General features: G+C 49.4%; 3 protein-coding genes across 9 annotated transcripts; 2 read left to right on the top strand and 1 right to left on the bottom strand.

The window, feature by feature from the left end:
* Positions 1 to 35868: 35868 nt before the first annotated feature.
* Mmp9 (matrix metallopeptidase 9) lies at positions 35869 to 52672 on the top strand. 2 transcript variants are annotated; one of them, XM_015998947.3, is made up of 13 exons: positions 35869 to 36051; positions 45867 to 46099; positions 46297 to 46445; positions 46716 to 46844; positions 46936 to 47109; positions 47325 to 47498; positions 47846 to 48022; positions 48147 to 48302; positions 49592 to 49925; positions 50044 to 50183; positions 50397 to 50547; positions 50647 to 50750; positions 52369 to 52672. In XM_015998947.3, exons 2-13 carry the CDS (start codon positions 45906 to 45908, stop codon positions 52485 to 52487), a joined length of 2001 nt encoding a protein of 666 aa, XP_015854433.3. In that variant the 5' UTR covers positions 35869 to 36051; positions 45867 to 45905; the 3' UTR covers positions 52488 to 52672. The 2 variants fall into 2 exon arrangements, with proteins under 2 accessions (XP_015854433.3, XP_006971033.3); XM_006970971.4 differs by lacking the exon at positions 35869 to 36051 and adding an exon at positions 45213 to 45399.
* A 4501-nt stretch (positions 52673 to 57173) lies between these two features.
* Positions 57174 to 96397, top strand: Slc12a5 (solute carrier family 12 member 5). Of its 5 annotated transcripts, none has more exons than XM_006970969.4 (26): positions 57175 to 57329; positions 70128 to 70222; positions 70564 to 70695; positions 70933 to 71079; positions 71872 to 71926; positions 72400 to 72530; positions 75002 to 75243; positions 75949 to 76160; positions 78019 to 78189; positions 78452 to 78550; positions 78700 to 78757; positions 82654 to 82828; positions 83389 to 83507; positions 83803 to 83901; positions 84942 to 85061; positions 85369 to 85473; positions 86609 to 86777; positions 88842 to 89037; positions 90129 to 90298; positions 90659 to 90790; positions 91580 to 91687; positions 92764 to 92886; positions 92979 to 93178; positions 93517 to 93531; positions 93778 to 93911; positions 94066 to 96397. In XM_006970969.4, exons 1-26 carry the CDS (start codon positions 57209 to 57211, stop codon positions 94155 to 94157), a joined length of 3420 nt encoding a protein of 1139 aa, XP_006971031.1. In that variant the 5' UTR covers positions 57175 to 57208; the 3' UTR covers positions 94158 to 96397. The 5 variants fall into 5 exon arrangements, with proteins under 5 accessions (XP_042132726.1, XP_006971031.1, XP_042132727.1 ...); XM_042276793.2 differs by lacking the exon at positions 57175 to 57329 and adding an exon at positions 61437 to 61531; XM_006970970.4 differs by lacking the exon at positions 57175 to 57329 and adding an exon at positions 64499 to 64963.
* Positions 96398 to 97141: 744 nt separating this feature from the next.
* On the bottom strand, positions 97142 to 132633 carry Ncoa5 (nuclear receptor coactivator 5). Of its 2 annotated transcripts, none has more exons than XM_042276795.2 (8): positions 132496 to 132633; positions 119858 to 119924; positions 110580 to 110906; positions 107893 to 108008; positions 106532 to 106658; positions 100936 to 101135; positions 99424 to 99767; positions 97142 to 98966 (listed from the first exon to the last, which is right to left on the bottom strand). In XM_042276795.2, exons 2-8 carry the CDS (start codon positions 119893 to 119895, stop codon positions 98919 to 98921), a joined length of 1200 nt encoding a protein of 399 aa, XP_042132729.1. In that variant the 5' UTR covers positions 119896 to 119924; positions 132496 to 132633; the 3' UTR covers positions 97142 to 98918. The 2 variants fall into 2 exon arrangements, with proteins under 2 accessions (XP_042132729.1, XP_006971030.1); XM_006970968.4 differs by having other exon boundaries at positions 99447 to 99767.
* Positions 132634 to 141492: the final 8859 nt, after the last annotated feature.

Genomic DNA, 141492 nt, shown 5'->3' with positions numbered 1-141492 from the left:
GCAGGCTGCCTAGCCCGCGGGCGGCGAGGCCAGCCGGGGAGGGGGACTACTTCTCCTCGTGGCGGAGGGCTACATAGGAAGTGCAGTGACGTCACGCAGGTCCCTCCAAGCCTGGCAGGAGGAAGCGCGGCGGAGGCGCCTGGCGCTCGTGGGCGTGGCGCCTGGCGCTCGTGGGCGTGGCTCCCAGCGCCTGGCCACACCTCCTGGGGTCGCTTGGGGAAACGTCGCAGCCCAGGACGACTTAGCGGTGTCCGGAGGGGAGGAAACGTCTGCCATTTCCCTAGCTTTTCGCCCATGGCTTAAAGCTCCTGTGGAGCCCGATCGCGTCCTCCCGGGTTAGGATTGCTGTGCCGTGGGGATGGGAGCATACACAGACGGGGGAACCGAGGTTTGAGGACAGAAAAGGCTGGTCCGGAACCACTTAGGGGGCTTCGGGCTTCGGGATAGGGTGATGGCGGAGGTCAGGAATTTTAGAGAAGAGTTAATGTTTGGCCCATAGTGCGCTTCTCAACTGTATTTCCTCTCTCCCTCTCCTTTTTGCGGGTGTTCGAGACAGGGTTTCTCTGTGTAGCCCTGGCTGTCCTGGAACTCTCTCTGTAGACCAGACTGGCCTCGAACTCACAGAACATCGCCAGCCTCTCCCTCCTGAGTGCTAGGATTAAAGACCTGCGTCACCGCCGCCTGACTCTTTCCTCCTCCTCCTCCTCTTTTTTTTTTTTTCAGACAAGGTCCTAATATGTAGGCGAGGCAGGCCTAGAACTCACAGAGGTCCGCCTGCCTCTGCCTCCTGAGTGCTGAGATTTAAGGCAGGGTGTTGGGGTTAAAGGTCCGTGCACCCATGGCAGCTCTCAACTTTGTTCTTAATTATACGTGAGTGTGTATTTCTTAACATTAGGACTGGAGATCCAGACACCCCAGCTGCCCTTTGGTCGTTGTAAGTAGTGTAGGTGTGTTTAGAGGTTGGGGAATTAGCTCAGTGGCAAACACAAGGCCTCGGGTTCGATCCCCAGCACACAATCGCAAGCAGTGTTAGGTATTTTTAGAAATCTGCAGTCCTTTCGGCTCAGTGTGGTGGCCCAAGCTTTTAATCCAGCACTCAGTAGAGAGGCTGGTGAATCTGAGTTCACACAGACTAGCCAGGGTAAATAGTTATTTCCAGAATCCACACGGTGGAAGGAGAGAACCAACTCTCCTACGCTGTCCTCTGACCTCCACACGCTAGGTCTGGCATGTGTGCATGAACTCACAGACATGCACAAGTAAATGCTTAGAAGAAAGAAAATCTAGGAGCTGGAGAGATGCTTCAGCAGTTAAGAGCACTGACTGCTCTTCCAGAGGACCTGGGTTCAGTTCCCAGCACCCACATGGCAGCTCACAACTGTCTGTAACTCCAAGATCTGACACCCTCACACAGACATACATGCAGGCAAAACACCAATGCACATAAAAAAATAAAAAATGGAAGAAAATCTCAGTTGCAACTGGTGACACCTTCAATCCCAGCACTTGGAAGGCAGAGGACTCTTGAGTTTGAGGCCAGCCTGGTCTCCAGAGCTACTTCCAGGACAGCCAAGGTTACACAAAGAAACCCTGTCTCTAACCCCACCACCACCCAAGAACAAAAGACATGTAGTGAAAAGGACAAAGTTGCTTTGAGTTCATTCATTAGGGCTCTTAAATTCTTTCCATAGAAAGTCCCCCATTCCTAGTTTTCCCTCCTTGGTAGAGGAAATAGAGCAGGAGGTCTGTGGAGAGATTCCATCCTGCTCCCCCTCCTTCCCACCCAGCGTTACCAGGCCTCTAGAGCAATCCTTGAGACTGGCTTCGTGGCAGGTTGGTTTTAACACTTCCCTATACCCTTCCGTAGTCTGTTGGATGCCTTCTGCCTCTGACCACGTCACCCATGCCTAGGTCAGTGTACCCAGAGGTAGCCCCACAAAGCTCATAACCATTGCCAGCCCAGCTACACTCCAGCCCTAACCAGATGACAGAACTGCAGGAGGAGAAAAGAATAGGGCTCATGGCCAGTGTTTGTTTACCCAAGGAAGCAGACTTCTTTCCTCTGTTGTTTTGGGTTTCTGTGACTGGGGAGAGGTGGCTCAGCTATTAAGAATGCATACTGTTCTTGGAGAGGGAATGAGTTTAGTTTCCAGCAGCCACTTCTGGTGGCTCACAGCTGCTAATAACAACAGCTCCAGGGGCACCATCTTCTGGCCATCTTGGGCAATTGCACTCACTTGTACATACCTTCATACAGACATACATGCGTATACATAATTTAAAAATAAGCTTGGCATGGTGGCACTTGCCTTTAATTCAGCACTGAGGAGGCAGAGACAGGTGGGTCTCTGTGAGTTCAAGGCCAGCCTGGTCTACAAAGTGAGTTCCAGAACAGTCAAGGCTGTTACACAGAGAAATCCTGTCTTGAAAAAAAAAAAAACAAAACAAAAATTTAAAGAATGAAGATTAAAGGCACATGCCTTTAATCCCAGCACTTCCAAGGCAGAAGCAGGCGGGTCTCTATGAGTTCCAGGCCAGCCTGGGCTACAGAGTTCCAGGATTGCCAGGGGCTACACACAGAGAAACCCTTTCTCAAAAAAACAAAAACACAAAACAAAACAAAAAGGAATGAAGATTAAGTAAATTAAAACACACACACACACACACACACACACACACACACACACACACACACACACACACACACACTGGGTCTTATGAGACCTAGGTTTGCCTTGAACTTGCTGTGTGTGTAGCCAAGGCTGACTTTGAAGTCCTAATGCTCCTGCCCCTCCCTCCCAAGGGCCTGGAGCATAGGCATGAGCCACTAATCACAGTTCAAGTCCTGATTTCCTGACTACCAGTCCAGGGTTCTCCCACTAGAGCATGTTGTTGGAAAGAATGGAAGCAGTGAGGACAGGTGCTCTCATCTAAAGGCTGTTAAAGTGGACAGTTGAGAAAAAACAAGCCAAGAGGGAAGAAGAGGAACTTCACTAGGTACTGTATGGTGCTTTGATGCGTCATTTTAAAGAGTCTCACTATGTACCCCAATTTGGCCTGGAACTCCTGGGTTATCATCCTTGTTTCTGCCTTCTGAGCACTAGAATTACAGGTATATCTTACTGTGCCCAGCACATCATAGTATCTTAAAGAATGGGGGCGCTGTGACGGTTAAATGAGAATGGCCCCCATAGGCTCATGTATTTGAATGTTTGGTTCCCAGTTGGTAGAACTGTTTGGGAAGGATTAGGAGGTGTGGCCTTGTTGGAAGAGATGTGTCACTGGGGGTGGGCTCTGAAGTTTCAAAAGCCCACCCCATTTCCAGTTAGCTCTCTCTGCCTTCAACTTGTGGATCAAGATGTAAGGTCTTAACTGCTGCTCCAGCTGCTTAGCTGCTGCTCCAGCTTCATGCCTGCCCACCTGATGCCATGTGCCTCCCAGTCATGATGATCATGGGCTCTTAGCCCTCTGACACCATGAGCTGGAATAAATGTTTTCTTTTATAAGTTGCCTTGGTCAAGGCGTCTCTTCACAGCAATAGAAAAGTAACTAAGATAGTATGCCTTTTTTCTTTTTCTTTTTGTCACTGGCAAAATATCTGAAGTAACCAGAAAGTTTGGGATTGCCATTCCCCCAGTGCCCCTGCAATGTTGCTGTCTGTCTGTTCATTGATATCTCTTCTAATAAATTTCTTTACAAAGAATGATCAATCTTAGTATAGCCTTTGAACTCTATTTTAGGGTGTCTTTTTGCTGTGATAAAACATCATGAGGCAGCGTGGTGCACGCCTTTAATCCCAGCACTTGGGAGGCAGAGCCAGGTGGATCTCTGTGAGTTCGAGGCCAGCCTGGGCTACAGAGTGAGTTCCAGGACAGGCACCAAAGCTACACAGAGAAACCCTGTCTTGAAAAAACAAAAACCATCATGACCCAAAATGTGTTATTTTGAATGTAATTGGCCCCTCAGTGGCACTATTAGAAGATGTGGCCTTGTTGGAACAGGTATGGCCTTGTTGGAGAAAGTGTGTCACTGTGGGGGCAGACTTTTAAGGTTTTCTATGCTCAGGATACTGTCCAGTGTCTCAGTCGACTTCCTGTTGCTTACAAGATGTAGGACTCTCAGCTACTCCAGAACCATGTCTGCCTGCATGCTGCCATGTTCCCCATCATGATGATAATGGACTGAACCTCTGAACCTGTAAGCCAGCCACCCCAATTAAATGTTTTCTTTATAAGAATTGCCGTGTCATGGTGTCTCTTCACAGCAATAAAAACCCTAGCTAAGACAAAAGGCAACTCACGAAGGAGAGGGTTTATTTTGTTACACTTCCATATCATGTTTATCCTCAAAGGGATTCAGTATAGGAACTCAAACAGGGCAGGAACCTGGAGGCAGGAGCTGATGCTGAGACCATGGAGGAGTGCTGCTTACTGGCTTGCTCCTCATGGCTTGCTCACCCTGCTTTCCTATAGAACCCAGGACCACCAGCCCAGGGATGGCACCATCCACAATGGGCTTGGCCCTCCTCCATTAATCACTAAGAAATTGCTCTCCAGGCTACCTACTGCCCAATCATATGGAGGCATTTTCTCAATTGAGGGCTCCTCCTCTCTAATTATAGTTGTTATCAAGTAGACATTAAACTAGGCAGCACACACCCCAAATGTGAAACCTTTCAGTAACAGCTAAAGGGGAGGATGAGTGCCTTTGGATCATTGTGTCAGAGGCTTCAGTCCACAGGCTGCTGCCTCTGCTCTGGGGCCATAAATCCTAAACATAAAGGACCAATCACATCATGGTGGTCAGGGAGAAGACAGTACCTTCAAAGGCCTCTAGTGGCCTTTTAAGAAGGTACCATCTAGCCGGGCGGTGGTGGCGCACGCCTTTAATCCCAGCACTCGGGAGGCAGAGCCAGGCGGATCTCTGTGAGTTCGAGGCCAGCCTGGGCTACCAAGTGAGCTCCAGGAAAGGCGCAAAGCTACACAGAGAAACCCTGTCTCGAAAAACCAAAAAAAAAAAAAAAAAAAAAAAAAAAAAAAAAAAAAAAAAAAAAAAGAAGGTACCATCTAGTAGCCACTCAGCTATTATTCCATTGATGAATTTAGCACCTCATAATCCAATCACTTCTCAGTTGTACCACAAGCTGGGGACCAAGCCTTCAATACAAACCATTTGGGAAGACACTTCTCGCCCCCCCCCCCCTTTTTTTTTTTTTTTGGTTTTTCGAGACAGGGTTTCTCCCTGTAGTTTTGGTGCCTGTCCTGGATCTCGCTCTGTAGACCAGGCTGGTCTCGAACTCACAGGGACCCACTTGGCTCTGCCTCCCGTGTGCTGGGATTAAAGGCGTGTGCCACCACCGCCCCGGCCTTCTTGTCCATTTTATAGCAAAAGGTTATTATCTTCCATGTAGAGAGAAGAAACCTGAGGCTAAAAAGAGACTTCTTCAAGGTCACAGAATAGAGGTAGGATGGGGAGCTGTGGTGGGTGGAATGAAAATGGTTCCTATAACCTCGTATATTTGGTGCTTAGTTACCAGGGAGCAGAACTATTTGAGGATCAGAGGGATTAGGAGGTGTAGCCTTGTTAGAGGAAGTGTGTCAGTGGGGTGGGCTTTGAGTCTCCCTCTGCCTCTCTGTCTCACTGCTTGTGGATAAGGATGTAGCTCTCAGCTATTGTTCCAGGCCATGCTCTCCACCACATTGATAATAGACTAAATCTTTGAAGCTATAAGCAAGCCCCCAATGAAATGCTTTCTCTTACAATGATTACCTTGATCATGGTGTCTCTTCACAGCACGTGACTAAGACAGGAGCCAAGTAAATCTTGATTCCAGAGCCACGTGGAATTTAGCTGCCTTTAAAAGTGTTGTTAAATACACTGCCAATCTCTGAGTTCAAGGCCAGCCAGGGCTACATAGTAAGACAGTCCTTATTGAAAAAAATAAACCAGCAAGCCGGGTGGTGGTGTCACACACCTTTAATCCCAGCACTCAGGAGGCAGAGCCAGGCAGTTCTCAGTGTTCAAGGCCAGCCTTGTCTACAGAGTGAGATCCAGGACAGGCACCAAAACTACACAGAGAAACCCTGACTTGAAAAACCAAAAAGAAAAAAAAAAAAAAAAAAAGTTATCCAGCTCAGCCTGTCAATAGCCCGGCCAAGAGACCTGCCTCGGGAAAGCTGGCTTGCCTTAAGTCATGCTAAAGAGGTAGGAGGACTAATGACCCTTTTCAGGTACTTCCAGAAGCCCCACCCTCTGCTGCTCACTGCTCTAGGTGGGCTAAGCTTATTCACTTTTCCGAATCACTTGGGACTGTATGGCTTTTCTTTTTTTTTTCTTTTTCTTTTTTTTTTTTTTTTTTTTTTTTTTTTTTTTTTTTTTTTTTTGGTTTTTTTCGAGACAGGGTTTCTCTGTGTAGCTTTGCGCCTTTCCTGGAACTCACTTGGTAGCCCAGGCTGGCCTCGAACTCACAGAGATCTGCCTGGCTCTGCCTCCCGAGTGCTGGGATTAAAGGCACGCCACCACCGCCCGGCCTGCATGGCTTTTCATTTGACTTTTTCTTTTGGATATTGGCTAGCTTGGGTGTACTTTCCCAGACTTACTGGACTTTCTCCCTTTCTCTGATGCTATCCCCTCCCCTCTCCATGATGTGGCCCCTTATAGACAGGGCTTTCTCTCCCTCTTCTCCATCTTCATCCTCTGGAAGCTGCCAGTATTTATAACTTGCCTGCCCTGAGATTTTCCTTTTATTATTATTATTATTATTATTTATTTATTTTGATCTCTAAAAAAATTGTCTTTGAGCTTCCTTCTCCATGTATTCTTAAATTCTTTTATTTAGTTATTATTATTGTTGTTGTTTGAGACAGGGTTTCCTGTGTAGCTTTGGAGCCTATCCTAGAACTCACTCTGTAGACCAGGCTGGCCTCGAACTCACAGAGATCTGCCTGGCTCTGCCTCCTGAGTTAAAGGCATGCGACACCACCGCCTGGCTTAAATTCTTTTACTAATGAGACTAAGTACTCAAAGAGGTCCTAATTTACCCAGTAGCCTATGGTCCCACGTGGAGTGCTCCAGATTTACAAGAGAATCGATTGAAATAGTCCTTAACGAGGAAGGAGGGAGACTCACGGAGGAAGGAGGGAGACTCACGGCTGAGGAGAGGAAAGAAGGAGACTCACGGCTGAGGAGCTACTGATATTGACAAGGGTTAGCAGGAGCCTAAAAGATTACAAGGCTTGGTGGAGCTGCCAGCTGGTTAGGCAGGAAACTTGAGGGTGTGGCTTTCCTGAGTTGTCATCGGTGTTGGGGTGGGCTCTTTGGTGATGTGGCTGCCTTTGAGTCCCCATGGTTGCTGCTCCACCAAGCTAGGTGGGGTAGAATTGTCCCTTTGGCTTAATGTTGCTAACCCATCTGGGGTGAGTAGAGTTGGTTCATATTTTCCCGGAAAGTCACATAAGACCATTGGCACCTGAGCAGGGACTGAGTTGACGGACTCAGAGATGGGTCAGAGAGCCTCTGTGAAGGCAGGTTACACACAACCGAGGCTGACCCCTCTCTAACAGTGGACGTCTGTGGGAGCAATCCCTAAAGGCAACCTTTTCCCATTGGGTATGTCGTGTGTGTCTCCTGCTGTGAGAATAAGACATGCCACCAAGGCTGAGCCATCTGAGAGTAGAGTATCTTGGGGTGGGGGTGTCCACGGATGGTTATTTTCTTCCTGTGGTATGGGGTGGCATGTCTCCTTTCATGAATGGGTCTGTCATGTTAGTATAGGAAAGATCTCCAGACAGTTGATGGACCAGAGAACACATTGCAACCTGAAAGCACCTTGTATGGTTTGGGAATAATAAGCAGGCTATGGCAGTTCTATGTGGTGTGTCCTGTGGGTGACAAGACAGGGAGCTGAGGTTCAGCTAGCTGCCCAGAGAGAACCTGACTGCATAACAGAGGAATTCTAATGGGAAAAAGCCATGCAGGTGTGATGTGGGCATTTGAATAAGCATGGCCCCATAGTCTCATATATCTGAATTAGTCACCAGGGAGTAGAACCATTTGAAAGGATTATAGGTGGCTGGAGAGATGGCTCAGAGGTTAAGAGCACTGGCTGCTCTTCCAGAGGTCCTGAGTTCAATTCCCAGCAACCACATGGTGGCTCACAACCATCTGTAATGAGATCTGGTGCCCTCTTCTGGCCTGCAGGCATACATGCAGGCAGAACATTGTAAACATAATAAATAAATCTTAAAAAGAAAAGAAAGGATTATAAAGATTAAGAGGTGTGGCTTTGTGGGAGGAAGAGTGTCACTGAGGGTGGGCTTTGAGGTTTCATAGCCCACACCAGGCCCAGACTTTCTCGGTCTGCTCATGAATCAGGATGTAGCTCTCATCCACTGCTCTAGCACCTGTTCCCCACCATGCTAATAACGGACTAAACGTCTGACACTGGAAGCCAGCCCCCAGTGAAACACTTTCTCTTGTAAGAGTTGTCTTGGCCATGGTGTCTCTTCGCAGCAGTAGAACAGCACTGAGACATGTGATGAGCCTCTGGCTTGGCAGGAAAAGTGGTAAGAGATGAGGTGTTGGCCAGCCATTTCTTACTGTGGATGGGATTTAAGGGGAAGAGCACAAATTAGTCCTTCTTGGGATTCAAAACTTGTAAAAAGGGAAAACTCAGACAACGAAGAAGGAAAAAGCTAGGTAGGAATGATAGAAGGTACCCTCAGGGCCAACCATTGGTGCTGTGGAACCTATGATTCAGCATTTAAATGGCCCAGTGTAGAAAACTCAGAATCAGGCAGTCTTCTTAAAATGAAATGAAAGAGGGGCTGGAGAGATGGCTCAGAGGTTAAGAGCACTGGCTGTTCTTCCAGAGGTCCTGAGTTCAATTCCCAGCAACCACATGGTGGCTCACAACCATCTGTAATGAGATCTGGTGCCCTCCTCTGGCCTGCAGACAGAACACTCACTATATACATAATAAATAAATAAATCTTAAAAAAAGAAAGAAAAAAGAAAAGAAAGAAAGAGCCTCTCACAGCCTGGCTCAGAGGCTGTAGGACTTGGAGAAGATGGGATTAATGTGATTGCTGTGGAAGTGGAGAAGTAAATAAATAAATACCCACTCCTTCTTGAGACAGAGGCTGCAGAGCCTGAAGCAACTCAAGGAAGATGAGCCCCAGGTGGACTGGCCCCTGGGGAGCCTAGGACACTATGTCACCACCAGCTGAGGTCCCATGTATGTCATGGGTTGAAAGATCGCAGAGGAAGAACAGACGTTACTAAGACTATCAGACATGTAATGTCCCATTGGCTCAGCCTGGCAAGACTGTGTTCACAGGAGAGTTAAGTTCTTTCAGGGCCCTTATTTCCCTTAGGTATGCTGTATTCCTTTATACCATGAAAGAAAGTATACTGGGAGGAAAGATTGTCTGCCCAGTCAGGGGCTGATTTTTTTAAAGCTGTTTCACTTATTTATTTATTTATTTATTTATTTATTGTCTGTGTAACAAAAACAGTTTTGGGGAAGAGGGGGTATTTTAGTGCACAATTTCAGGTCTAGGAGAGCAGGGACGTCACAGTGGCCAGAGCTTCAAATGACTGTCATATCCATACCAAGAGCAAAGAGATATAAGCACGTGCAGGGTTTCTTGCTTGGGCTCATCTCTATTTCTCCACACTTCAGGACTCCTGCCTAGGGAATGGTGCTGACCACAGAGGAATCCATCTCTATCCCCTCTGTTCCAGAATTTATACAAATTGCACGTAGTTAAAAGGAAGATTTATTTAGTGGGTAACTTACAAATGAAGGGATAGGTAGGTCATGGGGCCTGGGGAAGGTGTATCACAGTCCAGCGGTGTTCTCTGGAGCTCAGTCAACCTCCACCGTCCAGGGTCCCAGAACAGAGAGAGCTGGCCCATCCAGATTTCGGGTCTCCAGGTGCCTCCCTTAGCCCTGCCTTGTAGGCGTGACAGTTGCTGAAGCCTCAATGGGCGTTGGAACTTCCAGATCAAAGCTGGAATGGCTACCCACTATAGATGCTGGCAATCCCAACTCGGATCCATACACTTGTCCACCAAGCACTTTATCACTGAGCCGTCTCCCTAGCCCCAACACACTACCATTTAAAATTCTTTCCCAGGCCAGTCATGGTAGCACATGCCTTTAATCCCAGTACGCCCAGAGACAGATCTCTGAGAGTCCAAGGTCAGCCTGGCCTACATAGTGACTTTGAGAACAATCAGGGTTATGTAGAGAGACCTTGCCTCAAAAATAAAATAAAACTCCTTCCTAACAACATTGTCCTTTCTGAATGAAATAAGAGGAGGAGGACACGGCCTCTCCTAAAGTGTGGCGAAGATTTTTATTATAGATATAAGAAAAGCAGGCAAAAAGTCATGGCCCTTTCTGTAAGCAGATGTGGCTGATTTTAAAGATGGGGTCTCTCTGTGTAGCCCTAGCTGGCCCAGAACTCTCCGAGACCTGCCTGCCTCCCTCCCCAGTGCTGGGATTAAAAGCACACACCACCAAGCCCAGTGTCCTGATCCCTCTTGCCCCTGAACTAGGCTGAGCAAGACAGCCCCCACCAAACCGAGTGGGGGTGGAGAGATGAGCCGTGGCCTCACGACAGCTCATCAGGATGAAAAGTGGGATAATTTGTGGAGAATGACATCAGATTACAGAGAGCTGAATACATAGTGATACCTATTCCTGCAACTACCCAACGCTGCTCTTTTGATGAAATAATTGACACACGGGCTGAAGGGATGGCTTAGCAGCAGAGGAGAGCACTGGCTGCTCTTGCAGAGGACCCAGGTCCAACCCCCAGCACCCTCACTGCAGCTACAAGCGTATGTAGTGCCAGGGGATCTTTTACCTTTTTTGGTCACAGACATAGTACAGAAACATACATGCCGGCAAAACACCTACGTACATAAAGATAAACAGACATTTTAAAAAAAGAAATAATTGATACAGATGATGGGTTTTTCTTGCTGCATTGGGCCTTGTTAGTGTTTCTTTTTTAGTATCTCATTTGCTGCCAAAGATGAATTATCATTTGCCTGGAACAGATGGTCGAGAGCTTTCAGAACCCCTGCTCACCCGCTGTAAAAAGAGTTCAGTACACAGTGCTAACCCTGAGTGTCTTACAGATCCGGGAGGGCGTCTGGAAGAACGGTGTCAACAGAAATGGAAGAATGTGGAGGCAGGCACCCTGTATGGTTTGGAAAAGACACTCCCAGAAGCCATAACATTATTGAGTGAAAATCCCTATAGGTTTCTGGATAGGGAGTCCTATGAGGCCCCCTAAATCATAAAACCTACTGTCATTTGTGCTGGGTAGGTTTTTTTTTGTTGTTGTTTGTTTTTTTTTTTGTTTGTTTGTTTGTTTGGTTGGTTTTTTTGTTTTTGTTTTTTTCGAGACAGGGTTTCTCTGTGTAGCCCTGACTGTCCTGGAACTCACTATGTAGCCCAGGCTGGCCTTGAACTCAGAGATCTGCCTGCCTCTGCCTCCTGAGTGCCGGGATTAAAGGCATGCACCACCACTGCCCATCTTATGCTGGGTAGTTTTATATCAACTTGACATAAGCTAAAGTCATCAGAGAGGAGGGAACCTCAACTAAGAAAATGCCTCCATAAGATTAGGCTGTAGGGCATTTTTTAAAAGTTTTTTTAAATAATTTTTATTTTTTTAATTTTTGTGTGTATGTGTACAGAGTGTATGCATATATGCATGAATGTGTCCATGCTTATGGAGGTTTGGGGTTGAGTTTAGTGTCTTCCTGGGTCATTCTTCACCATGTATCGAGGTATGATCTCTTGAACCCAGAACTCATTCATCTGGCTAGTCTAGATAGCCAGCCTGCCTCTGTGATCCCCAGTTTCTTCCTTCTGTGTGTACTGCATTGCAGGTGGGCCGTCATGCTCACCTGGCTTTTTTGGGGTGCTGGGTGTTTGAACTCTGGTTTTCTTTTTGTTTTTAAAGATTTATTTATTAATTATGTATACAGAAGAGGGTGCCAGATCTCATTACAGATGGTTGTGAGCCACCATGTGGGTGCTGGGAATTGAACTCAGAACCTCTGGAAGAGCAGCCAGTGCTCTTAACCTCTGAGCCATCTCTCCAGCCCAGGCATTTTCTTAATCAGTGATTGATGGGGGAGGGTTGTTATGGAATATTTGTTTACACTGTGTGAAGATGTGTCATGACTGGTTTAATGAAAAGCTCAATGGCCAATAGCTGGGTAAGAGAGGTTGGTTAGACAGGACGTCCAGGCAGAGAGGAACTCAGAGGGTTAGAATCTGGTGTGGCAGGAGATGCCAAGGAGACACTGAGGAAGTGGGACATATGGTACAGAGGAGAGGTAACCACGCACGTGGCAGAATGTAGATTAATAGAAACAGGTTAATTTAAGTTATAAGAGCTAGTTGGGAAAAAGCCTAAGCTAAAGCCAAGCTTTCATAATTAATAATAAATCTCTGTGTTGTTATTTGTGAGCTGGTGGCCCCAGAGAAAGTCCTGCAACAGAAGGTCCAGTCCCATTTGTGGACTGTGCCACCCTGCACTGGTAGCCTTGGGTTCTATAAGAAAGCAGACTGAGCAAGCTAGAGCAAGCCAGTAAGCAGCATTCCTCCATGGCCCTTGCATCAGCTCCTGCCTCTATGTTCCTTCTGTGCTTGAGTTCCTGTCCTGACTTTCTTCAGTAATGAACAGCAATGTGGAAGTGTAAGTCAAACAAACTCTTTCCTCCCCAACTTGCCTTTTGGTCATGATGTTTCATCACAGTGATAGAAATTCTAAGACACCACCACTACTGTTGGTGCATGCCAGAGTTAGAGGGTAAGACCCTATTGCTAAGCTGGACGGTGGTACACGCCTTTCATCCAAGCACTTGGCAGAGAGAGGCAGGCGGATCTCTGTGAGTTTGAGCCATTGAGAAATTAGCAAATGGAACTTACAAGGCTCAGGAAATAAAACCCACAAGATCCAGGAAGCTTAAGTCAAAAGACTCATGAAACCCCTACTAAGGTTATATAGTATGGGGACTGGGGGGGGTGGGTCCAGCCCCTCGATAGTCCCCTCCCAGAGTCCGGGAAGAATCTACAACCAGCTGATAATTTAATCTCTGATGAAAAGAAATGAATCTACATACACGAAACTCCTTAGTCCATTCATTTTATTATCTGAGTCAGTTCTCTCTCTACACAGCTTCTGTTCTGCTCCCATGCCCAGCTCCTTTCTTGCCTGATTTCTCTCTACATTTATCTGCTGTCCCCTCTCAGTTCTAACTTAATTCTCTCATCTCAGTTCTGCTCCATCTAGCTCCTTCTTTCTCATCTTGCTCTTTCTCACCTTGTTCTTCCCCATCTGGCTCTTCCTCATCTTCCATCTTGTTCCTCTAAGTATTCTCTTTTAGCCCTTCAATCCAGTTCTTCCCATCTAGTCCATTCCTCTCAATCTAGTTCTTCCCATCTCAGTACGTTCCTCTCCAGTTCTTACCCATCTTGTTCTTCCATTCTCTTTTTTCCTCTCTTTCTCCTCCTTATTCTCTCCATTCTCCCCAAGTCTCTCAGAAATCCAATATAAACTCAAGCAATAGCAATCCTTTCTCAGAGCAAAGCACCAGGCTTGAATTCTTACTGGCTCATAAAGGTAGGTAAGAATTTTGCTCAGGCAGTGACCACCAGGCTTTCTTTTACAACTCAAAATGGGAGTGGGAAAAGAGGAGATCAACTGAGTGCTAATGACTGGTTAGTTTATCAAAAGGGATCTGTGTGCTCAGTCTACATTCCTAGAAGTCAGGTAAGAAGTTAGAGGTCTATTAGTAAGGTTGTATAAGAAAGGAGGGTCTCACCCTAAATTGCCCAAGAAATAAAGCTATCGTCTGACTTAGGATAGGTGTGTCACCTGCCACCTTCAGGAATTGCCATCATACGCAAAAAACTCTTCAACTTTAGCCTATTTTCTCAATCCAAGTGTTGAGGTGTTGTTTTGTTTGACCTTGAATGCTTGATAGGCATTTTAGATAAATACACTGTTAGGAGTTCTTGGAAGCACACAAGAAAATCATTGTAGGAACCAGCTAATATATATGTGTGTGTGTGTGTGTGTGTGTGTGTGTGTGTGTGTGTGTGTGTGTGTGTAAGCTAAAATATAACCAAGACTTCTTAAGCCATGGCTTGACCTTTGGAGAAGTCCTTGACTTTTCCAAGTAGTAGCTTTTGTGATAGCAGCTGAGTTCCATTGTGTTTTCCTGCGGCTTGCAGCAATAGAAACTGAATAATTGCTGGGGAGAGGAGGCTGCTCAGTAGAACTGCCTGCAAGTTGGGCAGAAGCTCCTGGGACCAGCTTTTGTGAGTCACCATTCATACTGTGGTAGGGTGGGATACAACTGCCTTTGAGTTACCCATAGTAACCCCAACAAGCTCAGTCAATAAACTCGGGTCACCAAGATAGACTTGAGTGGAGCTGTTCCTTTGGTCTGCCCTCCATTCTATCTGGGGTGAACAGATGTTGGTTCATGTCTCCCAGGAAAAGGCACACAACATCTGGTGTAGTGGAAATGGCCAAGCGGCTCCAGGCCAGACCCGCAGGAGGCCCTTGCACTGTTCTTACAGGTGTTGACGGAGCACTCACCAGGTACCAGGTGCTGTGCCACGCAGTCTGAGCTGCAGTCACAGAGGGAAGTTGTAGATGCTCCTGACTGCCGTATCACCTAAGTGACCAGAGCCAGTGCAGCGGACTCACCCCCTGGAGTCCCGGTCATTTCCTCACTCCCACTCTGGAACCCCTTCCATGACGGTGATGCCAAAGAGCTGAAGCCAGGCAGGCAGCAGGTGGGTGCTCTGTAACTAGTCACTACCTTCTCTCCCCACCACTGACATCTCAGGGTTTAGTTAAACCTGTTGTTAAAGACCTATTCATAGCCCCAAACTATACTCCCACTTGGGATAATGAGCCCCTAAAGTTGGCTCCCCATGGTGTGAGATGAAGGCTTCCTTTTCTTTGCTCTGAATCTTTCAGCATTGTTGGCAGGTGGGGTTGTGGGGAAAAGGCCTTAGGATCAGAACACTTGGATTGAGAAAACAGGCTAAAGTGGAAGAGTTTTTGCATGTGATGGCAATTCCTGAAGGTGGCAGGTGACACACGCAAACATTTCACCTGATGGTAAGAAGATAGGCAAGAGGCAAGACCTGAATCCTTGTCTCTTTACTCTGTCTCCTCCTTATGTGTCCTCAACGTTTAGTGAAGTTTGTAGGCTCGGCAGACACTAGACTTCTGTTGACATGAATGAACAAATAATTACTACTAAGAATATGTGACACACACATATTTAAGACACGGTCTCACTCTGTAGCCCTGGCTTGCCTACAACTTTGTGTAGAACAGGCTAGCCTGGAATTGAGATCTTTCTTACTATGTATAAATAAGTGGTCTCTATAGGTTCCCTTGGTACCTTCTACATGCCTGTCTGTCACAGTTTGTGTCATACTGTGACATTGCCAGTGACCCCAGTGTCTCCAGCAGACTGAGCTATACCTGGGTCTGATTTGTTTCTCTGCTCCTCAGAAACTTTTCTTCCTTCTTTTCTTTTCTTTCTTTCTTTCTTTCTTTCTTTTTTTTTTTTTTTTTTGAGACAGGGTCCATTTAGCAAAGACTGGCCCTTCACTTCTTATATAACCAAGGATGGCCTGTGCCTCCTGAGTTCTGGGATTTCGAGCCTGTGCCTTAAGACCTGGCTTTATGAGCCAGAGATTGATTGGACCAGGGCTTCATGTGCCAGCACTCTGAGCGACATCCTCAACCCAGAAACTGATTGTTGTATGAATCAGCTCTCAGTAGGATGACTTGGCACAAAGAACTCCAATAAAGTCATACCAAACCAAGGGCTGAAATAGCCCAGCAACTACATTTACACACAGCCTGACCCGGGATAACCCTCACTCCGTGGGACCCTGTGTGTCCTCGACTCTGCCTGAGAACAGCACACAAAACCCTGTGGAGTGGAAGGCAGGATGGCAGCTAAGAGCTGGGCCACAGGATCTTGGTCAGAGCCAGGCTCCACATTGCAGGTGTGTGTGTGGGGTCTCTTGACTGTCTCCTCTGCCCCTCACCTCCAACCGTGGGATGACAATGCATCACATGGTATCTGTAAAGATTAAATAATGCAACATATGGGGACCAGCATTTACTCAGTGAATGCACTGAATGACACTCTATAGCTGAACGGGGAATGTCTTTGCAGTAGCTGTATTACAAAGCACAGACACTGGCATGATGTACCCAACCCATCTTCACTGAGTCACCAACAAAGACTAAGTTAGTGACATGATGGCACTATTGCCTAGATACCCAGGGCTTTGGGACCGGCCCCTCAGCCCCAGACTCCACAGAGGATAGGCTGTGTGTCCTACAACATCAGCCTAATCAGGCGGCGTGACACAGTTCAGGAGACCACCTCGGAAGTGAAGGTGGGGACGTCTAGACCTGTAGTGACGTGCACAGTGGGTTGGAGTGCACGCTGTTGTAGAATATTAACTATGCAAAGGTGTGTCACATTTTCTTCTGCTGACTTTCTTCACGATGTAAAGATGTGCTTCGCCTTGCCTGCCTAAGGCACCTGATTGGTCTAATAAAAAGCTGAATAGCCAATAGCTAGGCAGGAGAGGGATAGGCGGGGCTGGCGGGCAGAGAGAATAAGTAGGAGGAGGAATCTAGAGAAGGTTAAGAAGGGAAGGAGGGGGAAAGAGAGGGACATGCTTGGGGTCAGAAGGTACACAGCCACCAGGCAGATACTGGAGGAAGCAGGAAAGTAAGATATACAGAAAGGAAGGAAGGAAGGGAGACAGGGAAGGAGGGAGGGAGGGAGGGAGGGAGGGAGGGAGGGAGGGAGGGAGGGAGGGAGGGAGGGAGGGAAAGAAAGGTAAAAAACCCAGAGGCAAAATGTAAAGAGAAATAGATTAAAATAAGAGCTAAGATAAGGCCAAGCATTCATAACTAATAAGTCTCCATGTCATGATTTGGGAGCTGGTTGGTGGCCCAAAAGAAAAAGCCTGCTACAGACCGCTGTGTGCCAGATGCCGAACATGCCACACTGCTTTTCATCCTTGAAGGAGCCTCTAAGGTACAGAGCATTGCCTGTTTTAAAAATGATGAAGGAAGAGTTCTGGGAAGGGGTAAACCCACCCAAGGCTGTGCAGAAGTAAAGAGGCACATGTGGATTTGCACTCTGGACCCATACCTCCAATTCCTGGGTCCTCCTATACAAGCTACCTCCAGAGGTCAGCTATGATGTAATATCAACTTGTCACAATCTTGAATCACCCAGGAGACAAGCCACCTTGTGTGGTGGTATTATGTTCCCCCAAATATTGTGCACCCTAATAAACTTATCTGGGGTCAGAGACAGAGCAGCCACTAGATACAAAGGCTAGAAAATGGTGGCACTCACACCTTTAATCCTAGCACTCTAGAGGCAGAAATCCCTCTGGATCTCTGTGAGTTCAAGGCCACATTGGAAACGGCCAGGCATGGTGACACACGCCTTTAATCCCAAAAAGCAAACCTTTAATCCCAGGGAGTGATGGTAGAAAGCAGAAAGATATATAAGGCGTGAGGACCAGGAACTAGAAGCATTTGGCCTGGTTAAGCATTCAGGCTTTTGAGCAGCAGTTTAGATGAGATTCATTCTGGATGAGGACTCAGAGGTGTCCAGTCTGAGGAAACAGGATCAGCTGAGGATCTGGCGAGGTGAGGTAGCTGTGGCTTGTTCTGGTTCTCCCCAATACCTGGCTCAGGTTTGATTTAATTAATAAGACTTTTTAAGATTCCTGCTACAACCTTGTATGGAACTATCTGACCAGGTTAGCCTCTGGGCATGCCTGTGAGTGATTATCCTGGTTAGGTGGACCACACCATTCCCGGGGCAGCAGTCTTGAACTTGATACAAAGGAGGAAGCTGGCTGAACAAAAGCATCCATTGAGTTCTTCTGGACTGTGGATGCAACGTGACCAGTTGCTCCAAGCTTCTGCTGGCTTCCCCCCTCCCTCCCTCTCTCCTGCCATGATTGACTGTATCTCAAACTGTGAGCCATAATAAAACTCTTAAGTTGCTTTTCTTGGAGTATTTTATCACTGCAACAGAAAAGCTAGTATGCCGGGGGGTGGAAGATAAGGCCAAGCTTGGGCTGAGCGGCAGCTTGGCATGGGGCTTTTGACAGCTTTGCTAAGGCTGGCTTGGGAACAAGTGGCATTACCTTGGAGCCGAGGAAATGATCACAAAGACAAGATAGGGCCAGGAGCTGCAGCAAGGCATGCAGAAAGTGCTGAGCCCCAATTCCAACATCCTCGGGATCTGCCTCCAACAGAAAGCTCCCTCCTTGCTTGTTCTGTGACCTTGAGCGGGTGGGTCAACCGTCTCAGTTCCGTGTCCTCACTTGTCACACACAGGGTCATCACTCCTCCTGGGTTGTCATGGTGTCACAGGAGACAATGTGGGGAGACAGAAATGGATCAAGTCCAGGCCAGACTCCAGTGCTAATTAGTTCTATGACCTCAGACATGTCTCCTCTCCGAGCCTTTGTTTCTCCATTCAGATATTGGAGCCAGTGCCTGTCTCATGAGCACTCTGAGGACATAGTGTCAAGGTGTGGTTGACCCCGGTCAGGGCAGGTGCCTTGATTTGCCTAGTCTCCCTGTGCCCGTCTCCTGTAAAGTGGGAGTTAATATAAATCCATCTGCACGGAGCTGTGACATTAGATAATATAATCAAGAGAAAAAATGTTGATGAGGGGCCGGGGAGGTGGCTGCTCTTCCAAAGGATCTGGGTTTGATTTCTAGCACCTACCTGGCCACTTTATACCGACTCTAACTCCAGTTCCAGGGGATCTGATACCTTCTTCTGGCCTTAGTGGGCCCCAGGTGGACCCACATGGTGCACAGAACATACATACAGGCAAAAATATTCATACTCATAGGATTTCTTTAAGTTAAATACATAAAAAGAATGCAGCCTGTAACCCTCTTTGGCTGAGCACTTATTAGCTCCAGGCCTGGCATCTCACAGGAACTAATGCTGGCTGCACGCTGGGTACCACTTTCAACCGTTTACACTTTGGCCCTCATCCTCAAAGCAGACCTCTGAGCTGGGTGATAGACTGTCTTTATTTTGTTCTCAAAATTGAGTCACCCAGAGGTCCAGCGCTTTGCCAGAGGTCATAGAGTGATTAGTGGACAGTCTGAGTCGAGCAGACTCCCAGCCACCCTAATAAGGGATCCAGAAATGGGAACCATTAGAATATCTGTGTTACGTTTTTGGAACCAGGAGAGAAGGCAATTATTCATGTCTCAGCGGAGTAGGGCTTAAATGAGCCCCAGAGGCAGTTCTCAGGGAGGGATGCCAGGTCTCTCTGCTCACTTCCTGTGCCTTACAGCAGGGGGAGCCCGCTGACTCTGCCTGGGTCAGGTCTGCAGGGTGTAGGCTACCTCCAGCCTACAGTCATATGAGCCTGTGGGCGCACCAGCTGAAGAGTGGGCAGCCAGTGCAAAGCCCGGTGATACAGGCTTGGATCTGAGTCGCTAGGCACCTGCAAAAGTTTCTTGTGTCCCAGGGCAAAAGATTGGGCCAAGGATGCATGGTTAGAAATAGAAACAGAGACATTTATTAAGAAAGGGAAAACTAACCAGGAGGTGGTGGCAGACACTTTTGATCTTGGCACTTAGGAGGCAGAGGCTGGAGGATCTCTGTGAGTTCAAGGCCAGCCTGGTCTACAGAGTGAATTCCAGGACAGCCAGACCCTGTCTCAAACAGACAAACAAACAAAAAACCATTGGGGGATACATGTTCAAAGGCTCCCGGAGAATGGGAGCGGGCAAGCTAGTGAGCTGAAGCTGCGTGTGCTCAGACATGCTGGGCTGAGTCTGTTCCCGGTGTGACGCTCAGCCCGGGGAGGATTTCCACTCTTCCTCTGTCAAATGGCTTCTGCAATGGGTTAATTTTTTTAAAAAAATCATTACATTTTTTGCTGGGCATGGTAGCACATGCCTTTAATCTCAGCACTCAGGAAGCAGAGGCAGGCAGATCTGTGAGTTCCAGGACAGCCAGGGCTATACAGAAAAATTGTCTCAAAAAGCCAAAATCCATAAAAATGATTACATTTTAATTTATTGTGTGTGTGTGTGTGTGTGTGTGCGCGCGCTGTGGCAGTCACAGGGAAACTTCTGCTTCTCTCCTCCCACCAAGGATTAAACTCAGGTCACCATGCTTCCTGTCAAGGTCTCTATCAGTTGGGCCATCTCATTGGCCCTTCGTTAATCTTGATGTTTTTCTTCAGCCTCCCCACCACACAGGGAGGTACCCGTGTTCACCCTAGGACAGTGGCTCTCAACCTTCCTAATGCTGTGATCTTTTAATACAGTTAAAAGACCCCCCCAACCATAAAATTATTTTTGTTGCTACTGTTATGAATTGTAAATATCCGCGTTTTCTGATGGTCTTAGACGACCCCTGTGAAGGGGTCATATGATCCCCAAAGTGGTAGCAACCACAGGTTGAGAACAGCTATCCTGTCAGGTTGCCTGAGAACGACTTTCTAGGCCTTCCCTGTGGTCATCAGAATCTTTTGAGTATGGACCAGTGTTTTGCAAGAGTCTTTTTGTACTCTGTGAAGATGTGTTACTCTGATTGGTTTAATAAAAAGCTAAGTGGCCAATAGCTAGGCAGGATTTTGGGAGGCAGAGAGACCACTGGGAAAAAGGAGGTGGAGACACCAGAGACGCTGGGCAAACAATGGGCACTGCAGAGATGAGGTAATAAAGCCACAAGGCAGAAAGTAAACTAATAGAAAGGAGTCTTTTTTTTTTTTTTTTAAATTTTTCAAGACAGGGTTTCTCTGTGTAACAGTCTTAGCTGTTCTGGAACTCACTCTGTAGACCAGGCTGGTCTCTAACTCACAGAGATCCACCTGCCTCTGCCTCCCAAATGGTGGGATTAAACGTGTGCACCACCACCGCCAGGAGAAATGTGTTAATTTAAGTTATAAGAGCTAGTTAAAAACAATGGCTGAGATTTCATAATTAATAATAAGTCTCTGTGGCATTATTGGGGAGGCAGCCAACAGTCCTGACAGAAAATCCGCCTACAGACCAGGAATCTGAAACTTCAAAAATTTTAATGAAATACTGCAAGGGAATGAAAAAAGATATCAATACAGTGCTCAAAACAGCAATGTTAAAAATAATGCAATATTGAGCTTGGAACAGCAAGTTGCCAAATACACTGACTTAATGTTACTATTGCTGTGGAGGAAAGGGTTTATATCACTCACAGTTCCATGTAACAACAGTTCATCAAGCCGGGCGGTGGTAGTGCACGCCTTTAATCCCAGCACTTGGGAGGCAGAGGCAGATGGATCTCTGTGATTTTGAGGCCAGCCTGAGCTACAGAGGAAGTTCCAGGGTAGGCTCCAAAGCTACACAGAGAAACCCTGTCTCAAAACAAAACAAAAAACCAGTTCATCATCAGAAGCAGTGAGGACAGGAGCCTGGAGGCAGGAGCTGATGCAGAGGCCATAGAGGGTGTTGCTTACTGGCTTGCTCCCCATGGCTTGCTCAGCCTGCTTTCTTACAGAACCCAGGGCCACCAGCTCAGGGATGGCACCACCCACAATGGGCTGGACTCTCTCACTCCAATCACTAATTAAGAAAATGCTCTACAGGCTTGCCTACCGCCCAATCTTATAGAGGCATTTTCTTTTTAAGACTTTTTTAAAAAATTTATTTATTTATTATGCATGCAGTGTTCTGTCTGCATGTGTGCCTGCAGGCCAGAAGAGGGCGCCAGATCTCATTACAGATGGTCGTGAGCCACCATGTGGCTGCTGGGAATTGAACTCAGGACTTCTGGAAGAGCAGCCAGTGCTCTTAACCACTGAGCCAACTCTCCAGCCCTGGAGGCATTTTCTTAATTGAGGCTCCCTCCTCTCTGATGACTCTAGCTTGTGTCAAGTTGACGTAAAACTGAACAGCACGTGCACAGAATTTAAGAGAGGAAGGGGAGAAGAAAAAAACTGTAAATAGAACACCTGGCCTCTGAAGTGTATGAAGTGCAGGGTTTCAGCTCCAGGTCTGGAGTGACCTGTACTGGTCACTCCACCACACTCAAAGAGCATGGGCCCTGGAAAGTGTCCTCTATGATGCTAGAGGCCAACCTGAGCCTGTTAGGGCGGGGCCTTCTGCAGTTCCAAGTGCCCCGAGGGTGACATCCAGGAGTCTGAGACTCCAGCTGTGAACCCTTCTTAGCCACCTGGACTTCTTGGCCATGGAGAGGGCAGAGACACCAGAGAGCTGGGGGGAGATCCCATTAAAGGTTGAGGTCCGAGGTTAAACCCGACGGAATCTAAGCTCCACTGTTTACACATGGCTAACAGGTCCTGAACAGTGTGCCGTTTGCTGCTGCATAGAGAAGCGCGTCAGTTCAAACGTGCACACGGGAATGTTGGACGGGGTGGGGGGCAACAATCATCTTTCATTTGTGTCCTCCAGACACAGACGTGTTACGGGTCTTTCTTTGGACGGCCAGCTCCCAAATAATGACACTTCTTATTAAGTATGAAAGCTTGGCCTTAGCTTTGGTTTGTTCCCAACCGGCTCTTAAAACTTAAATTAACCCGATTATATTACTCTATGTTCTGCCACGTGGCTCGTTACCTCTCCTCCATACTGTAAGTCCGAGTTCGTTGAGTCTCACTGGTGAATCCCCACCTCTCAGATACTTCCCCCAAGTTCCCCTCTCTCTCCCCAGAAGTCCTGCCTATCCTCTCCTGCCTAGTTATTGGCCATTCAGCTCTTTATTAAACCGATCAGAAGGTCTCTTGGGCAGATGAGGAAGGACAGACATATCTTCAGAGTGTGATCAAATATCCTGAAACACTAAAAGATCTCTGGGGCTTCCTGGCTTCTAATCTAGAAAAGAAAACTCTAGATCCAGGTAAGTTTAGGGGAAACTGCCTCAAAGGAACAGACAGAGAGTACCGGAGGAGGGCGGGCACCCAGTTCCCTCTGCATAGGAGTACATACACAAATGAAGCACACCTAAAGCAAAACAAATACCATAAAAGAAAAGCTCGACCTGGGCGGTGGTGGCACATGCCTTTGATTCTGCCATTTGGGAGGCAGAGGCAGGTGGATCTCTGTGAGTTTGAGGCCAGCCTGGTCTACACAGTGAGTTCCAGGACAGCCAGGGCTACACAGAGAGACCCTGTCTGGAAACCACACTCCCTCCTGTTGGCCTTGTGTACATCCTACTTCACAAATGAGTCTGTTAGATATGCTAAGCCTATAGGCTGAAGATGATGCCCCAGCACTGTGGAGAAACCTCAGATGACTGTCCAAGCAGCTGGCTGTTTCTGTCAACTCACAATTTTTTGGAAGTTGCTTGCATGTACTTCCTGTTTTTATTTTTGTTAGCTAATATTATTTCCTTCTTGGGTCTCTGAGGGAGTTGAAGATTAGTTAGTTATAGTTCAAGATTAATTAGGATAGAAAGTGAATTAGATACAATAGGATAGATAATGGAATTATTTTCTTTGAATTTGTCAAATACAAATGAACTAGACATTGTTTAGGTATTTATTACTTGTATATATTGTATATAGTTATTGTACTTTTGTATATAGTTTTTCTTATGTTGGTTATAAGCTTTTTCCTTTTTTTTATTAAAATAGAAAAGGGGAAATATGGTGATATTTTATTTGTATTCAAATGTTATTTGTATGTTAATAAATAAAGTTGCCCAGGGGTCAGAGCTATTAGCAAGCCATAGGAAAGCAGGGCAGTGGTGGCGTATGTTTGTAATCCCAGCACTTGGTAGGCAGAGCTAGGTAGGTCTCTGTGTGTTCAGGGATACAGCCAGCATTGGATACACACGCCTTTAATCTCAATACCAATCATAGAAAACCTGGAGGTCTATACAGACAGGCCGTGACAAGGCAGTCATGTGGTTGGGTTTACAACCAATGAGAAAGCAGAACAGAAACACTATAAAAAGACAGACACACAGGAAGTAGCTCTGGTTCAGAGAGGTAGGACCACCGCAGGAGGAAGGGTAAGGTTTTAGCTCTTAGCTCTGACCTCTTGGCTTTCTTCTTTGCGTTGGTTCTGTGTTTCTTATTTAATAAGACAGTTGGTTACATCTACACCCTCCCACCACCACCACCCAAAAAAAAAAGAAGAAGAAAGAGAAAAGCTCATAGTCATCAAGCAGCAGCAGCCTCCTTCTTCCAGAACATTCTATTTTGGTAGGGATCAGACGCAGGCACTAGACACTTTATGACCAAGCTACACTCAGCTCTTGTTTCTGTTGGTTGTTGTTGTTTTGGTTGGGTTTTGGGTTTGAGTTTTTTTTGTTTGGTTGTTTGGTTGGTTTTTGAGACAGGGTTTTATATGTAGTCCAGGCTGGCCTCTAACTCTTGATCCCATCACCTCGACCTTCCAAGTGTAGGATTACAGGTGTGTAGCCCTAGACCACAGGCTACTGTGTTGTTTCGGGCTGTTTGTTGTTAGATAGTCGAATGTATTACTCTCTTTTAGTGGTTTTGAGGTTTTAGGTTGTATATTTGAGTGTTCTACCCATCCACAATGGTTAAAGAGCAAAGGATTTTAGAAAAAATTTTAATGGTGAAAGCATGGTTTTGAGACAGGGCCTTTTTCTGTAGCCCAGGCTCTTCCTGAAGTCCTAGCAATCCTCTTTGCTTACTCTCCTGAGGGCTGGGAATGCTGGGAAATGCTGACATGAGCCATCAAACCTGGTTAGTCAATGCAGTCTTAAAATGGAAAGCCAGTATTCTAGGTCAGTGCCTCTAGAACATGAGTGAGTCCCCAGGGGCCAGGGGCTGCCATTGGCTCCCACCCATAGCCCCAAGGGACAGGGCTGCCAGTGCCCCCCAACCCCCCCCAACAAAGCAGGGAGACCATGAGGATGCAGTAAGTGGGACTTAAGAGCAGTTCCTACCTCGAGATTAGAAAAGAAAAACAACTTATCCTTTTCTTTCTAGAGAGAATTTTGCCCCAAAATAATGCTTCTCATTGACGTAATTGGAACAAGGTAGATGTAGCTTCATTTCTTCCAAGTGGCTGACCAGTTGCTTTACCGCCATAATCTGTAGTGCCTTCCGCCTTCAGCTAATACCAAACTCCCAGGTGGAGTCAGCCCATTTCTAGACTTGCCATCCTGTCCTGGCGACTCTGCCTGGAAGGTTGTATCCTTCAGTGCCCCGCCTGGAGCTGCAGTCCCAAGATGGTGCCTCTCTGTGATGACATACTATTGTTGGCCCTTAGCAGTGAACAGGGAAAAGTAACAATGTGAAATTTCCTTTCCGAGACACACCTTCGTTCTGTGCTTAGGGAGTTATTACACACTCTCTGTGAAAACAATGTAAATGCATTCATGTTATGAGTGGTTTGAGTGAGACTGGCCCCCCGCAGACTCATGGATCTTCGTCACCAGGGAGTGGCACCATTTGAAAGGATTAGGAGGTGTGGCCTTGTTGGAGAGGTGTGATACTGGGTGTGGGCTTATGAGGTTTGAAAAGCCCATGCCAAGCCCAGAGTCTCTCTTCCCTCATTCCTTCTGCTGCCTGTGGGTCCGGATGTAAAACTCTCAGCCACTTCTCCAGCACCAGGGCCGCCTGCACGCCGCCATGCTCCCCACCATGATGACAATGGACCAGCTTCTGAAACTTAAGCAGGCCCAAGTGATGTTTTCTAAGAGCTGCCAGGGTTGTGGTGTCTCTTCACAGCACTAGAACACTGATGAAGACATGTTACTAGCAGATGGTCGTTCTGGTTACTTGTAGTGGTTTTTGTTTGTTTGTTTAAGGATCATATACAGAGAAATGTGCACAAACCCTCTCTCTGTTGGTCCTGTGGTCAGTGAGCACTCACGAATTGAACACGCCTGTGGTAACTTCCTGGCCCTGTCTTAGTGAAGCACCACAAACTCAGTGGCTTAAAGGGACAGACGCTGGGGTTGGCAAGATGGCTGCCGGTAAACGTAAACTCAGCCAGGCCTTGTTTGAAGGTTCAGCCTAACCCAGAATAATCTCATCTCGAAGGATCTCTTTTGCCAAATAAGGTCACAGTCACAAATCCTAGTGGGCATCCCCCTGAACACAGAGGTGGGAACTGGGCAGGATAGAAGGAGATCAGTGATCGTCTATCAGCCCACAACCTCCCTCAGATCACAAACATTCCCACAGCAAGAAACAGGACCTGCTGCTGGGGGTGGTAACTCAGTAGCAGGGCGCTTGATCAGCCATGCGTGAGGTTCTAGGTTCAGTCTCCAGTAGTGGCAAAATAACAACACCAACACCAACAGACATCATACAGTCTCAGAAGACTTCTTCATGTCCTGTTGGGCACACGGTGGAGTCACCATTTTCTTTTCTTTATTTTATTTTATTTTTTTAATTTCACCGGACTCACCATTTTCATGACTTGATTTCCTTCCAAGGTTTGGTCTTGAAAAAACCCAGCACTTCAGAGAAGAAGCAGAAACAGCCCAGTGGGCACTCACGGCCACACAGCTGTGAACACACAGCCCTCGTCCCCCCCCCCCCATTTGTATCTCTACACATCACACTTTTGTTGTTGTTATTCTTGATTTTGAGACAAGGCCTCACTATGGAGCCTTGGCTGTCCTGGAACTCACTCTGTATTCCAGGTTGGCCTTGAACTCACAGAGATCCGACTCCCTCTGCCTCCCTAGTGATGGGGTTAAAAGTGTGCACAAGCCAGGTAGTGGTGGTGGAGCAGGTCTTTAATTTCAGCACTGGGAGGCAGAGGCAGGAGGATCTCTGTGAGTTCGAGCCCAGCCTGGTCTACAGAGCGAGTTCCAGGGCAGCAAGGGCTACACAGAGAAACCCTGTCTCTAAAAAACAGAAACTAATAAAAGGTGTGTGTCTACACCCAGCTTATACCTTTTCTTTTTTCACACAGTTAGAGGCAGACATACCCACATTTTACTCGTAAATTCTCAACCCTAAGTTTCCAAAGAGCAAGGGCAGACCACCACAGACTCACTGGATGACACTAAGTCTGTACTGACGTCCCCCCAATGGTTCCTTCCCCTCATTTTCTTCAGTGGGAAGAACTTTTCTCACTCCCCACCCCTGGGGTTTGTTTTATTTTGTTCTTTCTTCGAGACAGGGTTTCTCTGTGTATCCTTGGCCGTTTCGGAACTTGTTCTGTAGACCAGGCTGGCCTTGAACTCAGAGTTCCACCTGCCTCTGCCTCCAGTGCTGGGATTGAAGGCGTGCGCTACAGCCTTCTGGCTTCACTCTCTTTTTCAGTCAGTTCAGGGCCCAACACCCCCCCTCCCCCCCAACGGTGCAGTAGACTAACCACTGTTAGGCTGAGTCTTTCCACATTGATGAATACAATCTGATACGCCCACAGGTCAACCTGATCTAGACCGTTTATTCTAGAGCGTGTCAAGCTGACAATGTCAAATAACCATCACCAAGAATATGCCGCCCACTGTCTGGCCGTTTCTCCCGGGCTTTTAGAAATACAGTATACTATTGATCCTGGATCCAACATCTGGGGGTTGCTGTGTGTACAGCTCAGCTGTACTGTCCAGATGCAAATACTCAGCCAGCTGTGATGTCTCTGGAGCATCACTAGCTGTGGGTGACTTCTGAACACTTGAAACGTGTCTGGTCACACTAAAGTGACTTCTAATTTTACTTCATTTGAATTTAAACTGAAATGACCCGTGGATCTCATGGTCTCTGAGTCAGCACCCGCCCCACCCTCTCATCTTGCTCATTCTGAATGCAGCTGGAAGTGCCGACAGGGACAGGAACTGTGTCCTGGTCCCCTGGGCTTCTTCCTAGAGGGGCGCTGCTTTACTGCTTTGTACCGGGAGAATGGGAGGGGAAGGGAGGGACCCACAGCACTGACTCCCCGACCTCTTCTGTATACCATCCCTCGTCACTCCTTCCTGGGTGCGGGCACGTTTACTGAGCACCTGGCTGTGGCAATACCATGATAAACAAAACGGATGTGGCCTCTGCCGTGGCTCTGACCGAGGGCCTTGTAAATCTCTGTGCCTGTGTGTGTGTCGGTTATCTGTTAATCATCCCCTGAGGTCAGGGCCTGGCTCTGTGCTGATAGTCAGAAAGAGCTTGGTAAAGGTATTCTGAGGCCTGGCCCGTGGCCTGTGGCTGTCATCCCAGCTACTCAGCAGAGTGAGGCAGGAAGATTGCAAGTTCAAGGCCCCTGTGTGTAACATAAGGAGTTCAAGGCCAAGCAGGTAACTCAGAGAGAGCCTATCTCAAAAATAAAATTTGAAAAAGGGATCTGAGAAAGCCTGGTGTATTGGCAAATACCTGGAATTCTAGGCCTTAGAAGATGGAGGTAGGAGGATCAGGAATCTGAGGTTATTCTCGCTGTATAGTGAGTTGGCCAGTCATAACACCCCTGCCTCAACACACACACACTAAAGGGATGTGTGTGGACCAGCCTGTGGTAAATGAGATGCACATACATAAAGGGTGTGTGGACCAGCCTGTGCTACATGAGACTCCCCCCCCACACACACACTAAAGAGGTGTGTGGAGGCCAGCCTGTGTTACATGAGACCCCAAATACACATTAGAGGGGTGTTTGTGGACCAGCCTGTGCTACATAAGACCCACACACACAAGGGGTGTGTGGGTCATTCTGTTCTACATGAGAGCCCCCCTACATACAAGGGGTGTGTGGGTCAGCCTGTGCTACATGAGATCCCACACACACACTAAAGAGTGTGTGTGTGTGTGTGTGTGTGTGTGTGTGTGTGTGTGAGAGAGAGAGAGAGAGAGAGAGAGAGAGAGAGAGAGAGAGAGAGAGAGGATACAGCTCATTGGCAGAAGCTTTGTCTAGTATGCCTGAGGCCCTGAGTTCAAACCTGACTAAGTATCATCAAACATCAGAAAGTTTCCAGAATGAAGAGTGGAGGGGAGTGTAGCGAGCCTTCTCAGACCACCAGCCCGCAATTCATGACATGTTATTGACTTATTATTAGTTATGAATGCTCGGCCTTAGCTTAGGCTTGTCCCACTAAAAGCTTTTTTTTTTTTAATAATTTATTTAAAGTGCATTGGTGTGAAGGTGTCAGATCCCCTGGAACTGAAGTTACAGACAGTTGTGAGCCGCCAGGTGGTTGCTGGGAATTGAACCTGGGTCCTCTGGAAGAGCAGCCAACACTCTTAACGGCTGAGCCATCTCTCCAGCCCCACTAAGTGCTTTTAACTTAAATTAACCTGTTTCTCCTCATCTACGTTTTGCCTTGGGGCCTTTTACCTCTCTTTCATTCTGTATGTCCTGCTCTGTGTCTGTCTGTCTGTCTGGTGGAGCCTGGCCCCAGGCATCTCCCTCTCTTTCTCCCCCTTTTCATTCTCTCCTCCTACTTATTCTCTCTGCCTGCCAGCCCCGCCTGTCCCTCCTCTGCCTAGCTATTGGCCATTCAGCTTTTTATTAGACCAATCAGGTGTCTTAGGCAGGCAAGGTGAAACAGCAACACATCTTTACATCGTTAAACAAATGCAGCACAAACACATGTACCTCACGTTTACATAGTTACTTTAACATATTCCACAACGGAGGAGGGAGAGTTTGGGATTGCCTTTCAAGACAGAGGAGACGGGGGTGGGGTGGGGGTAGCTGCCGGGGTCTCACTACGGGAGGACTGGGTCCACTTGAGACAGTCCAGCCCTAGGTGCTGCCCCGGTTTGCAGGTTCTTGGCCATGCTGTTCTTCCTCAGAGCCTCGTCTTTCCCAGTAATAAGCTAGGGAGGTTGAGCTCTATCCGAGTCAGGGCCCCGGGAAGGCCCAGGAGGTGGGTGGATGGCCCTCTTCCCCATCTGATTTATACACAGCACAGGGGCTCCTGCAGATCCAGCTTCATGGGGAAGGGGAGGCACTCCCTAAGTCCCAGGGACAAGCTGACAAGGACACCCTGATTGGGTTGTGACCACAGGACATCATTGGCGCTCCTCGAAGGCTCCAGGTCAGCTCTGGAGCCACACCTGCCTGATACCCTGGCAGAGGTATCAGTACCCTGGAGGAAAGAGGCTCACCTCTTAGAGAGCCTGACCCTGAGGACAAGATGAACGCCCACCCCTCACCCCAGGATGTGTACACTGCCCTACCCTGCCCTGCTCATGGGTGACTCAGGCTGAAACTGGACCAGGTATTCATTTTGCCCTGAGACACTTGCCCTGTCAGAGCCTGGGCTGCCAGTGTCTGGGGTGTGGCCAACTGCCTTACATTTGCCCTGCAGGGAAGGCTATGACAATGATATGTTGTATATCAGGTGTGGGTGTTCTCACAGGTCTGTGGAATGGAGACAGAGGCACTTCAAGGATGATTCTAGCCTTTCCCACTCGCAGGGCGGGGGATCCATCTCTAAGCTCCACTGAAGCTTTGCAAAGGGCCCTTTTATTGTTCTCCAATTTACATCTTTTAGCAAATTCATCTTCGTACCCCAACACCTCTCATCTAAGTTTCCCAAAGGGGCGATGCCAAATGCAAATTCTCCGCTGAAGAGTACCTGTGGGGTTCCAGGTTCTTCTTCAAGCAAATCTGCATAGGCTTTGCGCCTTCAGAAGATGCTCAGACAAGATTCACATAGGGGATACTGAGAACCAAAAGGCAGTAATCACAAAAGGCAGATTAAGGCTATGGTGCTAACTGTCTGGAGTCAAACCAGCTTCAGCTCTGCAGGAATTCTCCCAACAATGAGAGGTGGACTCAGAATGGAGACTGCCAAGGTTGGTCCATCCCTGCTCCCCCTTTCCTATACAGCGAACTCCTATTCAATCCTCAAAACCTGCTGAAGGCATCGCTCCTGTGGAAGACTTCCCTAACCTCTGACTTCTCGCAGAGTCCACCACTTCCTCTTCTAATGGGCACTTGGGTTTGAATTTTACCCTGCCATTATCAGCTGCTACCAAGCTTTTCTGTGCCTCTGTTTCCACATCTGGGAAATGGGGGAAATAGCAGCACCCAGGTCACTGGGTAGCTATGAGGATTCAATGAGTTATTAAATAAAAATTTTAGGGTAGTGCCTGGCATATCAGACGACCTAAACAAAGAGGGTGCTGTCAAGACAGCTTGGAGGATAAAGGTGCCTGCTGCAGGGCTTAACCTGATCAACCTGCAGCCACACGGCGGAGGGGGAGCTGGCTGAACTCTGAACTCTGTCTTCTGGCCTCCATGCTCGTCGAGTGGCATGCATGTACTGTGTCACGCACCCACACACCTATGCACCAACACACCCACATACTCACGTGCCCACACATGCACACTCCAAACAGATACATATAATAAAAAACCAGACTGCAGCCGGGCGGTGGTGGCGCACGCCTTTAATCCCAGCACTCGGGAGGCAGAGCCAGGCGGATCTCTGTGAGTTCGAGGCCAGCCTGGGCTACCAAGTGAGTTCCAGGAAAAGGCGCAAAGCTACACAGAGAAACCCTGTCTCGAAAAACAAAAAAAAAAAAAAAAAAAACAAAAAAAAAAAAAAAAAAAACAAAAAAAAAAACCAGACTGCTATTAGTATTATGTTTGTTTAAGAACTACCCGTAAATATCACAGACACAGCAAACGCAGTAAACACAGCCTCTATCCTGTTGGTGAGAGAGAGAGAGGGAGACAAACAGGAAATTCATTCTAAATTATGAAAAAAAAAAGCCACAATAAGGGAAGTGGTGGGCTGAGGGGAGTCATGGGAGCCGGGAAGAGGTCCCCTTCCCAGGTTGAGGTGGTCAGCGGGATTTTCCTGGAAGAATGCTGACTCAGCCGAAATCTAAGAAATGAATAAAAAACAGCTGGACAGAGTGGGGGGGGGGTGAGGGAGGCATGGGAAGGCACACAGCAATGAGCAGAGTGCCAGCACCCAGCTGGGGGGGCCTCAGTGTGTTCCGGGGTGGGGGAGGGGAGTGCTGGTGGGTGGGTGCCCTGGGCTTGTAGCCTGGTATATCAGTCTATCATCTTGCTTTGTCTCCCTTCCTGGTTTTCAAGCTCCTCTAGGGCAAATCTCACAGCCCCTTCCATTCTCTACACCAGCACCCTGCCTGGCACTGGGCGGAGGCTCAGTGAGCGTTGCCGATGGGTGGCCATCTCAGCCAGTCTTTTGTGTGTGTGTGTTGATGCCTGTAATGAGCTCTTGAGAGCCATGGGAAGTCAAGTTCATTAGTTTGCTCAGTGTTGGCTTTTGTTTGTTTGTTTTCTTTTCTTTCTTTCTTTTTTTTTTTTTTTTTTTTTTTTCGAGACAGGGTTTTTCTGTCTCGCTTTGTGCCTTTCCCTTTCCTGGATCTCGCTCTGTAGACCAGGCTGGCCTCGAAAGATCTGCCTATCTCTGCCTCCCAAGTGCTGGGATTAAAGGTGTGTGCCACCACCGCCCAGCTCTTTCTTTGTTTTGTTTTTGAGACAGGGTTTCTCTGTGTAGCCCTGGCTATCCTGGAACTCACTCTGTAGACCAGGCTGGCCTTGAACTCACAGAGATCTGCCTACCCCTGCCTCCCAAGTGCTGGGATTAAAGGTGTGTGCCACCACTGCCTGGCCTCAGTGTTGTTTTTTGCAGTGTACCTCAATTCCTGGAATTAGTGATTCCCTTCAGGAACTTGAACCCCAGGCCTCACACATGTTAGCCAAGCACTCTGACACTGAGCTACACGCCCAGTCCCTGGCAGCATCCCAGCTTCCACAACCTACCCATCACCTGGGGGCTTGCGCAGGTGAAGCAGACTGGTTGAGGAGCTCCAGACATTAGCTTGGCTTCTGCATTTCTGACAGACTCCTAAGCAGCAAATGTTACTGTGCGTCCATAAACTATACTTTGAGCAGAAAGGCCAATCTAGTGACCGCATTATCGTTTCCCCCTCTGCCCCTAATTGCCATCATGATTGCAAAAGCAGGTCCGAGCCAGATTCTCCAAAGCCTTGGATGGCAGGCTAAGGAGTCCAGCGTTAATTTGGAGGCACTGGGGAGCTATGGAAGCTCTCAGGGCATGGCCAGGAAGTACTGACCAAGGGTGTGAACCTGGGAATAAGGGTGCTGAGTGCTCAAGGGCTAAATCTCCGCATATTCAGGAGAGAGGGAAGGGCTGAAGGTCAGGGAGCAGCTGGGGAACAGAGGAGGGAGAGTGTCATGGGTTAGCCCAAGTCCCCTCCAAGTTTATATGTGAGGTACTTAACCCCCAGCACCTTCAAATGGATTGCATTTGGAGACAGGGTCTTTAAAGAGGTAATTAAGTTGAAATGAGGTCACTAGGCCAGTCACTAATCCACTGTGACGGATGTCCCCAAGAAGAGGAAATTAGGGCACACACACAGGGGAAGAGCACGTAAAGACTCAGGACGGAAGCCACCGACCGAGGTCAGCACCTTGATCTTGGACCTCCAGGGTTGGGAAAAATGACCGTTCCGCTGTTTCAGTCTCTGAGGCTGGGGGCTTTGTTGCAGCAACCCCATTGAGTGTGTAAATCCACAGTGGCTGGTCTAAGAGGACTCTTCAGGGTCCTGGTTATTTGAGGAACCAGGACAGGGAGAAGATCTGTGGGATAAGACACAGGAGGTGTGAGGAGACCCAGAATGAGAAAGTGCTGTGAATACATGGCAGGAGGGAGCTGGAGGGATCAGGCCACATTGGAAAGGCCCCTGAAATGTCAGGAGATGCTCTAGGAGGCAGGAGGAAGTGAGGCCTGTTGTACCTAAAGCCAGGCACTTGGGTTGAGCAGAAGGAAGAGAATGGTCCTTTCTCAGTCGGGACCCTTGCCTGCACTCATCAAATCTGTTTCCAGCTAGCTCAAGCAGACAAGAATTTTTGTTAGCGAAATCCATGAGTGTTTAAGGGGTATCAGGGATTTATTAAGATATGAAACGGGGCGGGCAGTGGTGGCGCATGCCTTTAATCCCAGCACTCGGGAGGCAGAGCCAGGCGGATCTCTGTGAGTTCGAGGCCAGCCTGGGCTACCATGTGAGTTCTAGAAAAGGCGCAAAGCTACACAGAGAAACCCTGTCTCGGAAAAAAAAAAAATGAACCAGGGAAATACACTCACAAATACAGGACATGGTAAATCCAGTTGTAGAGTCCTTGGAAAGCTGGGGACCGATCACACGCTGCTTCACACTACCTGACCTGGTCTTCACCACCCACGAGAGAGCGCGACCCCTTTTTCTCTTCCCTTTTAAGAGGTCATGTAGGCAGACAAGACCACTATCTAGCCAAAGCTGGCTTAACATTCTTGGCAATCCTCCTGCCTCAGCTTCCTGATTGCTGGGATTACAGTATTGAGATACCACAATGGCTGTGGAGTCTGTATTGGGTGGGGTTTGGGGGTGTGTGGTGGAAGAGACAGTGTTGAGGCTTGAACCCAGGGCCTTATGCATGCTAGGCAAGTACTCTAACCACTGGGCTACACTGCAGCCCAGGACTGACTAGAGAGGTCTGGTTTCCAGGAGTTAGCCTGTTGCCCAGTGTCTCGGCCTCAGCAAATGCTGAACTGCAGCAGTTAGCAGAATGGGTAGGCGGTTTAAGGGGTGTGCATTGTCTGGATTTACAGGGTGCTTGCAGGCAAACTGTTCTCTCTGGGGCCCAGCTAATCCTGGGAGGGGTAGTCCCACTATAGGCCTAGAAGGCCCAGATGTGGAGGCCTCATAAAATAGAGAAAATAAAAGGCATGATTAACATGTTCAGGAATGTAAACAAAACCTCACTGAGCTCCCCAGTCTGTCATCAGCCACCAGCCCGGGCGAAGTAGTGTGTCACTGAGCAAGGGATCAAGCGAGCAATCGCAAGCGGAAGGAGCAGGCCCTGGGCCTTCTGTCTAGACTCCTCAGCCACAAACTAGTGAGATACAGTCAAAATAAATTGTGTTGTTTTCAGAGATATGAAACACACCTGTTTTTGTGTGTTTGTTTTTTGAGCAGGGGAGTCTCACTGTGCTACTCCAGCTGGTTTTGAAATCCTAGGACCAGCCCATCCTTCCGGCTTCAGCTTCTCCACTGCTGGGACTTCCAGGCGAGTGCCCTCGCTCCAATCATTAGCTTTGAGGGCCCCTTTCACACGACCATTAACAGTTCCAACCCCACAAAGGCCTGGTGAAGATAGGATCCCGTGGACTTTATTGGAGGAGGCAGGGTCTCATGTAGCCCAGGCTGGCCTTGAATTCTATGTGTAGCCAAGGATGACCTTGAATTTCTGATCCTCCTGCCTCCACTTCCCAAGTGCCAGATAATAGATGTGTTACCACGCCCAGCTCACCTTTTATTTATGTATTTAGTGTGTGTGTGTGTGTGTGTGTGTGTGTGTGTGTGATGCATGGGGGAGCTCACCACAACACACGTATGTGGAGGTCAGAAGCAATGGGCAAGAAGTCAGTTCTCTGTCGGGAGGAGTGGAGGGGGTGGGGGTGGGGCTGGGAGTGGCACTGCCTTTAATCCCAGCATTTGGGAAGAGGCTCTTTGATGAGCTCCAGGACAGCCGGGGCTGCACAGAGAGACTCTGGGGATGTGACTGAACTCAGATCATCAGGCTTGAGCCAAGAGGCTTTACTGGCTGACCCATCTAGTCAGCACCCCTCCATACCCATTTTTTTTCTGAAACTCAAATTTCAGGAGAGAAAGTTGTAATTAACTCAAGGTCACACAGTTCATGTCCAGGTCTGCCAGATCTCACCCCTGTGCCCGCGCGGTTACCTAACTGGCCTCCACCTGTTGCCCAGGACTAGAGCTGGGAGAACCTGGGCGGCCTCCAAGCCAGGACACTCAATCAGGCCCTTCAAACGGGCGAAGCCCCCAACGCTCCATCTTACTAGTGCTCCCGGGTGTTTTCCCACTGGAGAAATTCCGCGTGGTTCATCCTCAGGAGCGGGGGGGATGGACCGGCTGCTTCCGGGGCCCCAGGCCTCTCCCACGGTCACAAGCCTTCCCGCACCATCCTACCCGCTCCTTTCCGCCCCCGCAGCCCCTCCAGGTGCATCAAAGTCGCAGCGCCGCGTGAAGTTCAGGTTCGAACACGTCTCAGCAGGCTCTGTGAATATATTAGTTTTATTTTCCTCTACTGCGCTACGGAGGTGGGGGTGGGGGGATGGGCGGCGCTGGAGCTCAGGATGCAAATGTATGCAGATATTTAAATGAGTGTGTCTCGGGATTCGGGAGCAGGAGCCGCCGGGAGCTGGCCGGGCCTGCCGCAGCCCCCGGGCTCTGCGGCACCGCACCGCAGTGGGGAGGGCGGGTTGTGCTCTTCGAGTCTGGGCTTTGAAGCAATGTCCCCGGGAGGAAGCTCTGCGGAAATTGGTTCTGGATACTTCCTGGCCGTGTTCTCAATTGCTTCAGCTATGTTGGGGGTGCATGGGGGGGGGGGCGGGGAGTCTCTGAACCTCTCTGGGTTTCCTCAGCCTGGGGGCGGCTGTTCCTGTTGTCATTTCTACATCCAGGGAGCTTGCTAACACCCATTTCCGGACCCCACTGATGACTGAATCAGAATCTTTTATTTTTATATATTTTTTTAAAGTCCCCAGCCTAGGACAGAGTGCGGTGGTGGCCCACGCCTTTAATTCCAGCACTCAGGAGCTAAGGCAGGCAGGTGTGTCTCTCTGTGAGTCTGAGGGAGGCCAGCCTGGTCTACACTGGGAGCTCCAGACCAGCTGGGACTGCATAATAGTCTTAAAAAAAAAAAAAGTCCCCAGCCTTGATAAATACTGATGCAAACCTGGATCTGTTAATCTAGAATCTCTTGCAGGTGGGGGAAGGGTTGTGTAGATGGGTTCTCAGCCGTGGCTGTTCCAGTCATTGGAGCGTCACAGTCAGGTTGTGCCCCACACCAGCTAAGTCAGAGGGTTCGATGAAACATGGACACCACTCACCAAAAGGCAAGTCCCAGGTGGCTGTGTGTGGAGGGGTGGTACCTTATGGCAGAGCACTAGCCTGTAGGATGTGTGGTCATGTGTTCTGTCCCCAGCAACGACTCAAAAAGAGACAAAAATACCAGGGAGACCGGTGTGCAGGCAGCCCTGCTGAAGAGGTTTTCCCATGAGAGCTCTGCCCGTGTTCGTCAGGACCCATGCCTAGCGTGCCAGCCGTCAGGGGTCTCCTGGAGTGAAGACTGGTCCACACCAGCACAGTGCCAGCCCTGTTAGCATACTGACAGATTGCTGTGTGTGACTGTGAATTTCTCTGGTGCCTTGTACCCGAGCACTGCACCCAAACTCCTGGACCCTCAAGAACCAGTTCTGAGTGGCCAGGGCTCCTGAAACACTGTCTCCTCCAACTATAACAGCAAGGAGAACATCAGCTTTATGGTCAAAAAAGCCCAGATTGGCAGCCAATGTTAGTACTAGTTATGTAACTGGGCAATTGACTTTAATTCTCTGACCTCAGTTTCCCCACCTGGAGATGGGGTCAAAACACTTCCCCCTCACTGTAGGGGTGAAGCTGTCATACAGCAGAGTTTTCGGGCACCGGAATCACTTGGCAAGCTTGTCAAGTCTAACATGTAGGAGTGGGGTAGAGAGCCCGGCTCACTGGTAGAAAGCTTGCCTAGCCTGTACAAGGCCGTGGGTTTGAATCCCAGCACCACAAACACGAATGGGTGAAGGACAAAGATTTCTGGCCTCCATTCGGACTGTTGTGGTAGGGACAGGTGAGGGTGTGCTTTTCTAAATGTCCCTAGGAGCAGCTGCTGCAGGGCACTGGGGACCCCCCCCCCCAACAGGGAGAGAGCTCAATTTGGGCTTGGAACAGGAGCAAAATCCTCGTGCTGTGTGCATATCCCTCCCTCCTGAATCAATTCCCCAGGGTCTCTGCCGCTTCCTTCATCAGCAAGCGCTAAGCCTCACCGATGTCTAGCCTTGAGTTTGGGGGGATGGCACTGCCCTCAAACTGTCAACAGTCAGGCTTAGGTTATGCTGTGACCACAGGAGTCACAGTGCGCTTTCCCGGTGCCAGCCAGAGTCAAACAGCAATACTGAACCACGGTATGACCATAGAAGGAAGTCCAGCCCAGGGTGGACTTTTTGCACACTGGCCATTTTAAGGGTTTTTTTTTTTTTTCCCCTCTCAAATATCAAAAGCAACTTTTAAAACGTGTATTTTGAGACCGCACCTGCTTGGCTGAGACCCCAAACATATTCTTAACTGTCAGCAGGCAATCTATTGCAGGAGGAGTGAGTCTCACCTCCCCACTCCTCCCTCAGGCCCCAGACTCAGCATCATCCTTTCCTGGGAATTAGATGCTCAGGCCTGAAGTCCTTGGGACTGTTCTGTGCCCCTTCCAGCTACCTGACTCTCCTTCCTTTTTATTCCCTTCCCCTCCCCTCAGTTTTTGTTTTTTATGGAACCCAGCCACATATACCCACTGTTGGTTCCTAGACTTAACCCTCTCCAGCCTGGCTTCTGAGCACCCACCCCCAACCCAGATGGTTCCCCCCACTGACTTCCTTCTTGCCTGAACCATTGACCTGATCTTAGCATGGGATTTAGAGTCAGAAGGCTGAGGCAGGAGCCCTGTCACGCTGGGGGACAATGAGCAATTTAAACACTTCTCTGAGCCAGGCACAGTGACACACGCCTGTAATCCCCGAGCTCTGGAAACAGAAGCAAGAGAACCAGAAGTTCAAGGCCACCTTGGTCTGTATAGAAGTCCCTGTCTCAAAAACAAAAACAAAAACAAAAAACAAAAAAAAAAAAAAAAAAACCGAAGAGCCGGGGGTGTGGCTCATCATCCTAGATTGCTTTTCTGGCATGCATCAAGCCCCAGAGCTCTGGGTTCCATCCCTAACGCTGCATAAATCCGGGTGTGTGGTGCACATCTGTAATCCCAGCATTCGGGAGCTGGAGGGAGGAGGATCAGAAATTCAAGGTGATTCTCAGTAATATAGTGAGTTTGAGGCCAGCTCAATTGCATGGGACTTTGTGCCAAAAAAGCAAGACAAAACCAAAAAAGCATTTCTCTAGGCTTTGAGTCTGTCACCTTGAAAATAGTTCACAATCTCTGCTTCCAGTGAGTGTCAAGGGTTCTGAAAGATCCAAATAGGACCTCACGAGGATCTACCTTACCATGCAGATGTGGTGTACTGAGACCTGTGACGGTGCTGGGAAAACTGTCTGGTGGCCGCGTGCACAGATTTAGAATGACTTCAGACCGAGGCAGACTCCGGCGAGAAGGTCGGGGTACTGGTCAGCGCTGGCCTGAGTCCATCGCTGGGTGTGTGGACTTGAGTAAACCCCAGTTTTCTCATCTCTAAAATGGAATTATGAATGAATGCTTATTTGTAGCAATGAAATGAGCGCGCTGGAGTGAAGGAATCATCACATCCTCCCCCGCCCCTTCTTTCATGTCTGCCATGTGTCAGTCACTGTGTGAAAAACTTGCAGCACATAATCTCACAGACCCTCTCTATAACTCTTTGAAGTAGATCCCTGGGAACCAGGCCCTTGAAGGGCCTTCAGCAAGTAGAGCACAGACCCCACAGCTGAGTTACACCCCAGTTTCCCCCATTTTACAGACGAAGAACTGGAGTTACAGATAGACAAAGTGACCTGCCTGAGGTCCCACAGCCAAGAGGCCTCATTCTAAAGCTCTGACTTCTCTCTGCAAGATGCTAAGCACTGGCAAGGGGGAGGCGTGGCTTTTAGCATCAGGAGAGAATCCAGGAGTCAGCATGGGGAATTGCCCCAGCCTGGGGCTAGGGCCGGGAAGGATGCTTGTGGGAAGCTGGGGTCTAGTGATGCACTTCGTGGGGACACCTGTTTCATCCCAGACAGGGAGCTTGTCTCCCTCGCATCCTGCTGGAGCCTCTGAGGCCTGCCTTTCCCTATCCTCTCCAGCAAATTTGGGAGAAGCAGACTTGGAATTCCCCCGAGCTAGACCGAGGGTGCCATTCCTCATCTCTGAGGTTGGCCTGTCTGGGCTGTGTCACCTAGCCAGTGACTCAGGACTCCAGGTCTAGCCCCATCCTACCGTAAGGGGTTCAGAGTCCAAACAGTGATTCCAGGTCAGGAGGTCAGAGGTCCAGGGGGTCAGGGTTGTGCCTGCTAGGGGGGCACTTCCTGCTCTCTGTCTCCTTTCTTGGGTCCTTAGATAAATTCTGTTGTAGTGTTGGGGGAGCTGAGGAAGTGGGGAAGGGGATGTGGTAACCAGAACCACTTCCTGGTATGGCTGTGTTGAAAACCAAGCTTCCCCCAAGTTCCCTTTGATGGGGGTTGGTGAGCAGGGTGTGTGTGTGTGTGTGTGTGTGTAAAGGAGGAAGTTGGGGGTGGGGAGAGGAGAGCTCTTGCTTGGGTGGACGCCAAGCCCTGGAGTTCCCAGTGGGTGCTCTCTTCTCCGTTGGTAAGAACTACCACAAACCCTGAAGGCCAGCGTAGAGAGCAGTGGTAACCATCACTTACACAGTATGACAGGCCCCAGGACAACAGGCCCACACAAGAAGCACTGTTACCAGCGCCATTTAATAGATGAGGAAAATGGTGGGTTGTGTCAGGAGCTGGAGTCACACAATGAGCTGCAGCTTGAATTTAGGTAGTCGGATCCAAGAGTGAGCACTCCTATTGCCCTGCACACCCCCTCCGCTGTTTTCCCCATCCGCATGGTGGAGGAAATTGGAGTGGATAGGTACACCTCCATTTTTGGTGTTTGTATTTCTGTTAACTCTTTTTGTTTTGTTTTGTTTTTGTTTTTTAAGACAGGGTTTCTCTGTGTAGCTTTGCACCTTTCCTGAATCTCGCTCTGTAGACCAGGCTGGCCTCGAACTCACAAAGATCCTCCTGCCTCTGCCTCCCAAGTGCTAGGATTAAAGGTGTGCGCCACCGCCACCCGGCTTCTGTTAACTCTTTCTGTTTCGTTTTGTTCTATAAAATAATTTTCTAACCAGTCACAGCAGTGTAAACCTTCAATCCCAGCACTCAGGAGGCAGAGGCAGGCAGGACTGTGAGTTTGAGGCCAGCCTGGGCTACACAGTGAGCTTCAGGCCAGCTAGAGCTCCCTGGTAAAACCCTGCCTCAAACCAAACACACACTCACACACACCACGCACGCACGCACGCACGCACGCGTGTGCACACAAATCCTTATTACATTTTCTCCGTGTATGTCTGCATGGGTGTGTATGTGCCACAGTTTGGATGTGGAGGTCAGAGGACAACTTGTCTCTTCCACTATGTGAGTCCCTGGGATGAACTCAGGTCCTCATGCTTGGTGACAAGTGCCTTTAGGTAAAGGCCATTTCACGGAGCCATTTATTTCACTGGTAACTGACTATTTATTAATCCCTTTTCTACTGGACTGTCAGCCCAACAAGCAAGGGACAGAAGGAGAACTACTAGCCTGCCTTCTTCCTCCTTTTCCTCTTGTTTCTTAGCTATGGTCTCATATAGCCTAGGTTAGAACTTGCTATGTCAGAGATTGGCTTTGAACTCTGATCCTCTTGCTTTCACTCTCCAGGCGTTGAGGGTCAGCTAAATTGAGTAGGCATTCAAGATTTGAGGATCAAACTGGGCATAGTGGCGCACACCTTTAATCCCAGCACTTGGGAGGCAGAGGCAGGCGGGCTGCTGAGTTCATTTCTGGTTTACAGAGCGAGTTCCAGGATACTCAGGGCTAAACAGAGAAACCCTGTTTTGAAAAAACAAAAAGCAAAAAAACACCACAACACTCACCAGATGTTCTTCCTTCCTCCCTCACCCAGGGAACTGGTATGCTCATGTCATGAGCCCCCCTGACACACACTTGCAGAAATCATCAGGAGTCTAAATTCATGAGCAAAAGCAAAGAGCCTTTATTGTAAGCTCAAGCTTGGGCTTCCCAACTGTTCTGACACAGCGGTTGGATTAGGGAGAGCCCTGAGCAGGGTTTTTAAGGAGTAAAGGATGTAGGTATAAGGGAATTCCAGATTCAGATGGGGGTTGAACTCCTTCCTGATTGGGCAGGAGTGAGGTAACAGAAGTTTTGTCAAGCAGGGACTGGTACTGGCGTTGCTGCAAGGAAATTGGCAACCATATACAAGTGATGTAAGCTATCCTTTATGTCTTGGAGCATTTAGTACTTGCTTGTCTCCGTTCTGATTGGTCTCCCGTAGGGTACAGTTTGTGGCTTTTCCTGGTTATTGTAATGGTGAGGCCCAGTCCCAGTATTGTTAGGCATGTTAGTCTGTCATGGCTGCATGGATGTTAAGTTAGGCCTCTTCAGGAACATTTGGCAACACTGCTGGTTGTCCCAACTGGCAGAGGCGGCGATACTGGCATCTAGTAGGAAGAGAGGCAGAGGACCCCTCTATACACGCTGCAGTGGCCAGGGAAGTCCCCAAACAGAGCCATCAGCCCCAAGTATCAAGAGTGCCAAGCCTGGGGCTGGAGAGAGGGCTCAGTGGTTAAGAGCAAAGGCTTTCAGAGGTCCTGAGTTCAATTCCCAGCACCCACATGGTGGCTCACAACCATCTGTAATGAGATCTGGCATCTTCTTCCGGCCTGCAGGCATACATGTAGACAGAACACTGTATACATAATAAATAAACCTTTTTTCTTTCTTTCTTTTTTCTTTTCTTTTCTTTTTTTTTTTTTTGGTTTTTTGAGACAGGGTTCCTCTGTAGTTTTGCGCCTTTCCTGGAACTCACTTTGTAGACCAGACTGGCCTCGAACTCACAGAGATCCACCTGGCTCTGCCTCCTGAGTGCTGGGATTAAAGGTGTGCGCCACCACCGCCCGGCTCATTTTTTTTTTTTTTTAAGCTTGCTAGGTGTGGTGGCGCACACCTTTAATCTCATCACTCAGGAGGCAGAGGCAGGAGGAACTCTGTGAGTTTTGAGGCCAGGCTGGTCCATATTAGCAAGTTCTAGGCTAGGCAGGGCTACACAGTGGGACCCTATCTCAAAAACAACAAGGATGCCAAGCTTGAGAAACAAGACAAACATAGACATGATGTATGCATAAATGTGACATACAACACAGATAGGACATATATACATCGATATGACATCCAACACAGGCATGGTGTAATCTATAGACATGCCATCCACACATACGACATCCCGAGCCTCGGTCCTCATCACAGGAAGGTGGCAGGAGATCAGAGGAGCAGGGTGCAGGCTTTAAGACCCACCCATTTTGTTCATCTGTACCCTGATCTGCTCAGCCCCCTGCACAGGTGAAAGGCCCCAGAGTCAGGCTGTCCAAGGCTTGAATCCTGGCTCTGTTAACTACCTGTGTGACCACCAGCAATTCCCCTGACAAAAGCCAGGGCTACTCACCAAATCAACCTCATAAGCGAGGTATGATACGCACACCTGTAATACAGCACTTGGGAGTCGGAGGCGGGACATGGGAGCGCAACACAAATCTGAGCCACAGAGTAGGATCTTGTCTCCATAAACCAAGGATGATCTGGGGAAATGACTCCCTTCCAGGGTAACAGCAACTGTTGCAGAAGCATGCAGACCTGGGTTCGGATCCCCAGCATCATGTAAAAAGCTGGCCATGGCCACCCACGCCTCTCAGCACTAGGGGAACAGAGACTCAGAGACAGGAGTGTCACTAGGGATTGATGGCTGCCAGCTGATTTGAAAAACATTGAGCTCCAGGTGTAGGGGGAGACTGTGTCTCGAAGGAGTAAGAGGGAAAGATGACAGAGGAGGAGGACACCCAATGTCTCCTCCAGCCTTGGCAGGCATGGGTGTGTGTCCCTGCACACACGTGTATATATACACACACACACCCTAAGACAAATACACACAATCAAAGGCTAGGAACAGCTGAGCTGCAAAGTGCTTGCCCAGCATGTGTAAGACCCTAGTTGCAAGAGCATGTGCATACACACACACACACACACACTCACACTCAGACACAGAGACATAGAGAAAGAGACAGAGAGAGGAGGAGGAAGAGGAAACGAGAGGTTTGTAGATTAGCATATCACAGTGTTCAACACAGCAAATCACCAAAAGTGAATTATCACTGTGGCTTGGAGATGAAATGGCTTGCCCAAGGTGACCGAGTTGGGAAATGGTGAAGTTGGGAAATGGTGGACCCAGGACTGCAATTCAGGACTGAAGAGCATCACTTAGATGCACATAAGAGAAGCTGGGGAGGACACCGATTCTCCCTTCTCCATCTCACAGGTCTGTCCATTGGGGAAGTGTACAAAGGTCTGGGCACCTAGGAGGCTCTGTCAAAACCCTTGCTGACGGCAAATAAAGGCCTGCTTCACCACGGTGGCAGGCTGGGTGATGGAAGGCAGGAGGCTGCTGGCTATTGGTGAAGAATTCATAGTTCAGGGAAAGGAAGATGTGTGCTCCAGGTCACCCAGAGACTCAGAGCTAAGACCCCAGTCTCCCGATTCCAATCCCAAACCCAGCCTCCAGATAGTTAAAAGGAAACTGCACCATCAACTGAGGTCTCATGGACATTATGCTAAAATCACTTTTTGTGTTTCATACGTCTCATTTTATCCCCACATTGATATAGGGACAAAGGATTGAGGGACAAAGGGTCCGTTTTTTGATTCTTTAGACAGTAGAAGAAGGATGCTTGCCTGAGGCTCATGGGAAGGGTGAAACTTCTGCTTGTTCCCACATGCCCCTGAGGTTCATCTTTCCTTCCCCAAGGAGTCAGCCTGCTGAAGCGAGGGGGCTGCCCGGTGGAATTCCCCAAATCCTGCCTTGAAGAGCCTGCTCCCAGCTGGCAGGAGAGGAAGCTGAGTCAAGGGCACCACCAGGGAGGGGGATGAGCAGACAGAACCTACAGTGTGTGGAGGGGCTCCAGGCTGAGCTCGGGGAGGGGGGTGTCTCAGAAGCCCAAGAAAGGGGGATCTCAGGCAGTTTTCCAGTCCTCTACTGGACTGACCACTTAGGGCCTTCAGACCTAGGGCTAGGTGAGTCCCCATCCCTGACAGCCTCCTTCCCTTTCCCACAAATTCTGTAGTTTGCAAAACTCAACCGCTCCCCTGAGTGCTGTGGTTTCCTGTGGGTCTGGGGTCCTACCTGACTCGGCAATGTGGACTGTGGGTAGGGCAGAAAGGAGGGGGTGGTGTAAGCCCTTTTTTTTTGGGCTGCCCAACACACACACACACACACACACACACACACACACACACACACACACACACACACACACACACTGAGTCAGCACCCGCCTGGAGGGGAGGGGCGGGACTACTGATTCAGTTTTACTGCCTCTTTAAAATCTCAGAAGAAAGGGCAGCATCAGCCAGACACTGCCATCCTCACCATGAGTCCCTGGCAGCCCCTGATCCTGGCACTCCTGGCTCTGGGCTGCAGCTCTGCTGCCCCTTACCAGCGCCAGCCTACTTTTGTGGTCTTCCCCAGAGACCTGAGGACCAGCAGCCTCACCGACACACAGCTGGCACAGGTAGACAACAATGTCTCAGTGGAAAGTTGGGAAGGGCTGGCCAGGAAGATGCCCAGTGTCCCTGAGGAAGCATGGGGTTCGAAGATGCTCTCTGGATTTGCGTGGCAATGGGCATGTCTGGAGAAACAGAGGTGCCAGGGTTAGGCACTAGGGGTAGTGTGGAGGCAGGCTCTGGGCAGTGCTGAAAATAACCGACAGATTCAAGTTTGCTAGGGCAATGGGATGGGGGTGGCCTTGGAGGGTTGTGGATTAGGCACAGGATGGACGTGAACCCTAGGGGAGCTGTGGGGTAGGCATGGTTCAGATCATCTTAGATGGGCAGGAGCTGTGTTATCCACAGGACAGGGAAATTTTAGCTGTGTGAGAAGAAGCCCTGGTGTCCTGGTTTTAGAGTTCCTAAGCATATGGTCCAGAGGGCGAGGAAAGGGTGCCAGAACTCCGCTATGTCTCTGCCTCTCCGTCCACAGGAATACCTGTACCGCTATGGTTACAGTCGGGTAGCCGAGATGCAGGGAGAGAAGCTGAGCCTGCGGCCTGCTTTGCTGCTGCTTCAGAAGCAGCTGTCCCTGCCCCAGACTGGTGAACTGGACAGCAAGACACTGGAGGCCATTCGTGCACCACGCTGTGGTGTCCCAGACCTGGGCAAATTCCAAACCTTCGAGGGTGACCTCAAGTGGCACCACCATAACATCACATACTGGTGAGACGCTGGGCTAGAAGCAGGTGGCTGGGGCAGGCTTGGAGGCCAGGCTGCACCCGCGCTTGACCGACAAGGTATCTTAGCCATGCAAGTTCTGAAAGCCTGGAGCACTGGTGTGTGGCTGCTGCTCCGCCCCTTCTCATTTGTGATCCCGGCACGCCCCCCACCCCCTACTGACTCGGCCTTTTCACCTGCAGGATTCAAAACTACTCGGAAGACTTGCCACGAGACGTGATCGACGACGCCTTCGCGCGCGCCTTCGCCGTGTGGAGCGCGGTGACACCGCTCACGTTCACCCGCGTGTACGGCCTCGAGGCAGACATTGTCATTCAGTTTGGCGTCGCCGGTGAGAACTCCGGGGCCGGGCCATGGGAGGGAGGACCACAGACAGAATAGAAGGGACAGCGGATCCGCTTTTCCGCCCGCCCCACAATCCCCGGTCGCCGCGCCCACAATTGGTGCCCTGCGGGATTGGAGCCGCGGCCGCCTCCTTGCAAGGCCTGGGGCGCTTGTTGAAGGGGGAGGGGGCACAGCCTTCGGTCTCGTGCCACTAAAGAGAGCAGAGTCTACGCAACTGTCGTTGGTTGACTGCCTTCCTCCCCGTCTGCCTCTGCAGAGCACGGAGACGGGTATCCCTTTGACGGCAAGGACGGTCTTCTGGCACACGCCTTTCCCCCTGGCCGGGGCATCCAGGGAGATGCCCACTTCGACGATGAAGAGTTGTGGTCGCTGGGCAAGGGCGTCGGTGAGATCTTGAGCCTTCCTGCATCCCGCCGCCCCCCACCCCCTCTTCTTATCGTGGGCCAGCCGTCCTGACCCTCGTCTCCTTACCACAGTGGTCCCCACCTACTTTGGAAACGCAAATGGTGCCCCGTGTCACTTTCCCTTCACCTTCGAGGGACGCTCGTACTTGGCCTGCACCACAGATGGCCGCACCGATGGCGTGCCTTGGTGTAGTACTACAGCCGACTATGACACCGACCGCAAGTTCGGTTTCTGCCCCAGTGAGAGTGAGTGTGCACCGCGGGGTGGAGTGGAGGGGAGCCACGGCCCAGAATCTTAGTTTCCAATCCCCCTCTGCCACTAGTGGTGTGGCCAGGTGTCCCGTCCGTCCGCGCCCCCCACCCCCGCTTCTCGGTCCAGTCTCCTCTGTGAAATGAGAGGAGGTCTGGGCCCTGGTGGTCGTCGGGGCCACCCTTGGAGGTAACAACGCGGGTCTCCTCAGGACTCTACACGGAACACGGCAATGGGGACGGCAAACCCTGCGTGTTTCCGTTCATCTTTGAGGGCCGCTCCTACTCTGCCTGCACCACGGAGGGTCGCTCGGATGGTTACCGCTGGTGCGCCACCACGGCCAGCTACGACCAGGATAAGCTGTATGGCTTCTGCCCTACCCGAGGTACCTCTGCCCCGCCTACCAACTTCAGCCCGGCTCTGCCCTCCAAAAGGTGGCGTTTCCACCCATTCACCTCCTCTCTCCATTTACCACGCACGGCCTCCCTCCACATCTCCTCTCTGTGACTCCCAAGTGGGCAGCCTTTTTTGTTTGGCCTTGGGCCTCAGCCTTGGTCTCCTATGTTAGGCTCTGCCCATTAGTATTTCCAGGCTCCAGCGTGCTCCACAGCGCCCCCTAGGCTTCAAAAAATAGGCTATCGAGAGTCTTGAGTGCACTTGAGAGTTTCGTCCACCCCTGGCACCCTATTACATCCACCCACCTGGTTCACTTATGACCCTTGGTCTCTCCAGCCGACGCGACTGTGGTTGGGGGCAACTCGGCAGGCGAGCTGTGCGTCTTCCCCTTCGTCTTCCTGGGCAAGGAGTACTCCACCTGTACCAGCGAGGGCCGCAACGACGGGCGCCTCTGGTGCGCTACCACCTCGAGCTTCGACACTGACAAGAAGTGGGGTTTCTGCCCAGACCAAGGTGGGCGGCGTTCCGAGGCTCCTAGCGTGGGTTCCGAGTCACCTCCTGGCAGTCGTGGGGGTGGAGCAGCCAGGGCTGCGGCCTTGGCCTGCCGTTTGCATCTTAGGCTCCTCCTCCTTTCCAGGGTACAGCCTGTTCCTGGTGGCAGCGCATGAGTTCGGCCATGCGCTGGGCTTAGATCATTCTACAGTGCCAGAAGCGCTCATGTACCCCATGTACCGCTTCCTTGAGGGCTCCCCTCTGCATGAAGACGACGTGAAAGGCATCCAGCATCTGTATGGTGAGGCTGGGGGACAGAGATGGAGGAGCAGAGGGGAGGATGAGGTTCAGCTGCAGGACCAGAGAAGAGGGGAGGGAAGAGAAGGAACCTCAATATCCGTCTAGGACAGGGCCTGAGTGCCCAGTGGGTACTTGGAGATGGCACTCTAGACCGGGGTTCAAAAGCCAGCCCAGGGCTGGGTGTGCCGCCTAGTGGTTATAGTAGTTAGTGCTGCTGCAGAGCAGGCCTGAGGCCTGGGTTTGATCCTGAGCAGGAGGGGCCATCCCAGCCACTTCATAGTGTGTCTGATCACTCTTTAGGTCCTCCTATATAAAGTGGGTGTGTGATAACAGTAAGCCTCTCATAAGGCTTTGATAGGGTTAACTGAAGAAGAATGATGCCTGGCCTTACTAAGGGCCATTTGATTTTTTTGTTTTGTGTTGTTTTGGTTTTGGTCATCATTTACCCTAAAAAAATGAGGATACTTTCTGCGTGTGATGCTGCAAGCCTGTAATCCCAGCACTCAGGAGGTTGAGACAGGAGGGTTACCATGAGTTTGAGGCTAGCCTGAGATACATAGTAAGCTCCAGGCCAACCTGGGCTACTCAAGGCACTGACTCAAAGGAACTTCCAAAGATTAACTTATTTGTGTTTGTGTGGGTGTTTTGCCTGCATGCATGTCTGTGTATGGTGTATGCACAATGCTAGTGGAGGCCAGAGAGGGTGTTGGATCCCTTGGAACAGAAGTTACAGATTCTTAGCTACCATGTGGGTGCTGGGAAAGGAGCCCAGGTCCTCCAGAAGGGCAACCAGTGGACTTAGCCACTCAGCTGTCTCTTCAGTCCCAAAAGGACCTTCAAAGGCAGAGCAGGCCAAGTGTGCTTGCACACGCCTTTAATCCCAGCACTTTGGAGGCAGAGGCAGGCTGTTTTCTGTGTGTTGGAAACCAGCCAGGTCTATGTAGTGAGACTCTATCTTTTAAAAAGAAAAAAGAAAAAAGAAAGGGGGGGGTATTGAAGAGCTAATCTTTCGAGTTTATAATGCTTACAGCACTGTTTGACTCTGTGGCCACTCAAAAGACTCTTGCCCCTCCTGACTTGGGGGAGGGAGGGAGATTCTGCCCGTGGTTCTGTTCTGACAACCCAGTCCGTATCTTCACAGAGCTCAGCGTGGACACTTAGGCTTGGTGTGTGGGGAGAGGCCTGCTTGTGGCCTCCAGTGTCAAGGGAAGATGGAAGACACCGGTGCTGGGCTCAGGAGTAGGCTGGGGCTGCAGAGAAATGCGTGTCTTACCTAGTGTCTTGTTTTAGGTCCCGGCCCCAAGCCTGACCCAAGGCCGCCAGCCACCACCACAGCTGAACCACAGCCGACAGCTCCTCCCACTCTGTGCCCCACAGTACCTCCCACCGCCTACCCTACACAGAGTCCCACGGTCGGCCCCACCGGCCCCCCTGCAGCTGGCCCTACCGGCCCCCCTACTGCTGGCCCTACAGACCCCCCTACTGCTGGCCCTACCGACCCCCCTACTGCTGGCCCTTCTGAGACCACGACAAAGTCTTTGAGGCCGGCAGACAATCCTTGCACTGTGGGTATTTTCGACGCTATTGCTGAGATCCAGGGCTCTTTGTATTTCTTCAAGGACGGGTGAGCAGGCGGGGTGTGTGGGTGGGAGAGAGGGTCTTGGGGAGGAACGTGCCTGCGTCTCCCACCCACCTTCCTCCCCTGGCCAAGGCTGAGGGCCCTGCTGTCTCCTTTCTTTCAGCCGGTACTGGAAGTTCCTGAATCGCAGAGGAAGCCCACTGCAGGGCCCCTTTCTTATTGCCCGCACGTGGCCAGCTCTGCCTGCGAAGCTGGACTCAGCCTTTGAGGATCCGCTGTCCAAGAAGATTTTCTTCTTCTCTGGTTAGTTTGTGCATCCCTAGCCCGCCCATTCCTCAGTCCCCGTCAGCTCAGGTTACACAGAGACCCAGGGTAACCCCTGAAACTGCCATGCAAAGGGGGTGGGGTCCCCCTCCCGGCAGATGTGATTTGACATTTATGGGAAGCCCCTCTGGCTTCTCCCTCCTGGCATTCAAACAGACCGTGCTCCCCCTTTGTGCCCCTTCTCTTTTGTAGGGCGCCAAGTGTGGGTGTACACAGGCGAGTCGGTGCTGGGCCCCAGGCGTCTGGAGAAGCTGGGTCTAGGCTCAGGGGTAACGCAGGTCACCGGACTCCTCCCGCGTCACGGCGGGAAGGCTCTGCTGTTCAGCAGGGAGCGTGTGTGGAGGTGAGAGCAACCGCAGCCGCCGGTAGGGGGAGCCCTGGCGCCACTCACCCGCAGCCCGTGGGGGCGGGAGGGGCTCAGAGCTTGTCTGATTTCCTGCAGGTTCGACTTGAAGACGCAGAGGGTGGATCCCCAGAGTGTCACTCGCCTGGATAAGATGTTCCCTGGGGTGCCTTGGAATTCACACGACATCTTCCAGTACCAAGGTGAGGTTTGCTGGTGCTGGCTGGGGAGGGTCCCTTCATGAGACGTCTCCCACACCTAGTGACTGGCCAGGTTCTCAGTCCTTGAAGACCGAGGGAAACGCCCCAAATTCACACAGTCAGATCTAGGTTCCAGACTGCTTGCATTTCTTTCTCTATCGGGAACTCCAGCACAGAGCACAGTTCTCGGAAGGCTCGTTCCTTTATTACTTTATTACTAAAGGAATAATAATCAGTAATCAGTGCAGGGCTGCACTGGGGATACACCGAGAGAGGCAAGAAAGTTCTGGCTGTCTTTGGGCAAGTCACTGCCTCTCTTGGGGCCTCAGTTTCCCCATCTGTAAAATAGAGATATTATCTAGAGTTGCATTATCTCCTCTTCAATACTCATACTCCATTAGTTGGCAGTTTTAGACTGAGGCTAAAGCCCAAATCTATCATTTTCAGCCATCTCCTTTATACCCCTCCCTCCAACCATACCATTTGTCCAATAACCTTTAATATATTCTGTGAGAGTGAGGAGAGGTCAGGAGTGGAGGGCAGTGGTCCTGAGGGTGAGCTCAAGCCAGTGCTAAGGTGGAAGAAACTAACATGGCCTGACGCTGCCCTGTTTGTACTTCCAAGTTCTCATCTCCTCCCCATAGTCAGGGTGCTCCACCTAGGCTGCTGCTCATCAAGGTCCTTCTGAGCTTAAGGCCTTTGGGCCGGCCGTTCCCCTCTTTGGAGGGCTCCCCACCCACACTGTCACCATGCTGCCCTCTCATCCTTCAGTGCTAAGGTCACCATTTCAGAGTCTCCGCCTGACCCTCGTTATGTATTCACTTTCTTTGATGTCTTCCTGTATCTTGAGATCATGTCTCTGTTTTCCCACTGTTTTCCTCAGGCCTCTCACAGTACTTGGCACACGGCTGGTACTCAGTAAATATTTGTTGAATGAATAATGAATGAATGAAAGAATGAATGAATGAGTTTGTCCAGTGAATGGTTGTTGGATGAATTGAACTGAGCATTAAAATACTACCCATTCATTAATCTGCTGATTCATTCATAACCTGTATGTGGAACACCTACTATGCACCGGGCTTGCCACTACTTTGAGTATCAAGGTCCGTGCCCTCCAGCATCTCACAGGCAGGTAGAAGAACCGAAAGTGTCATGTAAAAACCACAGAAAGATACAGGAAGGCCAGGAGGGGTGTGTCTTAGTCAGGGCTCTATTGCTGTGAAGAGACACTATAACCATGGCAACTCTTAAAAAGGAAAACATTTAATTGGGGCTGGCTTACAGTTCAGAGGCTGTTTAGTGCATTGTCGTCATGGCGGGAAGCATGGCAGCGTGCGGGCAGACGTGGTGCTGGAGAGATAGCTGAGAGTCCTACATCTGGATCGGCAGGCAGCAGGAAGAGAGAGACACTGGGCCTGGCTTGAGCATCTGAAACCTCACAGCCCTCCCCCAGTGACACACTTCCCCCAACAAGGCCACACCTACTCCTAGGGCCCCTCCCTGTGAGCGTATGGGGGCCATTTCATTCGAACCGCCACAGGGTGGTTGTAAAAATCTTGTTCTGTGACTGTAAGGGAGTACAGGCCTCAGCTTGTCTGTGTCTCCTTGTTCCCCACAGACAAAGCCTACTTCTGCCACGACCAGTTCTTCTGGCGTGTGAGTTTCCGAGAGGAGGTGAACCAAGTGGACCAGGTGGGCTATGTGACCTACGACCTCCTGCATTGCCCCGAGAACTAGGGCTCCTCCTCTTCGTCAGCAGTGCAGTGCGCGAGAGACCACCCAGAGGGAAAGCAGCCAGTTTGCGGGATACAGACTGGTGATCTCTTCTAGAGAATGGGAAGGCGTGGAGGCGGGCTGGGCCCTCTCTTCACACCTTCCTTTCCTGTTGGACTGTTTCTAATAAACATTGATTTCCTACCCTTGACCGGCTACTTTAATTAATGGGTTCTCCTTCGCTGTGTGTGTGTCCATGCGTGTGCGTGTGGAGGTCAGAAGAGAACTTCTTAGAGTCGGTTCTGTCCTGTTTTTCTGTGGGATCTGGGGGTTGAACTCAGCTTCCCAGGCTTTCGTAGCACGGACCTCATCTGCCTCGCTGCCTCGCTGACTCTAGCCAGTCTTATTTATTATGTATGTGGTCACGTTCACAAGCATGTATTTAACTGATAGAATGCTTACTCTGTGTCAGGCAGTGCTCCAAGCTCGGCATAAATATTAAGGTATTCAGTTACCCCTCCTGGAAGGTCTTATGTAACCATTTCTCGTTTACAGCTGAGGACACCACCAAGCTATTCATTCATCCATCAAACATTTATTGAGAGCATCCCTAGGGAGCCAGGCTCTGTACTCGGTGCTGGGCACAGAGGAATTCATTGGATATTGGTCCTTCCTTCAAGGATTGCTCAGTGACTCTCAGAGTCCTGGAAACCTGCTTGAACCAGACCCCGGACTCCACTCTTGAGAATCCAGCTCACTCACAGGGGAAACTGTAACTGGCAGCAACAACATCATCGAGCTTGAAGAGTGCAAAGCCTGTGTGCTAGAGAGGTGTGTGGAGGGTCCTGGGTATTGTGGCTGAGCTAATGTCCTTTAATCCAGATGACCCCTCAGCTGGAACTGACCCAGGAAGGATGACCGAGTGTCTTCCTGGGGAAGTGGGACAGTCTTTTGCTAAATTAATTAATTAATTACTTTCTTTTAATCTAGAGTGTATGTGTGTGTGTGTGTTCGTATGCATACATGTGTGCTGATGCCTCAGGAGGCCAGAGGAGGGCGTTGGATCCCCTAGAACTAAAATGGTAGGCCACAGAGTGCTGCCCCATGCCAGTGCCCGGAGGTGAACTCTGGCCCTCTGGGAGAGCAGCAAGTGCCCTTAACTCCGATCCACCTCTCCGGCCAACCATCCTGCCAAAGCATCAACCTGAAAACGGAACAGCGCACACAAGGATGGTGGTCACAGAGTTCTAATAGAGAGAAAGTAGCAATGCGGCTGCAATGGGGGCTGCACACCCCAAGGAGAGCCCAAGGGTGCCTGTGCTGTCAGTGGACGGCTAGAAAGAGGGGGAGGGGTGGTCAGGTGTTCTGGGGAGTCAGAGAACGGCCCCCCGCCCCAAGCCACCCCTCTGGGAGTGCTCCTCTCCCAGCAGGTCTGTTTTTAGCCTAGGAATGAGACACTCCTTTCTGCACACAAGCATTCCTTAACACGCCTTGTTCAAACCCTCTCTCCACCCCGTCTCCCCTGGGACACTACCCTGACTCTCCCCTCCCCCAGGCCCACTCACAGTAAAACTTACCCGTGGGTGGGTCCTGCTCTCGTCTCCACCTCCTTCTTCCCTTGCCCTCAACAGCTATTCACCACAGGCTCCTCCCTCACAGTGCCACTGAGTCACCTGTGACCTCCCACATCAGCACAGGGCGCACTGCCTATCCTCCATCCACACATGTGATGTGACAGTCCGTCTCGCTCTCTCTCCAGAAGCGTTTTTCTCACGTTTAGTGTTAGGAACACGTCCCCTCCCGGCTCTTCTCTTCCCTCCCTGTAACCTCTCATGGTAGCCTGCTCCAAGGCTCAGTTCTCAGCTTCTCCACTGTGGACACTTACTCCCTCTGATCTCACCAGTGTCCAACTTTGAACAGCACATCTGTCCAAACCGACATCCCCAACTGAACCTCTCCCCTGAGCCCTAGACTCAGGCTCGACTGCCCGCTCTTCGTGACCTAACAGGCTTTCCACCTCAACAGACCCAACTTTTCCTCCTCCAGGTGCCTCCACCTTTGTGTGACTGTGGACGGACACATTCACACACAGAGAACAACGTTCATTCCACTGTGGCTCTGCAGCCAGCACTTCCACCACTAAGCCCTCCCTTTGCCCCCCCAACTATTTAGACAGTTCTGTAAGGTGTGTCGTGTCGTACCCTTTGAGTCTCTCGAATCCTTTTGGTCAATGTCTGCGAGATTTGTGCATTTTTTGTAAATAGTAGATGGTCTAACTTTAGCACTATGTCCAATTCCATTGTGTAAAAGCCTGACAGTGATCTATTTTGCTATTGGTAGACATTTGGGTAGATTCAGGTCTGGGATCATTGTGAATAATACTGCTATGACCATTTTTGGAAGAATCTTGGTGGGAGAGTGGTTGGAAAGACAGCTCAGAGGTCAAAGTAGTCGGTTGTCTTGCAGAGGACCCAAGTTCAATTCCCAATACCAATATCTGGTGCCTTACAACTGCCTGTGACTCCAGTTCCAGGGAATCCAACATCCTCTTCTGGCCTCCATGTGCACTGTACACACATGCATGCGCATACTCACACACACACACACACACACACACACACACACACACACACACACCACATACACACATACCACATACACACACACTCATAAATAAAAAATAAAAGGAACACAAAAGTCTTTGGGAGCACATGGGTAGCCATTTTTTTCTTCCCACAAAGTGGAGTAAAACTTCTGGGCCAAAGGGCATGTCTATGCCCAGCCTTAAGAGATGTGAGCAAACAGCGCTCCAGAGGGGTTTTGACTGTTTCTACTCTACACTACAGTGTGGTTACTATCCGATTCCATTGTCATATCCCATGCCATGTTCCGCTGACTACACTTCCACAGTGTGTCTGATGTCTGTGCCTTCTCTAGACTGCCCACCACCAGCTCTTCAGGAGGCTCCTGGTATCCACTCCTGACTTCTGCCCGAGTGTGTGTGTGTGTGTGTGTGTGTGTGTGTGTGTGTGTGTGTGTGTGTAGACAGGCACATACACGTGTGTGGGTACAGGCAGAGGCCAGAGGTCAACTCTGGGTGTCAATTCAGGCACTTTTCATCTTGATTAAAAACATTACATTTATTTACTTTGTGTCATGTGTGTCTAACAGCACTTGTGTGGAGGTCAGATGAGCACGTACAGGAGTGGGTTCTTTCCCTACTCTACATGGATCGGGACCAAACTCATGTAGTTCGACTTGCCGGCAAGCGCCTTTACCTGACGAGCTGTCTTGCTACCCTTAGCCCCATCTTGTGTTTTGAGACAGGGTCTCCCTCTTTCTCTCTGAGGCCTGGCTGGGCTGGCTGCCACTGAGTCCCAGAGACCCTCATGTTTCTGCCTCGTCAGCCAGGTGATTACAGGCACTGAACCCCCGATGCACACCTAACTGACTGAGTCATCTTCCCATGCCTTTAGTGCGGCTGTCAGAGCCATTGATCTTGTTTAAATATACATTAGATCACTGTCCTGCTGCACCAAACTTCCAGCGGCTTCCCTTTCAGATTAGAAAAGAATTCAAAAATTTTGTCTTCGGTTTCTATTGCTGTGATAGAGAACACTCTGACCAAAGCAAAGTAGGTTTTCGTTTTTTAAATTTCAGCCTACATGTCCATTACAATCCATCACCGCGGAAAGTCAGGGCAGGAACCCGGAGGCAGGAGCTGAAGCAGAAGCCATGAGGAACACTGCTTACTGGCTCGCTCCTTGTGACTTGCTCAGCCTGCTTTCTTACAGCACCCAGGACCACCGGCCCAGGGTGGCACTGTTCACAGCAATCATTAACCAAGGGAATGAGCCACGGGCTTGTCTACAGACCAGTCTGGTGGAGACATTTTCTCTGTCGAGGTCCCTCTTCTAAGATGACTAGCTTGTGCCAAATTGATATAAAACTAGCCCCACAGACTTGCTGCTTGCTCTCCTCCTCACCTGTCAGTCATTCACTTTGATGCAGACACAGTGTCCATCTTGCTCTTTCTTGAACAGTCCAGGCCCCTTCTTGCCCCAGGGCCTTTTCACTTGCTACTCAAGAATGCCTAGTATTAAACCCAGGGCCCTGTGCATGCTAGGCAGCATCCGCCCACCGAGTCACATCTCTAGACCTATGACTTGCTGCTGCTTCTTTCTGCCTGAGAATTCTTCCCCGAGATCTCTGCATTGCTGGTTCTCCTTATCAGTGAGGTCTCACTCGGGTCTGATGCTTTCTGGGAGTCCTTCTCAGATCACCCCGTTAGTTCTCCCCAACAATGGCCCTAATTTTCCTTCCTAAGGTATGGCACAGTCTCAGGTGATGATATCTCCCTATTTGCTCACACACTTTCTCTGATGCCCTCCTTAGAACGCAAGCCTCAGGAAGTCAAGTAGACAGTTGATGCTCACTGCTCTATGGGCAGAGGTCCCATCGCCTAAAACAGGATCAACTTGTGCTGAGTGAACGAACCCCAGGTGTTCAGGAGACCCCAGCAGAGGTGGAGAAACCCTCCGTGAGAAGTGACTCACATCTGGGTGGGCTCCTCAGGTGCCTTTGGTGAAACTGACAGCCCAGGGTCTTAAGGAGAAGTGGCCAGACTGGGGAGGCTGGGCGCAGCGGGCACTAGGACCCGGCGCGGCGCGCGGCGGGCGGGGAAGCTCTTGGCGCTTCAGCAGCCCGGCTGCGGCCACTTGTGCGATCCCGTCGCCCCGCGCGCCATGAGCCGCAGGTTCACGGTCACCTCGCTGCCCCCCGCGGCGCCAGCTGTCGCCGCCGACCCTGAGTCTCGCCGGCATTCGGTCGCCGACCCCCGCCGGCTCCCAAGGGAAGACGTCAAAGGTAGAGGCCGCAGGGGGGCGGGGCTGCCGGGGGGCGGGGCGAGAGGGCGGGGCCACTGCAGGACGGGGCGGGGCCTGGGCTGGGCGAGGGGTGCTGCAGGGAGCGGGGAGGAGCGCGGACCAAGGATTTGGGGCGCCCCAGCGGGAAAGGCGAGGGGGCGGGGCCGGACCCTGGGGGGCGGGGCCACAGGGGAGCAAGTTGGGCCAGGAAGAGAGCTGGGGGTAGGGGGCGAGAGAAAAAGGGGAGACCTGGAGGCGGAGGGGTTGGGTCTGGGTCTGAATGGGAGTAGGCCCGAGCACTGAGGAGGTGGGGGACACTGAGAGGAGGGAGTAGGAGGGAGAGAGAGCGGGGACCATGAGGTTGGGGGGCGGTCCAGAGCTGCGGGGAAGCGGGCCTATGTCGATTTGGGGGGCCAGCCAGAAAGGGTTTGGCCCGGAGGATGAGAGTGGGGCCAGGTTGGGTGGGTGGGGTCGCTGAGGCAAGAGCCACGTCAGCGGGTCCTTGATGCTCAGTGATTCTCCAGTCTTCTGCCTCTTTGTAGCGTCGGGAACGCCTGGGTATCCCCTAAAGGAGACGGCAGACAGGGAAGTTTGAATCCTGGACAGCTAGGTCCAGGAAGGACGCCAAAGGACCCAGTCTCAATGCTCCGGGACTCAGCTCTGTCTGAGGGAGAGCTCCTGCAGGGTTTGGAGGAGCTAGCTCAGCCGGAGTTGGGGGGCCCAGTGCAGTGTGGTCTTGTAAGGGAAGTCACGCGCAGCTACAGTGGAGAGGGCGGAAGGATGCCTCTGGCCTTCCGAAACGAAGTGACATCCTGGTTGCAGACAGAATCTCCTCTGCAAGGGATGCTTGCATGGTTCTCCCCCTCCCTAACGCTGCGCCCCTCGTGTTTGGACGGAGAGGGGCGAATGGGCTTGGAGTGGCCCCGGGGCCGAGTGGAGAGAGCCTTCCCTGGACGCTAGGGGTCGCTCGTGAGCCGCGGGTGAGCTGGCCTTGCCTGGAGCTAACACAAGCATGGTTCTTAGGGGGATCTTTCAGGAGGCTCCTCAAGGTATGGACAACTCCAGTCTGGACTCCCGCAGGTTCCATTCAGGTGACCAGCCGCCTCGTGGATGTGGACACTCGGGTTTCTTCTCACTCTCCCTCTTGGCTGTAACTCCTCTTGTTTCTCATTTAAAAAATGGCGTATCAAGCCTCTCAGAACCAACAAACCCAGCCGCGCTGAGTCTCGTCACCCTTTTCTCTTCTCTCATTAAATCCAATTGTTCCAGTTGGCCACTGACCCCCAAAACTGATCCTGAATCCTGTACATCTCTCCTCTGCCTGTCACCCTCCCTCTGATTCAAGACTGCAACCTCGCTCACATAGCCAGGACCACATCCTCCTCTCTGGTCTCCCCACCGCCAGCCCAGTCTAACCATCCCACACCTGAGATGCCCACCACTGTAGGATAAAGGCCAAACCCTTTCATCTGTCAGCCCCCTTCTTTCCTCATTTGCACCTCATTTGCATCTGGTTATGCGTCTTCCTTTCACTCCCCCCCCCCCCACGAGCTAGGAAAACTCCCACTCTTTGGGTAAGCTTTAGCTCACTTCACCTCTTCTGAAATCCTTTTCACTTTCCCTTGCTCCCAGGAAGAAAGACGTCGTCACTCCTCTTCAGCCTGCCCACTGGAGCCCATTCCCAGTGGATGCCGGTTGAAGCGTCAAAGACAGAGATCATGTCTCTTTATCTTTGTGTTCTGAGTTCTAGACCCAGAGCCTGGCAGTGAGTGATCGGTGCTCATCAGATGAGGGCGTGTGGCCCCAGTCTCCTTCTTTTCCTCCCTCTTTTCTCCTGTTCTTCAGACCTTGGCCTGGGAATAAGATGTCGGGGACTCGTGTCCCAAGGTGATTGCTCAGTCTTTCCACTCACTCTCCCTAACACCGGCACCATTGAAGTAAAGCGTAGACTCAGAATTTGACTGTCCAACTGTCCGTGGTAAATGAATGTGAGTATGGACTGTTGTGTGCTTGTGGTTGAGGCTGTGTGTGCACCCATGACCTGTCAAGTACTCAGTGAGTTAGTGCTTATGCGTGTCTCTGCACTGCCAGTGCGTGTGATGGACGTGCTGGTGTATATATTTCTGTTTTTGTCTTGATTCCCCTTTGTCATGATTTGGGTGACTCTTTACCTCTCAAGCCCTCAGATGACCTCCAGTACCTCCTCCTTGAAGGTCACCAAGCAGGGAATTAGAGGGGTGCTCCCGGGGGAACGTAACATCTGGTGTCTTTCCCACAGCTGCTCTCGTGTCAGTCTGCAGACAAGAGTCGGTCAGTGAGCCGCTCAGAGATGCTCTCCCCACCTCTCGTTCCCAGGCCCGAAGGGAGGGTGACGGCATGTGTAAGGTGGGAGAGGCTGTGGGGAGACTTTGACAAGCCACATATGTGTGGGCATCGTGCTTTACTGTGGCCCAGGCTATAGGGTTTGCCCCTTGGTGGGTTGCCTGCTCTGTGATCTACGGGGATGAAAAGGAAGCGAAACTGAGCCTGGAATGTACCATTAACCCTGGACTGCAGCACACATGCCTTGGTTGCCCCTTTTGGTCCAGAGGAAGGAAGGTTGATGCTGTCTCCCTGGATAGAAGTAGACACATCCTTAAATCTCTGAGCCGAGGCCACATACTTTCACCCACATCCCATGCCTCAGCTTTTCAGGGGGAGGCTGGACAGTGGGAAGGTGCCCTGGGGTTGGCCAGGCTCACAGAAATTGAGGCTTGCCTTCATGAAGGGATAATAAGATAACTTTTGCTAGGGGATGAAGCAAGACCATAAGATAGGCTAAACAGTCTCTGGCCCAAACTCGTATCACCTTGAACACACTGCTTTCCTTCCCTAGGCCTCAGTTTACCGATCTGTAGTATAAAGTAGGAAGGGTCCTTCCTGCCATAAAAAAAACTGAAGATGAGTTTGTGGCAATAATCTCACCTGTAATTCCAGGAGGCTGAGGCAGTCTAGTCTGGACCATGAAGAAAGATCCTTCTTCCAAAACAGACTCAGATCTCATGTTTCAGTCTCTCTCTCTGTAAATTGAGAAGAATGATGCTGGTGTGTGTGTGTGTGTGTGTGTGTGTGTGTGTGTGTGTGTGTGTGTATGGTGTATTTGTATGTATGTGTGTGTATGGTGTATGTGTGTGTATGGTGTATGTGTGTGTATGGTGTATGTGTGTATGGTGTGTGTGTATGTGTGTGTGTGTGTATGGTGTATGTATGTGTGTGTGCATGTGTGTATGTGTGTGTATGTGTGTGTATGTGTATGTATGTATGTGTATGTGTGTATGTGTGTGTGTCCATGTGTGCATGAGCTGTCCATTGGTTTCTCCACCTTCAATCAAGACTCAGAACCTTACTGCCCACCTCAGCCCAAGGTGAGCCCTAGGAATCTCCATGACAACAAACTGGTTATGAACAGGGCTGCAGTTGCCATGGTGACAGCCCTCTCTCTCTCTCTCTCTCTCTCTCTCTCTCTCTCTCTCTCTCTCTCTCTCTCTCTCCTCTCCCTCCCTCCCCCTCCTTCCCTCTCCCTTTCTCATCCCCCTCTCTCCCCTCCCCTCTTCTCAATGAACCAGAGCTATCTACAGGCCCCAGCTTTCCCGGCGGGGTGAGGCTAGGGCTGAGTTACATGAGAAGAGGTCCAGATTGGGAAATAGGGAAGACAGGCTGAGTCTGCAGGGGAATAGGGGGCTGTTGGGGTGCTGTTGCCTTGGTGACGGGGCTGCAGCCTGTTAATTAAGCCCCCGGTTGCCATGGAGACAGTGGTGGTTGACGTGCTCTGCGGAGAGCCCTATTTGTGTGGGGCGTGCTATGCCCTGGACTCATCAACTCAAAGCTAGGATTGGGGTCTGGAGGGCAGGGCATGCAGGTGGCAGGAGGGGGGAGGAGAGGCATCGGGGTCTTAGCTCCATGGCAGGAGGTGGGTAGGTCATGGGGGTGATACTGTGGTAATCAGGATGGGTAGGGGCTGAGCCAAATGGGGGAAATACTGTGGGAAAAAAAGGTACAGTTGGGTCTTCCAGCTTCCACTGGACAGCCCCTATCCTGGCTTAGTGGAGAAGGCCTACCTAGAGTTTGAGATGCTGGATTCTAGTCTCCACTTGTAAATTCAGCCCACGAGGAAAATGCCTCCCATTCCATTTCCATTTCTAGACTCCAATTTCATCATAAGTGGTAAGTGGAAAAATAATTTATAAAGTCCTTTCTTGCACCTCAGTCCTCACGTGGTGGGAGGCAGCTTCACTGAGCTTCTCTGAGAAACACAAGGTGGGGGGTATGAATTTTAGAGACTCTGAGTTCAGAAATAGGACCCTGCTCGCTGTCTCTTCAGCAGCTCTGATGGGGGCTTTCCTCTACGGTCTCATCTTCCCAGGGTTCTGGTCCTCTGCATGGGGAGGGTATATTGAGTGGGCACTCTGGTTTCTGGGCTTCAGAGCTGAAGGCCACCTTTTATTGGCCAAGGCAAGGCTGGCCATGTAGGAGGTTCTTGCAGAGAGTTTTCTGAAAGCCTCACCAGGAAGTTGAGGAAGAGGGCCCAGCGTTCTGGATTGGGTATCAGTTGAAGGGCTTGGGTTCTCCCTTTGGGACTCCACCCTTGCTCGGTCTGGACTCCCCAGGAAGGATGTTTTTTCCCCTCCCTCACTTTGCAGTGCCTTGTCTGGTTTGACGCTCATATGTAAACTAGGCTAGCCTCAAACTTGTCATGAGAACCCTGTCTCTGTCTCCTGATTGGGGTGTACCACTACAACCAGCCAGGTAACTTCCTCCCACCCCAAAATACTTTGTGGTGTTGGGGACTGAACTCAGGGCCTTATGCATGCTAGGCAAGTTCTCTCGAGCAGAGCAATATCCCAAGGCCTCCTCAGGAAGAGCTCCATGGCCTTAATCTAAGACCCACAGAAGACAGGGAGGAATCACTTTTTCACTACGTGGATGCAGATGCTGAAGTCCAGGAATAATTATCCTATTCTGCAGCAGAGGATAGGACAGAATCAGTATTTCCCACACCCCAGGTGGCTCTCCAGGTTAGCTCTAGTGAAGATTGAGAATGGGGCAGCCAGAAAGGACAGCCACTCTGGCATTCACCTGCTTTCTGTGGTGATCTACATGTTCCTATAGACAGGTTACTCCCTGGATGATCAGAGATGCAATAGCACTAGGCCATGGGTGAAGAAATGTGCCCCTAGGGGGACATCCCAGACTGGAGATCACTGGAAAACACCTCTGACAAACACACTTCATGTTTTACTCTTTTATACACCTCTACAGAGTAATATAATATAGACTGTAGTGTGCTGGTGTATGTGTGCGTGTGTACGTGTACGTGTGTGTGTGTGTGTGTGTGTGTGTGTGTACCAAATACTCACACCTTCTTAAAAATATTATATTGTTATTGTATATGTGTGCAAAATGTGTGGGCAGAGAGCAACTTGCAAGAATCAGTTCTCTACTTCAACCATTTGGGTTCCAAGCATTGAACTTGGGTTGTCAGACTTGGTTTTAAGTACCCTTTATCACTGAGCTATCACACCAACTCCCAAATGCTCACAATTTGTCTGAATAGTTAACTCTCCACCCTAACGTATTATCTGAATGTCTGCAAAACCAAGCTGTGGAAGCACCTTATTGGCGAGTCCCTCAGAAACATCTCTGAGTCCACTGTGGAAGATTCCACGGTTGACCTAGACTGAAACCATTGACAAATTCCACAGAGCCAGCAAGGCAGTCGGCTCTATCCAAGGTCCTGAAAACGCCTGCGTTGTAAGGTAGCTGCAGATACTGGAGACGTCCTGCTTCAGCCAAGAGGCCGCTCTAGCCCTGCATCTTGAAACCTGGGCATAAAAGGAGGGAACTCATCCCAGACTCAACCCCTGTTAATTTTTCTTTTCTTTATTTCTTTTTTTTTTTTTGATCAGAGAATCGGAGACAGCTGAGCAGTGTAGATATGATTGCATTCTTGTCTCTTTCATTGGAGGCAAGATCAATTTGAAAAGAGGTTCTATTGAAGAGTTGTAGTTTACTAAGTTGTAGTAAATGGAAATGGGTTCTAGACTGAATTCTGCCATTCACTGGCTTTGTGTTCATGGGCAGTCATTTTCTGTCTTGGGTGCTTAGTTTTTTCATCTATGAAATGAAAACTGTGCATTAGATAAGACCAAAAGTTCTTCTGCCCTGGGATTTTGAGGACTCGAGTCAGGAACCAGGGTGACTGTGAAGCTATTTACTTTACATTGATAGTTTTAGACCTCCCAGGTTCAAAGGGTCCAAACCTCAGATGTTGCTTTCTGCAGTGTCTCCATGATTGGCTCAAGCCTGGACTCTAGGGTTGCTGAGGGTCCCAGGGTGATCAAGCTTCTGGGGGCAGGGCTGGAGGGGAGGAGGAGAACAGGAGAGCATGTCAGATCTGGAAAGCCTCAGAAAGCAATCCTGGATTAGGGGATTAGACACTCCCGCCCCAGGAGAAAATCTGGTCCCCAACCGGCAGGCGGCCTCATTCTCCCCTTCCCCCACCCCATTCCTGGCCAGCCCGGGGCCAGCATACCCTCCCTAGAGGCTGCACCATCTCGGGTGGAAAGGTGGTGTTCCGGACCTCACTGCTTCCTGCTCTTCATTGCATTTCATCTATAGGTCATTCCACGTCAGAAAGCCCCTGTCTGTGGTGTGAACTCCAGGGACTTGTCTTGGGGTAGGATGCTGAGACTCCAACCAGCCTGAGCACCACGAGAGAGTTCTCTACAACTCCTCTAGTGGCAGCCACTGGTTTAAAAACAGGATGGGCCAGACAGACCCATTGACCTGAGGCCCCTCGGGGCAGCATAGTGCCTAACTGACAGGGGCCTAGGCTCCATCTTCCTTCAGCTCCAACCTCTAGGACAGAGATCTGGAAACGGGTCTGGTTTTCCTTCCAGGTCTTGCATCACCAGTTTTGTAGACAGGTTCCCTGGGGCCCTTATATTTCACAGCGCCCGCCCCTGCCGCCTCAGTTCCCCACATCTTCCCTCCTGGGGTCACCTCGGACCCCCAGTCAGGCAGTCGCTGCGGGGCCGCCTCCCCGCGGCCGCGACCTAGTTCCCTGCCGTTATTTTTAGGGCGCGGGATGGCACCTGCCCACGTGCCGGGCCCCGCCTGCGCCGGAGAGTGGGGGGGGGGTTGCTTCTGCTCTAGGAAGCTAGGGACGCGTCCCCCGCAGCACCCCCTCCATCCTACCCGTGCAAGCCCCCAGTTTTCCTGCGAGGGGGCCATTGGAGCTCTCTGTCCTCCCCTCATCCCCTCTCCTCCCTCCCTCCGACTCCCCCCCCAAAAAACCCGCCAGTGGCTCACGCCTCCTGCATACGGGATGAGGTGAGCAGCGCCGCTGCTGAGAGGGGGCGCGCGCGGGTGTGAGCGTGTGTCCGTGTGCGAGTGTGTGTGCGCCGGGCGGGCGGGCACTGCAGCTTCTTCCTCCGTGGAGCGGAGAGCGAGCGAGAGAGCTCGAGCAAGCGATCGGCAAAGGCGGGCAGAGGGGCGCGGGTGAAGCGGCGCAGCCATCCCGGGGCCGGCGCCGCGCAGCCACCATGCTCAACAACCTGACGGACTGCGAGGACGGCGATGGGGGAGCCAACCCGGGTAAGCAGTGGTCCGGGGGCGGCGGGGGAGGGGGCGGCGAGGAGGAGGGCAGCTTCGGGGTGAGAGGCGGAGCGGGGGCCGCCTCCTATAGAGAAGAGCCAGGGACTGACCCAGGCTGCGGATGCGGGAGGCCGCGGGGAGGCTTGCTCCATTGGAATGCGCTAGGCGCTGTCCGAGGTTCTGGAATGCGCCGCGCTCCGAGGCAGATTGGGGACCCCGGGTTGGGATGATCCGCGGCCTGGGGCCAGACTTGGATTAGTTAAACATGAGAGACGCTGGAAGGGGATGGAATAGCTGGAACAGGGCTGACGTGCCGTTCGACGGGCAGGAGGGAGGCTCCTTTCCCCGAGAGGGGACCCGGGCGTCCTGGCGCAGAGCAGGGACCAGTGGCTTCTGGGGGCGCAGTCTGCTGCAGTCCCTCGCTCTGAGCTTCCAGCTGGAAGGTGGGGGGAGTGATGGCTCTGGTGTTTGGAGGCATATGATAGCTTCCGTCTGGGCAGCGGTGACCCCTTAAGGGGTACTTGGTGCAACCAGGACCCCCTCCCCCAAGGATCCATGAAGTCCTTATCTCAACCTGAAGCTGCCTCCTCTGTGGATTTTCAGGTCTACTTTGCTGAATTCCCTCTCCCTCTCAGTTCTCAATGGGTTCCTATTCAGGACAGGAAGCAAGATCCCGTCTTCACCCTTTTCCCCTTCTCTTGGTACCCTGGGGCAGCAGTATGTTTTTTAGGGCGGGGCGGGGGGAAGTCTTTATAGTTAGCTCTCTTAGCTATCCTTGTGAGGCCTCAGAAACGGGGTCCCGGTGGCTGTATCCCCAGCGCCGTGGCGACACTGCGGACTCGCTGCGGTGGGTGCAGAGACTTGTCAGGAGCCGAGGGGCTCTGGAGCAAATCCTTGTGCTGTTCCGGTTCTCCGTCATCCTTCACTGCCGTTTTTTCTGCTCCGAGGTCTCGAGGCCAGCCACCCCCTCGGGCTCCCAGGCCCCTCGCCGCCCCCAAGCGGTCTCAGCCATCCATCACTGCTGTCAGCCGCCCCCAGCCCCCACCCTTTAGTGGCGCTGCGTCCCCTGCGCACTAGCGCATCTCCAGTGCCTGCTGTCTGCACTCAGAGCTCTCAAACGCTCCTCCAGGCATTGCTTGACCCTCTGGGCTGCGAATCCCACAGACCTCCCCAGGAGAGGGCCCAAGGCCCCAAGAGCTGAAAGCATGATCTCGCAGACACTAGCAGGTTTGATTCCGAGGTCCTTGATTTTGGATCACAGTCAGGGCCAAGTGGAGGCGTGGGAAGGCTGGGGGCATCAGCATCCCTGGTCCTTTGTCCGAGACACCCCCTTCCCCTTCCCCCATGAGGCTGAGTCCTATACAGGGGACAGAACTACTGCTGGCCAGCTCATTCATCTCTCCAGTGACCCCGAGGTCACCTCATCAGGCACTGCTTCCTTGGCTGCAGGGGGAGGGGGTTGTAAAAGTCTAGTCTGCCGCAGCTCTAGGCATCTTGAAGCAGTGCTCCGGGAGCCAAGGAAAGGGATGTTACTTCCTCCCAGGATCCTCCTTAGATGCCTCCACTATGAGACATCCCTGCTCCCAGAATGGGTTCTGTAGATTCCTCATCACCTGCTTCTTCCACCGACCTTCACTGGACCTCTGTGTTTCTTTGGGGTCGCCAAAGGCCTAGTAAAGAGGCATATGTGTGCTGGAAGCAGAATTTTAACTAATAGTTCTTTCCAGTTCTCAGGACTCCCTGTTAATAGCAGGCCCATCTGGAGACTTTCTTTCTATATATAGAGTCCAGCACTTGGAATTAAGAGTGGCCAGAACCTGGGTCAAGCAGTCTGCATCCCAGAAGGGGAAGGTCTCCCCTGGACTCTTGGTGAAGGTGGTAGGAGGCACTAAAGACTTCCTGGGTTTGAGCAAAGAAGGACCAAAAGCCCCTGACTCTTGAGTATAGATTCCTGGAACTAGATGGAAGGATCTGGGTGTGTTGACCTCAGGGAGAGTATGAGGACTCCTCTGGGCCAAAGAAGATCCCAAGGATATTGTCCCTGGCATCCAGATCTCCTTTCCCTTTGGGGTCTGACGCCCCCTTTCCTTCCCCAAGCTGCCCTGGGGATTCCCTCCAGGTCCAGCCTCTGGCCCCGGGGGAGGCTCCTTTGCCTGCGCCTGTTTCCTCCGGGCGAGATCTGGCCTCCGCAGCTTAATTGAAAGCCGATTCAGGCTGAGAGCTCCCAGGGGGCGGGGACGGGGGGCGGGGGCGGGGGCGGGGAGGGCTCAGCCTGGGTCTGGCCTGCCTCTTGCGCGCCTCTAGGCGCTCCCCCATCACCTAAACTCCTGGCTCTAGGGAATCAGGACGAGTTTCCCCTCTGCTGGCTTGCTCCTTTGAGAATACAGACGCTCACTCCCCATCCCCCTTAACTAGTGAGCCCAGCGTTCCAGGCAGGGGACAAAATCAGCCCTTGGCTGATGAGGCCGGGAGCCTGGCGTCTGGCCCAGGCAGCGGATGGAAAGGCGGGACCCAGGACGAGCCGACCAAGCTGCCCCCTCCCCTGTGCTCCTTTCCTGGCCGGGATCCGGCCTGTAGTCTGTAGTCTGGCTCTGCGCTGTGCGCGGCGTTACATAAGCGGGTGCGGGCGCGTGGCCGGCTCCGCGCGCTGTGCTGTAGGTCCGCGCTGTCGCCATGGAGACCAGTGCCCGGCCTCCTAGTTCCGGGGTCTCTGGCCAGGATGTACCCCTTCCAGCTGGTTAAGCGCCACTCACTGGGGCAAAGAAGGAAGGCTTGAGAGGGGGTGCGAAAGACAGGGGAGGGGCTCCTCTGATGGTGCGGTTCGGGACATAAAAGAGGGTGCTTCTAAGAAAAAAACCCAGCTGTACAGACTGAGAAGCCCTTAAATCTTTCAGCTAAGGGAAGGACGTGGGATAAAGAGCCCAGGCTGAATGGGTACCAGGTGTGCTAAGAACGGTAGTTGCAATAGTAGCAGTAGGTACGCTTGTGTGGCCACCATGGTGTGTGGTATTTCACTTGACCTCCTAGCCATCCTGTGAGTTAGGCCAAGTTAGTATCCCTTTGCAACGGGAGAGTGACTTGCCCAGGCTGGAGACAGAAATGGGGGAGCTGGTACTGAAGCTTAGCTTTCCCAGCTCAGCCCTTCCCTGAAGCACTAGAGATTTTTCTCTTACACCCCGATAGCTTCTCTAGTCCTGACTCTCCTGTGGCAAGAGCAGAAGGCGTCTGGTCAACATTTTAAAAGGAGACAAGATCTACCTTACTCTCGTTTCTCCTGGTTTCTGGTCCCAGACAGATCTTTTTGGATTCTGGGGTCTGAGAGGGAAGTCTTGTAGAGTTCTCCTTCAAATACTGTTTCCTGAACATCTATTATGTGCTGGCTCTCATAGGGAGGATGGGCCTGTTATTCCCAGAAACTCACCCCAGTGAGAGGAGAGAATGACTGGTGGTCTCTTTAGGCAATCAGGCATTTCTGCCTCAGTGGGCAAGGGGGAGGTGGGTATTTTTTGGAGCAGGTGCGGTCCCCCCTCCCCAACTTTCAGGCAAGTTGGGATACATCATGCTCTTGAGAGGGGTCCCTGCCTGGGTAACTGAAGAAGGGTTCCAAGAGGCTGGGGGAAGGATGCAGATGTTAGATGGATGAGGACACCAAGAGAGGACAGCTTGGAGATTCAGGGTCCACGGGGCCTCAGCTTTATTTGGAACTTGGACAATGGTGATGCTCCCAAGAGCCCACGGAGGTGTCTGCTGCTGGGGCTTCAGCCCTGGTGCTGAAGGAGGTTGACGGCTGGAACTGTACGGCGTGGAAACCGTACATCTTTTGGGAAGGACCCTTCTTCGCACCAACAGAGTCTCCTTGGCATTGCATGATGACCCTTAGCCCTTCTGGTGTGCAGCTTCTTTCATGGGCATTGCTCCCTCCTTGTGCCCAGGCAGCTTCTGGATCCTCTGGTGGACCCCCCTCAGCTAAATCCAGCCTCTTCCCTACCCCGAATTCCTCTCTTCCACACTTCCAGTTCATGAAGATATAGCATCATCCCGCCCATTGACCTGCGCCAGAAACCCCAGGCATCATCCTGGATTCTTCCCTCCCCCTCCCCAGACATCAGGCACAGCAATGCCTCCATAACGCTCGATGCTTGAGTCTTTCCATTGCCCCATATTGCTGTGACCTAAGTCACTGTCAGCCCTCGCCTGGATTGTGGAAAGGCTCTAGCTGCCGTGGTTCTCACCTGAAGCCAGAAGGCTTGCTGCAATACTCAAGTCAGCTCATGACACTCTTGGGCCTGGAACTCGGTGACTGCCCATTGTCCTCTGGATGGGGTCCAAGTGCTTCAGGATGGCCTGCCACTTCTTTCAGGCCCACGCTACCTCGAGTCGTCTTCTCCCAAGCCACTGTTCATCCCTAAGCCCCAATGTGCCCCTTCCTAAGACCCTACCTAGATCATGCTTTGTTCAGCAGTAACTTGTTCTGTTGGCTGCCACATCTGGGACATCAAACACACTGTTCTGGGTTCTCTCTGCCTGGAACACCCTCCTGTCACCCTCCCAGTCTAGCCCTTACTCATCCTTCAGTTCTCAGCTGACGCGTCACTTCCTCTGGAAAGCCTTCTGTGACCTCTCAGGCTGGGCCGCGTGCCCTCCTGCATCCCTCATGTTTCTCTCACAGACTTTAGCAGTCCTCTTTACAGCTTCTCTAAGGGCAGGGACAGTGTCTTAGGCTGTTCGATTCCTCCTCTGACCACTCTGTCAGCACATGGTAGGAGGACAGCGAAGGGGAGAATATAGGGTGTCAGAAGAGTATCCTTGGGAATCCAGAGTTCTCTGCTGTCCTCCCTAGGGGAAAAAAATCACACACCATCCACATACTAAGATGGGTTCATTTATATCCAACAAAAGAACTCTGGAGATTCATGGTTGATGAGCTAGGACCCTCCCTCAAGAGCAAAGAAGGACACATATGTTCATCAGGCACTCAGAACAGCCAGCGGTAAATTGGGTTCTTTATCCATGCTGCCAACTAAAATCATGCGAGAAGACAGCGACAGCCCAATTTCTCCAGCATGTGACCCAAGGCTCCGGGCGGTGAAGTGGCCACATAGCTATACGCAGGATGGCTAGGGGACACGTGATGAGCGTCACACCCGACTCCTCCTCTTCTCAGGTGATGGCAACCCCAAGGAAAGCAGTCCCTTCATCAACAGCACGGACACAGAGAAGGGAAGAGAGTACGATGGCAAGAACATGGCCCTGTTTGAGGTGGGCTGCTTAGGCTGCAGTTAGTCACGCTGGCTCATCAGTGCTCCCTCCCTCCCTCGGGAAGAGTAGACGCCTCTCCATTCCTCCCTCAGGTCCACCATCTTCCCCAGCCTCCCCCGTCCCTCCCTGGCCTTCCCTGGCTTTCCCTCGTGGTTCCCCGTCCTCCTCTCCTATCTCACCGCTGCCTCCTCCTGCCCCTCCCCCTGCTTCCTCCTCCTCCTCTGTTCCCATTGCATCCCAAACTCAGTGACTTGACCTCTGTCCCCATCTCCTACATCCAGCTCACTCCAGTTGCCGCCCCGAACTTCCGGCTCCCTAACACGGACCCCTTTCCTCCATAGGAGGAGATGGACACCAGTCCCATGGTGTCCTCCCTGCTCAGTGGGCTGGCCAACTACACCAACCTGCCCCAGGGAAGTAGAGAGCATGAAGAAGCAGAGAACAATGAGGGTGGAAAAAAGAAGCCGGTGCAGGTGGGGCCTGGGGGGGGAGGTGAAGGGGTGGGAGGGAGTGTGGGAGAGGAAAATGGACCTTATGGAGGAGTGAAGGGAGGAGGGCAGTGGCTATGTGGGGGAGGGGAAGGAATGGGAGATGGAGGATGGAGATGGAGGATGCGTGAGGGAGGCAAAGGGAAGGGACCTGGAGGAGGCATGGGCTAGGCTGCTGGTAATGAGTGGGGGTGCAGAGACTGATGCTGGCCTCTCTGGCAGGCCCCACGCATGGGCACCTTCATGGGCGTGTACCTCCCCTGCCTGCAGAACATCTTTGGCGTCATCCTCTTCCTGCGGCTCACTTGGGTGGTGGGCATCGCAGGCATCATGGAGTCCTTCTGTATGGTCTTCATCTGCTGCTCCTGTGTGAGTGACCCCTCCCCTGCTCAGTGAAGACAGCTGGGGTTTGGTTGAGGCCTGGGGGAGGAAGCTTGAGACCTGAGCTTTTTATAGGAATCTCTACTTACGATCTTTGAGAGTAAATTAGGTCTGACCAGCCCTTCCTGAATCTCAAAGGCTTCTCTCTGATGACTGTCAACCGGGCTTCACCTGGATCTATGTGTGTGTGTTCGTGCACTAACACACGTACTGCAGATTCATTGATGAAAATGATAAATGCAGAGAAGAAAACAAAATTCAGCGCAATTGCACAAGAGTTAACGTTTTTGGAAGGTCCCTACTCACACACACAAATGAGATTATGTCCCACAGATAACTTTGCAACTAGATTCTTGCCATCCACATTAAAAAAAAAATCCAGTCTCTATTGACCGCCAAACTCATATCTTGTGTCTTCACACACAGCCTTGAGACCACTCTGCACGTGAGGATACCAGAGCTGAAGCCTTGCCTCCCATTTTACATATGCAAATACTGAGGCTGGAAGAGTGAATTGTCTCTAGTTATAAGTTACCTCGGGGCCAAACTGAGGTGGCCGGAGTCCTCTGGCATGGTAGCTCCTCCTATTTTCGTGGTGAATAAGAGGTTATATTTTGAGAAGGGCTTGGCATGAGTAGAAGTTGGAACAGACCCAGAGAGAAGCTTGAGGAGAGGAGAGCCTGTGGGTTTGGCTGGTGGCTGTGGGGTACATTGGCTTGGCCACCAGCCAGACCACTGCAGCCCCCAGCGGCCACCATTCTGATGATCTCTTTCCTACAGACGATGCTCACAGCCATTTCCATGAGCGCGATTGCAACCAATGGTGTGGTGCCTGGTATGTGACCGGGGCCTTTGCAGAGGGAGGGAGGGCCAGGGGCCTGGTGATTGACAGGAGAAACAGAGGGCCAGGCTTTGTGGGCCCTCAGGACCCACGACCCAAAACAGTATTGCAGACCAAGAGTTGGGCTGTGATTGTTCATGGCTTAGGTAGGGGCGAGCCTGCTGGGTTTAGGGAAGGAGATGTTGGCGTTGAACAGGGCAATGGTCACCTTCTCCCCGCCTCAGCCTGAGACCCTCTTCTCTACCATCCTATTTTCTGAGCCATGACCTCCTTACAGGGGTAATTAGCAACATGGTAATAATTACTGCTGCAAGCTCCACGCAGAGTGGTTGGCTGCATCTCCTTTCTGGGGCTGCAGCCCGAGGTCTAGAGAAACCTTCTTCTGCCCTCTGTCCCAAAGCCCTGCTCCCCACAGAGCTGCACAGGGCCCTATGACCCTCTCGCTGATACTAGGTTTTTTTCTGCAGCTGGTGGCTCCTACTACATGATTTCCAGGTCCCTGGGCCCAGAGTTTGGGGGTGCCGTGGGCCTCTGCTTCTACCTGGGCACTACCTTTGCTGGAGCTATGTACATCCTGGGAACCATCGAGATCCTGCTGGTGAGAGGGGGAGAGGAAGAGGTGTGGGGTCTCAGGCTGTCAGCCATGTCACCAGTATTTCCCCAGACACCTGCTATAGGCCAGGCCGCTGCTTAAGGCCAAAGAGAAGTCGGATGTGGTCTGTCTCGAAAGAGTTCCCAGTCTGGCTGGGGAGACAAGATACAATAATTATGTAACACAAACAGCTGTGGTTTATCAGGCACCCACTGAGTTCTCAGCATAGCTCCAAGTGCTTTACAGTCATTATCTTGAATCCTTAGAGGTTTAAGTATTATGATGGCATTTTACAAATGAGAAGTTCCAAAAGGCAGATAGATCACTAGCTCAAGGTCACTCAGCTATGGGTGAGGTGGCAGGTGGGTTGGTAAGAGTTAAAATAACAGCTGGAGTAGTGAGAGCCCACCACATTCCAGGGAGCGCGCAAAGCACTCCTTAGATGTTAGTTTCAGAGGCCCGATAGATGGTTCTTAGATTGTAAAAGAGATCCATGAGGGACCCGTGTAGAGAGATCTGTTAGGAGTAGTGATTGATGGGGAGACACTACATGTCTGGGCTGTGTTTGAAAGACAGGGCAGCTGCCTTAGGCCTCCTGTTCTTTTTGTTTGGGTGGATGCAGATGGGGGATCCTTGGCTTAAGGAAAGGGGTGCAGCTTAGTTGCCTAGAATGCTCCAAACCCTGGCTTTGCTTCTCAGCACCGTATAAACTCTACACCTGAGAGGCAGGAGGATAAGCATGAGATCGCCCTCAGCTACATAGTGAGTTTGAAGTCTGTCAGGGCTGCAAGAGATCCTGTCACAAATGAAAAGAAAAAATGGAGCTAACGTTTCCCAGCCCCCCTGACCTCTGCAAGCCCTAAGACTTCCAGACTAGTAGTTTCCTCCCTCCCCATGAGTCTCTCATGTTTTAGAAGATGGCCATTTTACAGATGAGGAGTGCAAGGTCAGAGAGTCTCAGTTGAGGGACGTGAGCCGGCCTTCCTCTGGCTTCCAGGGTCTGTGCCTGTCCACTGTCTCCCATGGCCTTAGGGAACCAAAACCAACAGAGCCAGAGCTTCTGGTTTGGGGGCAGAAGAGGAGAAATCAGGGATTGGGGGTTTGAGGAGGCACATTGGTGTGAGCACTGTGGGCCTCTGTGACTAAGGACATTTCTAGATGCATTATCAAACGGTTCTGCCTGCTGCCCGACCCTGAACAACAGCAACGCAAGGGAGAAAATGATCCAGTGAGATCACAAGCGTTTTAGTGTGTCTCCCGCGTTTCTGTTCTTCTACATGACATTTTGTTCTGTCTTTGTAAAGCACAATTCCACCTATAAATATTTCCTTAAGAACCTGAAAACTCCCTTTATTTATAAATAAAAAGTAACTTAAATATAAGCATCTTAAGTTTAATGTGGACATTTTAGAAAATACGAATGTGCAAGGTGTCACATTTTAATTATTCAATAAAGGCTTCCATTGTCCTTTTTTGTTGTTTTCTTCTCTTTCATTTTTTTTTTTGAAGCAAGGTTTCTCTGTGTAGCCCTGGCTGTCCTGAATCTCTGTAGACCAGGATGGCCTCGAACTCAGAGATCCGCCTGCCTCTGTCTCCCAAGTGCTGGGGTTAAAGGCATGCGCCCCCATACCCCGCTTGTTGTTTTTTGTAAAGCAGGGTCTCCTTGTGGTCCAGGCTGGTTTGTTAGTGGTGATCCTCCTGCCTCAGTCTCCCGAGTGCTTGGATTAGACATGCCTGGTACCACCAACAGACGGATATCCCTACAAACCCATCTACAATTGTATAAACACACATGAGTAAATATTTCCACATATAAATTTATAAAAATGAGGCCATAAGATACATTATTTTTTTTAAACTTGACCTTATTCACCCAATACACTGCACATAGTTTTTAAACTCTTGAAATGAGTGAAGTCTTGCTATGTAGCTCAGGCTGGTTTCAAATTCTCTTGCCTTAGCTTCCCATAGTTTGGGATTACAAGGCTGTACCTCTGTGCTCACTGTGGGTAGTTTTTGAGTCAGTCCATATAAATTCATGCCTTTCCCACCTTTGCTGCTGGGGATTGAACCCATGGCTTATGTTCATACTGAATGTGCTTTCCGTCACTGAAACATATTACAGTCCCATGCCGTCTTTTTAAATAGCTTTGTAGCTTAAGTAGAAATATCAGATTTATTTACCTACCCTCTAGGGATAAACATCTATTTTTTCCAACCTTTATATCATAAATAATAAAAGTAATAGCTATAAGTAATAGTTCTAATAAATAGTAGCGGCGAAGGACCTTTCCCAGCCCCTTTGAGTGCCATTTTCATTGGCTGCTTCATAGACATTGCAGGGGAGCTCACACCACCTTCAGCCAGTGCATTGTTAATGGACCCCACTTCCCGTCTGGGAGGTCATTTCCCTGGGGTGAGTCTCAGCTGGCCTTCCCTGGGTCATCTGTCTGACTCCCTTTGCTCCTTTCCTGCAGGCTTATCTCTTCCCAGCCATGGCCATCTTCAAGGCAGAAGATGCCAGTGGGGAGGCGGCAGCCATGTTGAACAATATGCGCGTGTATGGTACCTGTGTGCTTACCTGCATGGCCACCGTTGTCTTTGTGGGTGTCAAGTACGTCAACAAGTTTGCCCTGGTCTTCCTGGGCTGTGTCATCCTCTCCATCCTGGCCATCTATGCAGGGGTCATCAAGTCTGCCTTCGACCCACCCAATTTCCCGTGAGTGCTGTCTTTCTGAGTCCTACAGTAACTGTGGTCCTCACTGGCCCAGCTCAGGTCTGCAGAGTCAGAGTCTCTACCAGGTCCCCTCTTTTCACCTCTCGGAACTGGAGTGTGTGGGTTGGGAGCAACATCTCCTGGCAGGGTAAATGTTTCCTATTTAGGGAAGCTTATTCAGAATGGGATAACATTTCTGGAGGTGGGAAGAAGTTCTCTTGAGCGTCTCATCTGCTTGCTGATGGGGACTTAGGAAAGTAAACTATAAATCGCTTCTGAAGGAACACACTCGGTGTGACGGGGAAGCTTCTGGATGGGTCGGCATCCTGGAATGGACAGTCTTAGTTTTTGACACCTTCTCCAGGATGGGAAAGAACCCAGAAGAGAGAGCCCAGGGTTCAGGTCCCTTTTGATTCTCTTGCTTCTCCGATGGAGTCTGCTCTATCTTAGTGGCAAAAGATAGGGCTCAAGGGGCGCTGTCCACGGTGCTGAACAGGACAGCGCCAGCAGGCTAGTTCTTCACTTTGTCTGCATGCTGGTCTCGCTTGGGAAACTTTATAGAAACTCCAATGGGCATGCTCCAGACAGAACCGGGATCTCTGGATGTGGGGCCCCGAAATCTGTGTCTTTAAAACTCCCAGTGGCTCCACTGTGAAGCCAGGGAGAGATCTTGTTCCTCCCACCTCCCTTGCTCACTTCTCTCCCTAGGATCTGCCTCCTGGGGAACCGCACGCTGTCTCGCCATGGCTTTGATGTCTGTGCCAAGCTGGCTTGGGAAGGAAATGAGACAGTGACCACACAGCTCTGGGGCCTTTTCTGTTCCTCTCGCTTCCTCAATGCCACCTGTGATGAGTACTTCACCCGAAACAATGTCACCGAGATCCAAGGCATTCCTGGTGCCGCCAGTGGCCTCATCAAAGGTAGGGGGAAGGGAGGGACTTGTGTCTATGGAGTGCATCAGGGATTGTAGGTTAAGTTGTCAGGACTAGGGGTATTCCTTGGGTTTCAGTTCAACCCAGTCAGCTTTAATTGAGCATCTTGTGTAGGCCATGTTCTGTCCTAAGCATTCTGGAGAGGTAGAGGCAAAAGAGTGGAATGTACTTCACTGTTATTAAGAAAGAAAGCCAGTGTTCTCTCCCTACTAAGTACTTAACACTGGGCTAAAGCACTGGGACCACCACATACACATATACTCAGTACTTGGCCTTAGGGATTTTAGTGGCAGATAGATGTATTAATAGATTATGATCCACAGAGATGTGTATTCAGTGAACAGAGAACCACGAGGAGGCACAGCATCCATATGTATCAGTTGTCAAGAACAAGGCTTCCTGCACTTGCCAAGGAGGCTTTGGAGGACAAGCAAGAGATTGTCAGCTGTATAGGAGAATACGGAATTACGAAACACAGAACAGCCTGCTTAGTGTGTGTGGCCATGGGAGTCACAGCCTGTCCTTCTGACCCCAGGTTATTTGCCGTGACTGGGGGTGTAACATACAAAGAAAGGATGAGAAGGGATGAGGCTAGAGAGGGTGGTATAAGCCAGACTGTGGCCGGCCCTGGAAGCTTTGCTGAGGAGTTTGGGGTCACATCCTTAAGGCAGTGGGGGTGAAGAAGAAGACAGATGCTGGGAGCCCAGGAGAAAGATGACTCTTCGGAGGAACAGTGATGGTTTCAGTAGTAATGAAGTAGGGGTTCTCAGCTGGATCTGCTCTTCTGCCCTGAGGTGCCTGACAGTGTCTGTGCACACACACACACACTCTCTCACACATGCTTTATTTTATCTTGCATGCTTATATGTGTGTGTACATGCATGCTATGTACATATAGAAATCATGGGACATCTTGCTGGAGTCTCTTCTCTCCTTTCCTCCTGTGGGTCTCTGGGATTGAACCCATACTCCCAGGCTTGGCAGCAGGGTGCCTTTACCCACTGAGCCATCTTGCTGGTCCCTGGAGATATTTTTTGGTCTTGAAAACTAGAGGGTTTGGGGCTAGAGAGATGGCTCAGAGGTTAAGAGCACTTGCTGCTCTTCCAGAGGACCTGGGTTTGATTCCTGCGCCCACATGGTGGTTCACAACCATCTGTAACTCCAGTTCCAGGAGATCTGATGCCTTCTAGTCTCTGCAGGCACCAGGCGCACGTGAGGTCCACAGACATGCATGCAGACAAAATACCCATGCACATAAAACATGAGAAAAACTAGAGGGATGCTACTAACATTTAATGTATAGACAGGCTTCTGCTAGCACCCTATAGTGCAGTTTGAGAGCCCCCCGGAGCAGAGTCATCTACCTCACCTGCTACTGGTGTGAGGTGGGGGAGCCCCTGGAGTGGGAAGAAAAGGCTTGTTTGAGAAATATTCATGAGTTGTGATGGACTAAAGTTGAGATGCCTTGAGGCAGAGGAAGGGAACAGGAGTAGTTGAGAGCAATGCCAAGGTGATTGAGTTGGTTGATGTTGGTGCCATTACCAAGATGAGAGATGTGGGCATGAGTTGGGGCTTGGGGGTTGATGAGGTCAACCAGGGACGTATGGAGTCAGTCTCAGAGAGGATTTTCTGTGTCTGTCCCACTAGACTGGACTATTGAAGGGCACAAACTCAGTCCCATTCAGCCTTGAAATCTGTGCCCACACCTTGGCACAAAGAAGGAGCTTGGGAAATGGTGGGAATGAGATTTGGTTGGTCTTAACTTTTTGCTCCCCCCCGACCCGGCTGGTCTAAGCTCTGGCCCCCAACTTCTGCCCGTCTCCCTGAGTACCTCGTCTTCCTGCAGAGAACCTGTGGAGCTCCTACCTGACCAAGGGGGTGATTGTGGAGAGGCGTGGGATGTCCTCCGTGGGCCTGACAGATGGCACCCCTGTTGACATGGACCACCCCTATGTCTTCAGTGACATGACCTCTTACTTCACTCTGCTTGTCGGCATCTACTTCCCCTCAGTCACAGGTGAGCGGGAGCAGGGGAGGGAGGCATCTGCCTGGGAGTGGGTGGACGGGAGGTTCAGGGACAAGACCAACAGCTCTTAGTTTGATAACTCTGCCTTTAAACAGTAGCTAATCGTTAGGCCCTATGGGAGAAGAAGGAATCCGGCTCAAAAAAGGTAGCTCAGGAGCCAGTATGGCAAGGCGAGGTACCAGGCTCCGAACTCCAATATGTGTCCTTTCCTCGATAGCCCTGGCTTCTATCTGAACTGCTCTTCTGCCTACAGGGATCATGGCTGGCTCAAACCGGTCTGGAGACCTGCGGGATGCCCAGAAGTCCATCCCTACTGGGACCATCCTGGCCATCGCCACCACCTCTGCTGTCTGTATCCTGCACAGCTGGGTTACGCCCACCCCGGGTGTATGTGGGGGGGCACTGTGGGAGGCACGGAGGTTGCCACCTTCTCTGGTGGCTCAGGATGGGTGGTGGTGGAGCATCACCATGCTAGGGATTCTCCTTCATTCTCTGCCACAGACATCAGCTCGGTTGTTCTGTTCGGGGCCTGCATTGAGGGGGTCGTCCTGCGGGACAAGTAAGTGAAGGAATGGGGGTGGGTCTTGTCCTGGGGGAGGGGCGGGCTCAGGAAGAAACTGACCTGGCAGAGTGGTGGGGACCTGAGTAAGGGGCCAGTGGGTGGGAGACCATGATAGCTGCGGATCTACTCACTTTCCTTTTTATTGTATATTTTATCTTGTTTTTTTTTTTTTTCCCCCCGAGACAGGGTTTCTCTGTGTAGCTTTGCGCCTTTCCTGAAACTCACTTTGTAGCCCAGGCTGGCCTCGAACTCACAGAGATCCACCTGGCTCTGCCTCCCGAGTGCTGGGACTAAAGGCGTGTGCCACCGCCGCCCAGCTGAATATTTTATCTTTTTTGTCACTGAAGCCTAAGAAGCTCAAAAGATGTCTCCTTTGGTTTGGGATAATGATATATCTATTTAGGATCTATTCATTCATTCATTCATTCATTCATTCATTCATTCATTCACCTAACACTCCTGTGTATTGTTCACTGCCTTAAAGGTTCTGAAGGAAGCAAAGAGTAACACAGGTTATTTATTTATTTATTTATTTATTTATTTATTTATTTATTTATTTATTTACAGAAATACAGAGAGCACACAGGGGGTTCAGTGTGACCTGGTCAAGTGAACACATTAATGAATACGTTAATGAACACATTACTACTAGTTTTAGGGTAGTTTGGCTCCCATTTATCTCCTTTAATTATAGACTGCCCACGAGATTGCCAGGGTCCGGCAGTTCCTTCTCCTCAGCTCTTCATGTAGCATTTGAAAGGCTTCTGCAGACTTCCCTCTGAGGAAAAACTAGAAGGTTTTTTTTTTTTTAAATGATTTGTTTATATTTATATTACGTACATGGTGTTTTGCTTATACATATGTCTGTGTGAGGGTGTTTAATCTCTTAGTACTGGAGTTACAGACAGTTGTGAGCTGCCCTGTGGGTGCTGGGAATTGATCCTGGGTCTTCTGGAAGAGCAGTCAGTGCCCTTAACCACTGAGCCATCTCTCCAGCCCCTAGAAGGGTTTTTAATACATTGTAATTTGTCTTGCACTAACCACAGATCAAAGTATTTGACTAAAACTCAGCTTAGTAGACTTTTATTATTATTATTATTATTATTATTATTATTATTATTATTAATGTGCATTGGTGTTTTGCCTGCACGAGAGTGTCAGGTCCCCTGGAATTGGAGTTACAGACAGTTGTGAGCTGCCATGTGCGTACTAGGAATTGAACCTGGGTCCTCTGGAAGAACAACCAGTGTAAACTTTTCCTGGTCATTGTTCCCTAAACAATACAATGTGACAGCCAGGTGCACAGCACTTCTGGTGTGTTGGGGTTGTCAGTCACCAGATATGATTCTGAGTCTCCAGGAAAGTATGTGTCTGCTGGTGGGTACTGTACCGCCTGCAGAAGATCTGAGCACCACAGAATGGGGCATCTTGGGAGCAGGGGCCCTCCCCACCACAGATTCTGAGTGTTGTCCGCCTCAGTCTTTCTTCCCACTTTCTTTAAAAATTTATTTGTTGCCAGCTGTGGTGGTGGTGGTGGTGGTGGTGCAGCACACCTTTAATCCTAGCATTTGGGAGGCAGAGGCAGGCGGATCTCTGTGAGTTCAAGGTCAACCTAGACTACATAGTGAATTCCAGGCTAGCCAGGGTTGTGTAAAGAGACCATATCTTAATGTCTTAAAAAGCAAAAAAATAAAATAAAATAAATAAATATTGATTATTATCAGTGTGTGTGTGTCGGGGGGAGGGGGTATGCATATGTGTGCGGTGTGTGTGTGTCCCATGGCACATGTGTGGAGGTCAGATAATGACCTTCAAGGCTGGTTCTCTCTCTCCACCACATAGTCTTGGGATCAAACTCAGGTCTGAAAATCTTGCATCTATGACTGTTACTTTAGGGTGGTTTGATCTCCATGCATCTTGTTTAATCGTAGACCTCTCACGAGACTGCCAAGGGTCCTTTTCTGAAGGACAGGCGCCTTTAGCCACCAGGTCATCTCACTGGCCCCTTTTTAAAACTTTCTTTTCCTGTCCACTTTCAGTATTGAGAATAGAGATTAGGCAACTAATCTCTATAAGGAAGGAGAAGGGCACCATGGGTGGTACGGGCATTTACAAGGGGAAGGAGAGAAATGATTGTGTCCTGTATTTCATGTGCATGTGCTTGTGCACACTTACAGCTGTATTGTACAGTGCCTTGGTCCCTCACTTCCGGAGAGTGTGTGTACACACAAGGGGTGGGGAAGAGACTCACATTAGCACTTGGGTCTCTTTGTGTCAATGTGATGAGGTTGTGAGGCTGGGCTGGAGTCAGGATGGGGGCCTGGGCTGGAGTCAGGATGGGGGCCTGGGCAGGAGTCAGGATGGGGGCCTGGGCAGGAGTCAGGATCGGGGCCTGGTTTTTCTACAAGGAAATTAAAGCTTGATTTTGTTTTAAGATATGGAGTCAACTGAAAGGTCTTTAGGGGGTGTGTGTGACCAGGTCAAATGAACATTTGCATCTATGATGTTATTTTAGAGTTTGACCTCCATGCATCTCACTTAATCATAGACCTCTCAGGAGACTGTCAAGGCTCCAGCAGTCCCTCCATCCAGAGCTCTCTGCCTGGTGTTTGAAGTATCTCAGCAATGCCCCTGAGCACATCTCCAGGGACAGGATCCCCCAGCTGTGAAGCAGCATCTCCCATCTTCCCTCCTTCTCCATCTCTTGCCTCTGTTCCCCTTCCTTTCCTTCCATTTTTTCCCCCTTTAAAGATATTTGTTTGTATTTTATGTGTATGAGTGTTTACCTCATGTATGTCTGTGTACCATACATGCTTGGTGTCCGTGGAAGCCAGGAGTGAGTGCTGGATCCTCTGGGACTGGAGTCACAGGCAGTTGAGAGCTGCCATGTGGGTGCTGGGAACTGAACCCAGGTCCTCTGGAAGAGTGACCAGTGCTCTTAGCAGCTGACCCATCTATTCCACCTCATCCGCCTTTTGGGGGTAGGGTCTTGCTACACTGCTCGGGCTGCTCTGGAATTCCTGGACTCAAGGAGTTCTCCTGCCTCAGCCTCACAAGTGGCTGGGACTGTGGGCACATGCCACCACACTCCTACTTCAGGACAGTTGCACTGATACAAAATTATTTTGATTTTTTCCCCTCGAGACAGGGTTTCTCTGTGTAGCCCTGGCTGTCCTGGAACTTGCTCTGTAGACCAGGCTGGCCTCAAACTCAGAGATCCGCCTGCTTCTGCCTCCTGAGTGCTGGGATGAAGGTGTGCGCCACCATGCCTGGCCTGTTTTTTTCTATTTTTTAAACATTAGCTTATTATATGAGTGTGTGTGCGTGTGCGCATGAGCATATCTATACCATTAGTGCACATATGATGTCAGAAGACAACTTGTGGGAGTCAGTTCTCTCCTCCTACCGTGTGGGTCATGTGACAAGCGCCCTTCCCTGGGAAGCCATCTTGCAGGCCTTTTCCCTTCCGTTCTTACACCCTCAGCACACAATACAGCCAGAGCCCCCATTTTTTACACGGAGACGCCGCAGCCCCATGGAGCCGATTGATTCTCTTCGGATCACCACGTTAGCAATGGACTGTTTATTAAAATCATATTCATACCCCGTTCTGGGCAGTTTCCACATTCTGTGTCCCACTCCCTCACCATTGGTGTGAGGTGGGCTCGTGGAGGTTGTCGGCTTACAGCAGAGGAGGGGCAGTGATGTGCTCAAGGTCACACAGACAGGAAGGACCAAGGACGTCTGGTTGTGTATCTCCTTTGGCCACTGGGAAGCCTAACCCCGCAGTCAGCAGCATCTTGCTGGGCATGCCGTCGGTCTGGGCCAGGCTGCTCTGGAACCCAGGTGGCGTTGCTCACCCAGTGTCCCTGTCCCCTCCTGTGTCTTTCCAGGTTCGGGGAAGCTGTGAATGGCAACCTGGTGGTGGGCACCCTGGCCTGGCCATCCCCGTGGGTCATTGTCATCGGCTCTTTCTTCTCTACCTGTGGGGCTGGACTCCAGAGCCTCACAGGGGCCCCGCGCCTGCTCCAGGCCATCTCCCGGGATGGCATAGTGCCCTTCTTGCAGGTCAGTATGGCAGAGCTGCCCCACACAATAGACCAGTCATCTGGGCCCCTGACCAGCAGACACGGAACCAGGGCCACCACCAGCCTTGGGTTTCCTCCTAGGTACCGCCCACAGCCGCACTGAAAAAGAAGGGACAGTATTTGGGATTTGGCCTGTGATCTGTGCCATCTCTGAACACTATCTGCTCTTAGAGGAAAAACAGATGGCTCTTCTCCAGCCTAGGGGGCAGTTGGGGACTCAGAGAGCCAGCGACAGGGCTAGAAAAGGCTGTCTTTTCCTGTGGTTCTTAAGAATAAATCCATAGAGCACACAGACACACCTCACCTGTGCCTGAGGGGCCTGTCTCCCTCTGGGAGTCACTTCAGTGTTATTGCATGAGGATGGCAGTGGGGGTGAGTGAGACAGAGATAGCCTGCTGCTCCCCCGGGTTCCCGAGAGGACACAGAATATAGCCAGCCATCTCTCCATCCCTGCTCCCTGGCTGTAAGAGTCCTGCCTCTATTCCCCTGGTTCCCAAGACTGAAGGCGTCAGTCCCCCACGATGGCCGCTCTGTCCTTAGGTCTTTGGCCACGGCAAAGCCAACGGAGAGCCAACCTGGGCGCTGCTGTTGACTGCCTGCATCTGTGAGATCGGCATCCTCATCGCCTCCCTGGACGAGGTCGCCCCCATCCTTTCCATGTGCGTGCTAGGCCTGCGGCCCACCCATTGGCCCCACGAGCCTTTCTTCCTGGGTTCCTCTACCACCACCTTAACAACCCCGGGACGTTCTCCAGCGGCCGCAGAAGCCTCTCCTCTGTTGTATAGATTTCACCCTCACACACTTGAGGGCGTGCCGTGAGGTCTGGCTTTTCGTCACGCCTCGGCCCTCGCCTCCTTACCTCTCTTTCCTCCATGTCCTGTTTTTGCTTCAAGTCTCGGTTTCTCTTTCTGCGCCTCTCCCTGCCTCCGCCTCACCGGGAGTCTTGCATTCTAGGTTCTTCCTGATGTGTTACATGTTTGTGAACTTGGCTTGTGCGGTGCAGACACTGCTGAGGACGCCCAACTGGAGGCCACGCTTCCGATATTACCACTGGTGGGTGCCCATTTCCCCATCCCTTCCCACAGAGCCGCGTCTTCCCTCTCCTTAGCCCCGCTCCAGACCTGAGGTCCTCAAACAGGGTGTCTCCTCCTCTCCAGCTTTTGTATCCAGACAGCTCGAGTGACCATCTTTCTTTGTCCACAATACCCAACCTCTTTCAGGATAGCAGGAAGGTCAGAGTCAGCAGGACTCAAATCCACAGCCTGACTCTCCACGTCCTGCCTGTGAGAGCTTGGGCTGATGCTGGGGCCTCTTTGAACCTCAGCTGCCTCAGCTGGGAAGTGGGCACAGTAGCCACACCCCCTCCTGGGTTTCTGGTGAGCATGTTGGCAGGCGGTACAGGGAGGATTCTCTTCTTGAAGGAGCTCAGACCTCCTTACCATGTTCCTCTGTGGCTTTTCTTCTGTGATGGGAAGGACCATGCTCACTCCACAAAGAGAAAGTTGAGTTCACAGCAGGTGACTGGCCCATGGCCACCCCATGAGACTATGAGATAATAGACTTTCTTTTTAAAGACAAGGTTTCTCTGTGTAGCCCTGGTTGTCTTGGAACTAGCTCTATAGACCAGGCCTCAATCAAACTCACAAAGATCCATCTGCCTCTGCCTCCTGAGTGCTGGGATTAAAGGTGTGCAGCCCCCACCCCCAACCCCCAGGCAGGATAATGGACTTTCATAGAAGCCACCTGATTTGGGTCTTAGGGCTCATGGCTGCTGGCCTCTTTCTGGAAAGTCTGCTTCCAGTGTGTCCATGGACCACTGTCTCAGAAACCATATGAGGCCATCTACTTGGAGCTGTCAGGCAGGGTCTAGGGACAGAGACTAGATGGGGTAGTGACTCTGGAGTCGGGTGGGGCAGTGGCCTGTCCATAGCCCCTGTCTGCATGGTGCTCAGGGCGACAATGGTGTGGCCTTTAGATCTAGATGGCCGTGTCTTGCCCAGGCCTTGCCTGCCACCCTGCTCTTGCTGCCCAAGCCCAGGCATCACCATCAGCCCTGCAAAGGGTTCAGGACCTGGGTTCTCTTCGTTTTCCAGGACCCTCTCCTTCCTGGGTATGAGCCTCTGCCTGGCTCTCATGTTCATTTGCTCCTGGTACTACGCGCTGGTAGCCATGCTCATCGCCGGGCTCATCTATAAGTACATCGAGTACCGGGGGTGAGTGAGCGCCACGAGGAGGTTAGGAGGGCCCAGGGAAGGGTGAGGGGCACAAAGGGGTGAGGGCTGATTGGGTGATGGTCCAGGGCTGGAGTACAGGGAAGGGGTGACATGGGGTAGGTTTGGAGACGAGGTTGATGATGCCGAAGATCTAGATTTAGGAGTGATTTCCAAGGGACCGGTTACAGCCTGACTAAGTCAGGAGGTGAGAGCGCCATGGGAGATACGGCTGTGCCTTGGGATAACCGATCTGCGGGATGCTCCCCCTCCGCTCCTGGACTCATGTGACCCCCTTCCTGGTCCCCAGGGCAGAGAAGGAGTGGGGCGATGGGATCCGAGGCCTCTCTCTCAGTGCCGCTCGTTACGCTCTCTTGCGCCTGGAGGAAGGGCCTCCGCACACCAAGAACTGGAGGTGAGTGGCGAGAGCACCTGGGGAGGGGTCAGGGTGAAGGTGCCAAGGGAGCAGGGGCCCCGTTCATCCCTCTGGCTTTGTTTGGCTGAGTGGAACCTCTCTCCAACCCGCCTGCCCTCTTCTACAGTGACGAACTGAGCCCCAGACATTTGTTCTCCAGATCTATTCACCATGTGTTTGTCTATTTGATCATTCCGTTACTTGTGAAAAAAAAAAAATCCCAAACTCATGTTGTATGGCCAACTCCCTTCCTGGCTCTGGGGGAGCTGCCAGCTCACAGATCTGTGGAGGTGTAGAGAGAGAGGGAGGCAGAAAGACAGTGCTTCTGCAGAGTCTGCTCCCTTGCTTTGAGGGTGATAGGGTCTCACACGAGTCCCCAGACTAGTGAAATCGTTTCTACTGAAGATGAGGGGCCCTGGGGCTTCTAGAATCGTCTTCCCCTTCTGCCCTTAGGTCAGGTACTTCCTAAGTGGCTATTGCACACACCCAGCTTGACATCTGTCCCCTTGGTTCCACCTCGGGTCGGGTTGGAAGTCTGAATTATGGACATATTACTAGCCTGGGGCTCCCAGATACGGGGCTTGGTGCTGTCTGTAAATTCTCACGTGGTCAGCATAGGGTCCAGCCCAGGACAGATACTTGGTGAATACTATGAAAGTGACAGAGAGTTGGAGGAACGCGATGCTGAATGTATAAAGAAGTGTTGGGGAAATGGCAGGAGGGATGGATGGATAAGCTTATACACATACGGGAGTCTATCTGGGTGAATAGATGGATGTGTGAATGGATAGCGGGTGGGTGGATGTGTGGGTGAGCCAGTGAATAATGCCTGGTAGGTAAATTCATCTGGATATTGCTGGATGACTGAAGGATGAAATGGATGAGTGGGTGGTTGAATGGATAGATGAATGGGGTAGATGGAGAGATGGGTGGGTGGGTGGATGGATGGAGAGGTGTGGGGAGATGGCTAGAGGCTTACCGCTCAAGGGAATGGCTGCTGTGGCCCAGCAGGTTGTGGCTGATGGGGCCCAGGTGTGGGGGCCTAGAGGACAAATGGGTTATGTCAGTTATATGGTGGAAGGGTGGGGTGGCTGGGAGGTGGGAGGTGGGTCACGTGAACCTGCACCCTCTTCAGGCCCCAGCTACTGGTGCTGGTGCGTGTGGACCAGGACCAGAACGTGGTACACCCCCAGCTGCTCTCCTTGACCTCCCAGCTCAAGGCAGGGAAGGGCCTGACCATTGTGGGCTCTGTCCTGGAGGGCACCTTTCTGGACAACCACCCTCAGGCTCAGCGGGCAGAGGAGGTGAGCAGAGGCCGGGTAGGGTGGGAAGCCAGGGTCTGAGGGGTCTGAAGCCAGTCTTTGCTCTGCTGGGCTCGCCTTCAGTCCACCTTCGGGATCGCAAGGCGCTTGGGAGTCTGTCTTCTCCTTAGAGGAGGAGCCTAGGGTCAGAGGGCGAGCGAGTGCCTGAGAATTCCACTCACAGGAGATGGCTGGGGAGATGGCTCCGGGGATGAAGCCCTTGCTGTAAAAAACACAAGGACCCATGTAAAAGCCGGGCGCTGGGATGCACATCTGTAACTCTAGCCCTAGGGGCCGGGGATTGAGACATGAGGATCCCTGGAGCTCATTGGCCAGCAAGGCTAGCCAATCAGTGAGCTCCATGCTTAATGAGTGACCCCAGAAAGTAAGGTGGAGAGTGGTAAGGGGGGACAGCCGATGTTAAGCCCTGACCTCCATCCCTGTGTGTGCACATACACAGTTCAGCCTACAGAACCAAAGGCTGATAGAGCTGGAAGGGCCCATTTTATGGATAGGGAAACTGAGGCTTAGGGATCAGGTTACCTCTCCTCAGAAACTACTCTTCCTTCTGGAGGGGTAAATCTTTTCAAATCTTTCAGGTGTTTTAAAATTCAAGCAAAGCAAAACAAAAACAAAAACCAACCAAACAAAAAATTAAACAAAACAAAAACAAATTCAAAGCTCTTCTAGGAGGAAGCCAAGGCCCAGAGAGGGCTGGCAGCTTTCTGAAGTCACAAGGCTGGCTGAAGTCTAGCCAGGATTTGCACATGCCCCTGGCTCTGGGTCACCTGCTTTTGTCACATCCACAAAGGAGCATATGCAGCCACTGTGAATGGGGCAGCTGAGTGGGCATGGACGGCAAGACAAGTGTCTAGAACCCAGTGGGTTAGGAGGAAGTGGGCTCTACTTCAGACTCAGGCCTATCTTCCCCCAGGGCTGTAGCCGGGAGAGAGAAAAGGGGGCCTAGGGAGGCAAGGTGAGACGGGGAGGGGCCCCTCTAATGGCTTGTGACAGTTTCTGTTTCTGCCTCACTGGGCCGTTCACACCGATCCATCAAGACTCAGAGCTGGAGGCCCCAACTGGTCAGGACGACTCAACGTGGACTGGCCGAGGGCATGCTGGGAACCAGGCACAAGGCTAGGCGTAGGGCAGAGCAAGAGACCAAGTGCTAGCCACAGGCCACAGGCCACCCGCGGAGGCTCCGACCCCGTCCGGCACTGTTGAGTGCTTTGCTGGGTTAATAAGGACAGTGCAACAGGACACATTAGGGCTATGATACAGGGCAGTGTCCTGAGCCCTTTCAGGAATCAAGTTGTGTAATTCTCCTGATTCCTAAGTGGAACTGCACCCCCATGGGACGATAAGAGTAGAGGTTAGGTGACTTGCTCAAGGCCACAGCCGGGAGGTGGCGGAGATGGGAATTAGCCTCTATTTGTTAGACATCAGGTCAGTGGTTGAGGGCAGAGCGGTTAAAATGAGCCTCCGGCTGCTGAATTGTCACTCACGTTAGCAGCTTGTCCTTAAGCGAGTCTTAATTCCTCTTAGCCTCGATTTCCTCATTGATAAAATGGGAGTAATGAGAACCCTTCCCCCAGCGCAGATTAAATGTGCACAGAAAATGCCCATCGTTTTTGTTAAAAATAAATCATTACATTGTGTAGCCATGCAGGGCAGCCTGGCTTACCTGAGGTCTAGGTGGAGGGTGGTCTCTGGGGAGGGAGGCATCTGAGTCGAGGGGGGGCAGGCTTTAATGGATGATGGGTCAGGAGCCCGTGGGATGGAGGTGCAGAGCAAAGGACGTGTTAGAGCAAGAGCAGGGTGTGAGGAGGTGGGGTGCGTCCTCGTCCTCGTGATGAGCAGGAACAGGGACCGAAGGTGATGGGGTGCCGGTGTGGGTCCTAGAGTGAGTCAGATAAGATCATAGCTGAGGTTCGGGAAGACAGATGCAGAAAGGGCCAGAGACAGGGAGGGAGGGGTGAAGAGACGGGAGGGAGGCTGGGAGCCCCAGCCCAGGGTGTCCGAGGCTGGCCCTTACCAACACCCGCTCCCCCACCCCCCACCCCGCAGTCTATCAGGCGCCTGATGGAGGCTGAGAAGGTGAAGGGCTTCTGCCAGGTCGTCATCTCCTCTAACCTGCGTGATGGCGTGTCCCACCTGATCCAGTCTGGGGGCCTCGGCGGGCTGCAGCACAACACCGTGCTCGTGGGCTGGCCTCGGAACTGGCGGCAAAAAGAGGATCACCAGACATGGAGGAACTTCATCGGTACTGATGCGGCGGGCTCAGAGAGGAAGGGCCTGGCCCCGGGGTTGCACTGCTTCTGAGCGCGGGTGTGGGTTCAACACGCGCATTCACGTTACATGTTGGCTTCTATGTCAGGCTCTGGGATGAAGACAGGGCAGGACAGGGCAGGGGGAAGGCTGCAGCTTCAGGGTCACTGTGGTCAGGGTCTGTGTCTCGGCCCTGGTCTTTCCCACATGTGTCTGACCGACATTTATAGAATGCGTTTTGTGTGCCAGGCAAGTCGAGACTTTCTCTAATGCTCTCCTGTCCCCGAGCACTGGGCACTGTCATCTGCATGTTGGTGTGAGACTGAGACACAGAGACAGTGAGGATTTTGCCTGGGTCACACAGCTGGGAAGTCAGTCATGTTTGAAACAGCCAGAGGCCACCCGTGGTGCGTTTTGTTGTTGTTGTTTTGTTTTTGGAGACGGGTTCCTCTGTATAACCTAGCTGTTCTGGAACTGCTTTTGTACACCAGGCCTCACAGAGATCTACCTGTCTCTGCCTCCCGAGTGCTGGGATTAAAGGCGTGTGCCACCACCGCCCGGCGAGCCCAGGGTTTGATCCTGGAATCCAAAAGTCTCCGGTGTTGAGGAGGCAGAGACAGGAGACCCCCTGGGATTCAGCTGGCCGCCAGTCTAGCCTACTCTGTGAGCTCTAGCCCAGTCAGGTCAGGCAGAGAGTCCCGTCTCCAGCAGGCAAGCAGACAGACAGCTGCAAAAACAAATGAAAAACTCCAACAAGGCAGACGGCTCTTGAGGGACAGGGAAGGAGGCCTGAGGCTGATGTCTGCCTTCCAGACACATCTACACATGTGGCCCACATGAACCTCATATACACACACAACAGGTTGGGAAACTGAGACCAGGAGAGACTGAAGTGCTTTCTTACAGTCAAATAGCCAGTAGATGATGAGGCCCAGTAGATGCTGGTGTCCTGATTACCAGAGTCCAAGCCAAGGTCAGATGGAGTGTGGTGGGTGCTGGGTACCAGGAGATCTTGTGGCTTTATCTGGGCACCAGGAAGATTGGTCACTGTTGCCCTCTGGTCCTTTTTTTTTTGGCCTTTCCAAGAACTGGTCCGGGAAACCACAGCTGGCCACCTGGCCCTGCTGGTCACCAAGAATGTTTCCATGTTTCCTGGGAACCCTGAGCGCTTCTCCGAGGGCAGCATCGACGTGTGGTGGATCGTGCATGATGGGGGCATGCTCATGCTACTGCCCTTCCTGCTGCGTCATCACAAGGTTCGTGTGCACGCGTGTCTGTGGTGTGGGGAGGGTGTGTGTGCATGCGGGCATGTCCGTGGGGAAGCTCGGGCTTTGGCCTGCCTCCACGCTTGCCCTTCCTGGGGGCTCTGATCATCTCCCTCATCACGGGTGTGAGGAATGATGTCTCACCCTGGCAAGTACATTGCTCCAAAGGAGAAGGGTGTTTCTACAGGGAAGTGGTACCTTAGCGGAGGCGCTCAGACCTGAGCAGGGAGGTCTGCAGCTAGGGACTTGGCGGGAAGAGCCCGTGGGAAGGGTGAGGGGGTGGGCACTTGGGCCACGGGTCTTCTCACAGCTTCTGGCTGGACCTTTCTGGATTGCCTTTGATCCTTGCAGGTCTGGAGGAAATGTAAGATGCGGATCTTCACTGTGGCCCAGATGGACGACAACAGCATCCAGATGAAGAAAGACCTGACCACATTTCTGTACCACTTACGCATTACGGCAGAGGTGGAGGTGGTGGAGATGGTGAGTCCCCAGAAGCCCCTGAAGTTCTGGAGGTCCCGCCAGCGGCTCTTTGCTATTGGCCCTAGCACCAATCAGGGTCCTCTGATACCCATCAGCAGATGATGCAGGTTGCCTTCCCCTGTGACCACCCCTTAGCCTCTTCCATCTCATCCAAGATCTCATCCAGCCAGCCTCCTCTCACAGAGTAGCTGCATGAAGAGCGTTCACTCCATGGCAGACTGCTGTGTCTACTTGGCAAGTAGACACTCTCGTGGCCTCCGATGAGATACACACATCAGACATTTTCATGCCCAGCTAGAATGTTGAGACACAGAACCGGTTCAGAGTTTGACTGCACAGCACAGTGAGCGGCAGAGTCAGGATTCAAACCCATGCAGACTGCTGCCTGGCCTGCTCCTGGTGGGGACTGGGTCCCACATCTCTCTCCATCTCCCCAGTGCATCCATGTGTCCTGTTGTGTTCTCGAACCTACCCATGTAGTCATTCACCGATCACTCATTCATCTCTGTTCTTTTCACAAACTTCTTCCCCGTCTTCCTTCACTCAGGTAATTAATTAATCGACTCATTCATCATTTCACCATTTACATCCTTGGTTCTGTGTTGGGTGCACAGGGAACCAGCTGCCTGCTCTCCCAGGCCATGGCCCTGTGCGCACAGTCCCCAGCCTCCCACAGCCTTGGTGCTAGGACATGTGATCGGAAGGTGCAGGCTGGTGGGAGGGGGAGGCTCCTGCCTCCCACCTTGGCCTTCCTGAGTTCGGAGCTCCGGCTTTCCTCCCTGTCCACAGCACGAGAGTGACATCTCAGCGTACACCTATGAGAAGACACTGGTAATGGAACAGCGCTCTCAGATCCTCAAACAGATGCACCTCACCAAGAATGAGCGGGAGCGGGAGGTAAGGGCCCCCTGGCGGGGCTCTCGGAGCCACGACTGCTTCAGACCATGAGGTTGCACAGGCATGAGAGGCTCTGTCATTCCTGGCCATCAGCTCCTTTAACTTCACCGTAGTAACCCTCATCTGCCATCACCTCCCGACACCCTGCTCCCCTGCAGTGGGACTACATGTGACTGCGCATCCTCCCGGCCCCCTCACAGGGACTTTGGCATTGAGACAGACTTTCTTCTCTGTAGGAGACTTCTAGGCCCGAGGGAGAATAGTGGATGCTAAATATGTATGGATGACGAGTTCTCAGGGGGTGTGGGCTGCCAGTGTGGGAGACAAGGGTTCATGTAACAGACTCTCAGGGTGGGTAACTGATGTATATTTAAAGACAGGGATGTTGGGTAGGAGGCAGGGCCAAGCCTCCTAGGGTATGAGTGAAGGGCTTTCAAGAGTAATGGTGCTGAGCGTCCCATGGGGTAAGATCTTTCAGGTTTCAGTCACTGGTCTTCTGGAGCATGCATAAAAGACCCACCCCAGGGAGTGGAGTCCCTGGGGGAAGTGAGGGATGATACCCAGGGCTGTGGACACAGGAGCTCCTAGAAGTGGGTGTTAGGTTGTTCGGGGAATGAGTGGCAGGCAGATCATGTAGGCAAGGGTGAAGAACCATGATTATGGGTCTCCCAGGTGAGGAGAATCTGTTTTTCAGAATGTGGCTGATAGGCGCTCAGGGAACTGAGTGATGGGCCCTTGAAGGGTGGGGGTGCCACCCAGGCTGATAGTGGAAGTGATAAGAAATGGCATCTTCTGGGCAGCCAGAGTGATGTGGGACCATCGTGCGAGGTTCACGCCTTGCTGTGCCAGGTGTTAGCCTGCTGGTTGCTGATGGCAGGAAGGTCTGAGCTCTGGAGAGCAGAGGCCAGGTCAGCCATGCAATAGGTGTTTGGTCCTGAGGCACCGTACTATTTTCACAGTGTGTGCCACTCGGGAATGTGTGTAACCTGGATGAGCACCAGATGCAGTAATGGCTCTTGGCAGGGCGTGGGCGGTGACCCCCAGCAGAGCTGGCATCAACCTATGTCACTCCCTAGATCCAGAGCATCACAGATGAGTCTCGGGGCTCCATTCGGAGGAAGAATCCAGCCAACACTCGGCTCCGCCTCAATGTTCCCGAGGAGACAGCTGGCGACGGTGAGGAGAAGCCAGAAGAGGAGGTGAGTGGCTGGGGTGGCTTGGCTCTGGCACGTGGGAGCAGAACCTCTGGCCACCAAGAGTCACCTGCTCAACAACCACCCCCCTCCTTCAGGTGCAGCTGATCCATGACCAGAGTGCTCCCAGCTGCCCCAGCAGCTCACCATCTCCAGGGGAGGAGCCTGAGGGGGAGGGGGAGACAGACCCAGAGAAGGTGCATCTTACCTGGACCAAGGACAAGTCAGTGGCAGAGAAGAATAAAGGCCCCAGTCCCGTCTCCACCGAGGGCATCAAGGACTTCTTCAGCATGAAGCCGTACGGGCCTAGGGGCTGAAACTTGGGGTGGGGTGGGCCTAAAGGTCTTGTTTACTATGGCAGAACAAAGGAGCAGGAGGGTCTTCTTCTGGCAGCCTGATGACCCAGGGCAGGACTTGCCTGGGTTTCCCCAGTTCGAGACTTACAGGACTGGGCTAGGTTGTTAAGCACCAGGCCCAGCTCCCAAGGGCCGGTGTGGAAAAGGAGAAGGTGGTGGGGGCTGTGAGAGCAGACCACGCTCAGCCAGGGCGGACGATGGTTGGCTCTCCCTGGCAGCCACCCTTTCCTGATCCCTCTTTTTTTCTTTCTCTCTTTGCTTCTCTTTGTGTTTCCTGAAGTGAGTGGGAAAGCCTGTAAGTGCGCCACCATTTTTCCATCTTCTCTCCTAGGTCTCTAGTGCCCCTACTCCACGGAACCCTCAAGGGGTGTCCCTGGCCTCTGGGGCCTCTAAATGGCCCAGCTTGGAGAGACCTGGGGTTGGGGGAGGTCCCAGGCTGGCAAGCACCAGGCTGGGCAGTCCGACTCAGGCTGGGAGGGTGACCAGACTTAGCTCTCCCTGGCCTGGGCTAATGCCTTTGCCTCTCTCCTTTCTTCTGCAGGAACCAGTCCAACGTGCGGCGCATGCACACGGCTGTGCGGCTGAACGAGGTCATCGTGAATAAATCCCGGGATGCCAAGCTGGTTTTGCTCAACATGCCCGGGCCTCCCCGCAACCGCAATGGTGATGAAAACTGTATCCTGGACTTAAGTGAGGGGGGAAGAGGGAGGTTGTTGGCCAAGTACGCGTGTCCTCTAGCCTGGAATGAAAACAGCAGAGCAGGGTCAGCACTGGACAGGCACGGGGGCTCGGGGAAGGCGCAGGCTCTGTCTCCTTGACCAGCTCTCAGACATGGAGTTCCTGGAGGTCCTCACTGAGCAACTGGACCGGGTGATGCTGGTCCGCGGTGGCGGCCGCGAGGTCATCACCATCTACTCCTGAGGGCCAGGACCTGTCACGCCGGCCCGAGCGCGCCCGGCCCCGCGGCCCCGGAGCCCTCGCCGCGCCGCGCCAACCCGCCGCTGTCACCGTTTACATAAGACCCTGTGCCCGTGCCCTGGCCCCTTTTCCCGCTGCCTGCAGCCCGGAGGCCTTGCCCATCGGGGCTGACTCCGAGGGCGGCCCGTGGGCCCCTTTTCTGAGCCCGGCCTCGCCCTGCCGGAGCAGACGCTGCAATAAAGGTGGCGAGGTGGCGTGGAGAGGAGCGGAACCGCGGTCCTGGGCCGGGCAGCCCCGGGCCCGTCCCTCCCCACGCCCCGCCGCGTTCCCCGGGACCCTGGTCGCCGAGCCTGGGCACCGGCCGGCCGCGCTATACATAGTGTACAGGAGACATCGCGTGTATTTTTAATGTCCCCATATTTCTTTTAACTAGAAGCGCAACGGACTCCTCGCCACGGCCGCGCTCTCGCTGCTGCGGGCGCCCAGGGAGGCGGCAGCCCGGGGAGCCAGGTTTCCCGGCGCGCCGGAGCGGAGAGCCAAGTGCTTTGAGGCCCGCGCTCTCCTCTCCCTTCCCTGTTCACGCCCTGGGCTTCCCTCTTTTCCCTCCAGTTCTTGGCAAACACAGGTGAGACGGCGGCCGGCTTCGGTGGATGCGAGCTTTCTGGCGGCCAGGAGAGCGAGGGGTCGCCCCTCCATGGGGAGAAACCGAGGCCCGCGCCCACCGAGGAAGCCCCGCCCGGTGCCTTCGCGGAGGAGCAGGCGTCTCTCCTCTGTTGGCTTGCTGCCTGCTCCCCATGTCCCATGGCTCCTCGCCAAAGACTGAATTCGTGGAGCTGGAAGGCACCCCCTCCCCAGTTTCCTCCCTGGGACAGGCGAGGGCCGAGGGGCCAATGCCAGTCTAGACCGACTCACCAGGAGGCCCGGGCAACCTCTGATGTTCCCTCCCTTGGTCCCCATCTGCAGGTCCTGCCTGGGGACCCGGCTGCCTACTGAGTGCTCTGGAGCTGGGCCTTGCTGCCTGGCAGCAGGTCCTTAGCTACGTCTCCCAGACACCAGGTCCTGGAGTAGGGCTCGAGTCACGTGGGCTCCGTTGTTCCTCGCGCTTCTCTGCCCTCTTCTGACTTGGACTCAAGGCCTTTGGCTTCCCTAACTCGTCCTTGGCGCTTCCGCTCCACCAGCCCCACCTGTGGGGCGGTGCCCTCAGCCCTTAGAAAGGCGTTTGGCCGTTCCCTTCCCCTAGGGCACGTTACTAAGGGGACAGGCACTGCATGCTCCTTTAAGCGCCCTCTGGGACTGGGTACAGTGCCTCCAGCCCCAGGGCCCTGGCCTGCGCACCTAGTTAGACATCCTGCCCTCCAGGGCTGGGGCCACTAGCTGACCTCACCACCTCGTTCCCTTGAGCCCAAAGCAGAGAGTTGCAGCTTGGTACCATCTAGACAAGATCAGGTGTGGCCAGTGGCAGGGCCGGAGGTCTGCTGCTCGGCTGCTGGGCCCAAGGCCCGCCCCTCTGAGATTTGATGGGGACCGGATATTCATTCTTCCAGGCAGTAGCCATGAAGTTGGAAGTGTAGAACCCAGGGCCCATCATCCTTCAAGACTGCCCTCCCTTGCCATGGTCTTGCCTTTTGGGGCCAGAGAGGGGCTGCGCCAAAGGGGAGGAGGCTGTACCAACACCAATTAGGGAACCAAAGTTGCACTACCTGGGCCCAGACTCTGGTTGGCAAGAGCAAAGTTTCCGTTGATGAAAACAAACATCCCACAACAAAAACCCAATTTTTCTGTGCTCCATGTGCAATATTTGTTATGAACCTTGTGTCGTTCAAGTCACCTTTATAATCACTGTAGCTAGATGTTCCATGTCCACCCAGGTGACTTTTACTGAGTGCAATATTTCAATAGCCTGGTAGTGAGAACGAGTGTTGCTTTTGTTTCAGCCGACCTATGTGCAGGGCAATGCAATGCAGTCCAAAACCCTTGTAAATAGGAGAGGTTGCAAGCCAAATCAAGAGTATTTATCGTTATTACTATTATTATTAGGCCTGCCTTTAATTTTAGTGTTTTGGTATTTCGCATCCTGCCTCGGTATTGATCTTGTGTTCTTTGTGCCAATATGCAAAGGAGAGGGTCGGTTCTTTCCTTTACTGTTGAATGCTCCCATTTAATGCTTTAAGGCTTTTACTGTGTTAATTTTTTTAGATACCTGTCTGCACACAATGCAATAAAAATAATTTTATTACACCCTTGATAGCCTAAGGGGTACGGTTTGGACACTTCGGGATGAAGTCAAATCCACTGTCAAGAGAGATTTTTTTTTTTTTTTGAGTGGTCATGGAGCCTAGGCTGCCTTGGAACTTGGCTATGTAGCCAAGGATGATCTGGAACTTCCAATCCTCTCGCCTCTACCTTTGAAGTGCTAGGGATTTTATATGTGGGCCCCCATATCCAGTCAGAACAGGACTCGGGTGGGAAACTGTCCTCTCTGCTCACAGAAGTGATTACACCAGCTTTGGGGCCCTGTGCCTGAGCCAGGAGGAGCTTCCTAGATGTCAGGTCGTATGGTATTCTCCGGGAGGCAGTGAGTCTCTAGAGGAAGCTTGGGACATTGATGCCACGTGTATTAAAGGCTCTTCAAGGCGTTCAGGTTCTGACTATAGAACTGCCAAACTCCTGCACCATGGGCAGCAACAGAGATGAAAGCAAAAGAGGAATGCCCCTGCCTCAACCACCATCCATCAAGGCTCCTCACCATGGCTTCCTTCCCTCTAGTAAGTTTTGGACACACTTGCTGATATGCTGTCTCTCCCAGAAGCAGATGCAGAGCAGGACAGGCCTTGGCGGCAGGCTTCTGCTCTGTGCCTTGACTAACACTTCTCACTAGGTGGGCAGCACACCGAGCTTCAAGCTGGTGCAGAGATATGACGGCCTGCTCTTGGGGGAAGTGCTCTGCAAAGTGCTGCAGATACACCCAAGAAAGATGAGCACAGGTCTGACTTTCTTATTTTAATTAAAAAGTAATTATTTCATTTTATCAACAACACAAGAGTTCCAAAGAGGGGGAAAAAACCCACCATTTAACACGAACAGATCAGAACATAAACTGCTGCCATTTGGGGACCTTGGATTTTGAAACTGGTTTGCTCAGGCCCTGGCAAGGGACTCAGCTGGAGCTACCACTTGCTTGCCTTGCCAGGCCCTCCTCTCCCCCAGATTTGATCCACAGGGTTCTAATGAGCAGTCTTTGCCAAAGGAAAAGGTGCATTCCTTTGGCTCCATTCAAGGTGGCAGCCAGAGCCCTCCAAGTGCCCAAGTGCCCTCTGTCTCAGAAGTTACGAATGCTGTCTGAGGACATCTCCAGCTCCCACAGTCCCACATCAATGGTCCCTACTCATCAGAAAGGGAACAGGGGTCTGGAGGAACACAAAAGCCCGGGGCAAAGAATAAACCACTGGAAACATGGTGTCCAGTGCCAGAGTCTGGAGCTGCCCTCTCAGTGCTTACCGACTGACCAACCGGGTGCTGCTGGACAGAAAGGTGCTGACTAACGCTGTGGGGAGCAGTGGGTCCCAGTCACAGTTCACGTCAAAGTGCTGAGTGAGCCGCTCACTCATCTGGAGACCCTCCAGGAAAATGGAAAACTACAAAACCAACCACCCCCAAGGGACCATTCTGACGCAGGCACAAGAGTCCTCTCTTCTGCGGCTGCCATGGCGCTCTTCCCCAATTCCGAGTAGCCAATCTGAGTCCTGAGTGGAGTTCCGTTCTCTGATGAGACAGTGATGACACTGCCTGCCGAGGCCAACCTGATCCTCTGTGAGCCAGGCAGCTCAGTTCTAGCTCATGTGTGGAGGTGGAAACAAAGGCTGTGACCACTGACTCCACAAATGGTGCTCCAAAAACTGGGGCAGCCAGGGTTTGGCTTCTTCCTTTTTTTTCCTTCAAATCCACCAAGCAGGGACCAGAGCAACCCCATCAGACAAAAGCTGAGCCTAGACTCCAGGGATACTTATTTTCTACCCAAACAAAAGATACAGCTCCGAGAGCAGTCTAAGTTCTGATTCTGTTAAGTGGTAAGCAACAGCCGCAGGAAGGAGCGGAGCGAGAAACTTAGGATATCTGATGTCGACCCCTCCGGAGAGTGTGAACACCACTTCCAAACATCTCTACTTAGGATGAAGTGGGAGGGAAAGGGACTAAGGACAGTGGACCGACCGCTGGAGCCTCAGTAATGCCTCTGGTAAGAGCCCATGGGGGCCTGGGGCCGTGCCACCTGTGCTGCAGTCTGGCTCACCAGGTGGGAGAGGGCAGGGCCACTCTGGATCAGGGTGTCCAGAGCCTTCTGCACACTCGGATTGTCAAAGTTAATACCTGTGGAAGAGACAGACCTCTGGCTAGCCATGTTGCTGGCAGGTGCCAGGCGACTGGAAGGCTGACCGAAGAGCCCTTGGGAAGGAGGAGCCCCAGGCCTGGGGCCCATGTTCCGAGCAGACCCTGCCTGTCCCACCATGTTTGGAGGCTGGTTTCCTGAGGCCTGTGGTCTTTGCTGAGGCTGGCTGTTTGCTGCTGTGGAAAAATTCTGGTTCTGGGAGGTTCCGGCAGCAACTGAGGGGGATGCAGAGCTGCTGTTGGCCGCAACCGTGCCACTATTGAAGAGGCTGAGGATTTTGGCCTGAAGCTCTTGCTGGGAGGTGGGGGGTGCGGCTGGAGTGGGTGTAGCAGAGGGGAGCACTTGGCCGCTCTGAAGCGGTTGGGAACTTGCTTGTGTCTTCAGCGAGGTACCCGAGGCCGCCCCGAGTGGCTGGCGGGAAATCGGGCCTGGAAGACAGAAGAGGGAGGCATCTGGTTGAGAGTGCCCCCTAAGGGCAGGAGGCCGGGCAGCCAAAGGAAGAACAGCAATCATACATCACAACAATCATACAGTACAGACAATAACATCATCAAATTCCAAAAGGGCCATCTCAGGATATGGACTGTTTCACAGAAAGCAGCCCAGTGCCCCAGAAAATTGCTAGAAAAAAGGGATAAATAAATAAACAACGGCCATCCATCATGGCTTCCGGGTGCCAACAATACTAGTTTACCCCCCGCTAGCCCAACTCCAGGGAGCAGAGCTCAGCAGTGACTCTGGAGCCTCATTAACAGCATCACCAGCGTGCACGGCCTGTGGGAGAAGCCCATGGATGGCTCATTTCCCTTACCCACCCGAGAAGCCCGGGCATGCCACCCTCCCGCCAGAGCACAGGAGGAGAGAAATGCAGAGTGAGAACTTCACCTCGGCCCTGCCACGTAGCTCACCAGGCAGAGAGTCGGCGCTGCTCCTCAGGAGCCGCTCCTTCCGCTCCCGCAGGTAGTTGATGATCTTGTCTGTCTCCTCGGCAGTGAGGTATCTGTTGTCTGCCAGGAGGTTGATGAGGCTCTGCATGGCTGGAGGGTGCCCCCCACGACCTCCCTCCTCAGGGCCTCCACGATCTCTTTCCTGGAGAATGGCTTCATTAGCCATCTTGGCTGCCTGTCGGGCAATCTCCTCACGTTCCTTCTCCCGACGGTTATTCTTGTAGCGCTCATAATTTCTGGCCACCAGCACCATGGCATCTGCCTGGGGCATGTTGCGATGCTCTGTAGGAGGGAACGACACGAGTTATTTTCTCCCATGACGGATCCAGGTGCCCACTGCTGCACTGTGCCAAGCCTCCCTTGTTCTGGAAGCAGAGAAGCACTTCAACGGCGAGAAGCCTGGAGCCTGCAGTGAGGTGGGCCGGGGACAGAGCAGGGCTCTTCAGTGTGGGACATCCCCTCTACAGAGCTATTTCTTCAGGGAGATTTCTGGGTCACAGGCCTGTGGTAAAAACCAAAGGAACACAAGAGCCTCCCACAGAGTCACACAGACCACATGGGGAGCGGCCCTCAAGTCTCTAGGCAGCAGCAGGCGGCCAACGAAGCCAGTCAAGCCTGGTTCCTCGCTGTGCTCCTCAGGGCAGAGCCAGCACAGCTTTCGAATTCATCAGATCAAAAGTCATGGACTAAGACCAAATTGTAACCAATAACCACCTCTTCTCAGTGGCGCAAGTCTGGCAGAGTGGTGAGGACATTTCTTGGGACCTTACATAAACACCCTCACACAAACTAAGGATCGCTCCGCAGAGATTCTAACGGACCCTGTGACTAGGGGTGTGACAGCCAGGTCAACAGAGACCCTGGGCAGGGTGGAAAGGGGAGTTAGGCTTTAAGAGCACGGGTAGCTGAGCCTCAATGCTTGGGCACTCCAAGTTACTCTGAAGGATGATGTGAAGGATCCCGTCCTTCCTCTGGAGGACCAGAGCCGCCTCCGTCCTCCTAACCCCTTTACTTGTTTCTCCAGCACACTGACTGACAGTCTCTGTCCCCAGGAGCTGCATTTCAGGCAGCGGACACCTAAGCCAGACCTCACTGGGAACCAGGCGTGCACGTCTTTCCAACAGTCCCTTCAGTGATGTCACACTGGTGGCTGGGGATGAGACACAGTGAGAACACTGACACCGGGGGACAGAGCAGTGAAATCAGTGAAAGGTACAAATCACCTGCCTCTACATCAGAACTGGCTGTTGAACAGCTTGCAGGCAGGTCCAGAACAGTGTCAGAGAACACCAAGGAAAATATGATGTCTCCTGGGCAGCACAAGAAGGGTTTGCCACACTGGAGCTGCAACACCTCAGCCATTCCCCCAAACCCACTTCTCACAAGCAGGGCACCGAATCACTGTGCTGGGGACTATCTCTGGGAACGTGGACTACTTGGGCCTCCGTACCTTGTGGAGTTCCAAACATGATGTTGACTGTGCACGAGCGGTGGATCTGGTGCTGCTGGGTGATGACAATGGCAAAGGGGGACCCTCCTCGGCTGACGTCCTCCAGCGCTTGTGACAGCGACACCTCGGTGTTGAGGAAGATCAGGTCCACGACCATGCCGAGGTCTCGTACCTTCCGCCCCACAGACTCAGCATAGTCTCTGTAAGAACATACGGGATCCCTGTGAGCGCGCCCTGGTCACATCTCAATCTGCACCCTACTGGACCTCAGCCATCGGTGTCTCCTTCTCAGAACTCAGACTCTAGCCCAGCTGGTGTTAGGCTTCTAGAATGTTTTGGGTTTTTTGTTTGTTTGTTTGTTTGTTTGTTTGTTTTTGTTTTCTGAGACAGGGTTTCTCTGTAAAGCAATCCTGGAACTTGCTCTATAGACCAGGCTGGCCTCGAACTCAGAGATCTACGTCTGCCTCTGCCTCTCGAAGTCCTGGGATTAAAGGCGTGGGCCACCAATTCTAGAATGGTTTTAAGTTGCCTATGGGCACACAAGGAGATTGCCAGTTAGTATTTCACACACATCCCTCCGTCTCATTTACCTGCTAAAGCTGACTACTACTGGACACTCTGTTTCTGTTCAGAAATTTTGCTGTTAGTCCCAACCAGCCTGTTCAGACCTTGGGAATTCCGTTTCTGGCACTTTATTTTGGAAAACAAGCCTTGTGGAGAATAACTCTCACTGAGTTTACCTCAACAAACTGTTTCCAGAGGACTAGTCCACAAATTAACCACAGGGAATTGTAAAAAAGGCATACTAGAAGAAATGTAAGCCATTTCACGTGAGTCTTTAAACCTCAAGGCATAGCGCAAACACTTCCATGAGCAAAGATTTGGTCTGCTAAGGACCTCAGCTTCATAGCTAACTATTCTGGACCATAAAGTTAATGCCTTCAGTATGAAGTGACACTAGAAAAAGCATCACCAGCTTCACTTCGATGCCCGAGTCATCAGTCTCACTGAAAAGAAATCCATCTTCACCTTCGTTCTCATGCCATTCAGATGATAATCATGGAAAAGATCTCATCAGAAGGAATGAAGGGGCACTGAGCACGAGCAGACCTCCTTCTTCTACGTGTGATGTGTTGTCAGCAGTGGGACCACGCCCCCAACACCGGGGAGTCTGAGCACTCTGTAGGGCCTACTAGATAAGAGTGCATCCTGGGAGCTTCCCAACAGAAGCCACAGGACAGGGGCATGGCTCCAGACAGCAAAATGCCCAGGTCCTCCAGACCTGCCACTCCCATTAGCCTCTGCCTTCTTGTCTCAGTAATGGAGCGGCCAGGGTGGCTCTCCAGTGGGTCTTTGGCTGTCTTTTAACCCCCAAGGTTGAGCTGTTTCTCAGGGGTCAAACCTCCATGATTTTTCCATTATTTGCTGTTGACCCCTAAGTGCTCACGACAACAGCAGCATGATGTCGCCAGAGACCTGACACAACCACCTTCTCGACCTTTTGCTAAGATAGCTTTCATAATTTTGCTAAGTTTTCAAACTTGATCTTCTCTATCTTGTTTATCTGTCTACTGGAAGTTCCAAGCCGTCTCTGGTAATTGACACATCTTCCCCTCAAAACTCTTCAGCTATTGGACACAGCACCCACTAATGAGCTTAGTCACACAGATCACTTCTGAGGCACTCCTTAGAGACGGTCCACCGAGGGCTCCCCTGGGAGAAAACACATGTGTTTCTGTTTTTTTTCTATCTGGTCTTTAGAAGAAACCACCTTATTCCAAGAAGCAGCCATGTTGTATCATAAAAACTGTGAAAGCATCTAATTTGGAGGAACTTCCTAAAACTTTTTGTAGTTTATCTTCTACCAGTTTGTTTACTACACTTCAAACACTTTTATTTTATGTGTTTAAGTGTCTTGTCTGCATGTATGTCTGTGCACCATGTACCTGGTGTCCTGGAAGGCCAGAAGAGGACACTGGATTCTCTGGGACTGTAATTAAAGAGGGGTGTCGGCTGCCATGTGCGTGCTGGGAATTGAACCCTGGTCTTCTGGAAGAGCAGCCAGAGTGTACTGAACCCCGAGCCACCTCTCCAGCCCTTCTTCTACCACTTTAATGAATAAATAGTTCTAAGCATTTTTTTTTAACCAAATTCTTTCTGATCGCTTTCTAAATTTGGCTTTGCTACAGTTCACAGGAAATACTTGAGGGAGATCCTTAGAATCCAAGAAGGCTCCAGTGAACCAGATCCTCAGCGCTAATGTGTGGTTATGCAGCCCAGTGTTCTTCCCCACTGCTGACGGAGTACTCAGGGCACTCTTCATTCAGATGTCCCCAGGATCTCTTCCAAACAGGCCTTGCTCTGTCAAGCTCTTGAGTGGTGACTCCTCCATTGTCGTCCTCTTTTTCTCTTCACCATCCTCCTTTCCTTCTGCCTCTTCAGTGGAACGCAGCATGGACCACAGGTTCTGTACCAGACTCCTTTCCTTCTTCTGTCTCTTCTTGGTCTTCAACCTCATCACTGCTGACTATCACACACAAAAAACCGGGACCATTTCTTCACAACCTTCTTTACTCATCTTCCCTCTATGCACCAGGTTCAATCCTCTTTCTGATGCAGTAGACCCTTTGTCCTATAACCCACAGGTTCCCCGTCAGTCCACCATGGCAACAGTCCAGGCTTAGCAGCCACAGCGTTCATCAATACCATGTTTGGTGACTAAAAAGTCTGTCAGAGACTCTAGGCCTGTAGGCTGAAGATGGATGCCCCAACGTTGCAGAGGCACTTCGGATGACTGTCCAGGCAGCCTGATGTCTCTGTCATTTCCAGAATTTTGGAATTTGCTTACAATGCACTTCCTGTTTACTTAGGTAATATTATATCCTTCTGGGGTCTTTGATGCAGTTGAAGACTAGATAGTTATAGTTTTCCTTAGTTATGATAAAAGGTAAATTAGATATGAAACTTTAGACTAAAAAAAAATAGGATAGATGATAGATTATTTTCTTTAATTTTGCCAAATACAAATAGACTAGATATTGCAACTAAATTCCTTCTTGATAACTGTTTTGTTGTATGTAATTTTACTAAGTTAAAATGAAAACCTTCCTTTTGATTAGATAGAAAGGGAAGGGCTGTGGGATGTCTTTCTGTACACTGTGAGTATATGTTGCTACCACTGGTTGATAAAGAAGCTGTCCTGGCCTATGGCAAGACAGGAAGACAGCCAGGTGGGAAAATCCAAGAGAGATACACGAAGAAGAAAGGCAGGGTCAGAGCAGATGCGCTCCAGTCGCCCAAGAAACAAGGTGTGGAAGTACTGGTAGGCCTACTGGCCACGTGGTGACACACGGACTCATAAAATGGGTTGACTTCAGATGCAAGAGCTAGCAATAAGCCTGAGCCATAGGCCAAACAGTTTGTAATTAATAGTAAGCCTCTGACTGGTTATTTGGGTGCTTGCGGGCAGGGAGAAAAACTTCCGTCTACAGTGACTGAAGTAATTTCTCAGCAACCGGATATGGAGAATAGAAACCAACACCAAACTGGGCAATCATGAAGTACTCTGCACTAGCATGCAGAGCCTGCATGGAAATTCTGATCCTAGACTTGGTAATAAAGCCAAGGTTCTTGATGAAGCTGGCCTTGGGTCAGGTCTTGTTCACTGAGATGAAATTTGTGTGCAGCTCCTTTCCAGGTTCTAGTTCACCAAGACCTGTCAAGCTTTCCTATCTCCTTTTGTCCAGAGCATCTGATAACTTACGTGAATAGATAGTATTAATGAGCAATGACATTTCCTGGTCAGTTTCTGCCTTGAAGGCAGAATCTCAACCTCTTTCTCTTCCACCAGTAGGGTTTCCTTACGTATGCTGGCTGCACATGCTGCATACACTACACAGCTCCTGCAGTGCGGCAGTCCCAGGATTCTGAAGGATGTGTATGTATCTCAAAACAGGGTCTTACCATATAGCTCAGGTTAGCCCTGAATGTGAAGCAATTCTACCGCTACTCTGAAGTGCTGAGACTATAGGCATGCCTCAATGTGACCAGCTGATACCTTTCTTCTGATTCTCTAGTCTACAACCAACTGCTTCCTGAGACCTGCTGTACTTCTCATCCCTTGGGGAGGCTGCATGGGAACACAATGGGAAGAGAGCCTGGGTTCTGATGCTAGAAATGTGTTTGCATTTCAGTTACAGCATTTATTTGTGAAGTTGTGAAGCCACAAGCAAGTCCTTTATCTCTTAAGCAAACTCAGCTTTTTTCTTCTGAAGCCGGTGGATCAGGAACCTGACTCCAACTTAAACCCCTGACCTTTTCCTGGCCCAAGACTCATTTATATACTTTTTTTGTCACCTTCCTCACTAGGTTGTGAGAGCTACAGGCCGATGGGACTAACTGTTTGCTTATTACTACCCAATACCTAGACCCTCCCCACTCCCCACCTACCTACCCCTTGCTGAATGACATACATACATTACAGTGATGATAAAAATTATTTATGAAAATCACCCAGGGGGTTGTATGAGGTAAAGCACTCAGGGGGTCATATGGGGTAGGTGCTCAGAAAATGATGGCTATTTATCTGGCATCTAGACAAAGCAAGACAACCCAAAGCCTGTGAACTCTTGCCTGATGGCTGGTGTCTTATCAAAGACTTTCCTAGCCACTACACCTTTGAAATAAGCTTTTGTAACTGCAAATGGCTAGAAAATACACAGATTTACAAACTACATGGGGATAGAGAACACAGCTATGGCAGATGTGGTCACCTAACCCTTGAGGAAGGCCAAGCTTCATTCCACTCAAGGCTGCCCCTTGCAGAAGTGGGGGAGATGTATTACTTTTCTTGACTATATTCCCATTCTCACTCTTAGTTCATGCGGTGCTAAGGGCTGATCTCATCTCTAAATCTATGGCATATAACCCAGCCCTAGTAAATGACAATATTCTGGGCCCCTGTCCAAAGTGACAAAGTCAAAGATAGGAGCTAGAGTAAGCCAGCCTAGTCTCACAGGACAGCCTAGGACCTCTGGAAGAATCCATGGAGTGAAGGCTGGGGAAGTGGCTTAGCAGTTGAGAGTGCTGAGTAAGCATCACAACCTAGCAGATAGCAGTAATTCTAGCTTCAGTGAGGGGCCCTTTCTCCATTTCTCTCTCTTTCTTTTTAGTTTTTACGAGACAGGGTTTCTCTGGGTAGTCTGGCTGTCCTGGAATTCATTCTGTAGACCAGGTTAGCCTTGAACTCACAAAGATTCACCTGCTTCTGCCCCCTGGGTGCTGGGATTAAAGGAGTGCTAAGAGGCCCCTTCTCAAAGGAACAAGGCTGTCCTCTGGCTTCTGTAGCACACAAACACATATGTATACATATACACTGAGAGAGAGAAAGACAAAGACAGACAGACAGATACACACACACACACACACACACACACACACACACACACACACACACACACACACACACACACACACACCCCAGGACAGCAAAGCTTTGTCTTCAGCTAAGAGGACACCTGTCTAGTGGAGTGCTAGGCAACCCCTCCATGTTTCTGACCCTTTTCTACACCGAGGAGAACCAAGCACTGGTTCTTACTTAGTCTGTTTGTTGACCACAATAACAGAGCAGTCCACAGGCCTCTCAGCATCAAAGCGCCGCTGGATCTCCTCAAAATACTGACGATAAAGCTCCTCTCTACGTCGTTCCTCACGTTTCAAACGCTCTGCAAGATACCAGCAGGGAAAATGGAAGTAAGGTCTGTCCTTCCATAATATAACTAAGACACTTTGAATGAATCCTCATGTATATCTCTCAAAATTAACCATTTTTAGTATTTTCTATTATCTTATTTTTTTTTTAAAGATTTACATAAATCTTTAAATTTACAGTGTTCTGTTTGCATGTACGCCTGCAGGCCAGAAGAGGGAGCCAGATCTCATTACAGGTGGTTGTGAGCCACCATGTGGTTTCTGGGAATTGAACTCAGGACCTCTGGAAGAACAGCCAGTGCTCTTAACCTCTGAGCCATTTCTCCAGCCCCCTACTATCTTATTATATCCATCAAGATGAAACCATGGGTGACAGACCACAGTCACTGTAATGCTTTATATGATTCTACTACTAAACTGATCCCAAGAAAGGCTGTTAACTATGTAAAAAAAGGTGGGTTAGCCAATGTGGTAACTCATGCCTGTATAATCCCAGCACTTGGAAGATTGAGGCAGGAAGACTATTGAGTTCAAAGTCTGCATGGCTTATACATTGAGCTGCAGGCCAGCAAAGGCTACTTTGTTTAAAAAAAAAAAAAAAAAGAAAGAAAAAAGTTGGACAAAATAGTATATGTTAGGGAGGTGAAGGCAGGTCTGAGCTATAACAGACTGTCTCAAAACCAAAACGTAAATCAGCCATTGCCTACTTCTCTGAATACCTTCCCCACACTTGACAGGCATATTTCATTACTATTCCAATGTGAATTTTTGTGGACTTTCTTTGAACAAACAAACCAACCAAAGCACATTTTTATAATGCCCAGTGCTGGTCAAATGGGCAAGAGTGCGTACACTCCAGAACACCTCTTAACTGGCCAGTACAGAAACAAAGAGAAACATTTGAAGACAGAACTGAGAAACCTAGGTTCTAAAAAAATACCACACATGCTTGCCTTTACCTAAAAGAGAAGTTGTTAGGTAAGAATGATAGAGACACACAAAACCCCACACCATACGTGAGGTCAATTACCCGCAAAACCTTCACCTGCCATCTTCTGCTCCTCATTGCTGGACTTTTTTATTTCCTGTGGGATGGCTAACCTGCAGGATGGCGCTAATTTGCATTTCCACATCCACATGAACATCTGTGGGTTGCCTGGCTGGGTCACTAAGCCCCGAGTGTGGAGGTGCTGGTGTCCATGAATGACTCTCCCCCAGTAATGGGAACACACACTGCTGTGACCTCACCTTTTGCACGAGGACCTCTTCCGTCAAAGCTGTCTCTGTACCGGTCCAAGTAAGAGTCATCCTTTCTCCGGTAATAGTCATCCATCCTCAGATAGCGGTCATAAGACCCTTCTCTCCTGAAAAGTTAAGGACAATTTCTCAAGTTACAACTCTGTCCTATCTTGCAAAAATCAGATGCAAAGAATACTTCAAAACCAAAGTCCCTCCAAGGCAGTCACAGGATTTTGGTATACAGGTTTGTATGTAGGACCTGTTTATTGTCTCTGGGGCTGTGACTAAGTTAATTCATCTCACAAAATGATGGGGACTTAGGATGAAAAGAGATGGTATAAAGACAGCTTTTGCTGGGCAGTGGTGGCGCACGGCTTTAATCCCAGCACTTGGGAGGCAGAGGCAGGTGGATCTCTGTGAGTTCGAGGCCAGCCTGGGCTACAAAGTGAGTTCCAGGAAAAGCGCAAAGCTACACAGAGAAACCCTGTCTCGAAAAACAAAACAAAACAAAACAAAACAAAAAAAAATTAAATAAATAAATAAAGACAGCTCTTGAACAAATGAAAAATGGCTGTTGGAGGAACCTTCATGCCTTCCTCACCTCTCTTCCCTGCACTTTTTTTTTTTTTTTTTTTTTTTTTTTTTAGTTTTTTTGAGACAGGGTTTCTCCATGTAGTTTTGGTGTCTGTTCTGGATCTTGCTCTGTAGACCAGGCTGGTCTTGCCTCCCGAGTGCTAGGATTAAAGGCGTGCGCCCAGCTCTTCTCTGCACTTTTAAAAAACTGTACTAAGGGGGCTGGAGAGATGGCTCAGTAGTTAAAGAGCACTGGCTGTTCTTTCAGAGGTCCTGAGTTCAATTCCCAGCAACCACATGGTGGCTCACAACCATCTATAGTGGGATCTGATGCCTTCTTCTGGCATAAAGTCATACATGCAGATAAAGCACTCATTCTCAGATATATATAATAAATCTAAAAAAAAAAAAAAAACTGTAGTAAAGTATCAACAATTTGCCATTTTTTTAACTTTTTTTTCAGCAGGATCTCATGTGGCCTTGAACTTGCTCTACAGCCAAGGCTGGCTTTGAATGTCCCTGCCTCATTTTCCTGTGCTGGTATCACAGGTGTGCATCACCATAATGGGCATTAAACCATCTAAGTGTACACTTCATCGGTGCTACAATCCCAATGCCATGTAGCTGTTACCATTATCCATTGTGAATTGTTGGACAACCTCAAAGAGAATTCATCAATTGTCTGCTTTCCCTAGCCCAGGAAATCTCTATTTCATGTCTTTTTTTTTTTTTTTTTTTTGAGACAGGGTTTCTCTGTGTAGCTTTGTGCCTTTCCTGGAACTCACTTGGTAGCCCAGGCTGGCCTCAAACTCACAGAGATCTGCCTGGCTCTGCCTCCCGAGTGCTGGGATTAAAGGCGTGCACCACCAGTGGACCCAACACAGTATCTGCTTTTCTGTGTCTGGCTTATTTCTTAGTAAAATGTTCTCAGTGTCTACCTGTGTCTTAACATTACCAGCATTTCATTCAGTACTAAGACTGAACGTAATTCCATTGTATGATATGGGTAGTATCTAACACTTCTAATCCAATCATCTGCTGGTGAATATTTAGGCTGTCTTTGCCTGTGATTTATATTGATAGTGCTGCTAGGCACACTCATACATGACTATATGAATCCTCCTCAGTCCTTTAACTTGGTGAGTGTGGTGTCTGCACTGAGTGTTTGGAGGCCAAAGGCTGTCCTGTGCCTTCCATGATTGCGCTTCACATTATTTTTTGAGAAAGAGACTCTCATTAAACCTGGAGCTTATCTATTTGTCAAAGCTGGCTAACAAGAACTCCAGGGATCCACTTGTCTCTACCACCTCAGTGCTGTGGCTACAGATGCAGAGATCATGCTTGGCTTGTTGGTGGGGGCTGGGGATCGGAACTTAGGGCCTCATGTTTGTGCAGCAGATCCTTCACTGTCCAAGTCATTTCCCTAGCCCATGTTCTTGAATAAAGAACTCCTGAGCCTTTTTTCACAGTGGTTTGAACTGTCTTCCTGCTTCATCTCCCAGGGTATGCTGGAGATATCTCAGGTATACGCTACCACACCTGGCCATTAACCCATGTAATTATATACAACTGTACATATCTTGCTAATAATTATTTTCTGCATCTTTCCCAAAAATCATTAAAGGTATCCTAGCAGGTGTGAAGTGGGTTCTCACTGTGGCTTTCATCTGCACTTGCCTGATAACTCACGATGCAGAACGACTTTCATGTATCTGCTGGCTACCTATGTATTCCCTGCGTTCTTATATGGCCAACCTAATTCACCCTACTTCTGCTTTCATTGTACGACATTGTCTTTCACAACACAGACAGATCCAGATGCTTGCTTGCTTGCTTGCTTGTTTGTTTGTTTGTTTTGAGACAAGGTGTCTCTGTGTAGCCCTGGCTGTCCTTGAACTCATGAGATCTGCCTGCCTCTCCCTCCTGAATGCTAGGACTAAAGGAGTATGCGACCACCACTTGGCTCCAGGTGCATTTAATAAGCATAATTCATCAATCCTTTACATATTCAGCAAACTTACTGAATGCTACTTGATAGGATATAAGGAAATTTAAGGTTACTTATATAGAGTTTTCGGTAAGTGCCCCAAACAAAAAGGCAGAAGGGCAAGCTCTGGACATACCTGTACAGAGGGTCTCGGGAGTCTCTTATGTCTCTGTATCTGTCATACACAGGGTCTCGATGATCTCGAAAATCTCTAGAGTCTCTTAGATCACGGAAGTCCCGAAAATCCCTCAGGTCCCTAGCATCACGTATATTTCTGCTGTCTCTGTGATCCCGAATGTCCCGGCTGTCTCTGTGGTCCCGCAACTCCCGAGGGTCTCGAATGTCTCTGCTATCCCGGGCATCCCGTCCATTTCTGCCATCCCTGGATTCTCGCCTTGGACTTCCTCGAATTGGAGAGCGATCACGCCTTGTATCTCGACTATCTCCAAAACCATATTGATCCCTGTGGGAGTTAGCAAAAACATGCTAAGACAAAGAAACTTTGGGTGTTCAACCCTTCAGCTCTTTATAAGAGATGCCACCTCCCTCTAAGTATTTTTCTCTGAAATACAGCAAGAACATAACTAAAAATTTTAGGACAGTCACCCATCTTGTTAGCAGTAAGTCCTAGAAGGTTGCAGAACCTCAAAAGATTATAGTATCAGAGAAAGTATGCATAACAAAAAGCCAAAAGCTGTGGCTGGAGTAGTAGTCATCTGGCTTCAGGCGTTACTCAGTGCTTCTTACGCATGCCAAATTATCTCTTCAGTCACAACAGGTTTTCAAAGTGACAGCGCTTTCCCCTAAAGTCTATTTTCCTCCATGACCACTGTCTAAAAAAGACTTTACGGGTCAGAACTATGGGGCACAGTGAGGGTCGAGGCTCATAAAGGAAAAACCAACCTTACAGCTCTTTATGGGAGACAGTGCCACCCTTCAAGTCTTTCAAACACAGCACTTCAACAGTGAGAGCAGGACTGGAATTTTAAGGACAGTTACTCCATCTCTGTCACTCTGCTCAGACACAAAGTCACCAGAGGAATCATTTTAAAGTTTAGAAAACCAGCTGCAGTATCTGCAGACATTCAAACAGCAAGAGCGAGCAGCTTGGTATGTCAAGTTACCCAGTTCTGAAATTCAGCTCTGATACTGCTATGGTAGCTGCTCGTCCAATGAAGGGCTCACATGGCACCTAGCTAGGTCCTTTTTCACTGTTTCCTCCCTGTTTACTGGCTCAACCTGAGTTGCTTTTATGACTAATTCACAAACATACCTGTCTACAGACTTTTGTTCACATGGTTTCTCTATTTCTTAGATGAATCCAAGTGCCTCCCAACCCTCACAGGTAAGCAAGCCCACGTGCCATCTTCCAGCCACTTCCTCAGACCTTTCTCGAAAGTGCTTTCTCCCTGCTAAAGCCTCCAGGTCTGTGATGCACCTTCACCTGGCACTCATCTTTGTACAACGTCTCATGTCTGACCACAAGCAGGATGACCTCCTCCATAAAGCCTGCCCTAAACTTTTGATCTTCCACAACCAACAGGCTCCTCCCCCAGCTTTCCACCTCAGTAAATGACACGGCTGACAGTCACGCGAGCCAGAAAGCTGGATGTCATCAAGCTCCGAGTTGTACGTCTAAATCACACTAGTTTCCTTCTCTAAAAACTGGCGTCAGCTCTGCCCACTTTACCTTCACGGCACCACCGAATGCTACCTCTCCACTTAGCCCCTAAACCAGACTAAGAACCTTCTAGAGCTCTCCTTTCTGCTGTTGAGGGAACATTTACGTAGTAAAACCTTTTGTTCATTTCCCACGGTATTTAAATTCAACAAAAAAAAATCTCCACCAAGGTTAGGAAGGGCCTGAATGATCTCAGACTCTAACATCTCCAACCACTGCACTTTCTGCATAGGTCACCACTTTCTTGCCATGGGGCCTTTCATTACAACCAGCCTAGATCTTTCCTGATTCTCTGGTGCGGCAGGAATGGACCCATATTCCTTTTCTAGGTTTCAATAGAGACATATCCTCTAATTCTCCTAAGTCCCTCCTGTCTCCCACGGAGTGCTGGGGTTACAGGTGTGTGTGTCCCCATGCCTGGCTGATTTTGTCAGCCTAACAGCTGCTGCCAGCTGTGGCAGCACATCTGAAGCTGCAGAACTCAGGAGGCTACAGTGGAAGGACTGCATGGCTTTGCGGCTAATCTAGTACATACAGTGAGTACAAACCAACTACACAGCGAGACCATGACTCATAAGGAGGAAAAAATTTCTGCCCCTAAAACTTCAAGGTTACAGTTTTTTGGGGTTGGTACTAGGGGTTAAACTCAATGTATCATGCATGTTAAAAGTGGGTGCTCTACCACTGAGCTGCACCCCATCCCAAGTAGTCTCTACTTTCTCCTATCATTTAGTGCGAATTTACACTCTACATTTATCTAGTGTGTCTTTCCTAGTAGACTGCAAAATCTACAGAGACAAAGATGTCATCTGATTCTGCCCTAAAAAACATACCACACAGAACTATGTTGGGAGGAACGTGTTCCTACACATACTATTACTGCACTTAGCAAACTGTCCTGAGGTAACGTTCACACAGTGCACAGTTTAATCAACAATGGACCACATACACAACAGGATTCCTTTAAGACTGTATCACAGAGCAGCTGTCTGTATGCAAATACACTTTATATTATTTATAAAACAACAAAATTGCCCAAGGGCAGGATCTGGGAACACAGGCTTTCCCAAGGCAGTGAATGGCGATACCTGTTCACATGGATTCCCTACCAACCAAATGCTGTTTTGAAGGCTGTGCCTCTAGGATAGAGCAAGGAGTTCAAGAAATGTTTAATAAATTCAACTATTTTACTGAACTCTAAGCCTCTCAAGAGCATGTTCTGTTGAGATTCTGGCATTTATCACCACTACATATACTAGGCATTTATCACAATGCCATTGGTTTTGGTGAGAGCCTTGGTTTCCCTTCATCTTACAGCCACAGCAAAAACAACTTAAATGCAATTTTGTTTTCTACTTTTTTTTTTTTTTTTTTTTTGAGATGAGGGACTTGTTGGGTTGTTTAGGCTGGTCTTAAACTCCAGGTTCAAGAGAACTTTCTGCGTGAGCTTCCAGAACAGCTGTGACAATTCTGGTCCTCTATTGTAAGGCTCATCAGTACTCTTTGGTTTGTGGGCACTGTCAAATGGTAGTCAGGTGTTTTAAATAGGTGCTAAACATTCTTTACCAGAATCATGTGCAGACTAGCCAAGACTGCCCAAGCTCCCCTGCTGTATCACAGAATCCCCCTTGCTACGTGGAACATCTGCTGCAGGGTAAAATGTGGGCAAATAGTCAAGATACGACAGGAAGTGATAAATACAAAGTATTTTTAGGTTATTAATGATTGGCAGATAAACCTGCCTTGGGGAGTGATTAGAAGTAGTCATTAGAGGTGGAATCAGATTTCAAGTGTTCTTGGCAATCAGGGCTGAAATATCATGAGCCTGACCGACCAGAGACCACACAGGCCTTGGGCTGGGAGAATGTGGGTAAGAACCCCAGGTCACAGCATGTTACCTGCAGCCTTTCAACAATTAAGAATGCCCTGTCTAGAGCCGGGCGGTGGTGGCGCACGCCTTTAATCCCAGCACTCGGGAGGCAGAGGCAGGTGGATCTCTGTGAGTTCGAGGCCAGCCTGGACTACCAAGTGAGTCCCAGGAAAGGCGCAAAGCTACACAGAGAAACCCTGTCTCAAAAAACCAAAAAAAAAAAAAAAAAAAAAAAGAATGCCCTGTCTGGCTCTTGTTATTACTGTTTTGACTTTCGTGGTGCTCCTACATGCTGCCACCCATCTACATCTCCAACTCAGTCCTTCTCAATCTTCCATTCCACCAAAACATCTTACCTGGTAGAGATTACCTTTGCAGGTTGACCATAACAACCCTGTCCTCACAGCCTGGGTCCATACTTCTTGTAATGGCACAACATTCCTTCCCCTTCCCTCAAAGATTCTGAAGTCCATGTACAACAAAGCTAATAATTCTCTCGGGCAATATTCCCAAAGGGGACTGGATGGAGGCAAAGGAGTGGTGGTGGTGAGGGCAGTGAAGGCACTAATTCTCCAAAACAAAAAAGCAAAACATCTCCCTCCTCCAGATGAACAACATGGCAGACCACTGTTGTTGTGGAGACAAAAACAAAATAAGAAAACCCTATTAGGGCCAGTCTACGATCCACACAACATTCTCAGAGCAATGGCATTCCTGTTTCTGATCCCACCATCTACCTCGAAACAAAAACACAGTTAACAAAAGGGTAGCACTGTGTCCAGCATCCAGAGCTAGGAGAGGACAAAACTCCTGCGCGAGGAGCTTGACCTCAGGCGATAAGTAGGTCACAAGCCAGTTTCTGGAGCACAAAACGTTCACAGGATCACTGCAGGGCACCAGCGGTATTTTACAAAGGGAAGCCACAAGAGCACAGTGTCAAGTACTACACCACTCAAGACCACGGAGGAACAGAACACAGCAGTTAGGCAGCACCAGAGGCCACCAGAGGGAGGGACATGGTCAATGTACACAATTTTGCTCCATGTTCTTGATCTATTCAGGGGAGAGGGAAGGAGAGGCAAATACTTTGTTTTAAGAGACAATCAAATCACCAGGGAACATTCTAGAGTAAGGCAGGGATGGGTGAGGAGAAAAACCATGGCTCAACAGCAAGTGACATGCTTCTGGTTGACAGGCTTCCCTTGCTAGGGACTAAAAGATCTTGGAGGACACTAGACATTTGAAAGCAGAGAACTGACGGACAGTTGGCTTAAAAGGCTGAGTTGGATTTGAGCTGTTTTTCAGTAAGCTTGAAATGTCAGATCCAGGACAGTGTTCCTTGGGTTTGGTTGTATGGGAGGTTCAGGAGGAAGACCCCATCTTCTTTCTTTTTTCTTTTCTGTCAGTGACTCCTCTCTTCTTGTGTCCACTGCAGTATTGGGAGGGTCAGCCTTCATTTGACCCTGAGAAAAATCCTTCATCAGCTCTTCATATTTCCGTCATAGATCCTGTCACAAATACCATTATCAGAATGGTTAGATGTGGTGTGGCGCTGATCCTCCACCATGATGGTCCCAGGCAGTGACAAATAAGGGACTTGTAGAACTCAATCACCAAATACATGTAGAAAACGGGGTACAATGAGATGCATACTTCAGAGATCCAAATTCTTTAGGTGCTCAAGCTTCTCCCCAGGAAGCACAATGGTTTCTCTGTTGATAGAAGTGGCACTTCTTGAGAACTGATGACTTTTCTTGAAGAGGTTAAACCACAGCTGAGAGTCTTCTAACTGTGATGTCATTGAAGCTGGAGCAATCTCATACCAAAAGAACAGGCAACTTCGGAAGAAGTTAAGGCCACATGGACAAGTGAAAATACCCAGGTCATATAGGAAATTTGTCCAGAGCCAGGTTACTTCCGATGAGCTAATCCCTAGTGGTTTTTACCAGAGCAGTATATGGTCAATATCCTTCACAAATGTAAGGGGGAAATCCCCTGAAGAGCTTTTGGTGTGGAGGAAGTCATTCTATTTACTGTTCCTTAGGTCAAAGGGGAAGGGTTAGCAAAAGTATCTGAGGTCAAACTGGCACAGGGGTGTGCTGCAAAACTGGGTTTTCAAAATGGTCCAAAAATGGCAACTTCAAAAATCTGGGTCATGGGAATCCTAACTTAAGTCACCGAAAGCAGACCAATGCCTAGTTACCTGCTATAGACACCTTGGATAAGTATGTAGTATACTCAAGTGGTCTAAGGAAGTAGCCCAAGGGTTGTACAATAAAGATCCAGGCTGAAATATGATCCTGAGTAGGGATCCCTCATGCAGATTTTATGCTTGGCCAGGCCAACAGTGTCAGAATTATACCTTGACAGCTGGAGTCATTACTGAACACAGAGCAAGCCCAGCAGAATTGTGTTTACAGAGACATCTAAATAGGTGATAATCCTGTGAAAACTCCCAAAGATACATAGTTGTTTTGACACTCAAGGTTAAAGTCCAGCAAACAAGTGTTAAGGCCTTGCCAGCATTTTGTTTTAAAGTAGACAGAATGAAGACATAATGGTGTGACTTGAAGGAAATACTGGTCATCAGTTAGTTCAGTGTCAAGCTTTATGCCTGGAACAGTGCAACCCTGTGCTAAGGCACACAGAAGGATTGGGGACAGTCAATGAAGGCACTTCAACTGCTGACACTGGAATTACCTCATGGCTTTGCCTGGATGTATGCGCCCAGGGAATTGACAGTTTAAAAGTCACCGTCTTTCCGGATTAATCTGCCTGCCCTACCTAGTCTTGTATTCCACTGTTGTCCTACTGGTGTGTCCAGAGAATGAAGCACAGGTAGGACAGTGACCAGAACAGCATTGCTTTACTTCAGTACGTTTACTTTGTCTTCATCTGTTTGTTTTTAATAACTTATTTATGTGCATTGGTGTTTTGCCTGCATATATTTCTGTGTGAGGGTGTCAGATCTTGGGAGTTAACAGACAGTTGTGAGCTGCCATGTGGGTGCAGGAAGCCACACCCTAGCTATATTCAATCTGTTTGGAGCTTAGTTCTGCATGTTTGTTTATCTGGCAGGGAAACCATCAAAGGATTCTCTAATGCTGTTTATATGTTTGTTTGCTTGTGGGAAACTATTATTAAAAAAGGAAAAAATATTCCTTCTTGTGGTGTCTGAATAAGAATGGCCCCTCTCTTGAATAAGAATGAATATCTAGGCACATATATCTGAGTGCTTAGTCACCAAGGAGTGGTGACACATATCTGAAAAGATTCGGATTAGGACATGTGGCCTTGTTGGAGGAAGGGTGTCATGGGGGTGGGCTTTGAGGTTTCAAAAGCCCATGCCACGCCCAGAGTCCAGAGTCTCTGAGCCTATGGACCAGGATGTAGCTTCAGTGCCATGTGGGCTGCCATGCTCCCTGCCCTGATGATAATGGACTATGCCTCAAAAAATATAAGCCAGCCCCCAGTTAAATGCTTTCTTTATAAGAGTTGCCTTGGTCATAGTGTCTCTTCATAGTAACAGAAGAAAGACTAAGACACTTCCTTCAGAGATGACATTATGGAGCTGAATTTTAGGATGGGATGAAGTTAATCTCTTTAATTTAGTGCCCTGGCAATGGCTACACTGGATTCCAAAACTGCAAAGTTGAATATTTATAATCAACTAGAAATATGAGAAGCACCTGGCTAAACATCATTAGGATGATATAAAGTGCCCTTTTAATTCATAACAAACGAGAATGACATTCTATAAAGTGTGTGTACATACTTTTTTTGTTTCCAGTCTGTAAAACCATAGCTGATTCTATCCGGAGATCACAAGCATCACAGGGGGAGAATTTTTCTAGTAGAGTCAATGCCTTCATAGTTATAAATTCTATACTCATTTAAGCCACTTAGTTGAGAAAAATACATACTAGAGCTCTCTAGAAATTACACACATCATGTCTCCTCTTTCAAGTCATTGGCAATTATAACTTCGACCCCAAACCTCCTAATTCTGACCATTAGATGCAAACTCTTGGCTATCCCACTGCGTGTTTCTTGAGGCAATGAGTAACAATAGATGGGACTGTGACTGCCCTAAATCTATACCACAGTTAGATGCAGCCTGATGGAAGGAGACATTACATGGACATTTTTTAAGTTTTAAGGATTTGTGTCCTATAGGCTGGCTACTCACACATACCTGTAAGTCAACCAATGCAGTATTTACCTGCAAGTCACAATCATTCTTTTTTTTTTTTTTTTTTTTGAAACAAGCTCTTGTGTATCCCAGGCCAGTCTTGAACTCACTATGAACTCACTACATAGCCAATGATGACCTTGAGCTCCTTTGGCCTCTACTTCTCAGATGCTGGGATTAGGCATATACCACCACACAGAGTTTATGCGGTGCTGAGGACTGAGGTGCTAGGCAAGCCTCTTACCGACTGAGCTATACTTGCAGCCTGTCACAAGTATTAAAGGGCTAGAAGGAAAAAACAATGCGCTGTGCTTCATGTACAGTGGAGACAACAGACAGCTCGGACATCCACGTGACAGCTGTGGCATAGCCTCAGTTATGGTGTTGAACTCAATTCCTCTGTATATTAGGGTTCGTTCTGTCTGAACAACTGAGCTTAGTTCACGTAGAAATGTAGTTGTATTAAAAAATTACATTAACAGCTGGGGGGCGGGGGCGGTGCACACTTCAATCCCAGCACTTAGGAGGTAGAGGCAGGTGGATCTCTGAGTCTGAGGCCAGCCTGGTCTACATAGCTAATTCCAGGACAGCCAGGGCTACACAGAGAAAATCCTGTCTCAAAAAACAAAAAGAAAACAAAACTTACATTACTCTCTCTGTGTAGGGCACCACAGCGCACACATGTGGAGGTCAGAGGAGACTTAATGGCAGTCAGCTCTCTCCTTCCACTGTGTCGGTCCTGGGGATCCAACTCAAGCTGCTGGGTTGGTGTCAAGTACCTCTTCCCTCTGAGCCATTTCACTGGCCTGGAATGTGCTCTATTGTGGGCTTTAGTTCTGTGGAAATCTGGCACTTTACCTAGGAGCAAAGGTCCAGAGTACCCCCGAGCCTTCAAGAGACAGCAGATATGAATCACAACACGTTGGTCTGCATCCCACATGAAAGTGCATACACTGCATCCCACTTGTGAGCTGCTATGGGACCACCAAGTGTGTATACAATCTCAATGGAACACCAGCAAAATTCTTCCTTTGTATCTTTAGAGTACACACCAAGGATATGACCTTTTGGTCTATACTGGAACATGTATATGGAAAATGCCCTCTATGGTCAGGAAAGCTCAGAAAAAGGAAGACTTTGGAGAAGTGGAGTGTTTTGCCCTTTTTATTTCCCCTCAAACAAGTAACCCAAACATTCGAGCACACGGAATCTGCAGCACAGGCACAGCAGCAATCTCTCAAGCAGCTCTTTCTGCAAACCTGGATTAACGTCTGGACCGGCAGCAGTTTGCAACGAAGAGTCAACCTCTGGTGCCCGCTGCAGTGCAGCAGGCAGGCACACACCAACACGCCCCTGGGGCCCTCGTCCTGCTCTGAAGGCTCCCAGTGACACGTGAGCTGGGGAAGACAGACAGAGGTTTATCCTCTTCCAATGCCTGCAGCCCATGCTGCAAGATCAACTTGCTGGTTTTGTCACCGGAAACCCAAAGCTTCCTCTGTATCTCCCGATGCATGATTTTAAAAAGTAGAAAGGCCCTTCACACAAGCTTCTTGTTTGCTTGAGCGTTTCTATTTGTTGGGGGGGAAGAAAAGAACCTTGATGTGCGAAGTTGGGCTTAACTCCCCAAAGCCCAACTCTCCCAAGGTAACTCACTGCTTCAGGGTACTTTACCTTCGTGTGGGGCTGGGTCTTGATGGAGCCGTATTCATATTTCTTCTTTCCGCTGCCTTATTAATATCTGAAAAGAATAATCAACCCATCTGTTCAATGCTACGGAATAAAAACAAGATCATCAGCACATTTTAAATGAAAGCAACAACCAAAAAACAAAACAAAACAAAAAAAACAAACAAGGAAAGAAAAAAGAAAGAAAAGAAAAAAGAAAAAAAAGAAAGAAAAGAAAAGAAAAAACTACAATGGCAACCAGCTGGTACAAGGAAATCCATTCAGAGACATATTGAACTTGGTTTTTATTACTAAGTTAAGGGTGTACAGTGTCATGACTTATAGCAAAAGATGACCCTCTATTTTATATCTAAAACATAATTTGTGTCAGTTTAATGATGTCAATATATCAATAACCTGTCAAACCCTAAACTTAACATTGCCCTGTCCAAAGGGAGGCAAAGGTGGTTGTCAGTCCAATATTTTTGTGGGTGGGGGGTAGGGAGAGAAAAGGTAAATAATTCTATTTTATGTTATAAAGAAGCTAGAATTAATGGTCTTAAAACATCACTATTCAGTGAATCATGGTCTTTTAATGTATTTTGGATTGCTTTCCACTGGATGGAAATCTTCCAGAATAAGATGTAGGTAAGAAACTAATTTTTAAAATCAAAGAATATGATCCATTCACAGCTGTAAGCTAAGGTAAGCATGAACATTTTGTGCATGAGAGTGAGAAACCATTCCTGGTCACCTCTTCTTTAGAGAGGAAGGCATGTGCCATGGGATGAACAGGGGAGGGCACCAGTGTTTAAGAGCTAGAGAAAGGCCAATGAACACATGCAGCTAAAGCCTGGTCTGCTAAAAACAAAATACCAGTCCTAAGAGGTGATCGAGTACTTAAGAAACACACCAATCTATGTCTCAAAATCTTCTCAGAAAGCCAATGACTGGATCAGAACCTCCAAACTCGACAACTGAAACACACCATCTCCCACTGCAGTGCAGCTTCCCTCCTCCTGTCCCATTTAAGCAGGCAACAGATCACAGCTACTGACTGAAATGGTATTAAACACTCAGACAACAGAATGCTTTAGAAAGTAATTATGCATTAAAAAAATCCCAAGCAGATTCCAATCATGTGCAAGACCACAGCAATATGAAAAACTTAAAATAGTCTCATATAGGCCTCACTCACCCTGTAAGCTGCCAGTTTTTTAGTTCTTATTCAAGTGAGGAAGATCTGTAATTCCACTTAAATCAGAAGCCTCTACATTATGACCTGGAGGATGATTTTGACAAAACTGAAGAAAACATGAATCTATATAGCCAGAGAGACTTATTCTGCCCAAGTCATTCCTTACCTTCTGAATTACAAAGACATAGACTATAATCTCTACTTAAAGTCAAGATATATTTTCTATGTAAGACTTGACTAGAAATAGCTGCCAGAGCTTTGATACTGTGGAAGGAGCTTCTGTAATTTACAATTAAGTTCACAAATATCCAAATCACACATTATATAATGACAGGCATCACAGTAAATAATTACATAAAAAAAATTGTGCATGCATGTGTGAGGGCTGGACAACTTTTGGGACCTAATTCTTTCCTTCCACTACATGGGTTCCAGAGAGCAAGCTCAGGTTCTCAGACTTGGCAAGAAGGAATCTTTAGCCACGGAGCATCTCTGTTTTCTAATTTTCTTTTTTAAATGTATAATTGTGAAGAACAAGTTCAGCTTTGCAAGGGTTTGCTGACCTGGCCTGCTCATTATACCCTTTAAGTACAGAGCAGATAGTATTTGGAGGAAATATGCCTCTATTTACTTAGTTCTCATAATATCACTGGGTACACCTAGTGTGTGCATACAAATGGTGCTGTTTGTTTGTAGCACAAGTTGCTTTGAACTTCAGACCTTCCTGCTGCATAGCCCACAGTGCTGGGATGTTTTAGGTGGTACTATATTAACTGGCAAGTTTCTGTCAAATCTACCCTTCCCCTCTGCATATGAAAGGGTATTACATTGTATCCAGTCTCTGAGTGCTCTACCATAGAGGAATTTCCAGATCAAAGTAGTTATATTGTGAAAATTTGAGGCAAAACTGGTTCAAGATAGGAAGGGGATATTTTATGTTTAAGTTGCTAAAAACAATTTTACAATTGAAAGGTTATTTAAAGAACACTTAAGATTATATATTTGCCAGGCGGTGGTGGTGCACGCCTTTAATCCCAGAGGTAGAGGCAGGCGGATCTCTGTGAGTTCCAGGATAGCCTGGTCTACAGAGTAAGTTCTAGGACAGGCTCCCAAGATACATAGAGAAACCCTGTCTCGGAAAGCCCCCCCCCCCCAAAAAAAAAACCACTTAAGCCATTTTTTATCATAATTGCTTTGTAGTATCTCTTCTCCTTTAGTAATACAAAGCAATGATATATATGGATGTTGTGGCTTATGTTTCTTCTACAAAAAAACAAAAACAAAAACAAAACCAAAGAGGACTCCCCGCCCCCTTCCCCTCCTTTCTTCCCTCTTTGAGACAGGCTAGTCCCAGATTCAAGACCGCCCTCCTGGGTCAGTCTTCCAAGTGCTGGGATTACAGGTGTGAGCTGCTAGCACTACTTTTGTTTTGTGGAGCTAGCTAGGCAAGTTCTCTGGCCCTGGGCTGCAGCCTCAACACCAACTCCTTTTTTACGTTAGAGGCCAACACACTTTCAGTGTGGTGTGCCAAGTGTTTGCCTTTTCACCAATCTTTCAGCTTGGTTGACAGAGACAATGAAATGGGATTTTCTAGCTAAGAGTCTCTCTCATTCAGGAGAACTGCCCATGTTAGGGTAGGTGGAGAGTTTTCAGACAGTAGTGAAGACACCATCACCAACACTGCTGTCAAGCCCCTCACAATCCCAGCACACACACAACTCCTGTCCCTGGAGGCAAAGGTTTAGGGAGCCTCTCTGAAAGGGCACATGCCATTACTGCTAAAGAAGCTTTTGTATTAATCACATCATTTTCTTCCTGACTCCTCAGAGAGCTAGACAGTCAGCATCACGGAAATAAAAATGGCATTAATCTAAAGGAGAAGAAAAAAAAGCAGCAAGAGTCAGAGCTTTTTGGACATGAAATGGGGGATTACGGTCGGATAGACGCTAGTCAATAGGAGGGTGGCAGCAATTGGAGAGTCTTTCCAAAGACAGGTAGAAGGCTCTTTTGATTAGAAAAGGGACAAGTGTGGCTTCTTTCTGTTTCTATGACACGTTATTCTGGTCAAACACCTTTATAAAACCCAAAGTCAAGTCTCTCAGTGTCTTCTCCACTTTTGCTTGGATGCTACTTGTATAGTTAAATAATTTTATCAGCAAGATGAGTGCCATTCAATATTACCATAATCACCAGGAGGTATATAATCTTGGCCCGAACATCTGTGATTTCCAGGCAGTCTTCTGAAAGCTTCAAGTTAAAAGCAATTCTTAAAAGATTTTAAGTCAAGAAAACCAACACCAACTATGGGATTTACAGAAAAAGGAAAAACTGGAAAAATAATCAAGAAAACATGTCACACCGAAGCAGCAAAGCCATTTTACAAGAGAAATAGGGCGGAGAATTCCCAAAGAGTGTGTAGTTTCCAATCTACAGGTTTTTTTGTTTTGTTTTGTTTTTTGTTTTTGTTTGTTTGTTTGTTTTTTCGAGACAGGGTTTCTCTGTGTAGTTTTGGTGGCTGTCCTGGAACTCACTCTGTAGCCCAGGCTGGCCTCGAACTCACAGAGATCCGCCTGCTCTGCCTCCCCAGTGCTGGGATTAAAGGTGTGAGCCACCACCGCCCGGCCCAAATCTACAGTTTTATTTCAAACCAATATGCCAGGCAGGGCTCAACAGCTGCTCTTGAGTGTTATAAACACATGTGTTGCACTCATAGCACCATGAACTGTTTTGCTCTACATACATACATACATAGAGAAAGAGAGAGAATGGTTTTGTTGTTTCTGCAGTACTGGGCCTCATGCTTGTGAACCAAGCTCTCTACTATGGAGCCACAGACATGCCCTTCAAAACAACCTTACAACTAGATTTTTCTACTTAGCAGGCTACAGCAAGAGAAAACAATGAGCCTAAGACATAACAGCAGTGTGAACCATGAGACTTGAATGGTTCACAGCTCCATTATTACTGTTGAAAGATTCCAGAAGCCCATATAATTCCAATAACTGCCACCAAATGAAATAAAACTTCCCTCAAAGTTTAGCTGAAAACTGACTAACAATAAGGAGTGACTGAATTGTCATTATATGAAGATGACATCATTTGGAAAACTATACCCACAAAGACAGTAAATATCACCTACTGCATTTCCTAGTTGGGAGGAAAAATGACAGGGTTTCTAAAGGAAGATGGCTTTGGTAACACATGTAAATCAGGGACACTGTAATGAGTTTTACTGTCACAGGCCAGAGATTTAAAAAAATGCCATGCTTGTTGCATTTCTTCTAATCAGCACTTTAAGCTAAATTCACTCTGAATACTACACATTCCCTCATATTTATCCCCTTCATTCTGTATTTATTTTATCTTTAACTGTATCAGCATAACAGTCCTGGAAAGAGGAATTTATGAAGTGTTCACTCTGTCCCCAAGCCTGTACAGAACACCATGTGCATGATTTGATCCAATCCTTTCATACTCTTCAGTTGAAACTACACAGTGAGACCACGTCTCAAAAAAAAAGGAGATTTCCAATTTGCAGATGAGGACATCTGAGGGTCACAAAAAACCATGTGGTTTATATTAGGCCACACTATTATCTAGATGAAAATCTGGAAGGCTGGGAATTTGGGGTTCTCACATTAAGAGCTAAGCACTGTGCCAGGCTGTAATCCCAGGTCTGTGAGGTGGAGACAGCAGATCCTGAGGGCAGCCAGCCACTCTAGTTCAGTGAGAGACCCTGTCTCCAGGCACTAAGGTGGAGGGCAATAGGGGAGACCACCCTATGTCCTACTCTGACATCCCTACACATGTACATTCACACTCGTGTGCGTATTATGTACACACACTCTCACCCCCACACAAAAAAGCAAATCTGGAACTCAGATTCAAGACCAACCAACACAAAGTGCTTTAATATCATGCTAAGCCTTCCCTAACAGAGACATGGTGTCCATTTAGAACACTCTTACTAGGACTGATCATAGCCCAGGGGAACCTGGAAAAGGCCAGTCTATGCTGAATACAATGTTTAAATGCCTCACAGATACTCAATGGAGTAGGATTTACTTATTTAATTACTGCTTCTATCAATTTCCATTACCTCAAACTATAATATTTCTGGGTTTTGCTACTGATATTTTATTTCAATTCTTCAGACAAAAATTATTTTTGTTGTTTCGGCCTCTAGTTCAGAATTCTATTCAGCCAGGCGGTGGTGGCACATGCCTTTAATCCCAGCACTCAGGAGGCAGAGCCAGGCGGATCTCTGTGAGTTTGAGGCCAGCCTGATCTACAAAGCGAGTTCCAGAACAGGCTCCAAAGCTACAGAGAAACCCTGTCTCGAAAAACAAAACAAAACAAAACAAAACAAAAAACACAAATTCTTCTGCCCCTGACTCCTAAATATTGGGATCAAAGGGTTTCAAAAAAAAAAAAAAAAAAAAACAAAACAAAACAAAACATTAACTCTAATTTGCTGTTCTTTTAATTGTGAAATTTTGTGTGTATAAGAGAGAGCATGAGAGCTTGGGCACTCTGGGGATTTAACCCATAATCTTGTTGTGAAGGGGAGGCAACACTCTACCACTGAGCTAACCCCAGTGTCACCCCCACCCCACCAGCTGGACTTTTTATTCTATTTTCTGAAGCTCAAATCAAAAAAATTAAAAAACCCACAAGTATAGCTCTCACTCCTCTCCAAAGCTTCTTTTTGCTGCAAATGACTAGTACAAAATCCACAAGCTGGTCAAAATGCAGAAAATAAAGGACCATCTGATGGCCAACCCCAAGTGACACATTTAAAACACAACCCCTATACCTAAGGCTCAGGAAACATCCTGGAAGAAGAGACAGAAAAACAATGTTAACAGCCAGAGATCCAAGACACCTTCTGTGAAGCAGTGTCTTGTAGACATGGCAAGGAGAAGCACCCATGAAATCTCAACAGTGCCATTGTCTAAACAGTATTTGTATAATGACAACACCAGTTCACACACCAATAGATGGGGCATTCCACAAGGCCCTACCCACCCCTAGATGAAGAGTTACATATTAGGCAATCAATGGCTGCTGAGAGAAAGGCAGAATCACTTTTCTCCAGGGACAAGCCTAATAGGCTATCCAATCCTAAGTGGTTAGCCCTAAACATATGTACACAGTAGCAACATTAAAGAGACTCAGTAGTTACATACATGTACATGCGCACATGCACACATATCTGTGTACATGTATATATAATGCATATAAAATATATAATACATATAATAGTATATAATATGTAACAATAAAAATTTAAAAAGAGGAGGCCATGAATTTGAAAGGGAGTTGGGGATGGGGACATAGGAATTGGAGGAGAAAGAGAGGGAGTGGAAATGTAAATACAGCACTCATGAATGAAATTCTCAAGCAAGAAATTTAAATGAAAAATCTCAGTTATATTCATATGTAATCATGTATAACATCACTGTGATGTTATAAGGTATGGATGTATGCATATTCATAATGTGTCATGTGTACATACATGCATGTACAGTGTGGAATATCTAAGTCAAGTTGCCATTCATCACTGCAATTTTTTCCTCTTGCCCATCATCTCCCCAACCCATAGCCTGCAGTAACCATCATTCTCTGCTGTTGTGAGATGGCTTCAGATTCCACAAAATGAGGTCACTGAGCTTTTGCCTATCTGTGCCTCGCGATCCCCCTTTCCTTCTTTTGGCTAGGATCAGCAGATCTGAGCGAAGCCCTACTTAAGGAATTCAGTCAAATCACTTGATTTCTCTGAGCCCTGTCTTCTTGATAAAATGAATATTCTACTATGTTCACTATGTTGATTCAATGAGACAAATCAACAAAAAGATTCACTAACTGAGAGTCAAAAAGATAAGCTAATCTAAAGTAAACCATGGACTACGAAAATTTAAAATACGGCTTTAAAACAGGCAAAACAGAGAAGCTTAGTTCTTAGGAAACCAAGTCAATGAACTTGAAAAGGATAGTCCATAATTAACACACAGAATATTTATTTCATGTTGCCATTTGTCAAATTCATATAGTATAAGCTGGGTGGTGGTGGCACACGCCTTTAATCCCAGCATTCAGGAGGCAGAGGCAGGTGGATCTCTGAGTTTGAGGCCAGCCTGGGCTACAGAGGGAGTACCAGGACAGCCAGGACTACACAGAGAAACCCTGTCTTGTAAAACAAAAAACAAAAACAAAAAAAACAATTCCTCCTGTACTAGGCTGTCAGATATGTGGAAATGATAAGGCTCACATCCCTACTTACAGGAGTTCACTGTTTAATAAAGGAGAAAGGTACTTACAGGGAAAAGACAGGTTATGGAAGAGGAAAGGAAGGACTGACTGAGACAAACAGGGGAACTTGAAGGAAGAGTGGCTTGGGAAGAGGAAAGAACTAACTACTCAGCACATGTGAGTGCAAACGACACAACATCAGGAAACCATAGGATGTTTAGCACTTAGAAGAGCGGGACAGATAAAGCCAGTCTAAGACTAAATCTAGATCACAAAACACTCCGCTATGAAAAAGGAAAAAAATGATGGTAAAAGGACCTGCTAGGTACAAGACATGAACTAAACTACCAAAACGAAGCTAAATTAACAACGCTTCATTGCCTAAAATCATGGCAGGAGTGTTTAAACTTAAGGCAGTCTTTGCCAGGGAGGTAGCTTGTAGATAAATGCAACCGCCATGAAAGCCTAGTGACCTGAGTTCAAACCCCAGTACCCATGTAAAGGAAGGAGAAAACTGATTCCACAGAGTTGTCCACTCTCCACCATATGAATGCTGAGACTTGTGTGCACCCCCACATATCACACATATACTTATAATAAAGTTTTCAAAAATTTAAAGGACAGAATGTTGCCCATTACAGTAGCATTCTATAGGGACCATTGGTTTGACAGTGGGAAAAAAAGAGTGGAGAAATTTCAAAAGATCGTGATTTTACTTTTAATAATGGAATATAAAATGAACTGATAAAATAATAATAGCCAGCAAGCTTCTTTTTAGCCAGTTGCCTAACATCTTAATAGCCACAGTCTATTAGTTCAGTGCACTATTCAGAAAGAAAACAGACAACCATTCTTCATTTTCTTAGCATCACTTAAAAACCCATCGCCTCAGCTTTTAGTCCAGTGCTGGGGTAGGACAAAGGACCTTGAGCACACTGGGCAGATGCTCCAGCACCAGCTTCACCCGAGCCACCTTCCTTCTTTCTAAGTGGCACTTGAGCAGGGGTGAGTACACTCAGTCAGGCAGGAGAGTCTCATAGCTTTTTCAGCTTACAAAACCCAAACTCTGTCCATGAAACAAAACCTTCCCATGCCTTCTCTCACATATATAGATATGTTCCCACATATCACACACATACATCCATTTCCTATGTCACACTGCTTTAATGATGATGTGTCAGCACCCCCTGAAAAGATCATTTACTGCTCCCCCCTCTACCCCCCCCCCCCACCGTGCCCAGCTGAGGACCGAACCCAGGGTCACTGAGCTGAATCCCCAGCTGAAAGCTCATTTAAAAATCAAATTCCTAGGCCCTGTCCTAAGTTTACAGAATCTGAGTATTAAGACCATGATTCAGTAATTGAACTAAAATCTAGTTCAACTATTTGGGAAGTACTAGTCTGTTGTTACCTATTTATTCCTCCAGCTTACACAATATAACATAGTTAGGCCTTCCATTTACAAGTCTCCCTAAACCTGTTCAAACAGAAATAACAAACATCAACTGTCAGAAAGAAAATCTAGTCACAGTCAGGATTATGAACTGATAGTGACAACTTCTGCTTTATTCTTGCACTTGTTTACAAAAGCTCTTAACTCTAAAAATGGTTCAGCTTCACAGTGTGAACTAGATTGCTTCTTAGCTTTTTTTTTTTTTTTTTGCTAAGTTGTAGTATAGTCTGAAAACTAGAAACATGAGTAATATTCAGAGTGTCTGTGGACCTTTCCATAGCTACTACCTTACATTCAGAAGAATGCCTTTTCCTAACAAGGAATGTCTCCCAAGATCCAAATGTCTGCTTTTTAACTTCAGATCTGACACACATTTAGTGGTGTGAATGTAAAAGTACGTATGTAACCATCGTAATTTCCCCCCCAAATTTGCATTTAGGTAGTAAAACAAAATACTTCAAAGAGAACCCCAGGAGCAAAACAATACTGACAGTTCTGGCTTGCAGAATTAGAGTTTGCTCTTCATGAGCCAGAGAATGGGCTAATGAACTTAACATGCTTTCAAAAACAACAAACTCAGTCAATTAAAGCATTAGATTGCACTCCCTTCATGACAGGGGCCAGCGAGCCCCAAAACTGTGTGTTACTAACTTAAGCCTCTGGAACCTGTGGGAACGGTCCTGTTTCCTTTGGAGGTCATAGTGTGGTTATACTTTTTAGACTATTTTCAGGGACTGTATGTTTCCATGTTTTAGTCATTGTCATAGCTTTTCTTTCTAACACTATGTTTCAGGGTTATTTCTCTTTCAGTAGGGTTTAGGAAGACTTCTAAATAGACAGCCTAACTGTATGTTATATTGTGTAAGCTGGAGGAATAAATAGGTAATTGTCACCCTGGTATTGCTTTAGACAGCCTTACCCTTACCTTTCATCATTAAAGCTTCTATTAATGAGAGTAATAAGATGATCATTTTCTGTTGGGCACTGCTCTTTTAACTATCTCTAACCAGAATTGTCTACACACCATGTATGCTGTTCATAGGACAAATCTTTTAACACACACACACAAAGCTGACAGTGAGCTTTAAAGTATTAGTCTCAAAGACACATGGTAATCATTCATAAATCACAAGGTATACAGGAAGCAATGCAGTAGAAAGAACAATTCTTTGGGGGAACACTTAACTGGAGGAGTTCATGGGAAGACAGAAGGAAGACAGATGATGAGACTATCATCATCTCTGGGGCATTACATATATATTACACATACACACACACACACACACACACACACACACACACACACACACACAGTTAATATACCGAGAGGCCTCAGAACTCCTAGACTATGGATGCCACACAACATTGCTTAGTTTTGCCTATGAGATCTTTTATCTCTGACAATACTTTTCTCTCTCACAATTCTTAATATGTGATCTTGGGCAAGAAATCTTCAAACTCACTGAGCTCTCTCTCATTCCCATATATGCAAATGGGAATTCCTAACACAAATAACACCAATGCACCCATCTCACAAACAACTTGCAGGAGCAGACGAGTGGTGTTTACCACGTGCACTGCTTGCTGCAACAAAGTGCCAATGGTGAGTTCAGGAGTAGAGACAATATTTTTCATGTGGGGAGTCAAAACAGAAAACTGAAGGGCGTATTCCAAAGGCAACCTTTTTGTAAAAGGTTTTTTCAATCTTAAAAGCACAGATGAATTCCAGTTCTTACAGAAGCAACAAACTTATAAAGGCACTGCCATCTGCAGGCCACAGACATGGAATGCCTGTAATGGTTATTTAAAATGAAGTTTCATAGCAAACCTTTGCTCATGGGACTTCTAAAGCCTTTCCAAAAGCTGTTTATTTTTAGCTTGGAGCACTAGGAGATGATGCTCTATTTGCCTAAGTTCTGAAATGGATTCCTGAGTACAGTAAAATTCCCCTTTCTTTTTTGCACAGGATTGCTGCTTAGAAATTTGAGGACAATGAATGACCTTATGTTTAGTTTTACTCTATTCATACCAAGGTCAGCCCTGAAGAACACAGACTTCTTGTCTTGCATAGCCCTTGGTCCGGTGGGGTATCTGGAATGGCCCAAGTAGGCTTTTCTGAGTTTCCTTTTAGGAACTAGAGTAAATCTGCTCTCACATTTTATAAATAACACATTTATGAAGAGATAACTAATGGGGCATGGACCAGCTGATGTCTAGAAAAATGCCTGCCATTTAGTCTTTGCAATGTGCTGGGCTGGCCAGCACAACATATAAGGAAAAGCAGTCTCTACGTTTAGGTTAAGAGTATGCGTGTCAGGAGTCCCAAAGAATGTAGGAATGGTGAAAGATGAGCTAAAAGGAAGAGACAAAGAAACCGAAAGGAAGACATCCATGTTAACCACTGGTCAAGTGATCTCCAATCTCCACAAGTCAAAACCAGGGCCTTGTTTGAAATGGTTGATACAAAGTTACTTTTTCACACTCAGACTGATACACAAAAGAGTAAATGTACAATTATCAAAAGCCCCATCAGGGTTTGCAGAAACATCCTTCAATGAACTGTCAAGGCGGCTACCACAGCACATCGCTATAAGAAAACTGAGAAGGCACACCCAGTGTATCTGAGGGATGGTTTTTGCAGCTCCTGGGGATCTGCTTCTAAGTCAGTAATGGCAGCCTTTTACATCAAGAATTATCATCCCGAAGATCCCAGGGCATTTCAATGGGATCTGGAATGCCGCAGGGGGGAAAATCTATATACAGTGAAAGCCACAACACGACAATTAACCCCGTACTCCTAGGGCAGCGGTTCCCAAAGCCTGGAGCGCACAACTTCAGGAGGAACAAGGACACAATGTTTATTTTAATAGACAGGTATTTATTTTTTTATGAGCGTTAGGAAAATAACTAGCTTTCCATTATACGGTTTGAGGTTGAAGTTTCCGCCTTAAACAAATGTATTTAAGAGGGGGGGTGTCAGAATCAGTTTTAAGAAAAACATTTAACATTTGGTAAATAGTACAGATAGATGGTAGGCGGCCTGTAAAGGTGCAGCGCGAGGGACGGAAGCTGGGAGATCTGGTCCTAAGCACAGCCCCTGGCCCGCTACGGTGGAGCGGGAAGGGCCCAGTGCTAGGGCCCTGGAAAGCCAGCAGGTTCCGGCGCCGCGTCCATGCAAACCTCGGGCATGGTTTCTCTCGCCCGGTTCTCCGGGCCCAGGGCGCGCTTCCACAAGGCGGGCGAGATATCCCACAAGTTGACATCTCGAGAACGCGCCCAGGGCGACAGCGCACCCAGGTTGCTCGGCGTGGGGACACGGCCGCCGAGACCGGTATCCACGGCCCCGGTTCGAATCCCGCCTGCGCCAAGGACTCGCCGAGCCCCTCCCGCCGTCCTCCCTCCCCGGGCGAGCGACTTCCCCAGACTGGTGCTCAGGGGCGTACTCGGTCCTACAAAGAAGACTCGGCGGCGGTGCGACCGACGCGGGCCGCGCTGCCCACCTCAGCCCACAGTCGCTCGCCAACTGGGCTCGGCCAGGGCCGGACCGGACCGGAGCCGGAGGCAGCCGCGCCCCGCGCCGGGCATGCGCGGGCCGCTCGCGCGCGCGCGCGCGCGCGCCCGGAGACGAGGCCACGGCCGCGCGTCGAACGGACCCTCCCGCCACGGCGGCCCCCCCCACCCCCAACTGCCTGCCCATCAGTCCTGCGCGTCGGCGGACGGCCACCGCTTCCCGGCACTCACCGCTACCAGCGCGGCCGCCTCCCCGCCGCTCCCCGGCCTCAGGCCCGCCGCTCCCGCCTCGGCCTCAGCCCACCTGCCCGCCGTAGGACAAAGGCGCCACCAACCGACCAGCGCGGGCACGAGGCAATGGCGGCCGGGGCGGAGTGTGGAGGTGGGGGCAGAGGGCGCGCACGCAGCGGCGGCCGCGGCAGTGACGTAAAGAGCGTGCGGGTTTACGGCAGGGCCGAGTGGAGGCGTCCATCTCCTGGGCGACGAGGGCGCGCAAGTGGCGTTGGGACGGCGGTTGGGAACGCCAGCGGTTGCCTAGTAACGGGGTCTCTGTGGAGGACCAGCTTTTTCCCTGTTTCCAGAGCCCTTCCTCACCTCGGTAACTGGGCAAATATGACATTTAAGTCCCTCAGTACTTTCAGCCCTGTACACCCAAGCAAGCACCTGTTAGATCTGCATATTGGAGAATATGCGGTTTCCAAACCTGATCGCAAGAGAGCAGAGAGGCGAAGAAAAAAAGCTGTATTTAAATTTACATTTAAATAGGTTGTGTATCCTATTAGTTTCACTGACAAGATGCAAAAGACTCCTAGAGATATAGTCGCGGTTCTTCTTGAGTTATTTCTTTAAGGAATATTCAAGGTTAAAACCGAATTTCCTACAGTGTTAACTGTTGACCATAAAGCATGTAAAAATGTTGCTTTTTTTTCCCCTGAGTTTGTCACAGGGAATGGAATTTGCTCAGAGTTGTAAATTCTCTCCATTAAAGCTATGGCTTCATGAATCGCCTCAGGGAACTCCTCAGATGCCGTCGGGTCTCAGTCTCGTTCTTTACTCGTTGGGAACAGTACAGATCAAGTAAAATGGTAGCTGTGGAATTTGAGCATCGAGAGGCCCAGTTTCTCTGAACATCCACTCCTGTGTTCACTGCTTACTGACACGCTGTTTGTAGATTATCTGCTACAAAGTCCTCAAAACTTGGCTGGTGAGGTGGTTCTGGAGGTAAAGTCGCAGCACTTGGGAGGCAGAGGCAGGCGGATCTCTGTGAGTTCACAGGCCAGCCTGGTCTACAGAGTGAGTTCCAGGACAGCCAGGGCTACATAGAGAAACCCTGTCTCGGAAAACAAACAAACAAACAAACAAACAACAACAAAAGAAAAAAACAAAAAGAAGCAGGCAGATCACTATGCATTTAAGGCCAGCTTATACATAAGGAGTTTCAGGCCAGCAAGGGCGACCCTGTTTCAAAATTTTTCTTTTTAATTATAAAATAATTCTTTAAAAGGCTCTGTGACTTATGTACTTACTTGCTAGGTACCGTTCTTAGCAAATAGAGACCCTTCTCTGTTTTCTTGGAGAGTAGAGACTAGTAGAAAGAATGGGTTTAAAAAAATCACACTAGGGTGTGTAGCTGCACATGGAGGCATGTACTGGGGGGAAGTAGGCATTCTCAGCTAGAACCTAACCTTACACACAGGTGAAATAGTTGTTAAAATGAAAAAATGATAAGAATCAAAACAAAGTCTGTCAAATAGGTAGTCCACAGACACTCATCCTTTCTTCTCTAAAATAGTTCCTAAGGTATGGGGCTAGAGAGATGGCTCAGCAGTTGAGAATGTTTGCTTCTCTTGCAGAGGATAGAGTTGGGTTCCTAGCACCTACTTGTTAGCTCACAACTGTCTGTAACTCCATTTCCAGGAGATCCAATACCAGATTCTTGCCTATGCAGGCACCAGGCACGCATGTGGTGCATAGACATACATTTAGGTAATGCACTCATGCACATAAAATAAAAACAAATATTTAAAATACATCCTGAATTACAAAAATTTAGTTAGAATCATACCAATCGGGTTATTAAGCTAAAGCATGGGCTGGAATGTGGTGCAGTTGGCAGAATGCTTGCTTACCATGCAGGAAGCCCGGAATGAACCCCAGCACTGCATAAATGGGTGTGGTCTGGCAAGCCTATACTCCTAGCTCTCAGGAGGTGAAGGAAGGAGGATCAAAAGCCATGGCCATCCTCTACTACACAGTGAGTTGGAGGCCAGCCTGGGCTACATAAGCCAAAGGCAAAACCACTTGATTTTAGAGGTGCATAAAGGAAAAACAGACACAATCTTTGTCCTCAGGGAGCTCACAACCCATTAGGGAGCACAAGTGCATACATCACCACTGCTCGGCTTAAATGGTTTCTTTTTTTAAAGGTTTATTATCTATACAGTGTTCTGCCTACATGACAGAAGAGGGCACCAGATCTCATTATGGATGGTTGTGAGTCACCATGTGGTGTCTGGGAATTGAACTCAGGACCTCTGGAAAAGCAGCCACTGCTCTTAACCTCTGAGCCATCCCTCCAACCCTAAATGATTTCTTTTATGTGTTGCTTTGGTCATGGTGTTTTATTATAGCAAAAGGAACATAATTAAGACATTGCTGCCCAGAATGAAATCTTTGTAACCTTGTGCTCAAATGTGTTCTTTTGACCATAAGCAACATTGTTCTTTGAGATAAAGAATTCTAAGTCAAGGAGTACCAGATTGGTGTATACCTTCTAACTCATCACTGGTGGACTCCAAAGTATGGCTGGTGAGTAAAATGAACGTTGGTGATGATGTCAAATGCATCTTTTATTTCAGTATTGTGATGGTTTATTAAGAATGGCCCCCATAGGCTCCTGTATCTCAGTGCTTGGTTACCAGAGAGTGGTACTTTTTGAAAGGATTAGAAGGTGTGGCCCTGTTGGAAGAAGTGTGTCACTGGGGGTGAGCTCCAAGGTCTCAAAAGCCCATGCCAAGCCCAGTGTGTCTCCTGTCCTGTTGCCTGTGGATCAAAATGTAGAACTCTCAGCTCCTTCTCCAGCACCATGTCTGCCTACACACCCCCATGTCCCACCATGATGATAAAGGACTAAACCTCTGAAACTGTAAGCCAGCCCCCAATTAAATGCTTTCCTTTCTAAGAGTTGCTGTCGGAACACTGACTGAGACAGATGCAGGGGTGGTTGTCTGTGCTTTACCCCTGAAGCACCACCCCTACCAGGCAGCAGGTAACTGCTAGGTACCTGCCTCCCCTGGGGTGTGGCCAAGGGGGGACCCCTTAAGACCTGGAACACATACGTGCTCTCTCTCTTGGCTATCTTGTGGTCTTGGATGCTGGATGCTGGTGCTGTGGAAGGCAGAGTTCTCCAGAGAACCGAGTTGGACCGTGCCACACCCCTCCTGGATCCTGCGATCCACTCCCTCATGTTTATTGTAAGTTAACACAGAATAAATCCCTTTTGACTATCAGATAGACTCTGTGGAATTGCCACTTTAGACAAGTACCATTAGATAAATGCCTAGTAGTGGTATTGCTGGACCCAGGCTAGTTCCCTTAATTTCCCGAGGAGCCTCTAGCTAGCTTTCTATAACAGCTGTACTAATGCACGTCCCCATCAGCACTGCCTGCCTCTTTGCATCCTCGCCAACATTTGTCAGTTTCTGTGTGCTTGCTTCTGAAGCCTTGCTTCTGTGGCCCATGTGATCTTTGTGCATCAGCCACCAAAATGTTGATGATCACTAGTGTTTTCTTCTAAATCCCCTGTTGTCAGAGCGCCCCGGAACATTGTGTGTATACAGGTACATTTTCTAGGCAAAGGGATTAATCTCTCTTGTGTGCAGTTCTCCAAGGGCTAGCAGGAGCTAATAGAAGTCAAAGCAGTCCACGGTCCTTAGCACTGGCCTTAGTGGGATTCCTGGACCATGGAGCTCTCTGGCAGAGGGGAGGAGAACCCGTGGGGACTGGGGCAGAAGGAGCAGTAGCCTCACTCAGCTGGCTGCACAGACTACAAGCCTGCCTGCCTGTGCTGCCCTTAGGGTGACAATGGGGTGACTCCAGGAAGTAACAGATCTCCATCCTTTTGAATTCCTTGGCTCGGGTTTATAGGCAGAATTTACCATTTGTGAAGACATAGTAGACGAGAACACAAGCTATGGGATCAGAATGGCCCACGTGCATCTCTCTGCTCTGCAGCTGGGCAAACTTGAGCTTCTTCTTCAACCGTTCCTGAACCTCATCTGTAGACAGGGAGTAAGAGTATCACATGTTACCTTCAGCTGAAATAAGTATGAAAATGCCATAGCACGCGTGCATCATATGTATAGTTCTCCGAATCAGGCCTGGCTCATAATGGATTTGTTAACTCACACATATCACCTATCGATCCTGTTATGACACTGTAGTTTGTGGCTTCCCGTGGATCTGTTTGTGCTGCTTTTGAACCATTGCTAGAAAGCAAAGGTCCTTAGGTTTCCGTGGCTTACTCCGATCACAGGTGGCATAACTGTCACCTGTTCCCCCCAGAACATTGGAGAAGGGGTGGAGGGGACTTCACTGCAGTGATGGGAAGCTCCTGGTTAGTCCCCAACAAAGCGAATAGTCCCCTGAAGCAAAGCTTTGCAAGCAAAGTGGCTGAGACTAGGCCCTGTCTACTTGGCAAACTCTGTTGCAGGTTGAAAGGGCTGGGGTAGGGGCACTGCTGGTTGGTCACCTTTAAGTGCCTCACGGCCATTAGGGAGCCTCCTTGGCAGGGTCACCCAGTGAGGAAGAGTCTGGTGTCTGTCTGCTCATATCCCTATGTCAGTATGGCTTTGTACGACTGTGGTAGTCAGGATAATGGCTGCCAAAGATGTCCGTGTTCTCATTTCTGGAATTTGTGAGTCTAGCTCTCTACATGGTACCAAGGATGATGCCATTGCTTTTGATGTGGGAGATATCCCCGGCTGTCTGGCTAGGACCATGTCATTGCACAGGTTTTTATAAAGGGAGGTGGCCAGCAGAGTTACAGAAGGAAGCATGCTACAGAAGCAGAGGAGAGACAGGGGCAGAAGAGAGAGATGGAAGGAGATGGAGAGGGGATAAAGGGAGGCGTGGTGGTTTATATGTGAAATGTCTCTCCCAAGTCATGTGTGTGAACACTGGGTCCCCAGCTGTGGTGCTGTATGGGGAGGTTATGGAGACTTTTGGGAGAAAGGGGCTGGATGGAGGTGGGGAGTTATCCCTGATCCTTCAAGTTCTAATTGACCAAAATCTGAGAAGCAGAAGCCTCACACTCTGACTTCTGCCTTTATGAGGGAAGAATTCCCACTGAGGTGCACCCGGTCTGGCTCCAGAGTGTTAGCACCTAGCCTTAACCCACCTTTTGTTTCTCTTGGTGCCCTCTGTCTATGTGAATCTTGCCTGAGAGTTTCCCAAGGGTACAAAGCCTATGCAAACTTGGTTGGGAAAATTCCAGCACACTGTGATATTCATTAATTCGGACTTTGCATTTGGCATTGTCCCTTTTGAAGCTAAGTCAGGATGTTTTGGGGATATGGAAATCAACTTGCTAAAAGTGTAAATTTGGACAGCAATGAAAATGCCCCTGACTAAGGGAGGGTGTCTCGGTCATGAGAGGCTGAGTCCCCCTGCGGCTGGAAAGGCTAAGACATCCTTAAAGTGCACTCTGTCTTCTTCCCATGGACCTGTGTGACCCCACACCCATTCAACAGCAATCATGCATCCTCTGCTGTGATGGACTGAAATCCCCAGTAACTGTGACCTAAAATAAACCCCTCCTTCTGCCAGGTGCTTCTCTCAAGCATTTTAAAGATTTATTTTTATTTTATGTGCATTGGTGTCTTGCCTGCATGTGTGTCTGAGTGAGGGTATCAAGCCTCCTGGAACGGGACTTACAGACAGTTGTGAGCTGCCATGTGGGGGTTGGGAATTGAACCTGGGTCCTCTGGAAGAGCAGTTAGTGCTCTTAACCACTGAGCCATCTCTCCAGCCTCTGATTTTTTTTTTTTTAACTTTAAACTATTATTTGCAGAAAACATGATTTTTTTTCCTGTATTAACATGACTTGCTTCTTCCCCTTTAATAATTAAATATTTAATTGAAATTGATTTTGACATGCCAGAGGTCAGTCTAATTATAATTAGATTTCCTCTCTTCTCTCCTTAAGCTATTTAACACCAAATAACACTTCAAATAATTTTTGTGTATGTTCATTTTTTTTTTTTTGGGTGGGGATGTGGGTTTTGAGACAGGGTTTCTCTGTGTTGCCTTGGCTGTCCTGGAACTTGCTCTGTAGACCAGGCTGGCCTTGAACTCACAGAGATCCACCTGGCTCTTCCTCCTGAGTGCTGGGATTAAAGGTGTGCACCATCACCACTCAGCAGTGTGTGTTTGTTTTTGAGACACCATTTTCTGTACTTTTGATTGGCCTTGAATTCACCATGGTATAGATGGACAAAGTTTTCCTGTGTCCCTCAGCTGCTTGGTCCCAAACAAGCACATAGAGGTTTATATTATTTATAAACTGTTTGGTCTATGGCTCAGGCTTATTGCTAACTAGCTCTTTTATTTTAAATTAACCCATTTCTATTCATCTATGTATTGCCATTTGTCTCATGGCTTTAGCTGTGTTCCATTACATCTTGTTCCTCTGGTTGCTCTCACCGTCTTCTTCGACTCTGCCTTTCTTCTCCCTGTATCTTTTCTTGGATTTCCCACCTGGCTATAACCTGTCTTGTCATAGGCCAGAGCAACTTCTTTATTAACCAATGGTAGCAACACATATTCACAGCATACAGACAGACCATCCCACAGCACCATGGAGCCAAGGATGGCTTTGAACTCCTGATCCTCCTGCCTCTACTTCCCAGGTGCCAGGATCATAGATGTACACCACCATGCCTTGCTCACCCTGAACCAATTTTATCTTTATTCTTTATCATATAATATTTTATTCTATAAAGAAGATTAAGTTCAGGGCTATCCACTGTTATAGTAATATCTATGCTTTCATGGAATGTGTTTAGTCTGTCTGTAGAGCCACATGAAATGTACTTGTGAAACATTTAAGAATCTATGCTACTCAGATGACCAAGTTAATCCATTCAATTTCCTGCCATCAGAAATTCTCAGAAGATCCAGCTCCCCATCCCCATTTGTCTCTGTACTGGGACATGTAAAGAGAGTATTATGAGGCCAGGTGGTGGTGCACACCTTTAATCCAAGCACTCGGGAGGCAGAGGCAGGCGGATCTCTGAGTGTGAAGTCAGCCTGGACTACAGAGCAAGTTCCAAGACAAACAAGGCTACACAAATCCTATCTTGAAAACCTGAGGAGAGAGAGAGAGAGGGAGGGAGGGAGGGAGGGAATAATCAGACAGAACAATGACAGAGAGCAAGAAGACAGGGTAGCTAGCCAGTGGCTCCCTATTTCTGAAAGATTCTGATTTGGGGAGCCTGAGGTAGAATCCGAGAATGCCTTCATGTGTATATGTGTTAGTGTGTGTGGTATATGTATGTGTGTGCATGTGTATACTTGTGTGTATGTGACCAAAAGTCAAGTCAATGTTGAGTATCTATCATTGTCCACTATATATATATATATATATATATATATATATATATATATATATATATATATATATAAATACAAGGTCTGTCGCTGGATTTGGAGCTCACCAATTAGATAGGCTGGCTGGCCACCAAGTCTCAGGGACCCTCTTGTCTCTGCCTCCATGTGCTGGAATCACTGGTGTGCACTGTCATGATAGGTTTTCGTGTGAGGTTGAGGAATCTGAACTCAATTCTTATGCTTGTACAGCAAACACTTTAACCACAGAGCTATCTCCTTGCCCCCAACCCCTTTTATTCTGAGACAGGGTCTCCCTGTGTAAACCAAGCCTTGAACCAGAGATCCTGCCTCAGCTTCTCAAGTGCTGGGACTACAGCTATGCATCATCCTTCTGCATTTTAATTTTAAAAAGCTCTCCCACGTTTGCAAGTCACTGGGCTGGGTAATTAAAATTGCAAAGATAACACACCAAAAAGCCATCCACCACATGTCACCATCTCTCTGGGTCCTTTGCAGATAACCCAAACCAATTACGTTAAATGTCCCCTCGGAAGCCTTCCTCTGGATAACTGGCTTGAGTTAGCCAGTAGAGATGGAATCTGAAGATGAGCATTTCAGGTTCAAACCCCAGTGGTAAAAGTACCATTTCCTTCTTATTCATAGTTCCTGGGACTCAGGAAAGGCTGGCCCAGAGTTCTAGCTCAGAATTAGTGGCTGCCTCAGTGACAGAGGCAAACACAGCATCTGTGGGTTGGGTAGGTCTTTCTTCACATACCCCTGGAATGTCTCTATGTTCATTATCCACATGCCCAGCCTGGGCTTCATGGCACCTTAGAGCAGTCTTGCTGTTTACACACGGCTCAGGACTCCAAGAGAGCAGTTGAAAGAAGCCAGGCAGGAGTTACATTGCTTTCTGGGACAAAGCTTGAGTAATCATACAGGCCTGGGCAGCTTCAAGCAAGAAAAACATAAATTCTACCTCAGAATGGGAGGAATGTCAAGACTCCATTCTGGGATGAGCACATGGCCTGGGGGAAGAGTTGTAACTATCTTTGGGAAACCCCATCTACACAGTTGAATCAACTCTCAGCCCCACAGCTGATGGACTTGAGTCTTTCCCCCAAATCTTTCTCAGATCTCTCCATGTCTCTGCGTCCCAGTCATCACCTAGTCTATGCTGTTGGCATCCCTGGCTTGACCCACTCTACCTGTGTGTGCGCATGTGTGCGTGCGCATGCGCATCTCTCTCTATATATAATTTTATTCATTATTTTTAGACTGCGTCTTATCTTGTACCTATGGCTGGCCTGGAACTTACTATTTAGTTCAGGGTGGCCTTGAAGTTACAGAGATCCTCCTGCCTCTGCATCCCAAGTGCTAGGATTAAAGGCACACACTACCACACCAGTGTGTGGGATATTCTTGCAAGATGAATCTGTCCCCAGTGTTCTAAGATAAACATAAAGCTGTCTTCAAGGTGCTCTAAGATGGGTCCCCTTTCTGCCTTCCTGCTTATTTGAGGCCACTGTCTTCTCTGATTTCAATTTGCAATCACAGCAGTCTTGTTGGGCCCAACACACAGCATGTTCTGTGTACCTCAAGGTCTTTATGTCTCATTCT

The sequence above is a fragment of the Peromyscus maniculatus genome, chromosome 4, assembly GCF_049852395.1.
Source record: "Peromyscus maniculatus bairdii isolate BWxNUB_F1_BW_parent chromosome 4, HU_Pman_BW_mat_3.1, whole genome shotgun sequence".
Classification (NCBI taxonomy): domain Eukaryota; kingdom Metazoa; phylum Chordata; class Mammalia; order Rodentia; family Cricetidae; genus Peromyscus; species Peromyscus maniculatus.
The sequence above is the reverse complement of the archived record's forward strand: the minus strand, read 5'-3'. Positions and strand labels throughout refer to the sequence as shown.

Bases quoted from the DNA above. Each gene is read 5' to 3' on its own strand.
- Ncoa5 (XM_006970968.4), bottom strand. From the start codon at position 119,895: ATGAATACGGCTCCATCAAGACCCAGCCCCACACGAAG. The intron at 110,907-119,857 runs GTAAAGTACCCT...TAACTCCCACAG, and splicing joins AGACCCAGCCCCACACGAAG to GGATCAATATGGTTTTGGAG. The intron at 99,768-100,935 runs GTACGGAGGCCC...TCCCTCCTACAG, and splicing joins CATGTTTGGAACTCCACAAG to AGCATCGCAACATGCCCCAG.
- Mmp9 (XM_006970971.4), top strand. From the start codon at position 45,259: ATGAGTCCCTGGCAGCCCCTGATCCTGGCACTCCTGGCTCTGGGCTGC. The intron at 46,100-46,296 runs GTGAGACGCTGG...TTTCACCTGCAG, and splicing joins CACCATAACATCACATACTG to GATTCAAAACTACTCGGAAG. The intron at 46,446-46,715 runs GTGAGAACTCCG...CTGCCTCTGCAG, and splicing joins CATTCAGTTTGGCGTCGCCG to AGCACGGAGACGGGTATCCC.
- Slc12a5 (XM_006970969.4), top strand. From the start codon at position 57,209: ATGAGCCGCAGGTTCACGGTCACCTCGCTGCCCCCCGCGGCGCCAGCT. The intron at 78,190-78,451 runs GTGAGCGGGAGC...TTCTGCCTACAG, and splicing joins CTACTTCCCCTCAGTCACAG to GGATCATGGCTGGCTCAAAC. The intron at 82,829-83,388 runs GTCAGTATGGCA...CTCTGTCCTTAG, and splicing joins GCATAGTGCCCTTCTTGCAG to GTCTTTGGCCACGGCAAAGC.